The 133,072-nt window shown below is 45.8% G+C and overlaps 1 protein-coding gene and 3 long non-coding RNA genes across 5 annotated transcripts in view; all 4 read right to left on the bottom strand.

The window, feature by feature from the left end:
- LOC140496213 (uncharacterized) overlaps positions 1 to 22,063 on the bottom strand; it is a 126,468-nt gene extending 104,405 nt beyond the window's left edge. The window contains exons 1-4 of the mRNA XM_072595712.1: positions 22,000 to 22,063; positions 7,445 to 7,894; positions 6,320 to 6,464; positions 2,679 to 2,826 (exon numbers count right to left, since the gene is read on the bottom strand). Coding sequence (XP_072451813.1) covers positions 2,679 to 2,826; positions 6,320 to 6,464; positions 7,445 to 7,894; positions 22,000 to 22,063 — 807 coding nt within the window. The remainder of the gene's footprint in view (positions 1 to 2,678; positions 2,827 to 6,319; positions 6,465 to 7,444; positions 7,895 to 21,999) is intronic.
- A 7,490-nt stretch (positions 22,064 to 29,553) lies between these two features.
- LOC140496194 (uncharacterized) lies at positions 29,554 to 36,674 on the bottom strand. Of its 2 annotated transcripts, XR_011964209.1 has the most exons (5): positions 36,559 to 36,674; positions 33,262 to 33,378; positions 33,114 to 33,156; positions 32,919 to 33,025; positions 29,554 to 29,622 (listed from the first exon to the last, which is right to left on the bottom strand). It is a non-coding gene; the product is annotated as an uncharacterized lncRNA (long non-coding RNA). The 2 variants fall into 2 exon arrangements; XR_011964210.1 differs by lacking the exon at positions 33,262 to 33,378.
- A 6,949-nt stretch (positions 36,675 to 43,623) lies between these two features.
- LOC140496195 (uncharacterized) lies at positions 43,624 to 55,489 on the bottom strand. The gene is made up of 4 exons (XR_011964211.1): positions 55,391 to 55,489; positions 46,113 to 46,229; positions 45,990 to 46,020; positions 43,624 to 43,683 (listed from the first exon to the last, which is right to left on the bottom strand). It is a non-coding gene; the product is annotated as an uncharacterized lncRNA (long non-coding RNA).
- Positions 55,490 to 55,602: 113 nt separating this feature from the next.
- On the bottom strand, positions 55,603 to 102,529 carry LOC140496193 (uncharacterized). Its single transcript, XR_011964208.1, has 3 exons — positions 102,415 to 102,529; positions 57,518 to 57,628; positions 55,603 to 55,646 (listed from the first exon to the last, which is right to left on the bottom strand). It is a non-coding gene; the product is annotated as an uncharacterized lncRNA (long non-coding RNA).
- Positions 102,530 to 133,072: the final 30,543 nt, after the last annotated feature.

Below are 133,072 nucleotides of genomic sequence, written 5' to 3'. Positions count from 1 at the left end.
CACTCACACAGACACACACGCATACACACTGACACACACACATTCACACACAGACACACACAGACACACACGCTCACACACAGACACACAAGCATGCACACACAGACACACACAGACACACACAGACACACACGCTCACACACACTGACACACGGAGACACACACACAGATACATGTACACACATACAGACACACACACAGACACACACACAGACACACACACAGAGACACACACACAGCCATACACGCACACACAGACACACTCGCACACACACACACACACACACACACACACACACACAGGCACACACACTGACACACACAGACACACACGCACACACACACAGACACATACACACACAGACACATACACACACAGACACATACACATGAGCACACACACAGACACACACATACACACAGACACACAGACACAGACACGCACATACACACACACAGACACACACACACAGACACAGACACACACACACACAGACACACACACACACACACAGACACAGACACACCCCAACACCAACTCTTGCTGCTTCCACTTCCATCCAGCTATTCAGCTGTGGGTCATCACCCCAACACACTACAACAGACTCAATCACATTTTACAGCAGAAGGTTCTCCATAATAGCTACAGGGCCGACAGAATCAGTGGGGACAGGACCATTTCATTCACAGAGGGACCTCTGGGAATATGCTGAGAATCATGGGAACAGCTGGAACAGAGCCCATGGCTTCATGGGGGACATTAAGGATGACGGTGAGTAACTGCCTCTGCTGCTCAATCCCCTCCTCACTCTCACCCTGAGATGGGGAATCAAATGAAAGCTGCAGACTGTGGGACCACGGATCTGGTGCTTTCCTCTGCCTCTCCCTCCAACATCCCAACCCTCCCGTTCTGATTGGCTGCTTTCAGATTCCCAGGAACTGCCGGCTGGGGACCTGCTCACAGCCGTGAGGAGGTGGAAGTTCAAACCCAGGTCACTGGTGAGGGGGCATTGTAACTTGATCTCACAGGTGAGCTGCCAGGGGAAATGGGTACCTCGTGTGCCAACTCCATGGAGGGCAGGTTCTGCTGCAGGGAACACAGATGGGGACATTAATGGGAGGCCTACAGAAGGAGGTTGATGGGAATACACACTGAGATGCTTGGAACATTAGCAGGCCATGTCAGACAGCCTATCAAAGGGCATGGTGAAGCTCAGTCCCAATGTGACAGAGGGCACTGTACAGAGCTTGGATCCCATCATTTCCCCCTGGGCCAGTGGGAACCAGCTCCTTGAGTGCAGCAGCTGACAGGGCAGTGATCCAGTATCTGTACTCACTGTCTCAGCCTCTGCTGAAGCTCAGACAGAAGCCAAGAAACCCCTCAATGCTGCAGTGTGAGTTCAGACTGAGGTTGTGCTTGGTCCCATGCAGGCTCAGACCTGCTGTGAACATGACTGTGGATCCCAGTGGGCAAAGGGGTTTGCAGGGTCTTGGAGCAGGCCAGCAGCTCATCCTCCAACAGATCACTAGGGATCTGGGGACGCTGCCTGGGGGACTGGCAGAGGCACCATGGAGCATCAACCTGCTGCCCTCTCTCAGGGCGACAGCATTTGTGCTCTCACTGTGGCCACTCCACCAGTCCCCTTGCTGCTGTCCCTTACCCTGTCAGTCCAGACAGCTGCTGTCTGTTGGGAGATGGTTCAGTCTGAAGCCAGGCCCAGGGTTTCCCCAGGAAATCCTGCAAAAGCCACCTGCAGTCTCCCCCATTGGAGGTCAGCTGCCTTCCACTAACCATGCAGTAACCAACGGGGTAAAGCTGCACAGGAACACCAGGACAGGCACCTGGGCCCTGCACAAGGATGGTCAGTTCCCATTTGTCCACGTCACTGGCTATGTTCCTGAATACAGATTCTGTGATGCACATGTTTGGGGCTTGGCCCTGGGTGGTCCAAGTTGGGGAATTCAGTATTACATCAGGCAGGGAGGCTGCTGTGTAAAACCAGGATAGCAGCTCATCACCTGGTTCCAGTAACACACAGGGGTCATGGGGCACCTTCTCAAGAGGCTGTACCATGTGGGGTATACTGGAAACAGCTGGCACCACAGCACCCATCTCCAGGGGGGCACAGGGCCCATGTAGTCTCATCACAAGCTACACTACAAAGCAGGTACTTTCCCCCTTGGTCATTGTTCAGATTATCCAGTTAGAAATGATCTGATTTTCTTGAACTGTTGCAGTTAAATATTTGTGTGATCCTTACTCCGGGGGATATTTAATACTCAAATATTATCAAGTCAGACAATGTCACATTTCATTACTACACCCTTATTGGGCAGCACGGTGGCACAGTGGTTAGCACTGCTGCCTCAGAGCGCCTGAGACCCAGGGTTCGATTCCCGCCTCAGGCGACTGACTGTGTGGAGTTTGCACGTTCTCCCTGTGTCTGCGTGGGTTTCCTCCGGGTGCTCCGGTTTCCTCCCACAGTCCAAAGATGTGCAGGTCAGGTGAATTGGCCATGCTAAATTGACCGTAGTGTAAGGTAAGGTGTAAATGTAGGGGTATGGGTGGGTTGCGCTTCGACGGGTCGGTGTGAACTTGTTGGGCTGAAGGGCCTGTTTCCACACTGTAATGTAATGTAATCTAATTTTATTAATTACTGCATTGTGAAAACACTTACCCATGAGAAATTAGCAGTAACTTTAAATGACAAATCACCTTTCTGATCCACTTTGATCACAGCAGCCTTAACATTTGGAAGTACAAAGGTTTCACTGTCCATTGGAAAATCCATATCCATCAGGACCTTACGTAGATCAGACTCCAGGCTGGAAAATGCACAGACAGTTAGCACTGGACTGGATAAGAAACAGGGATTCACACATTAGGGTCAATATTAACTTATTTATTACACTTCAGTCTCTGTCATGAACCAAAAACAGTAATTGCTGGTGAAACTCAGCAGGTCTGGTATCTGTGGGGAGAAAGCAGAATGAATGTTCCGAGTCCAGTGACTCTTCATCAGAACCCATCAGCCTTTATCATGATGTCATCACTGTGTGTGCTGAGGGACCAATCATTTACATTTGTTTTAAATGTAAATATGTAAATTAGTTTGACACAACCATGCTGTAAGTTGACCTTCAATAAAAAGTCCTGCTTTAATTTAAAATGAAATGGCTCACAGTTTGAATCAAATCCTTCCACAAAATGTTTCTATTTCCTCTGTGCGTTTCTGTCCAAATTCACCACCATTTTCTGTCCCGGGTCATTTACAGATTTCAGAGGGACAATGGCAGGGATCCGTGTGAGAAAATGTTTAGGATGAGGCCAAACCTTTCCATGCAGTGAGTTTGATGAAGATGTAGAGAGTGATGCTGCTCTGATACCTTACTGCCGTGCTCAGTGTGATCATAAACATACTGTAATAATTACTAAGGTGTCTGATCTGAGTTTCTGTTCATCCCCAAAGAAACCACATCACCACCAGATCAAACATAGCAGCTTCAATGGGGGCATCAGTCTCTTCTCAGTTCCTTCTCAGATGAATCTGAAGAACCATAAGGTAAGATTAAACTGGGAGACAAGAGTATTGTCAGACTTCTTGAAGGCAGTAGCTCAATGGCTTACCCAGCGTGAGGTGCAGTTACTGAACACTGTAGTGACTGACACAAGGTCAGCCAGGTGGATCTCAGAGAATATGAGTTCCCTGATTGGGGCTGTTAACCTGGTCCAATCAGGGAGCCCTGGATGACAGATACAAACTGGAGTGTCCAGGGGTTCTGCTCCCTCCAGGAGCCAGCTCTGAGCTAGCTGGGTCGGTGTTATTGACTACGTTGGTGTCAATAAAGGGTGACTTGGTGATGGGATACCAGCTTTCAGTGAGTTATTTCTGTAATGATGAGAAAAAAGCAGTTTCCTGAAGAGATCCACTTGCAACAGGTGTCTTTGAGTTGGGGTCAACATTTCTGACATTGTGCTGCTATTTGGGAAGCTTGACTCATTCAATCCTGCCGTCGAAGACTGGGCCCAGAATGTGGAAAAATGCAGTATTTTTTCCGGCAAATGACATTAGAGCAGATAACAAGCAATGAGTAATTCTCCTGACAGCGTGTGGTCTCACAACCTTTTTGGTTATTAGGAGCCTGAGTTTTCTTGCAGCACCAGACCCCAAATCATTTCAAGAGTTGATGGATTTAGTGAAGGTTTGTTACAGACCCAAGCCTGCTCTCATTCTGAGACACCATCGGTATTACTCGACAGTTTGAGAACCTTTCAGGGAAATCCGTATCAGAGATTTGGTTAAGACAACTGACAGAGGAATATGATTTTGGTTTAACCCTCAGTGAGATGCTGAGACACCGTTTGGTGTGTGGGCTTTATGAGGTGACCATGCAAAAGCACTGACTCGCTGAAGCCCAACAGGACTTCAAACAGATTGAGGTTCTGGATGGAGGATTGCTCGCTGAGCTGGAAGGTTCATTTTCAGATGTTTCATTGCCGTACTAGGTAACATCATCAGTGAACCTCTGGATGAAGCTTCACTTGAAGGCTCACTGATGATGTTACCCAGTACGGTGACGAAACGTCTGAAAATGAATCCCAATATTCTGCTTGTATGACCCCATTCCATTTTTTAACCCATGATGTTGATATCTGTGCAGTCTACAACCATTGGCTGTTCACCCTTCCACTCCAAACGGTTCCTCCTCTCCAATACAGCAGAGCCAACCACGGTGCAACAGATTTTAGAGTCACTACGTTCCTCTGAGAGGCCATTACCCCCAGCAGGATCCATTGTGGGTCTATCTGTTTTGCAGGGGGATAGCCACAGGGGATTCCTGCACTTGCTGCATCGTTCTGTGACTCGGCCCGGTGATTCACTTTCTCACTTTGGAGTCTAAGCCTGTGATGTGACCATCTCTCTGTACGTGTTATCCTCGATGCCCTCAGCCTCCCAGATGCTCCACAGTGTCCCCAGTCTCTGCTCCAGCTCTGAAACCCAGGCTCCCTTCCAGTAGCTGCAGCTGGAGCCACTTCCTGCACATGTTCTGGTCCCACTTTCCCCACAGAGCAGGAGGAGCACACCACGGCATTGAGATCTACTCCCATGACCTTCTGCTCAATTAGACCCTCAGATTGTCTGTAAAATCAATAACAGTGATTTTTTCCAGGTTCTTCTTCTCTGGGCCACAGCACTATTGCACTTGTAAACTATAAACCCATAATAAAGACATTAAGTGATAAAAATAAATTAAACGCTCACCTAACCGTACTCAGTAAGTCAACTGCTTCTTCTTGCCCCACATGACTATTTGATTCTTCCCAGAGTGCCTCACTATGATGCTGACTGTGGGACACCCTTCCCAGAGTGCCTCAGTATGATGCTGACTGTGGGACACCCTTCCCAGACTGCTTCACCATGATGCTGACGGTGGGACACCCTTCCCAGAGTGCCTCACTATGATGCTGACTGTGGGACACCCTTCCCAGAGTGCCTCACTATGATGCTGACTGTGGGACACCCTTCCCAAACTGCTTCACCGTGATGTTAATGATACAATACTCATATCTGACGATTTCAGTTGAGTGTCCTTGTGAGTGATGAGCAATCTTTACCGAGATGAATGATGATCTTCCCATTGCTCCATGCTCCCTTTCCTGTTGCTGTCCTTGCACCTTCAGTGACCTGTCAGCCTCCACCGTTTCTATCCTTCCCCTTTATATAACCATCAACGTTCCCACGTTACCCTCAGAGCCCATGGTTCTGTGAATTGTGATGCCCTCGTTGGCCATCCACCTCCTCCATGTTGTGGCTAAAGTAGTAGCACCTTGTGAAAACCATCCCTCTCTTAGCTTTCCATCCCCTCCCATGCTTCAGGAAATTCCAGCCTTCCATCTTGAATTTCCTCCTTTCACTCCCACCATTCCCTCATCAACCCAATCCAATGAACCTGATCCTCAGACCTGAGATTCCTGCTTTCCCCAGGAGTCCATGGAAAGGACCCTGAAAAGCCCCTGACCATTAATACCCAAACCTCCAGCTTGGACCATGTCCGAGTCCCCAGAGTAACTTGGGCAGGCCAGCATCGAATGAGAGCCAGCCCAAAGACAGGTGTCCCCACAGCACCCCAGCTGATGTACCAGTGATCTCCAACCTGCTTGAACTTTACCTCAGGGCTGTTCCTGGCCTGCTGGGAGGAAGTAACTGAAACCTGGCAGTGAATCTGTTTAATCTCCGGATAAAATACGCCTAAAATGTGCCCCTTCACTACATCACCTTTTAAACATTGTTTTCAACTTCAAGTTGTTCACACTTACCCGACTGAAATGTTCCCCTCACATTGCCCCAGGATTCTGTTGGTCAGTAACATTGCATAGCGAGCATCATTTAGTTTCAATTGTCCTTTCCTTGTGAGGTCAGTCAATTTGTTTTTCTGATTTATGCAATCAGCCAATGGGGATTCTAATAGGAAAGATACCGTTAGAAAGAAGAGGGAATCTCAACATTTCAATATCAGGAAAGTATGTCAAACTTTGAAATGTTATGTACATGTGCTTGCAAATTGCAGCTTGATGTTAAAAAGGCTTTGTGTCCACACATCTCCATCTTTGTGTCGAACTCTGTCCTGAACAATACAATTAAAATTGTGAAATACTAACAGGAAATGCTGGAACTACCCAGCAGGCCTGCAGCATCTGGGGAGAGGGAAACTGAATGGACGTGGTAACTCAGTGATGTCCAGCCAGATCTTTCTCCCGAGTGAAAGGTCCCGCATCAGAAACAGGAACAATACAAGGACAGGAGAAAGGAAGCTTGGGACTGGGAAAGGAAATCACTTGTGGTCCTGATAGAGCATCGGGAACATTAAACTCTCAACATGGGTCCTGATACATAGCTGAAATCTTTACATCTGTTGTGATTATTATCAATCATCTAATTTACCAAAACCCTTTCAGTTTTATTAGATTACAATTGAGTCTGGTTAGAACAGACATTGGCAAATCTAGCTGGACAGGAACTAATATTCCTGGAATACTGGGAGTAGTTTACCTGTGAGAAATATACTCTCAAGCTTAAAGAAATGCATATTCCACAATCTGGGTTTAAAGCCATCGATCCTTTTCATTAAGCAGGTCATGAAATTAATTGTGTTGTGACATACAATTAACATTATTTACAGAATCAAGGTGTTGTTTTTAGTGCTCATCTGGTGCTCCATAATATAGCCCAGGCCTCCCATCTCCCCCTCCCCATTGACTGGGGACATCTCTGAAGACAGGGAGCAGCACACACCCCCCACTCACACTTTCCTCCTCCTGTGGTTGGAGGAGAAACAGAGAAAGCCTGGGCCTATGTTTCTATTTTATTCTTTATCTGTGATAAATAGAGTCATCGAGTCACATATCTATGATTCACAATGTGTCAGTTATTATTCTACTCACCCCATGCTCCTTCAGATCCAGTAAATTCCAAATAAGAAGCATTTTCCATGTGAACTGGACTGAAGTCTGACTGATTTATGTAAATAAGGTCTCTCAGCAACGGTGAACTCTTGTGTGAACTGCTATTGGAGAGAGTGAAATGTTGACAACATTTCCCTCCAGTGGACATGGCAGTTGGATACGACTTTCCAATATCACCACGGGTTATGTAGAGTTGGCCAACGGATCCTTTCCACGTGATGCAGATTTCTGATGAGGCTGCAGGTGTAGGTGCTGCAGGATCTTGTGTCCAGGAAGATGAACCATTCCCAATGAGATGAGCTTCTATTTCTAAGCCTGTTTTCTTTACAGACACTTTCAATGAACATGGGTCTGGGCCAATGTAGTGATGAAATTTATTAATGTGACTGTTCAGGTATACACAAACTGTAAACTCAGCATCAACGATTGCTGCAAATACAATCACAAAGTAAGCATTAATCAACACCGGAGAAATTTTCTCAGAAGCTTTTTAAATCAATACTGTGACTTTGCTGGAAAATTGAGGGAAGTCCCACACCAATTGCACAATCATGAATTGATCATCAGCAACAACAACAACTTTTTTTTTCATAGCACCTTTAGAGTAATAAAATGTTCCAATGCCCTTCACAAGAGGGTTCTCAAACAAAACTTTGATGCCATTGTAAGGTCTTAATAGTATTTGTAAAACACAGGCTAAAATATTAAAACATTTTGCTGGTTAGAATTATATAAGGATGGAGTCAAGAACTGGGTGAAGAATAGACAGTGTCTGTGTCGTAAGTAATGTTGTAATATGTTGTATAAAGCTGGGAGTTGTCTGTAACCCAGGAGAGTTGATTTTACATTTTATGATGATCAGACTCACTGTCCTTGTATACACATGAAAATATACAACTGTTTGACCTGTTTCCTCAATCCTCCATCAACTTATCAAGTTGTGTGATAAAATAATGCCACAGTCAAAGGCTTTGAGCTTGCCAACACTGAGATGGAGGAAGTTAGAGCTCTTCCAAAACAGAACCCTGGAAAAGGGATCAGGCAATGTAAAGGCAATAGGTTGTACCGAACAGCAAAGTGATACTGTGAGTTTAAGCTGTAACTTTGATGAAATGAGTTTGCCTGAGATTTTGCGCTGAAAGGTGATCGCATGTTCAGAGAGTTCACAATATTCCCTCCTCCTGCCGTGTCTGTTCCCTTCCTCAGCCTGAGCCTGTCACCAAGGAAGAATCTCATGTCATATCCTGCTCACTGAGGAGACCTTTCACCAAACTGAATGACTTCGCTGCTGGAGAGTTTATTGGACTTTGACTGGAGGAAGTTTCAGGATTCAGGAGGATAAATGTACTTTTCCAATTTTTTATTCAGCTTTTAAACTTGTTATAACGAGTTGTGTGAAGGGAACCAGCTCCCTGTTTTCGCACTCCTACTAGTCGGTTGCAAAAACATTTTATTTATTTTGTTCAGCTTACAGTGATGATCTTTCAACTTCAACCTAATTCACTACACAATGCAAGAGCCCATTTTCAAGCCTTTCTTAAATGAAAAGAGGACTTTTATGACTCACTTGATTCAAGGACCAATGATTAAAATGAACAGACGCACACATACACAGAGGTAGGAAGTTCAAAATAGATAGTGGTAGAGGCAGTCAGAATAAGGTTTATGTGGCCTTAGACACCTTGGGGTGTTACTTCTTAACCTGAAATCAGAGTTTAGTGACTTTTATCCTCAACAGTAACAGAATCTGGAGATCTTTGAATTCTTGGTGAACAGTTGTTTCTCGAATTTACTTTTTCACTGGGTACTGTTTCTCAATAGTTTGAATAGAGATAGTCAGCATGGTTTGTGAGGGGCAGGTCATGCCTCACAAACTTTATTGGATTCTTTGCCGATATGACAAAACATGTTGATGAAGGTAGAGCAGTGGATGTGGTGTACATGGATTTCAGTAAGGCATTTGATAAGATTCCCCATGGTAGGCTCATACAGAAAGTAAGGAGGCATGGGATACAGGGAAACTGTCTGTCTGAATACAGAATTGGCTGGCCCATAGAAGACAGAGAGTGATGGTTGATGGAAAGTATTCACCTGGAGCTTGGTGAACAGTGGTGTTCTGCTGGGAACAGTTCTGGGACCTCTGTTCTTTGTGATGTTTATAAATGAGTAAGATGAAGAAGTGGAAAGATAGCTTAGTAAGTTTGTTGATGACACAAAGATTGGTGGAGTTGTTGATAGTGCAGAGGGCTGTTGTAGGTTGCAACAGGACATTGACAGGATGCAGGACTGGGCTGATAAGTGGCAGATGGCATTCGACCTGGAAAAGTGTGAAGCTGTTCTCATTGGAAAGTTGAATTTGAATGCTGAATCCAGGATTGAAGGCATGATTCTTGGCAGTGTGGAGGAACAGAAGGGTATTGGGTTCCATGTCCATAGATCCCTCAAAGTTGCCACCCAGGTTGATAGGGTTGTTAAGAAGGTGTATGGAGTGTTAGCTTTCATGAGCAGGGGGATTGAGTTTTCGAGCTACGAGGTTATGCTGCAGCTCTACAGAGCCCTGAAATGTTGTGTTCAGTTCGAGTTGCCTCATTATTGGAAAACTTTCAAGAAGATGCAGAGGAGATTTACCAGGACATTACCAGGACTGGAGGGCATGGCATCTGAAGAAAGGAGCTAGGGATTTTCTCATTGGAGCTAAGAAGGATGAGAGGTGACTTGATAGATGTGTATATGATGTTCAGAGGCATAGAAAGAGTGGATTGTCAGAGAGTTTTTCCCATGGCAGAATGTCTATCATGAAGGGGCATAATTGGTGGAAGATTTAGGGAAGATATCAGATGTCGGTTCTTTACTCAGAGAGTGGGGCGTGGGTGGGGTAGTCGGAATGTGGAATGCACTGCCAGTAGTGGTAGTAGAGTCAGATACATTAGGGACATTTTAAGTGAATCTTGGAAGATTCGTACAAGGAAGGGTGAATCGGTTAGTCTGATCTTAGAGGAGGATAAAAGACTGGCACAACATTGAGGGCCGAATGGCCTGTACTGTGCTGAACTAATCTATGTCTGTCAGCAGCACTTGTGTGATAACTTTATCTCTACAATTGTCTTAATTTGTTACTTTACCTTCGACGAACTCTGTTTGTATCGTGTTAATTTTCTGTCTCTCTTTTCAACAGTCAATGATGGGAAATGTACAGGAATCACATGAACACTGGGACCAATGTTCACACTGAGATACATAATCCATCCCATTGGATCACCAGCCTCATACAGCATTGAAAATAAACTGGGGAATTTAAAAGAAGTGAAACAAAGCAAGTCCTGAGAAATGAATTACCTTTCCCAATGTGAAAGCTGAAGAAACAGAACAGAAGGCATTGAGAGTTGATCAGTCTGTGAAAGGAGCTGGTTTTGAGAGGCATCTTCCACTGGGTTCCTCCTCTGGAAAATCAACATTGGGAATATGAGAGCACAAGGTGAGGATCACACAAATGGTGGTTACATCCAAAACATACAAAATTACATGGAGTTAAATGATGACCTGTCATTGTACCAACACCCAGTGACACCAATTGACAGGATGTAGCTCCCATTTGAAATCACCGTGTTCGGTGAATTTTGGGGGAAATTATTGAGATTTTAATGGAGTGAAAACCTTAGCTGGAGTTGTCAGGCTGCTGGGACTCAGCTGTGAGTGACCAAGTGAAACAGGGACTGATAGAGGCTGAGGGCAGCTCATCTGTCCTTGTTAGTTCATGGTCTGAGGAGACCAGAGACCCCAATCTTCATTCTCCTCATATTTTTAATCATTCAGGACCATACAATATGAAAAAGAGTGAATCAAATTACACCACTGCAGAATATTTAAGGCAGGAATCAGACCAGCCACAATTACTGGGCAAATGGATGAATAGCGCTGAAAATGTGTTGCTGGAAAAGCACAGCAGGAGTCTTTCCTGAAGAAGGGCTCATGCCCGAAACGTCGATTCTCCTGCTCCTTGGATGCTGCCTGACCTGCTGTGCTTTTCCAGCAACACATTTTCAGCTGTGATCTCCAGCATCTGCAGTCCTCACTTTCTCCTCCAAATAGATGAATAATCAATTGAAAACACACATGATTATTCAGACCATAACCGATAGACCTGCTCCTGGCAACGTATGGTTTATAGGTTTGGGGGAAGAGTTGAAGTGGGTCAAATGATAAATTGGGGATAGGGTCAGAGGTTATTAGTTCAGATTAGATGTTCAAGTTGGAAATCAGGGTGACTGATGTAAATTGGGTTTTGGGCTGGGGTTTGGGAGTTGGGGTTAATGCTGAGGGTTTTTAGTTAAGGAGTGGGGATGGTATATTGGTGAAAGTTTAACCCAGCAAGACCAGCTTCCTCATTGTGACACCAGTTACTGTTAATGCCACTAATTGCAATGCTGTCGACATCACAAGCATTCTGTAAAGGAATGAACAATAGATAAAAAGGTGTGAAATGGAAGAACTGAACTGGGACAGAGCATTTAGTAAGGGGTTTCAGAATGATGCTGAACAAACCAATTTCAATGGTCTGAACAATATGAAAATAACTACTCAATACAGCACAGAATGGTCAGACATAAGAATGTAACTGTTTAAAAGTTTAAAGTGAGGGTTTTATAATACACTGGTCTCATCTTTCTTGGATTTCTGAATTCGCATCTTGTCACCAAAAACATATGCATTCATTCATTAAACAATATTCAAAAGGAGTATATTAATAATATGAAGATTGATCCCTGTTTCAAACATGGAAAGGCGAGAGAAACCCAAACTGCTCAATGGGAAATGGTCTTTCCAGGGAGATATTGTTAATGTCCCTCAGGTACGAATCTGTCAGGTTGAACACGGAATACAGCTTCAACCAAATAACTGACTGTGGATGAAAACTTCCAGTGAGGAAACTTCCATGTTAGAAAACAGGAATTACAATTTACGATGAGTCCACATTTATTCTCATTGAGACAGGCAGCATGCAAACTACACACTGTCTCCTCACTTCAATAATGTCAGTGTGCAGCCCAGCACTGAATCAGACTGCACAATCAACAGGGGGCCAGTAAAGTGTTTGGATCACCCATCGTTCAGCTCGACCTTCACGTTTAAAGGTTACTACAGGGCATCCACAAACTTTGCAACAACAAAACTCAAAGTACCTGAGTGCTGAGTGGCCATTGGATGGCTGTCTGTTTAAATGACCTTGTTGGGTGTTGGCTCATTGTCCACCAGCTCGGAGTGATTAGGAGAGGACATTGACTGGACCCATGGTCTCCACGTTGGCAGGATATGCACCAAATCAGCCAAAGAGGCTGTTTTCACATCAGAATCTGCTGTATATTTCCAGCTCACCCATAACATGTCCATACATCAGCCCTGACAGGAATGGGCTGGAGTGGAATTCTACAGCCCCTGTCTCTACCACACCTCAATTAAAATACACATCAAATAGGCTAAGTAGGTCATGGAAATAACTTGTTGATTAAACAAATGATAAACATCAGGAATAATCTGCATAAGCAGCAAAATGAAAACAAAATCTACAGCTGCTGCAAGTTAGGAGCTAATTGTCCAATATGGAGGGTGGGCTTTACACACACATTCAATGTTAAAATTGCACTGACCACCTCACAGATGACACCAGAATTACTGACATGTTCTCCTGCCACCAATATCTTCTTGGGGATACTGGGGTTAAAGTACAGTGTGTAAAACCAAAAGCTCCATGAGCAGCACTGCATGGTCAAGAGAAAAATGGCCTGAATGATGTTTGTCTGAATTTGGGCAGTGGGTCAGATAGATCCCTCTGACAACATAGTATTCAATGGAGAGGTCAAAGTGTAATGGTGAATCCATGTGAGACCTCAGCAACACGGACAATTAGACTGCATTCACTTCATGTTCACACCACAGCCTCTACATCTGTGGAAGACGCATCCACTGCCCTCTGCCTGAAATCACTCACATTGGGGTGTACTCAGGACCCTCATCATTGTGAGACACAAATATCAGTCTAGTCAGCTGTACACTAAACAAAACTGTGACCCTGCAATTCTAATTCCAATGATACTGCTTTCTCACTGTCTTGGAACGTTCACACAGTGACTCAGAACTTATGATGGACAGGGGATAGGAATTTCTGTTCTTCAGACAGTCATCCTGATCTTGAACCAAGACCCAGCCTTTGTACAGACTGGATGACTGTGTGAGTGAGTCATATCGACATCCACAGAGAGTAGAAGGAGTATTACTGTGTTCATACAGTCCTCATTCCAAATCTTACACAGGGCAGTGTAGGAGCTTCTGAAAACACAGGGACAGCAGGTTCCAGAGTTGCACCCAAAGTTGTGCACCAATCCCACCCTCACCAATGTGATACCCTCCTGTAGGTCCCACTAACCCTGGCAGGGTCAGTGTTGGAAGGAACCGTGAGGGACAATAACAGACCAAGAAATTCAGGAACAGTTTGTGTAACTATCCATGAAACAGTGAACAGACAGAGGGTCACAAAATACTTCACACAGAATGTTCTCCTCCTTCCATTATAAAACCTCGATTGGATCAATACATTTATGTTCCGAAATTTGCCAAAAAACAGAAAAATATACAATTGCCCTGAACATTCCTAACACAAAATGTAGTGTTGGTCAGTTTCATTCAGGAAGGTTCGGTTAATGACAATATATTAAAACAAGCAAGTTTACATTTCACATTCGACTTTGTCAACCTGGACTTAAATAGTAAAAATATTCGGATTAAAAGCATAAATAAAGTAATACCTGCTCCTTTCCTGTGGCCTGCGGGTCCTAGACATTGAGAAACTGACACACAATGTAGGAATTCTATATGTGCTAGAAATTTGCCTGTGGAGGTACTTTTGCATTGATAACCAGCTTTATTGATTTCCTGGAACAATCGGAGCTGAGCTCTGTGTGCACCAGTCTCATAAACTTGGAAATACATTCATAGAATCCCTTCTGTGTGGAAACAGGCCCTTCAGCCCAACAGGTCCACACTGGCCTCCAAAGAGTATCCCACTCAAATCCATTCCCCTACATTTACCCCAAACTAACACATCCCTGAAGACTATGGGGAATTTAGCATGGCCAACACACCCAACCTGAACTCCTTTGGATTGTATGAGGAAACCCACACAGGTACAGGGAGAATGGGCAAATACCACACCGACTGGCACCTGAGGCTGGAATCAAACCTGGGTCCCTGGTTGTATGAGGGAGCAGTGCTAACCACTGAGCCACCGTGCCTCCCCTAACATTGAGCTGGACACAAGCCTGCAGGAAATGGTATCCATTGATGGTTCAAAATAAAAGGGAATGTTGAGCCAAGTAAGAGGTGAATCCAAATATGTCAAAGGCAGCACCATCTTCTGATGTTATCGATCACTGAGGGAACTCATGCAGTCAGTTACCCTTGGGCCAAGCTTCAATGTTGGGGCAGTCTCAGAGGGGATTCCAGTCAGTGAATGTCCTGTGTGGGGGAGGAAAGCATCGGACACAGAAATAATGAGCAGTTTATCCAAATACAATGTGGATATAAATCTTCATGAAAAGAATATTTCAACAAACAGCCCTCTGATTATCTTTAATTCCCAGGGCACAAAGTATGACTCTGACTGAGAGAGTGGTCCCCCGAGCTACAATCAATGAGACAAGTTTTTTTCCACCTGTTTGCTCCATATTGCGTACTGTCCAAGGCAGAGATCGGATGCTTTGCTGCTGCTGAGAATGTACAAGAGAACAAGAGAATGTACAACCTGGTACAGTGCATGGGCAACAGCATGGGGAGCTGGGAACACTACAACAACAACGTGTATTTATATAGCACCTTTACTAATGAAACATCCCAAAGTGTATCACAGGATACTTTGAGGGAGGAGGGAAGGCAGTAATTTGGAGTGAGTGGAGAAATCGATTGTTGGGGAGAAGAGGACACAGATGAGGAAATACAGCTGTGTAAAGTCACTCCAATTCACTGAGCAGGGTCAGGGGTGGACTGGAAATAATCCTGAAGGTGAGAAAGGTAGAGGCCAAGGATCGAGGGAAATATAATAATGACCAACATTGGATGGGGTGAGATACCTGTGTCCATCCTCCACCTCCATCATAAACACAAAGTCTGACTCTTCTGAGTTATTTGTGTCCCATCCATGAGAAGATTAAAGACTGTGAGGTGGGCAATGGGAAAGTGACTCAGCTGCTCCTTCCTTGACTGGGACTCAGACCCGAATGTGTCAAATTCAGCAAAGATTTGGGAGAGGATGTGAAAATGCAATGAGTTCAAGGTAATGTCACCACAGGCTGAGTGGTCCATTGCAGAGAGAGGATCAACTGGTCCTGGTTTAACCTGAGGGTCACCCTGCACAGGGGAAGGGAGAGGTTGAGAAGAAGAGCCCTTTATGGGAACCTCAATTCATGCAGGAATTGAACCCACACTGTTGGCATCACTCTGCACTGTAAACCAGCTCTCCAGCCAACTGAACTGTCAAAGTTCAAGGATGTTTCTGGGAACTTTGAAGAGCACAGGTTCAGGTTCGGTGTTCAGTGGAAAGTCTCAGATGTGTCCTTTCCCCATTTCTCTTCCCCGCTGTCCTCGGGACCAGAGAGTGATTCCCCAGTCCAGGGAATACCTGCTGGAAATCTGGCTTCCAGATAAATGTTAGATCCTTCTGGTACACTCTTATTGAATCTCAAGTAGGATAAGCCTGTCTTACTACAACAGAAACCATCTGTCACTCTATAAGGAGCTGTTTAGATAAGAAACACAGAAATATACAGCAAATTGAGCAGATGGTAGCTGTTGAAATACCACCGAGACCATGAGAAACTGTGGGAGCTGATTTATTCACATATCCAGAGAGGAGTCTCACAGGCACAGGCTCCTGAAAGGTCCCTTTTATATTCAGAAAGTCAACAGCTTGAGAACCACAACAAGTATCTCAGCAGCTCGAGTTCCTTTTGCTGAGCAAGGGATTCTGCAAGGACTAAGATTTGACAATGCACCCAATTCAAATCCAGACGGTCAGTCTCGGAGAATGAATCACTGACACTGGGGACAATTAGTGTCTTACAATGGGCTGTGTGTAATAGCAGACCATGTGATAACAAGACCTAGTGTGTGGGGATTGGTTTGGGGTTGGGTTTCCTAAGCTGACCATTATCTACTCCTTTGCCTGTCTGACTGTCCATCTCTCACTTTGGGCTCTATCTCCACCTGTCGCTTACCCCTCAACCCCTCCCCAAACCCATCTTCTGTATAAAAGCCAACTTTCTCCCAGCTGCCATCAGTTCTGAGGAACGGTCACTGAACCCAAAGTGTCAATTCTGATTTCTCTCCAAAGATGCTCCCAGACCTATTGACGTTTTCCAGCAATTTCTGTTTTTGTTTCTGATTCCCAGCATCAGGATTTCTTTTGGTTTTCTTATTGGATCATAATTTTATTAGTTTTAAAATAGTTTAGAAAAGGACAGACGTGATCCAAAAATTAAAGTTCAATATTGGAGTGAGGCCAATTTTGATGATATTAGGTAGGAACTGTCAAAGGTTGTTTGGGTGAGGCAATTCACGGGGTTGAGATGGGGAGGTGATGGTTAGAGATGGGGAGGCCTTCGAAAATGAGATAATGGATGTTCAGAGACAGTATGTTCCTGTTAGTGCAAAGCGTAAGGCTGGTGGGTACGGCAAATACTGGATAAATATAAAAATTGAGGCTAGATAAGAGTGGTGCTGGGAAAACACAGCAGGTCAGGCGGCATCCGAGGAGCAGGAAAATCAACGTTTTGGGCAAAAGCCCTTCATCAGGAATAGAAGCAGGGTGCCTGCAGAGTGGAGAGATAAATGAGAGGGTGATGGGGCTGGGAAGAAAGTAGCATAGAGTACAATAGGTGAATGGGGGTGGGGATGGAGGTGATAGGTCAGGGAGGAGGGTGGGGGAAGGTAGCATAGAGTACAATGGGTGAATGGGGGTGTGGATGGAGGTGATATGTCAGAGAGGAGGGTGGTGTGGATAGGTGGGAAGGAAGATTGGCAGGTAGGTCAGTTCATGAGGGCGGTGCTAAGCTGGAAAGTTGGAGCTGGGGTGAGGTGGGGGAAGGAGAAATGAGGAAACTGGTGAAATCCACATTGATGCCCTGGGGTTGAAGTGTTCCAAGACGGAAGATGAGGCATTCTTCTTACAGGCGTCGGATGGTGAGGGAGTGGCGGTGGAGGATGCCCAGGACCTCCATGTCCTCGGCAGAATGGGAAGTGGAGTTGAAATGTTGGGCCACAGTGCGGTGTGGTTGATTGGTGTGGATGACCCAGAGATGTTCCCGAAAGCACTCTGCTAGGAGGTGTCCAGTCTCCCCAATGTAGATCAGACCGCATCGGGAGCAATGAATACAATAACTGACTTTGGTGGATATGCAGGTAAAACTTTGATGGGTGTGGAAGGCTCCTTTGGAGCCTTGGATGGAGGTGAGGGAGGAGGTGTGGGCGCAGGTTTTGCAATTCCTGCAGTGGCAGGGGAAGGTGCCAGGACGGGAGGGTGGGTTGTTGGGGGGCGTAGACCTGACCAGGTATTCACAGAGGGAACGGTCTTTGCGGAAGGTGGACAGGGGTGGAGAGGGAAATATATCCCTGGTGCTGGGGTCTGTTTGGAGATAGTGGAAATGTTGGCGGATGATGAGGTTTATGCCAAGGTTGGTCGGGTGGAAGGTGAGCACTAGGGGTGTTCTGTCCTTGTTGCAGTTGGAGGGATGGGGTTTGAGGGCAGAGGTGCGGGATGTGAATGAGATGCATTGGAGGGCATCTTCAACCACGTGGGAAGGGAAATTGTGGTCTCTAAAGAAGGAGGCCATCTGGAACACACTTCAGTTTGCTTTCCTAATATCCTTTTTGATTTCTCTTTTCACTCTCCTACCCCTCTTAATTTTCTACAGTGTGAGTTCTCAGCATCAGACATAATTATTTACTTCAGTCAGACACTGGTTAGACGTGATGTGATACATCTTTGGGGCAGGTGGGACTTGCACCCAGATCATTCTGGCCCTGAGGAAGGGGCACTGCCGCTCTCCCACAACACCCCTCGGTATTGGATAGAAACTTTCCTTTCTGCCTTATGTTATCCCCATAAGCTCCTTGATATCTTGGGGAGAGTGGGTCTTGAGATTTGGACATTGCCCCCTGTTTTCTTTGTGGGAACATATTGACTCTAAAACCCTCGAATCTCCCACTTGAATATCTTGCAGCACACTGACACTGATTTACCTTCAAGAACCTGTTTCCACCACACTTTCGCAAAGTCATTGCACAGCTGACCTTCCACCTCCAATTGCGAATTCTTCTAACTCCTGTTCTATCGCTGTCCTTTTCAGTAATTATGTAGTTACTACTCACTGGTGACCCTGCATCACTGCTATTGACACTTCATTCCCCTGCACATGCTCAGTTCCTCCTTTTCTCTCATTGCAGGACAAATTGGCCAATAACCTGATTGAGAGGCCCAAGGTGGAGAGGAGTGAACAAAGAACAAAGAACGAAGAAAGTTTACAGCCCAGGAACAGGCCCTTCAGCCCCCCAAGCCTGAACCGATCCAAATCTACTGTCTAAACCTGTCGCCCAATTCCTAAGCGTCTGTATCCCTCTGCTCCCCACCTCCTCATGCATCTGTCCAGACGCATCTTCAATGAATCTCCCGTGCCTGCCTCTACCACCCCTGCTGGCAATGCATTCCAGGCACCCACCACCCTCTGCGTAAAGTACTTGCCGCGTGTAACCCCCTTTAACTTTTCACCTCTCACCTTGAAAGCGTGACTTCTCGTTATTGGATCCTTCACCCTGGGAAAAAGCTTATCGCTATCCACCCTGTCGATACCCTTCATTATTTTGAAAACCTCAATCAGGTTCCCCCTCAATCTCCTTTTTTCTAATGAAAACAAACCTAACCTACTCAACCTCTCTTCATAGCTAGCACCTTCCATACCAGGCAACATCCTCGTAAACCTTCTCTGAACCCTCTCCAAAGCTTCCACATCCTTTTGGTAATGTGGTGACTAGAACTGTACACTGTATTCTAAATGCAGCTGAACCAATGTCTTGTACAATTTTAACATGACTTGCCAGCTCTTATACTCAATACCCCGTCCAATGAAGGCAAGCACAACATATGCCTTCTTGACCACTCTATCCACCTGTGCAGCAACCTTCAGGGTACAATGGACCTGCACTCCCAGATCTCTCTGCTCATCAACTTTTCCCAAGGCTCTTCCGTTCACTGTATAATTCACTCTAGAATTAGACTTTGCTGAAGTGCATCACCTCACAGTTGTCTGGATTGAACTCCATCTGCCACTTCTCCGCCCATCTCTCCAGTCTATCTATAACCTCCTGTATTCTCTGACAGTCCCTTATGCTTTCTGCTACTCCCCCAATCTTTGAGTCATCTATAAACTTGCTGATCATACCAACAGTGCCCTCTTCCAGATCATTTATGTATATCACAAACAACAGTGGCCCCAGCATTGACCCGTGTGGGACACCACTGGTCACCTTTTCTCCATTTCGAGAAACTCCCTTCAACTACTACTCTCTGAGTCCTGTTGCTCAACCAGTTCCTTATCCACCTAGCTAGAACACCCTGCACACCATGTGACTTCACTTTCTCCATTAGTTTACCATGGGGAACCTTATCAAAAGCCTTACTAAAGTCCATGTATATGACATCAAAAGCCCTTCCTTCATCAATCAATTTTTTCACTTCCTCAAAGAACTCTATTAAGTTGGTAAGGCACGATTTCCCCCGCACAAAACCATCACTGATGAGCCCATTCCTTTCTAAATATAAGTAAATCCTATCCCTCAGTGCCTTCTCCAGCAACTTTCCCACCACTGACATCAGGCTCACTGGTCTATAGTTACCTGGAATATCCCTACTAACCTTCTTGTACAGGGTTACAACATGAACAACCTTCCAGTCCTCTGGCACCACATCTGTGTTTAAGGATGCCACAAAGATATCTGTCAGGGCCACACCTATTTCCTCTCTCGCCTCCCTCAGCAACCTGGGATAGATCCCATCCTATCCTGGGGATTTGTCCACCTTAATAACCTCTAGCATACATAACAGATCTTCCCTACTTATGTTCACATGATCCAGACTAATCTCTAAGCTCAACATTCATCATGTTCCTCTCCTCCGTGGACACTGATGCAAAGTAATCATTCAGAATCTCACCCATTCTCTCAGGTTCGACACACAGCCCTCCTTCATTATCCTTTAGTGGACCAATCCTTTCTCTAGTTACCTGCTTGCTTCTTATATCAGAATAAAATACTTTGGCTTTCTCCTGAATTCTGCTCGCTCAAGCTATTTCATGCACCCTTTGCGCCCACTTGATTTCTCGTTTAAGACTGGTCCTACTCTTCCGATATTCCTCCAGGGCCCACTCTGTTCTTAGCTGCCTGGACCTTATATATGCTTCCCTTTTCCTCTTGGCTAATCGTACGATTTCTCCTGTCATCCACGATTCACGAATCTTGCCTTCCCTGTCCTTTGCCTTCAACAGGACATGCCTATCCTGCACTATCTTTAACCTATCTTTGAAAGCCTCCCACATCTCAAATGTGGACTTCCCTTCAAATAGTTGTGTCCAATCCACATTTCCCAACTCCTGCCTAATTTTGATATAATGGGCCTTGGCCCAGTTTAATACTCTTCCCTTAGGACCACTCTCATCCTTGTCTACGAGTATTCTAAAACTTCGAGAATTACAGTCACTGTTCCCAAAGAAATCCCCCACCGCAACTTCTACCACCTGGCCTGGCTCATTCCCCAATATCAGGTACAATATGACCCCTTCCCTCGTCGGACTATTGATATTTTGCTCGAGAAAACTCTCCTGGACACTTCTGACAAATTCAATCCCATCCAGGCCTCTGACGCTAAGTGTATCCCAGTCAATGTTGGGAAAATTAAAATCTCCCATCGCCACTACCTTATTGCCTCGACATCTTTCCATAATCTGGTGGATTTCAGCTCCTCACTCCCTGCAGGGAAAACATTCTGGAATTAGCTGGAGAAGAACCTGGTGGCTCATGTGGGAAGAGGGAAGCCTGTATGTCGCACACACTGACCCAGCTTCATTGGGCTGTGCTTCCCTCACATTAACACCAGGGCTAATTGATTCTTAACCACTCCACCCACCCCAGAAGAGGAATATCTGCTCCACCCACTTTTCATCTGGTCTCAGCAATTTTTGCTGCTGTTGTGTAATTGATATTTGAGCTTTTGTGATAAAGTTCCAATTTCATGTTCTTGGGAGAGACGTACAGGCTGCTTCTGTGTGAGAATATTTTCCCTCCATCCTTCATGTTCCCTTTTATGTTGCTGACCCTGTGTCCCCTATGACCTTACAGTGTCCCCCTGATTCTTTGTTTCAATTAATGTGCTCACTTTAGTCCGATGGGCAATGAGTTTATAAATTCCAATGTCCTTGATGGCTTTGCATGATCGTTACCTGGGAGAGCCAGTCCCCCTCTGATTTCATCTTTCTTCTCTAGAACGTCCCCCTGTCGATTCATATCCCCCTAGTGATGCGATGCAATGAAATCCACCCCTAGGCATGAGTAGCTCACTTTCCCCAGGTTACCATGATCCTTCACCCATATGCCCCTGAATAATACTCAGCAAAATACAGAAACACAGAAGATAGGAGCAGGAGGAGGCCATTCGGCCCTTCAAGCCTGCTTGACCATTCATCATGATCATGGCTGACCATCCAACTCAATAGCCTAATCCTGCTTTCTCCCCATAACCTTCGATCCCATTCACCCCAAGTGCTGTCTCGAGCTGCTTCCTGAATACATTCAATGGTTTGTCACCAGCTCCTTCCTGTGGTAATGAGTTCCACAGACTCACCACTCTTTGGGTAATGAAATGGCTCCTCTTCTCCATCCTAAATGGTCTACCCTGAACCTCAGACTGTGACCCCAGGTTCTGGACACACCCACCATCGGGTACATCCTCCCTGCCTCTACCCTGTCCAGTCCTGTGGAAGTCTCTAGGTCTCTATGAGATCCTCCCTCATTTGTCTGAACTCCAACAAGGACTGAGCTGAGGACTGACAGTGGGCCACCCCTTAGGTCTGACTTGGAGGGACAGCCGTGACTGAACCTAGCGCAGCCCCGACTGATGTCTCCACTACACCCTGACTGGTCTCCCTGTAACCTGGGGACTGGCTGCCCTAGGCCTTTGGGATTGATCGTGATCCAGTCCATGGACTGTAAGGTAATGGATCTCCGGACTGACCATGTTCCACATCCTGGATTGGAATCAGACCGGTCCCTTGACTGATTATGGATGAAGGGTCAAGGAGGGTGATGGCCATGGAGTATGCAGGGATACTATGCTGAAGGCAGAGATGGCTGATGGCTGGGACAAGCAATCAGTGAGGTGCAGTCTTCAGGGTTACACGGTGGACATTTGTGCTGTCTCGTTTCTCAGAGAACGGGAGGAGAATTGTCAGTGTCATATAAATGAGGTGAATTGGACTATTAATAAGATGCAAATGCATCAAAATGAGATAGTTACCTCTCAATAGCGAGATGCTGAAGGATTTAAGGTTGAAGTGAAAAATTACAATCAGTGTTGAGATTCTGGTTCCTCTCCATTTTGTCCCGGCGTTGTTGCCATTGCTGAGGTCACACCAAGATGAAGTGAAGTCTCTCGTTTGTTTAATTTGAAAAGCAAAGCAGATTGGAAAACTTTTGGAGATCAGGAAAGGATGATGAAACATCTTGAGGAAGAAATTGGGGCATTGCAAGGAAACTAGCAAGAAATAGTAAAACATAATAAAAACTTCAACAAATCGTAAGAGTAGCTACAGTGAGCATTCCAGGGTGAAGCTTGAGAATGAGGGATGGGAAAGAAGGTGGTCACAAGGCATTTCGAAGATTACAATACAATCAGGCAGAGTCCAAGCTTGGTTTTGTTAGTGGGAAACAAGGTTACAAGACTTCTTTGATCATGTGACAAGCAGGTGGATAAAGGGGAACCAGGAGATATGGTAGATTTGGATTTCCAAAAAAACATTCAATCAGGTGAACCATTAAGGTTTACTGCACATTAAATCCTCAAGGTGATGGGGTAATACATGAGCATGAATACACGATAAGCCAACAGGGAACAGGGAGTTGGGATAAACAGATTAGTTACAATCTGGCAAAGTGTAACTAATGAAGTGCCGCATTGAGTAATGTTGGGCCCTCAAATATATATGATCTGTATCAATTATTTTGATAAAAAGATTGACTGTCTTGTCGCAGGACTTCCTGACACTGCAAAGATAGTTTGGCAAGCAAGTTGAGGCCGCTCCAAGGTGTCTGCAAATGAATATTGATGAGTCAAAGAACAAAGAAAAGGCCCTGGAGAATAATATGGGAAAATGTCACTTTGGTAAGAAGGCTACCAATTGGAGAGAGACTGCAGAGTACTTCAGTCCAGAGAGATCAGGGTTTCCTGGAACATGAACCATAAAATATGAGCATGCAGGTACAGGGAGCAATCAGGGAGCAAATGGGATGTTTAGCTTTTATTTCATCGCTGAAGAAGTGTAAAAACATGGATGTCCTGCTACAGATTATTGATGGGGATTGATGAGACAACACCATGAGAACTGTGTAGAGTTTTGGTCTCCTTCCTTCAGGAGGGAGAGAATAGCATTGGAAACAATTTGAAGAATGTTCACCAAGCTGATCCCTGGGGTGAAAGGATTTTATTATGAGGAAACTTTGAACAGGTTGGGAGCATATGGTCATTGGAACTTGGAGGAATTTGGGGGATCTTATTGAAACTGATAAGGTTCTGAGGGGGACTGAGAGGATTGTTTTCCCTTGTAGGGTAATCCACAATGAGGGAGATCACTAATAAAAGGGGCCTCCCATTTCATATGGAGATGAAGAAGAATTTTCCCTTTTGGAGAATCCTTAATCTTTGGAATTTATTGCCTGGATCGTGGTGGAGGCCGGGTCATTGAATATATTGAAGGTTGGGTGGGATTGCTTTTAGACCAAAGAAGTCTCTGTCGAAGGCTCCAGGTTGGAAAGTGGAGCCAAGGCCACAATCAGGTCAGCCCCAGGATTGTATTCAATGATAGAGTGGGGTCAATGGGCCAAATGGCCACCTCCTCCTAATTAGTGTATCCTTTTGCTGGTTTGGCACCAGTTTGGTCATCATCGCTTTTGAGAGCATTTTTAAATAATCAGATATAACAATGTGAGAACAGCTATTTCATTTTGTTTTATTATTGGCAAGTAAAGCATGAAACACAATAGTATGTGGACTCTGTCCGAGCATATTCTCACCAGCCTGCAATAATCAGTCACAACTTGTACATTTGTTTGATACATCAGGTATTCAGATTATTTCAGTGTCTCAACATCCAGCAAGTCTCACACTCAACTCCAATAGGATATGTCTTCCAATGATTAAAACGTCAAAATATAATTTCTCCAACAAACGTGAAACAAGCTTGTTAATGATTTCATAAATTATGTCAATTCTTCTTGGAAATCATTTTTTCGACAGAAAATTACTTTTAATAAATAGAGAAGCACCTCAGCAAATTTGAAATAATTATAAAGTTAAAAAACACACAACACCAGGTTACAGTCCAACAGGTTTAATTGGAAGCACACTAGCTTTCGGAGCGTCGCTCCTTCATCAGGTGATTGTGATGAAGGAGCAGTTCTCCGAAAGCTAGTGTGCTTCCAATTAAATCTGTTGGACTATAACCTGGTGTTGTGTGATTTTTAACTTTGTACACCCCAGTCCAACACCGGCATCTCCAAATCAGAAATAATTATAGTGTGTAATGACAAACACTGTTAGAATGGTGACCATGAGGAGATGGAAAGGGATTATCCAGACAGTGCAGGGACCCTCCTGTGGCCACCCCCCTCATCAATAACTATACCGTTTTGGATACTGTTGGGAGCAGTGACCTATCAGGGGAAAGCCTCAATGGTCAGGTCTCTGTCACTGAGCCTGGCTCTGTGGCTCAGAAGGGAAGGGGGGAAATAGGAGAGCAATAGTGAGAGGAGATTCAGTGGTGAGAGGAACAGACAGGAGGTTCAGTGGTTGTAGACGAGACTCTCGGATGGTATGTTATCTCCCACACGCCAAGGTGAGGGATGTCTTGGATCGAGTCTACAGGATCCCTAAGGGGGAGGGTAAGAAGCCAGATGTTGTGGTACACATCAGTACCAATGACATGGCTAGGAAAAGCGATGAGGACCTGAAAAGTGAATACAGGGAATTAGTTTGGAAGTTAAAAAGGCAGGATGAGCAGAGTAGGAATCTCAGGATTGCTACCAGTGCCAAGGGTGAGTGAGACTAGAAACAGAGAGCGAGTGTAGATGATCACATGGCTGCAGAGCTGGTGGAGGAGGGAGGCCTTCAGAGATATGGATCATTGGGATAACTTCTGGGGAAGGTGACCTGTACAAGAAGGACAGGTTGCACCTGAACTGGAGGAGCATCGATGTATTGGGCAGGAGGTTTGCGAGAGCTCTTCGGGTGGGTTTAATCTCGTTTGGCAGACCCCCTCAATAGCAACAGAGACATGGAGGAGCAGATGGGAAGGCAGAATTTGGAATGGCGCAGAAGTAACAGGTTGTTGTCATGGGTGACTTTAACTTCTCTAATATTGATTGGAACCTCCTCAGTTCAAATCGTTTGGATGGAACAGTTTTTGTCAGGTGTGTCCAGGAAGGATTCCTGACTCAATATGTAGGTAGGCCAACTAGAGGGAAGGCCATATTGGATTTGGTGCTTGGTAACAGACCAGGCCAGGTGTCAGATCTCTCGGTGGGAGAGCATTTTAGTGATAGTGATCAACAACTCCCTGACCTTTACAATAGTCATGGAGAAGGATAGCAGCAGACGGTATGGGAAAGTATCCAGTTGGTTTAAGGAGACTTACAGTGCTATTAGACAGGTACTGGGACACCTAAACTGGGAACAGATGTTCTCAGGAAAATGCACGACAGAAATGTGGAGGTTGTTTAGGGATCAGTTGCTGATAGTGCTGGATAGGTTTGTCCCACTGAGGCAAGGAAGGGATGGTCGGGTGAAGGAACCTTGGGTAAGAAGGGATGTGAAACATCTAGTCAAGAGGAAGAAGGAAGCTCACTTAAGGTTGAGGAGGCAAGGTTGAGGACTCTCGAGGGTTACAATGTGGCCAGGAAGGAACTGAAGAACGGACTTAGGACAGCAAGAAGGGGGCATAAAAATGGTTAAGTGGGTGAGATTAAGGAAAATCCTAAGGTTTTTATCACTGATGTGAGGAACAAGAGAACGGCCAGAGTGAGGGTCGGGCCAGTCAGGGATAGTGGAGGGAACTTGTGCCTCGAGTCGGAGGCGGTAGTGAAGAGCCTTAATGAATAATTTGCTTCAGTATTCACTACTGAGAGGGACCATGTTGTTTGTGAGGACAGTGTGAAACAGACTGATATGTTTGAACAGGTTGATGTTGGGAAGGAGGATGTGTTGAATGTATTCAGCCTGAAACTTTACATTCTGCCTTCTTGCCATGTGCTTTATTACTAACTTTGTAAAATACCTTAGCAAGGTATGACAGACAGGGATAGCACTGGGTTTCAGTGGTTTGATTTGATTAGATTCCCTACAATATGGAAACAGGCTCTTCAGCCCAGCAAGCCCACACTGACCCAGTCCCATTCACCCCTGACTTGGCAACTTAGCATGGCCAATTCACCTGACCTTCACATCGTTTGGATTGTGGGAGAAAACCAGAGCACCCAGAAGAAACCCACACAGACAAGGGGAAAATGGGCAAACTGCACACAGACAGTGGCCCAATGCTAGAATTGAACCTGGGTCTCTGTATTGACAGGCAGCAGTGCTAACCACTGAGGCACCATGCCCCACCATGAATGACATGCACCCACCCATGTTTCCCGTTATCCTGATCTCATTATGGAAAGCCATGAGGCCTGTCAGCTGCTCATTCCAGAATCACAGCAGTTTGCTTCTTGGGTTTCAGCAATGCTGTTTGAGCTGGACAGACATACATCCTGAAGGCAGAACACCGAGACAGTGAATAGGAAGGAGTGTGCACTCCTGGTTCAAGACTGAGAACTAACTCTCACCATTTTTCTAAACAGTTTGGTGCAGTGTAACACTAAGATCGAGGAATGATTTATTTCCTCTTCTTTCTTCACCCACACTCCAAGCTGAGCAGTCATTAAGGTGAGATTGGAATCCATTGACAGTGATAAACAATATAACAAAGGAAGACTGGCTTCAGAGGCAAACCTGTCACTGGAAGATATTCTGGAGGTTTGTTCCAAGCATTCATGATGAAGTATGACATAGAAATTACCAGCTCTGGTTACAAGGTTGTGTTTGTGTCTCTTCATTAGCAGAAACTTTGGAAATTCTTCAGCTATTTGAAAAGTATTCCAGCCACAGAAAGTAATGACACTCGAGACGAAAAAGCCAGGATCATTTTGTTCAAATTGCTTAGAACCGGGAACGTCCTGTAGGTTTTCCTGAAGGCCACATCATCCTGCTGTTGAAGAAAGAGAATATAAATATTCAAAGGAAGCAAACCACTGACAGTATATGTCAGAGCCAATTGTCTTCATTCGCTTGACCTTGACATGAGCTTGAAATACTGACACGCCTTTATTCATAATGGCTTTAAGATACAAGTTTCTGACAATAAAAACAACAATTGGGAGAGAACAAGTTGGGTTAATCTGTGAGAGACAGGAATTTAGAATGATTATTTGTCGAGAGTTGAGTTTAATCTGAAATCCTGATTGTGAGGGAACAGGCCTACACCTTCAGGCTACATCCTGTACATTGTGGCAGGTTTGAGGCTGTGTCAGAGGTGAGCTGGGAATTCCAGCAAGTGCAGCACCCTTCACATTAACAGACCCTGCCTTGTCTCAAGGCAGCAATGGGGTTGGTAATGGGCCTCACAGATACCCAAGTACAAGAGTATAAACCCACTTTGGTCGAGCTCCCCAGCTGTGTTTCAGTAGAGGCCCAGGGGATCTTTTCTATCCACCTGAGAGGGCAGTGAGGCCTTTGATTTAATGCTTCATCTGAAAGACAGCCCCTCTGCCACTGCAGCACTTCATTTACACTTCACTGAGGTACCAGCATCGATCAGGTGCTCAACTCTCCAGAATGAAACTTGAAACTACAACCATTGATTTGCCACAATTTCAACTTAAAACACTTTAACAAAGGCAACATTTCACTTGCCACATCATCGAAAATTCAAAATAGTCAGTACTATTGGCCACGGGTGAACTGATTGAAGTCCCTTTCAGGAGGGGAGTAAAGTCAAGCATCAGCTCCTATGAAAAGCTAAGACTCGGAAGACAAGTCCATGAGAGGAGCTTTCATGAATAAATGAACAATTTGGGAAATAAACCTAAAGGTTAATGTTTTAGATTCTTTCAGTGTTTAGGTGTGAACATCCTGTATGGATTTTCCCCTCATACACCCTGTGAATCCATATTCTAATTACTTCGACCCAGCCTGCAGTTTTCCATCTGCTCACATCCAAGAATACAAAGAATTTCAGGCTGGGATTGCAAGGTTTGAAATAGGGATCATCACATTGGAATGTTCACAGTGAAGTTCAGGAGTTGTTGGCAATTCAAGACAGCAACATTTGATTCAACATTGTCCCTTCTCCTCGTCAAAGGTTTATTAATAGGTGATCATTGCTTTGGGTTTGTTATTATACTGTTCATTGTGTGAAGAAACTCAAATAATCAAAGCGTACACCAAAATCAAAGTAAAACGTGGAAACTAGTCACTTGATCCAATCAGTTTGTATTAGCGTATGTGCATGTAGCCTGTAATTGATTGAAAGAAATAACAATTCAGAATGAACAATGTGTAAATGTGAAACAGAATGGATTTGCAGCAGAAATACACTTCAAAAGGAGAATGACAGCCTTGAGAGCAGATTTTCTTACCTGATTGTCTCATAGCAGTGAACTGTAATCACTATGAAAATGATAAAGGTCCCAACAATAATCAATGCAATAGAATGTGTCGATGAAGCAACATCTGAGGCATCGTCACTGTGATAGTCCTTTGAGAAAGAAAATTCGAAATGTTATTATATCAAAGCACCATCAAGGATCTAGCCACAGGTCCACCATATTTAAGGGCTGATCACAAAAATCCTGAAGGCCGTTAGAAATGTTTGAAAGGCACTTCTGCCAATTCATACCTTAACACAAGGCTGAAAGAGGAGAGGTTGAAGAAATAACAGGAAAAAGGAAAATGAAAGGAAACATGAAATATGGACAAGACGAAAGAAGTCCCAGTCTCCAGTACAACATGCATCACTGGTGCAGAGGGAAATTTCCAATACTGGCTGTACCAGCCTTCAACTGCACAGTGGTTGTAGGTGCCCTTGTAATCCACGCTGCATTTAGCTCCCAGAAGACAGTGTCCCATGGCTGTGAGCAGCTGGAGATGTTTGTGGATTGTGCCATCTTGCAGAGTCTGTCAAACCAGCTTCGTTGCCAGTGGGTGACCCTGTTTTCTTTTCACATCAGAATTGAGGCAGTTCAGCCTCAACCAATTATTCTGAATGTTCCTTAAAACTCCAGCTCCCACCCAGCTCCCATTCAATGTGCAGAAGAAACCGAGGTCTAAAGGATCAGAGAAATATCTGTCAATCAAAATGGAGCAGCTGGACAAAACAGCGGAGTATTAGAAACCAGGATTGTTGAAGTCCTTTTTAATTAATTGTCTCTGTTCTATTCTGTTAAATCTACATCAAATGCCGCCTAAATTAAGGACATTTCATACACTGGAGAAAGAGACAGTCAAACCAAAATGGACATGTAGCAATTCAAAATGAACCCTCAGAAACCACGATTTCTGTAAAGGTGACAAACAACTCCAACAATTCGGTCTGCTGTGTAATGGATTACACATTTCCAATCTCATCTACATCAATGATCATGGCATGTTGTACTGTCGGCAAAATGACAGCTTACAGTCACCTGTTCTGGGTGAGAGAAATGTGCACTGGGTATCTAGACTTTGCTTTGGGATTCTCTCTTGCCTGATGCATTTGGAGACATCAAAATTTGTGCCGTGTTTTATTTTGGCGCTGGGTTGGCAAGAGGTTCTGGGAGAAAACTGCCTGCCCTTGGATCATTCGAACTTGAAATGCCTCGACCTTGACTATTGCCAACTTGACTCTTTCCTCGGCTCATCAATGACAATGTCTGATCCCACAAGGATGGAGAGAGTCAGGTGAGTGAAGTGGGTCACAGGAGTAATTGCAGTGATTTCAATGGCAGTGTAACAGAGTAACAGCAAAGGGAGCTGAAGGACACAGCATGCAACACATAACAAAGTGGCATCACAGAGCAAGGCAGATCAGCGACTCACAGGGAAATGTTTCAGTTCAGTTACTGATAACGTCATTGTGATCAAGAAATCAGGTCGAAACAAATTAAGTTGAAATGGAAAGCCTGGAGGGAAGGGAATGGGAGCAGTGGGGATATAAAAGAATAGTGTGATATCAGCACAAGGGGAGGAGGAGCAGATTCCAAGTAACTGGGACTATTTTTCAACTAAGGCACAACCCTCTGTCTTTCTGGTACGTTTATACACTGTGCACTGAAAAAGGACACGGTGGGGCACCTCCGTTGTGTTGAGTACACACCCTGTAGCACGTGACAATCCAGGATGCTTCACGTGTTGGACAAGGTATTTTCTAATGAACCTGTTCAGAATTGTGATGTCACTCCTCTGGAGCAGGGAGGACTTGAACCCAAGCCTCCTGCCTCAGGGGTAGGGACACTACCCACTGTACCACAGGAGCCCTCTTGTGCTGGACAATCACGTACACAGGAATTATCACCGTCTGGAGCAGCTTGAGCTTCAGAGCGTGAGCAGGAGCTGACATGCTGCAGTTTAAGAATCCCCGAGCAGAGAGGGAATGAATGACTGCCGAAAGAGAACCAGGGAGGAGTCCCAATGCATCTTTCTCTTTGATTGGAGGTGGGTTTGTGAACTGGTGATGGCAATGCCAAACTGTGAGCATCTTGGTGACTCTGTTTAGGGAAACTCCGATAAAATTCCGAATGATGACAGTGGAAGTGCAACCACTACTTAAGGGAATAAACATACATTACTGTAACCACAGACACCAGGGTGGTATGTTGCCTCCCTGTTATCTGGGTCAGTGATGTCACTGAGCAGCCAGGGACCACTCTAAGGGGAAAGAATGATATGGGAGACTGGGCAGAAAAGCAAGAACCCACAGGATCCAAGAGCACGGGACAAATTGAATCTGAGCTGTTCAATGATAGGAAGCAAAGGGGAATGGGCAACAGTGCTTTTGTGATTGGGAGGCTGTTTCAGTGGGGTTGTGTAAGGCTCTGTCCCTTACTTTACTTGGAAGGTATTAATGATGTAGGGACAGGATTCAGTTTGCAGATGTTTAAAAATGGATAGTGAGGAAGAAAGCTTCAGGCATCAGAGAGATTACCACTGAGCTGGGAGAAAACACGATGGAGAGAAATGTAAGTAGGGAATTGGAAGAGGGCAAATGGGTGAGGGAAGAAACAATAAATAGTGGAATACTGAGCAGTGTGAAGGAATAGAGAGACTGTGGAGCACATGTTCCCTGAGGTTACAAATTAGGTCGATCAGCTGCAAAGAAGGCCAATGGGATTGTTGATTAACCAAGGTGTAAAATATAGCAGCAGAGAGCATCAGCTCAATCTAGGGCAGACACTGGTGGAGTCCTGCACACAACACCATTTACAGGGTTACTGGAAGGATTTAATCACAGACAAAATGTACACAGAGATTGACAAAGATATCACCAGGAATAAAGAACACAAGGACAGGTTGGAGAGACCAGGCTTTTTTGGGCCAGGGAAGGTTGAGGAGAAATTTAATTGAGATGGACAATGCAATAGGCGCTTGAGGCAGAGTGAGCCTGTTTCCCTTGGCAGAGAGATCATTAACCATGGGGTAGAAATTTAGATTAATTTGTGGATGAATAGAGGGCAGTTGAGGAGAAGATAGGGATCTGGAACTCACAACCGAAAAGTGTAATGGAGTCAAACCCTAATTATGTTCAAAAATGAAAATTGGATATGATTGTAATTGTTATAATTTACAGAGCAGCTCCTGGAAAGTGGGATTGATTTGGGATAGATCCCTCTCGGTACACACAGACGTGATGGACAGAATGGTCCCCATCTGTGCTTTCAATGATCTATGTCTCTCTGCTTCCCTTTCATTCCACAATGAAATTGTATTCAAACCACAATGAGAGGACAGATTGATCACAGCATGCTGGAGATTTATTGTTCCAGAATAAAACACAGTATTTGATTGGATCATTCGTACCAGTAAGACAGCGAAAGAGGTCAAGTGGTTGCACTTGCAGGTGATGTTGTGAAGCTGACTTTCTGTCGTACAGCCAGACTCACTCCAGATGCCATGACTTGTGCTCCCTACAATGAAAAGTTAGAAAATCAGAGGTGAGCCATTACTCCCCAATTCTAGAGCTAACAAATTTTGTTTTATCAAATGTTAACTCACCTTTCCTGAAATCCCAAAAGGCACATTTTCCACTTGAGTTAGTCTAAAATGGAATTGATTTACATCATAAAGGACACTCATTCACTTAAATAACTTATTTGTTCAGTTGCACAACGATGAATGAATGAATGTTTGTTTTTTCTCTTACCGGCAAGGTTGTGTTCTGGAAGACAATGATCACTGGGTCTGTGAGGTTTTCAATGGTGACATTGACTACTTCTATTCCACTTACTAGATTGTTTAACACAGTGCTGTTATTGTCACTCTGGAGACAAAGAACAGCAAGAGTAGTGTATACTTACTGTGTATACTTTTTACAGATGGGACAGTGTACTTTAAACAGGATTAAATTTGAATAAATTCGTATATACAACCCTTTTTGCAGAGACTTGGCCTTATTGGTATTTCAGTAAGTGAGGCAAAATAAGGAGCATTTCTGAATGGTATGAGTGTACAGCCAGCATGAAACTGCCCACCCAAACAAGGCAGAGGCAGCTTAGGTTTGCAGAAACATGTTTGGATTCATTTGTCAGAATGTCCTCACCAACATATGGGCAGCACGGTGGCACAGTGATTAGTACTGCTGCCTCACAGTGCCTGAGACCCGGGTTCAATTCCCGCCTCAGGCGACTGACTGTGTGGAGTTTGCACATTCTCCCCGTGTCTGCGTGGGTTTCCTCCAGGTGCTCCGGTTTCCTCCCACAGTCCAAAAAGGTGCAGGCTAGGTGAATTGGCCATGCTAAATTGCCCGCAGTGTTAGGCTCAGCGGTAAATATAGGGGAATGGGTCTGGGTGGGTGCGCTTCAGCGGGTCGGTATGAAATTGCTGGGCCGAAGGGCCTGTTTCCACACTGTAAGTAATCTAAAAACATTCCAAAAGGCTGATTAAAACTTAATCCTCATATCTTCTTTACAACTTTGAACACATTGTTTATGATCCGACATTTGAAGGAAGAATCTCTTCCTGTAATGAGAGGCTGTTCATCCGGGGCACTGAATATTGGAAATAGAAAAGTTCATGTTGTGTGGATGGAAGTAATCTCCTGATCTCTGTACTGGAAAGGAACACTTTGTCTGTGACTGCCGATGTTCCAGTTTACCTGACATCAAGTTAAAACTGGAAATGGTTTTACAATCCATGGATTTTCCGATGGTTGTAGCACCTTCACTTCCATTTCAGTATTTACTCCAGGTCTCCCAATGTCAGCTATTTTCCCAGCTCGTTAAAGCTGTTCCAACCCATACTGCCCAATTCTTTTACAATTACAGAGGACTTCCCAGGATATGAGAGATTGGGAGAATTGGTGAGTATGAACTGGCCAGAGTAGAAAATTACTGAATGAAAATGGAGCATATAAGGACAACTAATGTTTGAAAAGTCAAAGTGATGCAAAAGATGAAATAAACAAAAACTGAAAGTATTGTTCCTGTTGGTTCCTTTGTTATTTTTATTTGCTGGAGACTGGTATTCTGGAAGAAACACCAAGCTAATGATGGATCAATATACTGAGTACTTTGTGTCCATTTTCACACAAGAGGAAGCAGACAAAACACCAGTAATAAACAGTAAACCTATTAACTAGGAGCAGGAGTAGGTAACTCAGCCCCTCAAGACTATTTTGTCGTTCAACTGATCATTGCTGATTTAATCTCTGCCTCAACTCCACTATCCTGCTCTCTCACCATAACCCTCTAACCCAGCATTACTTAAACATCTGTTACTCTCCTCCTCAAATTTATTCAGTCTCCCATGTCCACTGCATTCTGGAATAGAGAATCCCATAGATTCATGACCCTTTGAGAGAACAATGGATGAATGAAGGGATTGGGGTTCTCGTCAAGAATACAAAAGTATTATACATGAGATGTAGACAACTGGGATCAAATGATTCTTATGAAGAGTATAAAGAGGGTAGGAGCATTCTGAAGAGGGAGATTAGGAGGTCAGAGAGGGGTTATGAGAGCCTTGGCAGATAAGGTTCAGGATTCTCTAAAAACATGAACAGTAAAAGAGGAGCTCGATAGAGAATCGGGTCCCTTACAGGTCAATGAGGTTCTCTCTCTGTTAGGAGATGGGAGAGATACAAAATAAATACTATGTGTCAATCTTTTACTGTGGAGAAAAAAGATGGTGGCTAGGGAACTCTGGGTAAATAAATATTGATGTGTTGAATACAGTTCACATTGCAGAAGAGGAAGTGTTGAATGTCTGAGAAAACATAACGTTAAATAAATCTCCAGGACCTGATCAAGTGTATCCCAGAATGCTGTGGGAAGTGACGGAAGAAATTGTGGAGCCCATTCAGAAATATTTGACTCATCTGTCATCACAGGTGAGTTGCTAGAGGACTAATGTTGTGCCTTTATTGAAGAAAATTGCTTGGAGAATTGTGTTCAAGAGTCAGGGGGTCATGATGCCGCTATGTAAGACATTGATTGGGCCACACAAAGGATTTTGTGTTCATTTCTGGTCGTCAGTCCAAAGGAAGGATTAGAGGCTTCAGAAAGAAGAGTTTACAAGGATGCTGCCTGGATGAGAGGGTATGAGCTATAAGGAGAGGTGAGTAAAACTCGGAACGCAGGAGCTGAGGGGAGGCTTCGTCAAAATGTACAAAGTTAATGAGATGCATAGCTAGGGTTAACATCATTGTCCTTCTGAGCAGTTTATGCTCTCAAACCCAGTGTTCTCCTGCTATAACTTCAATACAGCCCAGAACTAAAAACTACTTAACGAGTTTTGTAAATTGAAGGGTCAAATGTGATGTTCGTACAGGCACACAAGCCCCCATACAAGAGGCAAAATACAGTTAAGTGGCAGTCTAAATGATTCATGTAATTTGGTAGCTTTTCCTTTGAGTGACAGAGTGAGTGCTGAAGCTGTGTTCTCTCCTGTTTTCAAGTGTGGGTCTTGTGTCTTAAACAGTGCCACAAGTATGGCAGTGAGCTTACACAGGTGATCGAGGTCAGTGAATGTATCTTCAAAAGGACATTTCCCCCCAAACACACCACTCTCACCACACGCTGCTCAATGCACCACAGCCATATCACCCAGCAGTCCCTGGGGACTGGGACTCAGACCAAACATCCAGATACTGCACCTTGTGCTCATGCAGAACCCAGTGAGGCCAGACCCTCACCCAGTTCCTGCTGCTTCCACAAAACTCCAGCTACTCGGTATAGCAGCCCCATCACACGACACGGTACAATCCAATCACTGGGACATTTCTCTCTCTCTCTTGTTGGAAAATGTTGACCATGAGAGTATGAAGCAGCGTGTATGAGCATAAACCTGCTGTCCTTTCTTGCATCCCACTCCGAGGCACAGCACGACATTTCACGTTGTTAACTTCATAAATGTAGCGATTACTTGATATAATATAATCCGATTGTTATTTTTCAATGAATTAACTTGCATTATACTTCAATGTTGATTCTGACTACATTACCTGGAAAAGTTTTGTATTTCCATAGATAACAAAAATGATTCTCGATATCAGAACATTTGGCTGTTCCTTAACCTTGTCCAGAAGAGTTGGAGGCAATTCAATTTCAACCTTTCGGGCTAAGCTTCAGACATTTTTCTGCTGGATCTGTTTGAATGAAACAAGGTAAATCAATTGTTTATTACTAGCCCAGCTGGTGATAATACTGAACCAGTTAGATTCCAGAGTGAAACCTGACTTGATTGACTGTAAAGTTTATTTTTCCAGTTTGGGTTCCATGGTGATCAGTCACTGAACATATTCATAAGAGGTTTCTCATATTCTTTTAACTAAGAGCAGAAGTTTAGCATACAAACTGGAAAAACCAACAACATGATATAAGTGAGACGTTTTGGAAGTATTCAATCATAAACAGCAAAAAGACCCATGAACCCATTTCCACGATAGTATCTCTCAAACAGACTTAACCCCCTGTGAACTGTCACTCCGGTCAATGTCTTACTCAACTGACAAGCTCACCAGGGTGACATTTACACATTCACCTGTGATCTTTTCTCCTTTTCTGAGATACCCAGACACTGACAGACTAAGAAATGCTAAGGGAGTTTTTCTGCTCTGTCTACCTGTTCAGCTGAAACAGCTTATGACATTTTGTTCGCTCTGATGGTCTGGGGACTGTCAAAATTAAACTGCTCTTTTACTGGTATGTATTCTTTTCTTTCAAACCTCTCCCTACCCTCTCTCCAACTGTCTCTCAGTCTGTCATGAATCTTAAATTGGTAAACACTCCAAGTGGCTCACCTTTCTAACTTGGAAGTATTTCACCATTACCTCATTATCACTGGGTCAAAATCCTGGAGCTCCCTCCCAATCCCATTGTGGGTCTACCTACAGCACAGGGACTGCAGCAGTTCAAGAAGGGGATCTCACCACCACCTTTTCATGGGCAACTCGGGATGGGCAATAAACGCTGACCCAGTCAGTGACACCCACATCCAATGGGGGGGAAAAGAAACAAAGAAACATTGTCCAATAGTCTTTCCATCAGGTGACATGTTTGGGTGTTTAGCTTAAGCACATCATTTCATGGAGAGGTCGTTTTGATCCAATGCTTCACAGAACATTTTTCACAGAACTGAAAATCCATTTACCTTGAGAGTCCAAGATCCCTGATAATAGCATATTGGGAGCCTTTATCACAGTCTGTACTCTGAAATATCAGGAACAATATGCTGAAGGAAAATAGGTGGAAAGGCAACTTGTCAGAGGGAGATCAACAGTTTATACAGAAATACTGATCGGTTCAGTGAGTGGGCACAAAGTTGGTAAATGGAGCAGAATGTGAGAAAATGCAAAGCTGTTCATTTTGGAAGGGAAACCAAAACAGTGTCATTTAAATGGAGAAACCCTGCAGAAAGCTGCAACACAAGGGGACTTGGGGAAACTTGTGCACAAAACACAACAAGCCCACTCACAGGTGCAGAAGGTAATCAGGAAGTCGAATACAATATTGGCCCTGATTTCAATGGGGTTGGAATATAAGAGTAGGGAAGTCTTACTGCAACTGAACAAGGTGCTAGTGAGACCACATCTGTAGTATTTTGGTCCTCTTATTTAAGGAAAGATTACATTCCGATGTAATCTGAGGCAGTTCAGAGAAGGGTCACTTTAGGGGCTTGACAGTGTAAATGCTGAGAGACTATTTCACCTCATGGGAGAGTCTAGGACCAGCAAGCATAGTCTCAGAATAAAGGGGATCTTCTTGGAGAAAGTGAGGACTGCAGATGCTGGAGATTAGAGCTGAAAATGTGTTGCTGGAAAAGCGCAGCAGGTCAGGCAGCATCCAAGGAGCAGGAGAAGCAACGTTTCGGGCATGAGCCCTTCTTCAGGAATGAGGAGGGTGTGCCAAGTGGGCTAAGATAAAAGGTAGGGAGGAGGGACTTGGGGGAGGGGCATTGGAAATGTGATAGGTGGAAGGACGTTAAGGTGAGGGAGATAGGACGGAGTGGGGGTGGGGGCGGAGAGGTCAGGAAGAAGATTGCAGGTTAGGAAGTGGTGCTGAGTTCGAAGGTTGGGACTGAGACAAGGTGGGGGGAGGGGAAATGAGGTAACTGGAGAAATCTGAGTTCATCCCTTGTGGTTGGAGGGTTCCTCGGCGGAAGATGAGGCGCTCTTCCTCCAGCCGTCATGTTGCTATTGTCTGGCGATGGAGGAGTCCAAGGACCTGCATGTCCTTGGTGGAGTGGGAGGGGGAGTTGAAGCATTGAGCCACGGGGTGGTTGGGTTGGTTGGTCCAGGAGTCCCAGAGGTGTTCTCTGAAACGTTCCGCAAGTCGGCGGCCTGTCTCCCCAATAAGAGGAGGCCACATCGGGTGCAGCGGATGCAGTAAATGATGTGTGTGGAGGTGCAGCTGAATTTGTGGCAGATATGGAAGGATCCCTTGGAGCCTTGGAGAAAAGTAAGGGGGGAGGTGTGGGCGCAAGTTTTGCATTTCTTGCGGTTGCAGGGGAAGGTGCCAGGAGTGGAGGTTGGATTGGTGGGGGGTGTGGACCTGACAAGGGAGACACAAAGGGAGTGGTCTTTTCAGAACGCTGATAGGGGAGGGGAGGGAAATATATCCCTGGTGGTGAGGTCCATTTGGAGGTGGTGGAAATAGCGACGGATGATACGCTGTATATGGAGGTTGGTGGGGTGGTAGGTGAGGACCAGTGTGGTTCTGTCCTGGTGGCGATTGGAGGGGTGGGGCTCAAGGGCAGAGGAGTGGGAAGTGGAGGAGATGCGATGGAGAGCATCGTCAATTACGTCTGGGGGGAAATTGCAGTCTTTGAAGAAGGAGGCCATCTGGGTTGTTCGGTATTGGAACTGGTCCTCCTGGGAGCAGATGCGGTGGAGATGAAGGAATTGGGAATATGGGATGGCGTTTTTACAGGGGGCAGGGTGGGAGGAGGTGTAATCTAGGTAGCTGTGGGAGTCGGTTGGTTTATAGTAAATGTCCGTGTTGATTCGGTCGCCTGAGATAGAAATGGAGGGGTCTAGGAAGGGGAGGGAGGAGTCTGAGATGGTCCAGGTAAATTTGAGGTCAGGGTGGAAGGTGTTGGTAAAGTGGATGAACTGTTCAACCTTCTCGTGGGAGCACAAGGCAGCGCCAATACAGTTATCGATGTAGTGGAGGAAAAGGTGGGGGATGGTGCCACCACCGTCAGGGGTTATGTGGAAAGTGGCCATGGGGAATGTCGGCTCAGCTGTTATCCTATTGAATGGTAGAGGAGCCTCAAGGGGCCAAACACCCTCCTCCTGTTCCCATTTCTTATGGCCTTATGGAATTCTGGGAGGTAACTGGCATCTTCCTTGAGAAATAGCTTCCCTTCCCCTGTCAATACAGTCCCTTCCTCTCTGGGTTATTCACTGATAGGAGCGACCATATTAAAGTAAGCTGTTAGTTATCTGCGAGTGTCCTGCTGAGAGTTGTAACAATAACTGCAGCAATCCATTAGGTTCGGATGGAGATCTACCTGGGATACAGTACAAAGCAAACAAATCTGGATGCTGGAAATCAAAAATAATAAGAGGAAATGCTGGAAATACACAACAGGTCAGGCAGCATCTGTGGAGAGAGAAGTGGAGTTACATTTTAGGTTGGAAACCTTTTGTCAGAATTCTAAACAAAGTCAGAGATACAACAGGTTTTAAACAACACGAGCAGGAGAATGGGAAGATCTGTGATGGGGCCAGGCAAAAGGACTCTCCCTGTCTTTACACACAGCCGCTGTTGGTGAGGATTCTGCCATTTCCCATCTGTACTCCTGGTCAAGACTCATCTTTTGTTTCTTTGTTTGTTCCATTCTAATCTTCTTTTGCCTTGTACCATCGTCTGTCTTATTATCCAATCACTGCTGCCTTTCACCTTGTCACCAAAGAAGGTACTTTCAGTGTGAGTTATGAATAGGTACTTGGGACTCTGCAGTGGTCACCCTCATCAATACTGTCATGGACAGATATTTTTGGGACTTTCCTATAACTTATCTGTGACTTTGAGGATTGCCAGGCTATTTCAGAGGGCAGCTAACATCAAAACGTATCGGTTAGGAGCAGGAGGACGCTATGAGACTCCCCCCCACTCTATCATCTGAACTCCAGCAAAAACCATCGTATCCTCGTCAATCTCTCCTCATGTGTCAGTCCTGCCATCCCTGCAATCAACCTGGTAAACCTTCACTGCACTCCCTCAAGAGCAAGTGTATCCTTCCTCAGAAAAGGAGACCAAAACTGCAACAATATTCTCGGTATGGCCTCACCATGGCCCTGTACAAGAGTCACATGTAGTGCAGACCAGGTAAACACAGCAGATTTTATTCCTGAAAGGGGATTCGGGGATTTCAATATCTAACTCTATTAGACTTACCCTGTGTTCCAGGGTTCTGAACCTTTCCCATTCAGGGCACCTGTACAAGGCTGAAAAGTTGTTGTGGCCATTCAGGGAGAATGGGAGATGTCAGGGCCAGTGGAGCTGGGGAAGATCGATAGAGCAGGGGAAGGACAAAGACTTTTAAAAGAAGGGGGAAACGTTGAAGAATGGAGGCATGTGGGACTGTAAGAACAAGAGGTATAGGTCAGAGAGGTTTGAGGAAATCTCATGGTTTTCAAACAGTGTGTAAGGTTGGCCAACGTCAGTGCTGCAGGAGCCACGCCTCAAAGGTGAATCATTAAGGCCACACCCACAGATTGGTAAAATGGAAGAATGTAAAGCTGCATCATTCTGTCAGAGCATTTGCAAACCCACTTTAGAAAGCTTTGTTGTATTCCCTTCTCCCACATCGATGTACAGTACTTCACCTCCCCTTCAATCCATCCCCGCAGTTCACCACATTTCCTCCCCCTGGTAGTGAGTTCCACATTCTCTTAGAGTAAACAGGACTCCAAGAGTGACCTAACCAAGATTTGAGATAAGTTTTGCATAATTTCCTTCCTTTTCAGTCTATTCATCCTGATGTGAACTAAGCACGATGATTCTTTTATTCTGAACTTAAAAACCTGCATTTTTATAGAATCCCTACATTGTGGGAGCAGGCCATTTGGCCCATCAAGTTCAGACCGACCATCCAATGAGCATCTCACCCATACCCACACACCGACATTTCCCATGGCTAACTCACCGAGCCTGTACACCCCAGGACACTATCACGGTCAATCCATGCAACCTGCACAACTTTGGACTGTGGGAGGAAACCTGAGCACCTGAAGGAAACCCACACAGACACGGGGAGAATCTGCAAACTCCACACTGACAGCCACCCAAAGGTGGGATCGAATCCAAGCCCATGACGCTGTGAGGTAGCAGTACTATCCATCAAACCACCATGCCACCCTAATTATCTGTGTACTGCTGCTGAGATCCTTTTGTTACTGTATTCAAATTAAATTCTTGTTTTTCAAGTAAGAGATGATGTCTTTATCTTTCAAACCAAAATGTGTATCACATGTTTATTTGTATTGATATTTGTTTGAAAACTTTGTGCCCATTTTACAATTATTAGATTTCTGATCATTTGTGGTCATCCCCATTTTTATTGGTTTCATCCATAAATTTACAATTTTTTTCAATTCCAAACCCTAAGTGAATAATAAAAATTATCAACAATTGTGATGTATCTCCTGATGCCAAATTCAAGAGCACCTTTGGAGAGGCTCAGGATCGGATTAAGTATGACCCTGAGGTAGTTCACAAACATTGAGTGGAATTAAATAAGTCTAGAATACAGTATCAATGTGAATTCACAGGAAGGGTTAACTTCAGTTTGAAATAACTACACTGAAAGATTCTCAAGCCCTCTCACAACATTTTCTCTAAAAATGGTGTTAGTTTCCAACACATGATAGTCATTGCTTACAATGCCCAACTAAACACAACACTCACCAAATCTGATGGAGGAAAGTGAAGTCCTGGGAACTTTTCAGCTTCTATTTTTTGAATGTGAGCAAAGTAATTTGGCGTTGAGAAGGATTGATTTCCTCCTTCAATTTCTATCTCTGAGAGTATTCTCTCCAGTGTTGTACTACAACAGAAACGCAATTTAATAAAAGCAGAAAGTGCTGGAAATATTCAGCCTGGCAACATCTGTGCAGTGAGCAACATGTACATGGCACCACAATAAAACGTAAAGGGGTCACCCCCACAAGCTCATAACCAGAGGGACCTTGTTGATGACACATGTAGGATTTTCCAGGGGAAATGCTGTAAAGTGCTTCAATAAATCCAGGAAAACATACTGTGGATTATTCAGGAAATGATGAAATGAAGCAAGATATATTTCTCATACTGTGAGCCCTGAGGGTGCTCAGAGTCTGGCAGCCAGCATTACCAGGGACTGGGCATGTGTGTCAGGCACTAACCATTTTAATCACGGATTAGTGCGATCAGTCAGGGAGCTTTAAACAGACAAAAAAGGGAGCTTTAAAAAGGTGAACATGTAAAGAAATTCTTCCATCTTCTCGTGATATTGCAAATGCCCCCATTCCATCAGCAATGTTAACAGACCTGCTCACCACTGCCAACATGGAACCTGACCTTGATGGGTGGAAATTATCCTGAACCAGGATCTGAACCAGGAACATAGGGAAAGGAGAGAAATACCCAACACGTGACAAAAGGTAAGCACCTGACCCCCACACAACATCCACATGAACGCTTGCTCGTAGTTGTTTAATTTAATCACCGGGCTTAAACTGGAATTGTACATTAATTGGAGGTGAAAATTAGACGGTGTCTATAACAGACAGCTGATTAGCAACAAGTTGAAAATCACAGATCTCCTGCAGTGCCACATGGCCCATTGAGTCTGCACCAATCAGACAGTCAGCCAAGGCTGGAATTGAACTGAGATAACTGGTGCTGGGAGGCAGCAGTGCTAACCACAGTGTGACCAATCAATCCCACAGATTCTGTTCTCAGATGAACATCACATTTTATGAGCACTGATACCTACCTGTCAGGAATGACACCATCACATTGCCCGAGGAATTTGTTCACTGAATCAGAGTTGTTCATATTTTTCTCCCGGGAAACCAGTTGCTGCATCATGTCACGGCACATTTGGTTGGGATCCAAATTCTGGGGAGTGGGATTGTTACCTGCACGATGACGGAATATGAAGGAAACAAAATATAAACAAGTAAAATGGTTTGAACTTTATCAGGAGTAATACAGGAAATAACAAGAAACTACCCAAAACTCGCAACTAGAATTGGGGAATTGGAAACCTTTGTTCAGATGTTTCTTTGAAAGGAGGAGAGAGTGTTTAGTCATAAGCCCGTGGGTAATGTAAGAAAGGGCTCTTTATTTATTTATTCATTTGTGGATGTGGGCGTTGTTGGCTGGCCGGCATTTATTGCCCATCCCAGCTGCCCTTGAGAACGTGGGGGTGAGCTGTCTTCTTGAACCAGTCCACCTGCTGTGGGTTGACCCCCAATGCCATTAGGGAGGGAATTCCAGGATTTTGACCCAGCGATGGTGAAGGAGTGGTGATATATTTCCAAGTCACGATGGTGAGTGTCTTGGTGGGAAATATGCAGGTTGTGGTGTTCCTATGTCTGTGCTGCCCTTGTCCTTCCAGGTGGGTGTGGTTGTGGGTTTGGAAGGTGCTGTCTGAGGATCTTTGGTGAATTTCTGCAGTGCATCTTGTAGGTAGTTCACACTGCTGTTACTGAGCATCAGTGATGGAGGGAGTGGATGCTTGTTGATTTAGTGGGGATTAAGCGGGCTGCTTTATCCTGGATGGTGTCAAGCTTGTTGAGCATCTTTGGGGCTGCACTCATCCAGGTAAGTGGGGAATATTCGCTCACACTCCGGATTTGTACCTTGCAGATGGTGGACAGGCTTTGCAGAGGATTCAGTGATGGGAACATCAAGGAGTGAATGTCAAGGGGTGGGGGTTAGATTGTGTCTTCTTGGTGATGGTCACACCCTCGCATTTGTGTGGCTTGAAACTTGTCAGTCCAAGCCTGGATATTGTCCAGTTCTTGTTGCATTTGAACTTGGGCTGCTTCAGTATCTGAGGAGTCATGAATGATGTTGAACATTGAGCAATCATTGGCAAACACCCCCACTTCTGACTTGGTGATGGAGGGAGGATCATTGATGAAGTAGCTGAAGATGTTTGGGCCTAGGACACTATTCTGAGGAATGTGTACAGAGATGTCCTGGAGCTAAGATGACTGACCTCCAACAACCATGAGTATCTTCCTACGTGTCAAGGGATGACTCGAAATACCAAAGATTTTGCCCCCTGATACCCACTAATTCCAGTTTTGCTCGGACTCCTTGATGCCACACTTGGTTGAATGCAGCCTTGATATCAAGGACTGTCACTCTTACCTCACCATTGGAATTCAGTTGTTTTGTCCATTTTTGAGCCAATGCTGTAATGAGGTCAGGAGCTGAGTGGCCTGGTGGAACCTAAACTCGGCGTTACTGAGCAGGTGCTGCTGGAACGCACTGTTGATGGACACCTTCCATCACTTTCCTGATGGTCGAGAGTAGACTGATGGGCGGGAATTGGATTTGTCCTGCCTTTTATGTGCAGGACATGCCTGGGCAAATTTTCACATTATTGTGTAGATCCCAGTTTTGTAACTGCACTGGAACAGCTTAGCTGGGGATGTAGCAACATCTGGAACACAAGTCTTCAGTACTATTGCCAGATCAGGGCCCAGAGCCTTTGCAGAATCCAGCATTTCCAGCCATCCCTTGATATTATGTGGAGGGAACTGAATTGGCTGAAGATTGGTATCTCTAACGCTGGGGGCCACTGGAGGAGGCCAAGATGGATCATCCACTCAGCACTTCTGGCTGAAGGTTGCTGTGAAAGCTGAGGGGAATGATGGTTGATGCAGAGCAGTGCATGAGTGAAAATCAACAGGATCTGGTGGGAGGGGGGAGAGACAGGTTAGGGGGAAGACTACACCAAGTTAGTGAGATTGGTGGACTCCTGAGGGGAAGTATCCTGAATATAAAATACCATTGCCATCATTATCTCATATTTAATTCTATTCTGAAGACTTTGGAAACTAACAGCAGGTTGCTCTACATTTGCAGTAAAACAATGGATACACCATAAAGCTGAAATCATTGGAACTGTGGTTTAGATTAGAGTGGTGCTGGAAAAGAACAGCAGGTCAGGCAGCATCTGGGGAGCAGGAAAATTGACATTTCAGGCAAAAGTCCTTCATCGGGAATAGAAGCAGAGAGCCTCCAGGGTGGAGAGATAAATGGGGTCTGTGTTTTATAAGAAAATTCAAACAAGATATTTCCACAATCTGCTGTTACAGTGGTCTTTCTCCCACTGTGCTTCCATCCAGCACGTTGTGCACTAATACAGCCATCACTGTAGCACAATTCCCAAAACTGAATAGTTGATTTTATGATAAAGTTCATTTACCTGCTGAAGAGGACAGGCTGGAGGATGATTCCTAAAGTGGAAATTCATACGTGAGATATTTTTCAATCAAATCGATGTTTATAAATAATGGAATTGAGATACTGAAGGGTAATTCTGTCTTACCGGGGGTGTTTCACAGGGTCTGCCTGTCACTGGGGTAGTGACACTGACATGATTGGAAAGGTTACTCTGTGTTGTAATTTTAAATGGGTCACCACTTGGAAAAAAGGCAAAAATGTCCTGTAAAGAAATATGGTAAAAATATTGCAACAGATCATCCTAAATTAAAGATTCATACTATAAGTATTTCACAGATTGATTCATCTCCAACATGGAAATGTTAAACATCTTCATGTCTCTACCTGTCATCAGAACTCAGAAAAATGAGAAGTGTAATTGGTTTTGAGCAAGTGAAAGGAGATCAGGGAACATTCCAGAATGTCCCTGTACTTGATCAGTCCCCAAGTATCATTGTGTCTTGGATAAATGTTTAAATACTTTAAATGGTGACTAAAACGTGATTATTATTATCACAAAGTGTCAGTCCGCAGACTCTAAATGTGAGAATTCCCAATTCTTAGCCCTTCAGTGGGTGCTATTGTGTAACTGCTCTATCTATCCCTGATTGGAGGGGAATCCCACATTAACAGGAGTGGAATTGGGGCTAACCAGGGGCTCAGGCTGAGATCAAGTATTGGACTGCTGAAGGAAATCCAAACATTTAAAATTGAAGCTTTAATACAGCTCTCACTGGGGCCCTATTCAGCCTTCCCAGTCTGGTGGAGGTTCCAGATGTACCTGTTAAACATTGAGGCCTAGCAGGCAGGGACACATATAAACAGATGGACATGGAGCAGGAGCAGGCCAGACAGGCATTTGGGCCTGCTCCACAATTTAATAAGATCATAATACATTGGAGCAGAAGGAGGCCATTTGGCCCATCATATCTGCTCTGTGATTCAATAAGTTCAAGGGTGATGTGATCATCCTCACTTCCACTTCCCGACCTTTCTCCAATAATTCTTAACTCTTTCATTGAATAAAAATCTGTCTAACTCAGTCTTTAATACACTTTATGGCTCAGGCTCTCCAGGCCTCTGCAGTAAATAGTTTCATACGACCAGTGCCTCGGAGAAAAGACATTCCTCATCGTCTCTGTCTTAAACAGACACACCTTACCCTGAGATTATTCCCTCTGCCCCTGAACTCTCTCACGAAGAGAAATAACCCTCAGCATCTCGCCTGTCAAACCCCCATAACCGGAAATGTTTCAACAAGGTCATCTCCCAATCTGTGAGACCTCAAGTACAGGCAAAACCTCCTCAACTTCTTGTCATCCCTCCATACAGAATCACAGAATTCTTACAATGCAGAATGAGGCCATTTGGCCCATTGTGCTTGCACACCTCTTCAAACAAGCATCATTACCTCATCCCAATCTCCTGCCTCCTCCCCATAACCTTGCATATGATTTTGATCCAAATAACCAGCCAACGCCCTGTTGAAGGCATCAATTGAACCTGCCTGCACCACATTTCCAGGCAGTACATTCCATACTCTAACTCTTCACTCAGTGAAAATGTGTTTGTTTGTTCTCCCATCACCCCTTTTTGATTTGCCCATCCCTTTAACTCTCTGCCCTCTTGTCCTTGTTCCTTTCACAAGCAGGAGCAGTTTCTCCCTGTGGGCTCCATCCAGCCCACTCGGTTTCAAAAGCCTCTATCAAATCTCCTCTCAGCCATCCTCTCTCGAATGAGAACAGTGTCAACTTCGTCAATCTATTCCCATCACTGTCATTCCTCATTCCTGGACGTATTCTTGTAAATTACTTCCGCATTCTCTCCAACGCACTTACATCCTTTCTATAATAATATGCCCACATCTCCTAACAATACTCCACTTGTGGTCTAACCAATGAATTATACAAGTTCAACATCACCTCCCTGTTCTTGTACTCCATGCCCCTACTAATACAGGTGAGAATACTGTGGCCTTCAACTGCTCTCTCCACTTGTCCCACCACCTTCAATGATCTGCACACCTAAACACCCAAGACCCTCTGCTCCTGCACCCCCTTTTCCTTGGGACCCACACAGTGAACATTTCGGGACTATCTCCAGTGCCCGTACATCTTTCCTTAGAGTAGGGGACCAAACTGTTCACTGTCTTCTTGGTGTGTTCCAGCAGGTGCCCAGTTTCATTTTAACAAGTTGTCCTTATTTTTACACTTCATTCCCTTTGAAATAAGGAGCAACATTCCATCGGCCTTTCCTATTACCTTCTGAACTTACACACTCACGTTTTGAGATTCCTGGAAGAGAACTACCAAAACCCTCTTTTGTCGTTTTCTACAGGCTTTCGTCATTAAATAACAATCAGCTCCTCCAATCTCCCTGGCAAACCTGACAAACAGCCATGGTGTGATTGAAAACCATGTCCCCAGAAGACCAGCCTGGGGTCCAGCATTACTAATCCAGTTACATTCCCACTTTCCCACCACTTCCCCTCCAGTTTGATTGGGCCGTGCTGTGCTGCTTTCTCGTTATTGCCAGCGCCAACACGTTCTCAATACGCACCGACCTTTCGTCCTTTCACACAATTAGTTCCCTTTCTTCTCTTATGCAGGCTCTTGTGAGACCCAGCAAACCACCACAAAGAAGAGACACAGACTGGAGTGCTTCAGTTCGAACCCCACCTCTGAAGAGGATGCTGCTGAGTGCTCAGAGGATGTCCCAGCAAGGCTTTCACTGCACCCTGTACCAGCTCAGACTTTCATCTCAGTGGGTACACTTTCTAGATTAGAGATAGGAGCACAGTCTGGTGAGCACATCATTCTGCTGTCCCACAGTTGGCCAAGGAAGAAATGTCCCAGGTCACTGGTCAGGAGAGAACTGGAGACCAGGCACCTGCACAACACCAGGCAGAATATGACCCTCTGTTCACAGCAATTAAAGGAGATCAGCAACATGCAGAGAAACACCCAGCAACAGTATACAAGCTTGTCTGCAGCAGGCAGGAAAGTGAATCCAAGGATGGATGAGTGCACCAATGCTAGCTCTGGCACCATGGACAGGCTGGTGACTGCTCTGGAAACCCAGGTCCTGCACACCAAGTGCCTGCTGCTTATACACACAGGCCTGAACTCCATTAGTGTAGCTATCGGCTCTCAGCATCAATGGCAAAGCCAAAGGGGGATGAGGGACCTCAACCTCATTCCAGATCCTTCTTCCTCTCAGGGAGACAGGATGGTGTCAGCAGACACCCACAGGAGAAGGAGTCCCACATGAGACCTCCCGCAGCTTCTCAGGACAGTCTAGTGGTGTCTGGCCCCTTCACCTCCCCCCTGCCTCTGATGCTAATACCTACTGAAGTCCAAGCCAAGAGGGATGAACCTGAAACCCGGCAGGACAATCTCAGCTAACCTGGGCCCTCTAGAATCAAATATCCCTGATTTGGGTGACCAACCAAGTCTTCCAGGCTAACAAGACCGGCTACAGAGAACATTGCCTCTATCCCAGCAGCAGAAGGCCGGACTGCACTGAGACATCGGACTGAGACTGACAGGAAATTAAAAACTGCACTGAGGGCGTATGGGTGACAGGGATGACACATCAGTGCATTTCTCTAAGAATATGCTCCTTTGCATTCTCAAAGTGTCGGCTTCATTGTCTGTGCAGCTGTTGGAGCTAGTGAGAGGTGAGCAGCCTTTTCAGATATCCCAAGGGAGAAAGAAGCTGTCATGGCCAAGCCTTACTCATTCTCTCAGAAGCACCCAACTCCTCGACTGCAGATAGCATCAGAATTATGGATCCTGAACTGTGACCTCGATGACTACAGCTAAGGCAGGTTAATGTTAACAACACTAAGGGATAAAAACAATGTTCAGGGATTCTGATAGGGTCTGGCCTGCACAAATCATCCACATTTACACAAACCTTGACAGTGAGAGGGTAGATTCAGTGATGATATCACATATCTCTGCAGGCAACGTTTTATTCAATCTCTCAGTTTTCGGAGGGAGTGTATTGTCATTAAAAGCTGGGAGGTACACAATGGGGCGTTCACATCTTCCCTCTCCCTCATAGCACAATGATCTGCTGAGAGAATCTGCACAAAACACTGCTTCTCTCTGGTTAGGTGCTGCCCAACAGGATGCCCAAGTTTTTCAGGGCAATTGAGCAGTTTGACACATTGAAGTCTAACCAATGATGGAAGGCTGTAATGGAGGTCCCTCAGAATTGCTCCCAACCTGCTGCAAATCGTGAGGGACTGCATCACCCAACACTCAGATCTCATGCTGTTGTTGAAGATCTAAAACTCCATAACCTCATGAGATGGGACTGTCCTATCTCACTGACGGCTGCTTTCTCCAAAATAGCAGGAAAACCTGCAAAGTGCAGATACTGGAAGGTGGAAGCACCTCAAGAGAGCAAGGAGACAATCATTAGATGAGATTAGATTACTTACAGTGTGGAAACAGGCCCTTCGGCCCAACAAGTCCACACTGCCCCGCCGAAGCGCAACCCACCCATACCCCTACCCTAACACTACGGACAATTTTAGCATGACCAATTCACCTGACCTGCACATCTTTGGACTGTGGGAGGAAACCGGAGCACCCAGAGGAAACCCACGCAGACACGGGGAGAATGTGCAAACTCCACACAGTCAGTCGCCTGAGGCGGGAATTGAACCCGGGTTTCTGGCGCTGTGAGGCAGCAGTGCTAACCACTGTGCCACCGTGCCGCCCACAATCATATGAAGAACAAACCATTTCTTCATTAACAGACAAGTTCAAGGAGTACAGAAATTGTCTGCTCCACCAGGGGTGTCTTGCCATACACCTCACCGAGAGTTACAGAATGAAAGGAAGTTGAAAACCCAGCACATTCATCCTGGAAGCAGGTTTCAGTTATTTCCTCATGCTTGATGAAACATAGCTCTATCATGCTTCCTTGGGCACCTCTCCTTGTCAATGTCCTGATCCTCATCTTCCTCCTCAGAAACTTCCTCAATGAAGTAGCACACCCTTTCTGGTTCGACTCTAAGTCCCGACAGGAGCAGTCCAGGCAGCAAAACCTCACAGGAACGCAGCAGCCAAAGATGGCCATTCAGCCCATTGAAACTGCCCTGCCCTTCAGTATGATCATAGCTGATTGAACATTTCAAAAGTCCTTTACTCACCCTATCCCCATATTAGTGACCACCAGAAATGTATCAATCTCTCCCTGAATCATACTCAAATCTGGATTCTCCACATCCTTCTGCGGAGAATTCTTTGGAAGACTGAGAGTTCCAAAGGTTCACAACCCTCTGAGTAAAAACAATTCTCCTCATTCACACCGAAGTGGCATCCCCCTTATTTTTCAATTCTTCCTGGTTCTAGACCCCCCCACTAGGGGTAACATTTCACCCACATCAACCCAGTCTATCCCTTTAACTATTTTGCATTTTTCAGTGAAATCATTTCTTATTCTTTGAAACTCTAGAGAATAAAGACCAATTTTTTTTCAATCTTTCTTCATTGGACAGTATTACCAACATCAACAGGTCTATGATCAGTTCCATTATGGCCCTGGTGGAAACATGGACAGTGTCGTGTCTCTGTTCTGCCTCAGTCTGAGCCTTTTGTAAAGGTGTCATCAGTTTTTGATGGAGTTGATGAAGTGGGAACCTTTTCGGTTGCCGATGTTTACCGGCTGGTGATAGGAAACGATCAGAGCAAGATGGGTGCACTCTATAGCACCCTGTACCTGGGAGAAACCAGCTCTCGGGGAGAATCCCACTGTTCAGGCTGCTTGACTGAGCCAGCACATACATCATTTGGAGATGTATGAGATTCATATGTGTCCCTGTCTGCAAAGTAACTGGCAGAAGCAAGCAGCTCATTAGCATCCCTGAGCTCGAAAGTGAAGTCTGAAGGGGGTGACGAGGTGTGTGTTTTGTCTAAAAGCAGCTGTGATGATGTGCTGAGGCTGGGTGTTTGGTGATGCCCACTTGCATGGATCAAGGGTGGAAGAGGACAGTGTCCATGGAGCATGTGGTGAAATGATGGAAAGATGGAGTTGTCCAAAGGCATGGAGAAGGAGGCAATAAGCTGCAGTTGCCAGGTAACCGCAGTGACATCCATGGAGTTTAGTTTGAATTGGTGTCATCTAGTTTCTCAGGGACAGGGAGGAGAACTGGAAGCTGCATACAGTGACGGGATTGGGGCTGATAATGAGATGCAACTTCATGGAAATAAAATGGTGACCGCTCATGTGCAAGATTCAGAATTTGCTGTGTGAACTGTTGGGAAAACTGGAAATGTTATTCCCAACATTGAGGACCTGATTTTTCCATTCTCTCTGTATTCTCCCAATTTTCTTACCATTTCCCATGCCACTCAAGGGAGCAGAAATTTCCACCCAAAAGGACACTCTTCTCAATTCAAACTGAGAGATGCTGAGAGTGGGAGTGAAGTCCAAAAGCCTATGTTTCTTTTGAAACAAGATGTAACACAGGAACAGCATTGCACTGATTGCTGGAAATGGACCCATAAACCAGAGGCAACAGAAGAGCAGCATGTTCTCCCAGAACCTTCTAGAATAGAGAATGTACCTCAGGATAGATAAGGAAATATTTCCTTGAACTCCATTGAACTTAGCCAGGTTATGGGAGGTTACAGAGGTTTTATCTCTCAGTGAGAAGTATTCCCTTTCCTCTCCAACAAAACCAAGGAACAAATTCATCTTTTGAGAGACACTGGGATAGTGTCATTGATGAGTGTCTTGTTGCAGCTCCTGATCATGTTGGTCTTATCCAAACTCTCCACAATTACTGAGGCCAAACCCAAGCAGCCTATTGCTGATAATGACAGTTAAAGGAAAAGCTGATCAAGTGGTGAACCAACTTTGTGCTGAAATGGTGAATTTGATGAAGAAAATACAAACTGGTGAGAGCGCTTCAGCATCGGTCACAGGAACTAAAGTACTTGAGCGAGAACTTACAATGTCTCAATGATAAACATGTGGAAGCAAATTCAATAAAGATTGATCTTCACTTTAAAACGTCAAATGTCAAAAACCTCTCTGAGATCGTGTGACAAATACCGTGAATAGGAGAAGGAATTGCTGCTGGCTCAGAATAGTTGGCTGAGTGCAGAATTAAAAACCAGGACGGATGGATTACTGATGCTTTGACATGAAAAGAACAATTAAAGTTCGAAATGCTGATGCAAACTGGGAAACACGAATGATGAGATATTCAGTGTGAAAGACAATATCCAGACTTTACAACAGGCAAAGAGATTTTTAAGGAACAGATTTAGGACCAATTAGTAACCTATGGAGGAAAAGTTTTGAAATGAATGGAATTGCCATGTAAACTGGTCAAACTTGTGTCTGGGATTTACAGATAACTCTGAAACAAAGATAACTGCACTGACCAGAGGAGGTGAATGAAAAAAAATCAATAAATTTGAGAATGAATTGGGAGATAAGAGAGAAAACAAATGTTTGAAGGAAATTAAGTGGCAGATAACATTCACACTAACTGTCAGACAATAATCATCTCCAACAACAGAGAATCGAACCATCTCCTCATGACATTCAAGCCATTACTATTGTTGACTCCACCCCCGCCCCCGCTATAACATCATGGGCTTACCCCTGACCAGAAATGGGACTGATCAGCTATATCAGTCCTGTGGCTGTGAGAGCAGGTCAGCGGCTCGGTATTCTGCTGTGAGTGACTCACCTCTGCACTCGTAAGCCTGTCTACAAGGCACACCTCAGCATTCTGATGGGATACTCTCCACTTGTCCTTACTATGGTTCCAGCTGATGACGGGACTGGACAGTTCAGATCTTAAAATGAAATCGGCCCTGATAGATTGCACAGATCATACTTCTATTTACTTAGATGTGGGGATTATTTATCAAATCTGACAGTGAGGAAAGCAAATGCAATATTAGCATTCACTTCGAGAGGGCAAGATTACGAGAGCAGAAATGTCCTGCTGAGGCCATAAGACAGGGGTAGAATGAGGCCATTCAGCCCATTGAATCAGCTCTAGCATTCAATCATGGCTGGCCTGTTCTTCAACCACACTCTCCTGCCTGCTCCCCATAACCCTTACTCCCTTACTGATCAAGAACCTGTCCATCTCTATCTTAAAGACACTTGGACAATGAGATCCACAGCTTCAGCACCCTCTGGCAGCAGAAATTCCTCCTCATCTAAATGGTCGTCCCTTCACCCTGAGGCTGTGCCCCCAGTTCCTAATCTCCTATTGGTGGAAACATTTTCTCCATATCCACTCAATCCAGGCCTCTTAGTATCAAGTTTCAGTCAGATCCCCCTCATCCGACTACATGCCATTGAGTATGTTCCCAGAGTTCCCATTTGCTCCTCATGTGACAAGCCCTTTATCCTCGGGATCATTCTTTTAAGCCTCCTCGAGACCTCCTCCAACACCCTTCCTTCGATATGGGGCCCAAACCTCAGACTCAGCAACACATTTCTGTTATTATATTTGAGCCATCTTAAAATTAATGTCAATAAAACATTTGCCCGTATGTTCATCTCGGGAGAATTCTGAATGAGGAACAACATTCTAGAAGCTTGGCAGTTCGCAGGATAAAGGAAACCACTTGGTTGGCATCACATCCACCACCTTCGACACTCACTACGTGCAGCTCAGGATCACAGTGGTAGCAGTAAGTACCATTTATTGGATTAACTCACCAAAACTCCTTGAAAAGCACCTTTCAAACCTGCTTCATCCATCATCAAGAAGGATGATGCCAGAAGATGAATGAAATCAACACCGTCTGCAAGTTACCCTTCAAGCCACACACCATCTGATCTGGTCATAAATCACCATTAGTTCACAGCCACTGAGTAAAACTCCCAGAACTCCCCTCCTGTCAGCATTGTGGGGATAAACATTATGGAGGTTCAAGTAGGCAGCACACAACCAGCTTCTCCAGAGTAATTAGGGACAGGGAACTATCGTTGGCCCATCCAGCAACACCTGCATCCTGGGAGAGAATGAAAAAACATGACTGATTTCCCTGGTTTGTCTGCACTAGCGGGAGCTCAGACACTGCAGCAGAGTTGGGAGGCCCATTGAAAATCCATGTATGGGCACTGATATCAAAGTCAGAACGGGATTTCAAGCAGGAGGTTCATCTGAACTGAGAGGCTGAAATATTGTTACATTGCTGGTTTTTAAACAGATTAAAAGTAAACATAGAGACTGGGGTGGGAGAGCTACAGAATATTTTGCAGAGGCATGTTCAAGACTTGGGCAGAGCTGTATTGAACTGCAGTAAGAATGTGATAATAGTCTCACTTTCCAGGCCAATTGAACCTTATATTGGAGTTTATTTACAGTGTGGAGATGAGCACGATTCAGACCTTCGATTCCAGTGTTAGTACAAAGAAGAAACCCAGACGGTCACATCTGCAAGTGATTGTATCCACTCTGTTCCCCAGTCTGCTCATGGGGGTGTTACATCCAGCCTGATCGAAGGAGCCTGTATTGGAGAATTATTAATCATGAGAATCATTCCCTCATTTACACATTCCAGTATTGAGTGATGTCAGCATTTTAAAACAATCTTCACTTACCATTTCCACCAGAGTCCCAGGCGCTGCATGGTGGAGAATCGGGCTAAAATGGAAAAGATAAACCAGAACATTAGCTTCACCAACAATAACACAGTTGAAGCAGCTGGGTCGATACAAACACATTGAGACATTTCTCTCTCGCCTGTCTAACAGGGTAAGGCAGGGAAGGAGGAGGAAATGTGATGCCAACTGGGAAATTATTGGGTTATAATTTTCCGGATCCTGGGTATGACCTCAGTGTTCCCACCAAAGCAACTTTATACAAAGCAGATTCCTAATTGGTCACCTCCCCATTCACCATCTTTAACTTTACCAGGAAGTACAGGCCGCAGGGGGAGGGTCTGAAGCAGTGTCCAGACAGCAGCCTCATTGGGAGAGGAGAACGCTGCTGGACACGGGAGAGACCGAGCAGACACCTTCAAATCGGGGCACTCACAAATGTCCCTCTCTTCAGTGGTGAGAACGATACAAAGTCCTGTGAGGAACCTCAGGTTGGACAGTGATCCCTCTGAAAGACTGTCTGCACTACTCCAGGACCACTGTGAGCATTGCAGCTCCCTGATGCTGTCAGTTATATCAGTTACCCATGGTCCACTGCCCTCCCAGTGAGAGAGCCCTTCCACCATGTTACTCAACTCCTGACAGAGCAGTGGCCTGTGTAACACCAGCAGCATTGCAGCACTGGAGGATCATGGTCCCTGATTGGGGCCATATTTGGCCTCACTGTCTGGCCATCTCTGTGGAGGTTGCTGCTGAGTCCTGTGATCGCTCCAGTCCCTTATCATGAGAAAGTCACCCCTGGACAGGGTCAAGGAGTGACCTGTCAGGGTTTCTGGCTCTTTAACCAGGCCATTCACCCCCAAACCTGTCTCCATGAGATTGGGAAAATGCAGGCCGTGCCGAGTGCCTTTCCAGAACTTGTGGAGGTCATTTTACTGAAATGGAGATGAGTCATAATGAAGGAAAGATGACAGCTTAAAACCATCATCGTCTGGGAGAGATTCAAGTGAAGACTCACCTCAATTCCCTGAGGACAGGCAGGACTTGGCCGTTACTGTCAGGGAATTGAGGTGAGATTGTGTAGCTCTGTTTGAGGTGATGCTCCATGAACAGTTTTCACTCCCAGAGTCTCTCAGGCTGTAAAGGGGATGGGTTTTGGGTGTTTTGGATGGCCAATGGGGCAGCACCTGTTTACACCGAGTCCCTGTCCTTCTCCTGCTGATCTGAAACTGTGGTCATGGGGGGCTATGGGTCTATTGATGTAAATGAGGAAAATGTCCCATTTAATTTCCTTCTGCTGTTTATGGTCCCCAGAATGTGGGGTATAAGGAACATTGTGTGAACAATTACATTTCATGAAGTGACCAAACTGGAACGTGGCAATTTTTAATGAACGTTTCCCCCAAGCTCCACAAACCTGAACAAACAGGGTCACCTGACCCGAGGGGAACAACCTGTTTTACCAGGAATGTTGTGGGGGGTCCATCTGTAACAGAGATATCCCTCTGACCATGGGGTTTTGGATGGGGTCAGGGCCATATCCATGGGGTGGACAATCATTCTGTCCTGTCCCAGACCCTCCTTTCTAAACCCTCCAGAGGAATTTCAGGACACAAGTGATGGGAAATGTCTCACAAGGCACAGCGATCCTCATTTGTACAGCATCATAACATTCCACACCCTCATCATGATCACAGCTTCTGATGGACATTAAAGAGACAAGGAGATCAGCTCCAAATCCTCCAAACCTGCCCAGACGGGGCTCCATTCACAGCCTGAGGACTATAGAATTTCGGGGTCATTCAGTTTAACTTGTTCATCAACACTGGAGATGATCCAGACTCTGCTGCACAATCCAGTCAGACCTGGCTGCTCACAGGGTCAGCTCGATGATAATGTGGAGGTTTATCTCACCTGGAAAGGTACATCCTGAAATGTAACTGTCAGAGGGCTGGTGAGATCATCAATCATTGAATCCCCCACTTGGATTGTAACATCGGGTGAGACAGGGTTCCTCTCCTGGCCCTGTAACAACACACAGAATGAATGATTGAAAATCTACTCACTGAGGATTTACAGAACACACAGAAACATTTCAATGATCTTCATTTCTGTGGTGAGGGTGAACAGAGGAGGCTTCCTCATTGTTACAAATGTTACCTTAGGGACTGTAATCCCAGAAGATCCCTTTGTTGTCAGAAATGTGTGAATGATAACTCCAGACCCTCCATGAAGCTTTCTGCCCGCCCTGCCCTAGACTGTGGGGAGGGGTCATTAACACATTAAAGTACATCAGTGATGTCCACTCCAATGGGAGTTCAGAGAGACAGAGCAACCTCTTACACAGGGACAGAAACAGAAATACAGAGACACTCAGTGTTGGGGAGTGAAGGGGTGTGGGCGACAAACTCTGTTCCTGATGATTCAGCCCCTGATTTTGAGGGCTGGATGCTCATTCCCACTGTTCACCTTTTTAAGCATCAAGACACCTCACAAAATCGAGAGCTTTCAATGCTGACTGATGCAACAGTTCGACACATTCAGGACAATGTACAAGAAACACCAGGGAACAGGTGTTGATTTGATTTTGGCTTCCTTGCCATGTGTACTCAAGGACAAACAAACAGGAGTACAGAGAAAAATGTTTCATGTCTCCACATAAAGTGCCATCTTCGGTACGAAAACCGAGGTCCAAAAGCCTAAAAACCAGGTATAAAGGAAGAAAAAAGTCAAGAGGTAAACATTGCAGTAGTTATAATGTAGTGTAAAATAAATGAAGAAAAGTTAAAAGTTACATTCTATGGACTGTCTTAGTTTTCAACGAAAATGAAATAATAAAACTACAGGTTCAAACATTATATCTTTCTTCAGAGCTTCACCCATCATAGATCTCCGTTTAATACCTCAAACAGGGAGGGACAGAGACCTTGTCCCATTTTCACAGCTCAAACAGGGAGGGACAGAGACCTTGTCCCATGGTCACAGCTCAAACAAGGAGGGACAGGGACCTTGTCCCATGGTCACAGCTCAAACAGGGAGGGACAGGGACCTTGTCCCATGGTCACAGCTCAAACAAGGAGGGACAGAGACCTTGTCCCATGGTCACAGCTCAAACAAGGAGGGACAGAGACCTTGTCCCATTGTCACAGCTCAAACAGGGAGGGACAGAGACCGTGTCCCATTGTCACAGCTCAAACAAGGAGGGACAGGGACCTTGTCCCATTGTCACAGCTCAAACAGGGAGGGACAGAGACCTTGTCCCATGGTCACAGCTCAAACAGGGAGGCACAGAGACCTTGTCCCATGGTCACAGCTCAAACAGGGAGGGACGGAGACCTTGTCCCATGATCACAGCTCAAACAAGGAGGGACAGAGACCTTGTCCCATGGTCACAGCTCAAACAAGGAAGGACAGAGACGTTGTCCCATGATCACAGCTATAACAAGGAAGGACAGAGACCTTGTCCCATGGTCACAAATCAAACAGGGAGGGACAGGGAACTTGTTCCATGGTCAGAGCTCAAACAGGGAGGGACAGAGACCTTGTCCCATTGTCACAGCTCAAACAGGGAGGGACAGACACCTTGTCCCATGGTCACAAATCAAACACGGAGGGACAGAGACCTTGTCCCATGGTCACAGCTCAAACAATAAGGGACAGAGACCGTGTCCCATTGTCACAGCTCAAACAGGCAGGGACAGAGACCTTGTCCCATGGTCACAGCTCAAACAATAAGGGACAGAGACCTTGTCCCATGGTCACAAATCAAACAGGGAGGGACAGAGACGTTGTCCCATGGTCACAGCTCAAACAGGGAGGGACAGAGACCTTGTCCCATGGTCACAGCTCAAACAGGGAGGGACAGAGACCTTGTCCCATGGTCACAGCTCAAACAGGGAGGGACGGAGACCTTGTCCCATGATCACAGCTCAAACAAGGAGGGACAGAGACCTTGTCCCATGGTCACAGCTCAAACAAGAAGGGACAGAGACCTTGTCCCATGGTCACAGCTCAAACAAGGAGGGACAGAGACCTTGTCCCATGGTCACAGTTCAAACAGGGAGGGACAGAGACCTTGTCCCATGGTCACAGCTCAAACAGGGAGGGACAGAGATCTTGTCCCATGGTCACAGCTCAAACAGGGAGGGACAGAGACCTTGTCCCATGGTCACAGCTCAAACAGGGAGGGACAGAGACCTTGTCCCATGGTCACAGCTCAAACAGGGAAGGACAGAGATCTTGTCCCATGGTCACAGCTCAAACAGGGAGGGACAGAGACCTTGTCACATGGTCACAGTTCAAACAGGGAGGGACAGAGACCTTGTCCCATTGTCACAGCTCAAATAGGGAAGGACAGAGATCTTGTCCCATGGTCACAGCTCAAACAGGGAGGGACAGAGACCTTGTTCCATAGTCACAGCTCAAACAGGGAGGGACAGACACCTTGTCCCATGGTCACAGCTCAAAGAAGGAAGGACAGAGACCTTGTCCCATGGTCACAGCACAAACAGGGAGGGACAGAGACCTTGTCCCATGGTCACAGTTCAAACAAGGAGGCACAGAGACCTTGTCGCATGGTCACAGCACAAGCAAGGAGGCACAGAGACCTTGTCCCATGGTCACAGCTCAAACAGGGAGGGACAGAGACCTTGTCCCATGGTCATAGCTCAAACAGGGAGGGACAGAGACCTTGTCCCATGGTCACAGCTCAAACAGGGAGGGATAGAGACCTTGTCCCATGGTCACAGCTCAAACAGGGAGGGACAGAGACCTTGTCCCATGGTCACAGCTCAAACAAGGAAGGACAGAGACCTAGTCCCATGGTCACAAATGAAGCAGGGAGGGACAGGGACCTTGTCCCATGGTCAGAGCTCAAACAGGGATGGACAGAGACCTTGTCCCATTGTCACAGCTCAAACAGGGAGGGACAGACACCTTGTCCCATGGTCACAAATCAAACACGGAGAGACAGAGACCTTGTCCCATGGTCACAAATCAAACAGGGAGGGACAGAGACCTTGTCCCATGGTCACAGCTCAAACAAGGAGGGACAGAGACCTTGTCGCATGGTCACAGCTCAAACAATAAGGGACAGAGACCTTGTCCCGTGGTCACAGCTCAAACAGGGAAGGACAGAGATCTTGTCCCATGGTCACAGCTCAAACAGGGAGGGACAGAGACCTTGTCCCATGGTCACAGCTCAAACGGGGAAGGACAGAGCTCTTGTCCCATGGTCACAGCTCAAACAGGGAGGGACAGAGACCTTGTCCCTTGGTCACAGTTCAAACAGGGAGGGACAGAAACCTTGTCCCATGGTCACAGCTCAAACAGGGAGGGACAGAGACCTTGTCCCATGATCACAGCTCAAACAAGGAGGGACAGAGACCTTGTCCCATGATCACAGCTCAAACACGGAGGGACAGAGACCTTGTCCCATGGTCACAGCTCAAACAAGGAGGGACAGAGACCTTGTCCCATGGTCACAGCTCAAACAAGGAGGGACAGAGACCTTGTCGCATGGTCACAGCTCAAACAAGGAGGGACACAGACCTTGTCCCATGGTCACAGCTCAAACAGGGAGGGACAGAGACCTTATCCCATGGTCACAGCTCAAACAGGGAAGGACAGAGATCTTGTCGCATGGTCACAGCTCAAACAGGGAGGGACAGAGACCTTGTCCCATTGTCACAGCTCAAACAGGGAGGGACAGACACCTTGTCCCATGGTCACAGCTCAAACAGGGAGGGACAGAGACCTTGTCCCATGGTCACAGCTCAAAGAAGGAAGGACAGAGACCTTGTCCCATGGTCACAGCTCAAACAGGGAGGGACAGAGACCTTGTCCCATGGTCACAGCTCAAACAAGGAGGCACAGAGACCTTGTCGCATGGTCACAGCACAAACAGGGAGGGACAGAGATCTTGTCCCATGGTCACAGCTCAAACAGGGAGGGACAAGACATTGTCCCACGGTCACAGCTCAAACAGGGAGAGATAGAGACCTTGTCCCATGGTCACAGCTCAAACAGGGAGGGACAGAGACCTTGTCCCATGGTCACAGCTCAAACAAGGAAGGACAGAGACCTTGTCCCATGGTCACAGCTCAAACACGAAGGGACAGAGACCTAGTCCCATGGTCACAAATCAAACAGGGAGGGACAGGGAACTTGTTCTATGGTCATAGCTCAAACAGGGAGGGACAGAGACCTTGTCCCATTGTCACAGCTCAAACAGGGAGGGACAGACACCTTGTCCCATGGTCACAAATCAAACACGGAGGGACACAGACCTTGTCCCATGGTCACAGCTCAAACAATAGGGGACAGAGACCTTGTCCCATGGTCACAAATCAAACAGGGAGGGACAGAGACGTTGTCCCATGGTCACAGCTCAAACAGGGAGGGACAGAGACCTTGTCCCATGGTCACTGCTCAAACAGGGAGGGACAGAGACCTTGTCCCATGGTCACAGCTCAAACAGGGAGGAACGGAGACCTTGTCCCATGATCACAGCTCAAACAAGGAGGGACAGAGACCTTGTCCCATGGTCACAGCTCAAACAAGAAGGGACAGAGCCCTTGTCCCATGGTCACAGCTCAAACAAGGAGGGACAGAGACCTTGTCCCATGATCACAGCTCAAACAGGGAGGGACAGAGACCTTGTCCCATGGTCACAGCTCAAACAGGGAGGGACAGAGACCTTGTCCCATGGTCACAGCTCAAACAGGGAGGGACAGAGACCTTGTCCCATGGTCACAGCTCAAACAGGGAAGGACAGAGATCTTGTCCCATGGTCACAGCTCAAACAGGGAGGGACAGAGACCTTGTCCCATGGTCACAGTTCAAACAGGGAGGGACAGAAACCTTGTCCCATGGTCACAGCTCAAACAGGGAGGGACAGAGACCTTGTCCCATGATCACAGCTCAAACAAGGAGGGACAGAGACCTTGTCCCATGATCACAGCTCAAACACGGAGGGACAGAGACCTTGTCCCATGGTCACAGCTCAAACAAGGAGGGACAGAGACCTTGTCCCATGGTCACAGCTCAAACAAGGAGGGACAGAGACCTTGTCGCATGGTCACAGCTCAAACAAGGAGGGACACAGACCTTGTCCCATGGTCACAGTTCAAACAGGGAGGGACAGAGACCTTATCCCATGGTCACAGCTCAAACAGGGAAGGACAGAGATCTTGTCGCATGGTCACAGCTCAAACAGGGAGGGACAGAGACCTTGTCCCATTGTCACAGCTCAAACAGGGAGGGACAGACACCTTGTCCCATGGTCACAGCTCAAACAGGGAGGGACAGAGATCTTGTCCCATGGTCACAGCTCAAAGAAGGAAGGACAGAGACCTTGTCCCATGGTCACAGCTCAAACAGGGAGGGACAGAGACCTTGTCCCATGGTCACAGCTCAAACAAGGAGGCACAGAGACCTTGTCGCATGGTCACAGCACAAACAGGGAGGGACAGAGATCTTGTCCCATGGTCACAGCTCAAACAGGGAGGGACAAGACATTGTCCCACGGTCACAGCTCAAACAGGGAGAGATAGAGACCTTGTCCCATGGTCACAGCTCAAACAGGGAGGGACAGAGACCTTGTCCCATGGTCACAGCTCAAACAAGGAAGGACAGAGACCTTGTCCCATGGTCACAGCTCAAACACGGAGGGACAGAGACCTAGTCCCATGGTCACAAATCAAACAGGGAGGGACAGGGAACTTGTTCTATGGTCATAGCTCAAACAGGGAGGGACAGAGACCTTGTCCCATTGTCACAGCTCAAACAGGGAGGGACAGACACCTTGTCCCATGGTCACAAATCAAACACGGAGGGACAGAGACCTTGTCCCATGGTCACAGCTCAAACAATAGGGGACAGAGACCTTGTCCCATGGTCACAAATCAAACAGGGAGGGACAGAGACGTTGTCCCATGGTCACAGCTCAAACAGGGAGGGACAGAGACCTTGTCCCATGGTCACAGCTCAAACAGGGAGGCACAGAGACCTTGTCCCATGGTCACAGCTCAAACAGGGAGGAACGGAGACCTTGTCCCATGATCACAGCTCAAACAAGGAGGGACAGAGACCTTGTCCCATGGTCACAGCTCAAACAAGAAGGGACAGAGCCCTTGTCCCATGGTCACAGCTCAAACAAGGAGGGACAGAGACCTTGTCCCATGATCACAGCTCAAACAGGGAGGGACAGAGACCTTGTCCCATGGTCACAGCTCAAACAGGGAGGGACAGAGACCTTGTCCCATGGTCACAGCTCAAACAGGGAGGGACAGAGATCTTGTCCCATGGTCACAGCTCAAATAGGGAGGGACAGAGACCTTGTCCCATGGTCACAGCTCAAACAGGGAGGGACAGAGACCTTGTCCCATGGTCACAGCTCAAACAGGGAAGGACAGAGATCTTGTCCCATGGTCACAGCTCAAACAGGGAGGGACAGAGACCTTGTCCCATGGTCACAGTTCAAACAAGGAGGCACAGAGACCTTGTCGCATGGTCACAGCACAAGCAAGGAGGCACAGAGACCTTGTCCCATGGTCACAAATCAAGCAGGGCGGGACAGCGACCTTGTCCCATGGTCAGAGCTCAAACAGGGATGGACAGAGACCTTGTCCCATTGTCACAGCTCAAACAGGGAGGGACAGACACCTTGTCCCATGGTCACAAATCAAACACGGAGGGACAGAGACCTTGTCCCATGTTCACAAATCAAACAGGGAGGGACAGAGACGTTGTCCCATGGTCACAGCTCAAACAATCAGGGACAGAGACCGTGTCCCATTGTCACAGCTCAAACAGGCAGGGACAGAGACCTTGTCCCATGGTCACAGCTCAAACAATAAGGGACAGAGACCTTGTCCCATGGTCACAAATCAAACAGGGAGGGACAGAGACGTTGTCCCATGGTCACAGCTCAAACAATAAGGGACAGAGACCTTGTCCCGTGGTCACAGCTCAAACAGGGAAGGACAGAGATCTTGTCCCATGGTCACAGCTCAAACAGGGAGGGACAGAGACCTTGTCCCATGGTCACAGCTCAAACAGGGAAGGACAGAGATCTTGTCCCATGGTCACAGCTCAAACAGGGAGGGACAGAGACCTTGTCCCATGGTCACAGTTCAAACAGGGAGGGACAGAAACCTTGTCCCATGGTCACAGCTCAAACAGGGAGGGACAGAGACCTTGTCCCATGATCACAGTTCAAACAAGGAGGGACAGAGACCTTGTCCCATGATCACAGCTCAAACACGGAGGGACAGAGACCTTGTCCCATGGTCACAGCTCAAACAAGGAGGGACAGAGACCTTGTCCCATGGTCACAGCTCAAACAAGGAAGGACAGAGACCTTGTCCCATGGTCACAGCTCAAACAGGGAGGGACAGAGACCTTGTCCCATGATCACAGCTCAAACAAGGAGGGACAGAGACCTTGTCCCATGGTCACAGCTCAAACAGGGAGGGACAGAGACCTTGTCCCATGATCACAGCTCAAACAAGGAGGGACAGAGACCTTGTCCATGGTCACAGCTCAAACAAGGAAGGACAGAGACCTTGTCCCATGGTCACAGCTATAACAAGAAAGGACAGAGACCTTGTCCCATGGTCACAGCTCAAACAGGGAGGGGCAGGGACCTTGTCCCATGGTCACAGCTCAAACAGTGAGAGACAGAGACCTTGTCCCATTGTCACAGCTCAAACAGGGATGGACAGAGACCTTGTCCCATGGTCACAGCTCAAACAGGGAGGGACAGAGACCTTGTCCCATGGTCACAGCTCAAACAGGGAGGGACAGAGACCTTGTCCCATTGTCACAGCTCAAACAGGGATAGACAGAGACCTTGTCCCATGGTCACAGCTCAAATAGGGAGGGACAGAGACCTTGTCCCATGGTCACAGCTCAAACAAAGACGGTCAGTGACCTTGTCCCATTGTCACAGCTCAAACAAGGGAGATAGAGGACAAAGACAAAAAAGAGGCAGGTAGTTGGTTAGATACTGACCTTAAAACATTACAATGAGAAAACAGCCTCTAATGGAGCCTCTGAGAATCAGTTTGACATGTGTTGGCTCAGTACGATCTCCTGAAGATCTCTCTACACATTCAAGGAGCTTAATGAAACCACTTTGCAGACTTTCCTGTAAAGTACAGATTTGGGGACAGAAGAAGGCCATTCATCTATCATGTATCCCCTGGGTCTTCAAATTTGAATCTTTCCCTGTTGCTAATCCCTTGTTTATCCTCCATATCTTTGTACATTATTTCTGCCCAAATACTGACCCACCATCCTCTTGAATGTCTCAGTTGAACCTGGCTCCACCACACCTCCTCGGTAACACATTCTAGACCCGAACTATTTGCTGAATGAATGTTTTTGTCTCATATCACATTTGTACCTTTTGTAAATCACTTCAAATCAATGCCTTTGTAATTTTTCTTCCTTCTGCAAGCAGGAATAGTTTCTCCTGGTCTACTCGATCTCACGCTTTTGAAAACATCAATCAGATCTCCTTTTCACCTTCCTTTCTCCAAAGACAACAGTCACAACTTCTTCAATCCAATCTTATAACCAAAGTTCCTCATCTCTGGATCACTCTTGTAAATCACTTCTGCACTCTCTCCACTGCATTCATGTCCTTCCTACAATGTGCCACCCAGAACTGTACTCACTAAAGTGAAAGTATAAATACTGTCAATAGTGTACAGTCAGTCGGGATAAAGATGAGGGATGATGCAGAGCAAAGGTTAACTAGGTCCTTATTTTAAGAACAGCTGCTGAGCATGTGTGAAAGGATCCATCTCACAGTAACATCAGGTCAGATGGAATCAAAGTCTGAGTCTGTCCCAACATGTGCCCAAGATAAGATATGAACCATTGTCATTGCTCAAGGATTCACTCATCTCCTTATCTTTCTGTCATCAGCTGGGTCACCTCTTCAAACACTCAAACACCATCTACGCTCCCAGTCACTCTGTTAACTCACATTATCTTCAATAAATGATTTGGATGTGAGCTTCGGAGTTATAGTTAGTAAGTTTGCAGATGACACCAACATTGTAGATGGAGTGGACGGAGAAGAGGGTTACCTTTGATTACAACAGGATCTTGATCAGATGAGCCACTAGGCTGAGGAGAGGCAAATGGAGTTTAACTTAGATAAATGTGACGTGTTGTATTTTGGGAAAGCAAATCAGGGCAGGACTTATACACCTCATGTCGAGAATGTGTTGCTGGGAAAGCACAACAGGTCAGGAAGCATCCGAGGATCAGGAGATTCGATGTTTCAGGCATAAACCATTCATCAGGAATGAGGCTTGTGGGCTGGGGCTGAGACATAAATGGGAGGGGGTGGGGTTGGGGGAAGGTAGCTGAAAACTCAATAGGTGGATGAAAGTGAGGGAGAAGGTGATAGGTCGGGGGGGGGGGGTGGGAAGTGATGGACAGGTCAGGAGGGAGGTGCCAAGTTGGAGACTTGAGACTGGGATAATGTTGGGGGAGGGGAAATGAGGAAGCTGTTGGATTCCACATTTATCTTGTGTGGTTGTAGGGTCCCAAGGCAGAATATGAGGCATTCTTCCTCGAGGCATCGGGTGGTAACGGTTTCGTCGTGGAGGAGGCCCAGGACCTGCATGTCCTTGATGGAGTGGGAGGGGGAGTTGAAGTGTTCAGCCATGGGGCGGTGGGGTTGGTGGGTGCAGATGTCTGTGAGATCTTCTCTGAAATGATCTGCAAGAAGGTGTCCTGTCTCCCCGATGTAAAGGAGACCACACTGGCTGCAATGGATGCCGGGGCTAACATTGGTAGAGGAACAGGTAAATTTCTGATGGATTTGGAAGCATCCTTTGGGGCTTTGGACAGAGGTGAGGGGAGTGGTGTGGGTGCAGGTTTTGCACCTCCTGTGGTGGCAGGGAAAGGTGCCAGGACTGGGGTGTGGGCTGGTGGGGGGGGAGTGTGGACCTGATGAGGGAGTCGTGGAGGGAATGGTGTTTCTAGAACGCTGATAGGGGTAGGGAGGGAAATATATCTTTGGAGGTGGCGGAATTGGCAGAGGATGATGCGATGTACATGGAAGTTGGTGGGGTAGAGGGTGAGGACTAGGGGGTTCTGTCCTTGTACGTTGGGAGCGATCGTTCCAGAGGACCACCTCATATTCCTCCTTGGGACCCTGCAACCACATGGGATAACTGTGGATTGAACAGCTTTCTCATTTCCCCTCCACCCACATTATCCCAGTCCCAAACCTCCAACTCGGCACTCCCCTCTCAACCTGTCGATCAGTCCCCCCCCGACCTATCACCTTCTCCCTCACCTTTATCCACCTATCGCTTTCAGCGACCTTCCCCTAACCCCACCCCCTCCCATTTATCTCTCAGCCCCAGCCCACAAGCCTCATTCACCTTTGGCCTGAAACGTCAATTTTCCTGCTCCTCAGATGCTGCCTATCCTGCTGTGCTTTTCCAACAACACACTCTCAACTCTGATCTCCAGTACCTGCAGTCCTCACTTTCTCCTTATCCAATTAATGGTAAAGTCCGAGGGAGTGTTGCTGAACTAAGACACCTTGGAGTGCATGTTCATAGCTCCTTGAAACTTGAGTCACAGCTAGATAGGATAATGAAGAAGGGGTTTGGTATGGTTTCCTTTGTTGGTCAGAGTACTGAGTACAGGAGTTGGGAGGTCATGTTGCGGCTGTACAGAACATTAGTTAGGCCACTTTTGGAATATTGCATGCAATTCTGGTCTCCTTCCTATTGGAAGGATGTTGTGAAACTTGGAAGTATTCAGAAAAGATTGAGAAGGAGGTTGCCAGGATTTGAAGATTTGAGCTATAAGGAGAGGCTGAATAGGCTGGGGCTGTTTTCCCTGGAGCGTTGGAGGCTGAGGGGTGATCTTATCGAGGTTTATAAAATTATAAGGGGCATGGCTAGGATAAATAAACCAGGTTTTTTCCCTGGGTAGGGGAGTCCAGAATGAGAGGGCATAGGTTTAGGCTGAGAGGGGGAGAAATATAAAAGAGACCTCAGGGGCAACGTTTTCACACAAAGGGTGATCCGTGTTTGGAATGAGCTGCCAGAGGAAGTGATAGAGGCTTGTATGATTTCAACATTTAAAAGGCATTTGGATGGGTGTATGAATAAGAAGGGTTTGGAGGGATATGGACCAGGTGCTGGTAGGTGGGACTAGATTGTGTTGGGATATCTGGTAGACATGGTCGATTTGGACTGAAGGGTCTGTTTCTGTGCTGTAGATCCCAATGACTCTATGACTCTAAGTATTTCTGACAATCTTCAAAGAACTGTTCATTCAGCGAAACAATGTACTTGAACCTTGCCCCATCATGCATCCATCTGGAAGAAAACACGCCTGCTGACACTCCCATTGCATTCACAATAGCTTTACTTGCTAACAAGATACAAGGTGATAAGGAACCAGCGACAGAGAACTGCAACTGGAGAGGAAAACTCAGACTGAAACTCCTGAATCCAGAATGAAACCACAGGATAAGTCCATTCAATCCAACAAATCTGTCACTGATGGTTTAAAGAGCATGCCCTCCTTTGCTCTGTCCTCATAGAGTCAAACAGCACAGACTCAGCTTCTGGCAATCTTTTCTCCTTCAATTATTTATTCAATGCCATTTTAAAATTTAGTGTTGAATATGTACCCACTACACTGTCAGTCACTGAATTTCACAGTCTAACTGGAGATCAAATAAAAATATTTCTCCTCATATCACCTCTGACTTTTTTTTCCTAAATCTGTGCTCCCTGGTGAGCCACCCTTCAGCTATAGGAAACAGGCTTCATTTCTTTGCTCAATCAAAGCTCTTTATTGTATTAAATTCCTTTATCAGGTCTCCTCTTGGCTTTCCTTTCCACACTCCTCCAGGTTGCTCTTTCCTCACTCCATTTTGACCCTTCCCTGACTCCATGACTTTGATCTTCTGTTCTTTCCTGCCTCCAATCCCCCAGCTCCACTAATCCTCATTCTTCTTGATGTGGTGGGATGATCCAGGGGCTTGAGGACAAATTTTCACATTGTAGTTCTTCTAGAATTTGAAACTGAATTAATTTCCAGTGGGGCCTTGTGATCAGTGATGTTTAAAAAATCAACCGCTGCTAATAAATATTCTCCATCTAAAACCGTAAATAAATCAGGTAACTCCTTCCCACCAGGATTTCCTTAATTCACGAGTCATTTCTACTGCAATGATTTCAAATGGAAGAGAATGAATTTCCTCAAGTCTGAGATTCAAACATTACTGTGAAAGATCAGAAACTCTTTAAAATTCAGTCACTGTTTGTATGTGACAGTAGACACATCAAGGACAGTGCCATGTGAATGTTAACTCCCAAAGGGTCATTCTAAGATTTGGTTTTCTTGCAATGCCTAATCCCAGGCTGCCAGGCTCCCACATGGAGGCTGTGGACAAGGTTACAACTCATATTAAACTCAGACAATGACACTGAATTAAAATCAGCTTGTTCTTTTGAAAACTGCTGTTTTTGACCTAGAAACACAGGAAATAGGAACAGGAGTAGGCCATTCAGCCCATCGAGTAAGCCAAATATCACCAAATCCATCATTCTGCATTTAAACACAAATGGATTGAAATGAAAGTGTGTGGAATAAATTATTGAAAGCTTTAATCCAACATCTTTGCTAAAAATAAATTTGAAGCAAATCTTTTCATCAATCTGCTGCAACTTTAACTGGTCTGTTGACTGTACTGAAGGTTGTGAAGGCACATGAACATACGAATTAGGGACAGGGGTAGGTCATTCGGCCCCTGTTGCCTACTCTACCATTTGAAAACAAAATGGCTGACCTGTTTGTGGCCTCACCTCCTCACTCCCACCTCCCATCGCTAACCTTTGTAAGTTAAGGAGACACACAAACATTGGGCCCCTTGAGCCTGCATGATTAAGGCTGATCATGCAACTCAGTTCCCTGATGCCTTTCTCTCCCTGTACTGAAGAACAATGTCTCCCTCTTTCTTGAAAGTTGTCAATGTGTTGGTCTCAATGCTTTCTTGTGGCAGAGAATGCCATAGGCCTCCCACTCTATGGGTGAAGAAATTTCTTCTCATCTCTGCCCTAAGAGGCCTAACCTGTTTCCTTCGATAGTGATGGCTGGTCCTGGATGCCCTGGTTGTGAGGAACATCTTTCCTGAAACACCCCCATCAACACCTGTTAGAAACTTAAAGGTTTCAAAGAGATTCCCCCTCATTGTTCTGAACTCCAGTTAATATCGTCCTGCCACAGCCAGAGAAGCCGGGTTCCAAAACTTATAAAGAAATAATAGGAATCCTACAGAACCAATTTCACTGAAATCATTGGGAATTGCTCAAAGGTTCAGATTCCATAAAGATAACCAGCAAGATGGCGAATCTGTCTCCCAGTTTGTAGCAACTTCAAAGCCATTAGCAGAATGTTGTGAATTAGGAGACAACCTAAATGATGCAATCAGAGACAGACTGGTGTGTAGTTTAAGATTTGATACAATCCAGAAGTCATTACTGACAGAAAGGAACTGAGATTTAAAGAAAGCACTGGAAATAGCAGTTTCGATGGAACCAGCAGATAAGAAACCTCAACAGCTAAGCCTTTTTGAACATCCATTCACAGAATGAATATGTCACTGGCTAGGCCTGCATTTATTGCCCATCCCTAATTGCCCAGAGGATAGTTAAGAGTTAACCACATTGTTGTGGGTCTGGAGTCACATGTAGGCTAGACCAGGTGAGGATGACAGTTTCCTTCCCTAAAGCACGTTAGTGAACCAGATGGGTTTATCCCAAATATCTACAATGATTGCACAGTCATAGACTCTTAATCAAATTTAAATTCCACTAACTGCTATGGCAGGATTTGAATCCTGACCCCCAAAATTTTACTTGCAATGCTGGATTAATAGCCCAACAATAATACCACTAGATCATTGCCACTCAAGCTGAAATATGAGAGCTTGTAAAATGGCGGTTGAGAAAGTTCACAAAATGGTGGCTGAGAGACAATCACCAAAACAGACTCAAAACATTACCACCTTCAGAACTCAATCCCAAGGTCAACAATTTTAAACCATGAATATCTTTTTCCTTTTTGATTACCCACTCCCACATTTTCCATTGATGTGGTAAAACAGGTCAGACAGCAGCATCTCGCTGGGATATAGAAACTAAACGTTCAAACTGCAGCAACAAAAGAAACATTTCATGGGTGCAGTTGATTGTATCAATGTGAATGTTCCCTTTTCGGGTCAGGCTGAAATTTTGCCCTGACACATTGTCAAAGGAAATGTTCCAGCTTTATTGTGAAGAATGTAGTTAGAGAAAGTCAAAATCTACTGGACAGTGAATCACTTAGAATCACAGAGTCATGCAGATGTACAGCTCCAAAACAGACTCTTCAGTCCAGCTCATCCAAGCCAACTAGATATCCCAACATAATCTAGTCCAACCTGCCAGTACCCAGCTCATATCCCTCTAAACCCTTCCTATTCATATATACCCATCCAGATGCCTTTTAAATGCTGTAATTTTACCAGTCACCACCACTTCCTCTGGCAATTCAAATCATACATGCACCACCCTCTGGTTGAAAAAGTTGCCCCTTAGGTCTCTTTCCTACCTTTCTCCTCTCACCCTAAACCTATGCTGGACTCCCCCACCCAGGGAAAAGTCTTTGTTTATTTATCCTATCCATATCCCCCATGATTTTATAAACCTCTATAAGGTCATCCCTCAGCCTCCAACACTCCAAGGAAAACAGCCCCAGCCTGTTCAGCCTCTCTCTATATCTCAAACCCTCCAACCCTAGCAACGTCCTTGTAAATCTTTTCTGAACTCTTTCAAGTTTCACAACATTCTTCCAATCAGAAGAAGACCAGAATTGCACACAATATTCCAAAAGTGGCCTAACCAATGTCCTGTACAGCCGCAACATGACCTCCTAACTCCTATACTCAATACTCTGACCAATAAAGGAAAGTATACCAAATGCATTTTCACTATCCTATCTACCTGCAACTCTACTTTCAAGGACCTATGAACCTGCAATCTAAGGTCTCTTTGTTCAGCAACACTCACTAGGACCTTACCACTAAGTATATAAGTCCTGCTATGATTTGCTTTCCAACAATGCTGCACCTCGCATTTATCTAAATTAACTCCATCTGCCACTCCTCAGCCCATTGGCCCATCTGATCAAGATCCCATTGTAATCTGAGGTGTAGTGACCACTGTCCGCTACACCTCCAATGTTGGTGTTATCTGCAAACTTCCTAACCACACTTTCAATGTTCAAATCATTTATACCAATGGCGAAAAGCAATGGACCCAGTACCGATCCTTATGGCACTCCACTGGTCACAGGCCTCCCGTTTGAAAAATAATCCACCACCACCACCCTCTGCCTTCAACCTTCAAGCCAATTCTGTATCCAAATGGCTAGTTCTCCCCGTATTCCTGAGGTCTAACCTTACTAATCAGTCTCCCATGGGGAACCTTGTCGAACGCCTTACTGATGTCCAGATAGATGACATCCACCATTCTGCCCTCATCAATCCTCTTTGTTACTGCTTCAAAAACCTCAATCAAATTCATCTGACATGATTTTCCACACACAAAACCATGTTGACTATCACGAATCAGTTCTTGCCTTTCCTAATACATGTAAATGCTGTCCCTCAGGATTCCCTCCAACAACTTGCCCACCACTGACGTCAGGCTCACTGGTCGAAAATTCCCTAGCTTGTCCTTACCACCCTTCTTAAACAGTGGCACCGCATTAGCCAACCTCCAGTTTTCTGCCACCTCACCTGTGACTATCGCTGATACAAATATCTCAGCACAGGTCCCAGCAATCACTTCTCCAGCTTCCCACAGAGTTCTAGGGTACACCTGATCAAGTCCTGGGGATTTATCCACTTTTATACATTTCAAGACATCCAGCAATTCCTTCTCTATAATATGGACATTTTTCAAGATGTCACCATCTATTTCTGCCAAGTCCTTCTCCACAGTAAACACTGATGCAAAATACTCGTTTAGTATCTCCCGCGGCCCCTCACAAAGGCCACCTTGCTGATCTTTGAGGGGCCCTATTCTCTCCCTAGTTACCCTTTTGTCCTTAATGTATCTGTAAAAGCCCTTCGGATTCTCCTTAACTCTATTTGCCAAAGCTATCTCATGTCCCTTTTTTGTCCTCCTGATTTCCCTCTTCAGTGAACTCCTACTGCCTTCATACTCTTCTAAGGATTCACTCGATCTATCCTGTCTATGCCTTATATATGCTTCCTTCTTTTTCTTAACCAAACCCTCAGTTTCTCCTGTACCTACCAGCCTTTCCTTTCACCCCAACAGGAATATCGTTTTCTCTCTGGAGTCTCGTTTTCTCATTTCTGATGGCTTCCCAATTTCCAGCCATCCCTTTACCTGCGAACATCTGGCCCCAATCAAATTTTGAAAATTCTTGCCTAATACCATCAAAACTAGCCTGCCTCTAATTTAGAACTTACACTTTTAGATTAGACTCCTTTAGATGAGATTACGTATCGAGTGGAAAGAGGCCCTTCAGCCCAACAAGTCCGCACTGACCCTCTAAACAGCAACCCACCCAGACTTATTCCCCTACGTTTACCCCTTCACCTAACACTATGGACAATTTGGCATGGCCAATTCACCTGACCTGCACAGTTTTAGACTGTGGGAGGAAACCCACAGGGAGAATGTGCAAACTCCACACAGACAGTTGCCTGAGGCAGGAATTGAACCCAGGTCTCTGGTACTGTGAGGCAACAGTGCTCACCACTGTGCCACCGTGCTGCCCACAGTCTATCCTTTTCCATCACTATTTTAAAACTAATAGAATTATGGTCACTGGCCCCAAAGTGCTACCCCACTGACACCTCAGTCACCTGCCCTCCCTTATGACCTAAGAGTAGGTCAAGTTTTAAACCGTCTCTGGTAGGTACATCCACATACTGAATCAGAAAATTATCTTGTACACACTTAACAAATTCCTCTCCATCTAAACCCTTAACACTGTGGCAGTCCCAGTCTCCATTTGGAAATCCCCTCCCATAACCACCCTATTATTCTTACAGATAATTGAAATCTCTTTAGAAATTTGTTTCTCAATTTCCTGCTGACTATTAGGGGGTCTATAATACAATCACAACAAGGTGATCACCCCTTTCTTATTTCTCAGTTCCACCCAAATAACTTCCCTGGATGTATTTCCAGGAATATCCTCCCTCAGTACAGCTGTAATGCTATCCCTTATCAAAAACACCCCTCCTCTCTTGCCTCACTTTCTGTCCTTCCTGTAGCATTTGTATCCTGGAACATTAAGCTGCCTTCCCTGTTAGGCCCCTTGCATTTAAATAAATGCAGTTAAATTTATCAGTCCTACCTTGTTCTCTGCTTTGTTCCTGCCTGCCCTGACTGTTAGACTTGCTTCTTTTCTCAACTGTACCAGTCTCAAAATGATCTCTTTCCTCACTATCTTCCTGGGTCCCACCCCCCCACCTTAATTGTTTAAATCCTCCCAAGCAGCTCCAGCAAATCTCCCTGCCAGTATATTAGTCCCTTTCCAATTTAGGTGCAGTCCATCCTTCTTGTACAGGTCACCTCTACCCCAGAAGAGATTCCAATGATCCAAAAATGTGAATCCTTCTTCCATACACCAGCTCCTCAGCCATGCATTCAACTGCTCTATCCTCCTCTTCCTACCCTCACTAGCTCATATCTCCGGGAGTAATCCAGATATTACTAGCCTCAAGGACCTCCTTTTTAAATTCCTGCCTAACTTTCTATAATATCCCTTCAGAATCTCATCCTTGTCGTTGGTTCCAATGTGTACAATGACCTCCTGCTTGCCCCTCTTCCCCTACAGAACATTCTGTACTGTCTCGGAGACGTCCTTGATCCTGGCACCATAGAGGCAACACACCATTCTGATTTTTCACTTCTGGGCACAGAAATATTTGCCTGTGCCTCTGACTAAAGCGTCTCCTAACACAATTGGTCACTTGCAAACCGGTGTACCCCTAATTACATTAGAGCCTGTCTTGATACCAGAAACATGGCTGTTCGTGCTTCATTCCCCTGAGTATCCATCATCCCCTACATTTCCCAAAACAGCATACCTGTTTGAAATGGGGATAGCCACAGAAAACTCCTGAACTACCTGCCTACCTCCCTTACCTTTCCTAGAGTTAACCCATTTATGTGATACTATCTGCAACTTTTCTCCCTTCCTATAACTGCCATCTATCACATCCTTTTGCTCTTGTAATTTTCTCATTGCTCCAACTGTTGCTCCAACTGATCCATCTGATCTGATAGGATTTGCAACCAATGGCATTTACTGCAGATATACTTCTCAGTAACATGTAAACTCGCCCTAAACTCCTACATCCGACAAGAAGACCATATCACTCTACTAAAGGCCATTTTTGCTTCTTTCAATCTACAGTCCCAGAAATAGCACCGTCTTCTTCCTCTACAAAACACTGCTCCAGGCTTACTTGACACTGATGATTTCAGAGACAGATCTCAATAAAACATATCATCAATAAAGAACTCACTCTACTCACTATTGTAGATTGACAGCAAGGCTATACTTAAAACTATCCACTTATCTGTTTCTGTGCTGTGACCTCTCCCAAACAGGTTCCTTCAAGATCAGGTGTGAATTTCACTGTTAATTTTCCCAGACGCACTCCGATGTCCAGTGATACATGAATTCAAACAGCAAAGGCAGTAACTGTGCAGGTTCATTGCTGGGTCAGTTAGCAGTGTGGGTTTCTTTCTCTCTCTCTCTCTCTCACACACAGATCATGTGCTGCCTATTGTCTGTTTTTCTCTCTTTTAAAAGTGCTATTGTTTTGACTTTATTTCTCCAAGGTTCCAATACAATGCAGCAGCATATAAACAGTAATTGCTGCTCCTGGAATTCAAGGGAATCACCTCCAACACCTAAAATACCTCAAAAAAGGAGCAGCCTGTTACAGCTGGAAATTTTTCCCGTCCTCCATCTTGGATTACCCAGAATCCTTGTTAGATTCTGAGACTGATCTCCACAAAATGTTTTCAATGGGATGTGGTCGATTGTCGAATGAGATGAGATTCAAACAGAATGTTACATTGATGGATCAGCCTCATACAATCAGAGCAAAGGTCGAGGCAGAATGAGAGAGACTGGTCAAGATGGGAGTCCTTGGACCCATCAATGTGAGTGATTGGGCCATGGCCATTGTGACAGTGTGAAAGAAAGATGGATTGTACCCATCTGCGATTAATTTAAGGTCACTATTAACCCAGAACTGTGTGCTGTGCAGTGAAGTATACATTAATCAATGATCTATTTGCTGGAACAAACAAAACCAAAATTGCTGGAGAAACTCAGCAGAACTGGCAGCATCTGTGGACCAAAAACAGAGATAACCTTTCAAGTCCCTTGACCCTTCTCCAGAACTGATAGCAGGTGGGAAAGGGTGGTATTTATGCTGGTGACAGGGGTGGTGGAGGGGTGGGGTGGGGAGGAGAGCTTGGAGTTAGTGGATGAGTGGAGACAGGGCCGAGAGAGAGAGAGAGGGAGAGAAAATGTCAGTCAACAACAGGACTGATTACAGTAAGCCAAGAATAAGAGAAGCCAGAGAGATGACAATGGGGACTTTAAGTTGGTGAGAATGGGTTTGCTGTTTTCTTCTTCCTAGTGTGTTGAAAGCATCCCATTTCATGACAGGATCTGGGGTGTGTGGGGCTCAGTAACAGAAAGGGAAGGAGGTGTTCATGCTGTAAAATTATTAAACTGGAGACTGAGTCCTGAAGGCTGTAAGGTCCCCAAGCAGACGATGAGATGATGTTCCTCCAGTTTGTGTTGAGCCTCAATGTAACAGGCCTGAGATAGGAATGTTAGGATGGGAATGCAGTGGTGTGTTGAAGTGGCAGGCAACTGGAAGCTCAGGGTCATTTTTACAGATAGCACATCAATGTTCCACAAAGTGGGAACCCAAAGGCTCTTTCAATTATCTTTGCCAAACAAGTTGAATACAAATAGTCCTGAGGTGGACATCTTCTACATTGAACCACTAGAGAACATTCCAGAAATGACAGGACACATTAAGAAGTGCACCAGAAATGATCCACTGTTATCAAAAGTGACGGATGTGGTGTTTCGTGGTAAAGTCACAGGAACACCACCAGAACTGAAGCCATATGTCACACAGAAGCTACAACTATCCATACAAGCAGAATATCTTCACTGGGGAATGTGGGTCACCATTCCAACACAGTTAGGGAACTGTGTGTTAAATCAACTACATGAAGGCCACTGTGGCATTGTCAGAACAAAGGAGACAACCAGAAACTAATTTTGGGACCAGGGCTCGACTCTGAAATTGAGGAGAAGGTGGGAATATGTGCTGCTTCTACAAGAGCCTCAACTGACCTCCATTAGTGCCTTACCCCCATGGGAATGGCTGGAAAGGTCATGGGAAAGAATCCATATCGACCACACCAGACCTTTTGAAGGTCATTTGATTTGCTGGATCCACCCATTACACAGGACATTGTTGATGGGAAACAGCAGAATCAGGGTTTCCAATGAGAGAACAAGGACAAACACAGGGTTTTACAAAAAGCTCAACTCGTGTTGGTGAGGAATTATACCACTGGTGTGAGGTAGATATCGACCATCATTATAGCACAGACTGGACCAGTTTCCTACACTGTACAGACGACAGATGATGTCATATGCAGATCAACACTTGGCAACCTGAACAAATGTGTCAGAGACAACATTGTTTGAAGATCCACAATAATTTTGCCAAATAAAGACCTGGATATCCCTGAGGACACAGCAGTAACTTGAATATCTGACGGTGACAATACCTTAGTGGAGAAGACCACAACATTGTGTAAAACCTCTGAACATTGATTCATCTCAGGAAAAGACAACATTTGATGATTCTCCTCAGTTACATTAACTACTCTCCAATCCATAGGAACTGTTCCAGAGTTGAGAGGATTATGGGAGATAACCTCGAGCACATCTGTATTTTCCAGGGCCACATTCGAAACCTCTCTGTGATGAAGGTTATCAGGCCCTGGGATTGATCTGCCTTTTCTCCGATCTGCTTCCCCAATACCATTTCCCTAAGAAGACTTCTTCCTTTCAATTCCTGCTTTCCATTTGTCCTTGTGTCCCCCATCGTTTGGGAAGTTGTATGTTTTCTTTCTTTGTGAAGATTGAACTAAAGTATGTCATTAATTGTTTCCTATTATACGTTCTCTTGTTCCTGACTGCAGGGGACCTATGTTCATGTTTATTCATCCTTTTTCTCTTAACGTACTCATCGAAGCTTCTACTATGAGCTTGTATGTTTCCTTTAAGATTACTCACATACTCTGTTTTGCCCTTCTTAACCTGTCTCTATTTCTCCTGTTGCAAGGGCCAAATGTCTTTCCAATCCTCTGATCTTTGGTTTTCTGGCCAATTTTGGTGTGCCTTCCTCAGATTTAATACTACCCTAATTTCCCTTGTTAACCAGGGCGTTATTCGGTTCCTGTTTTAATTCCATTCCAGAAATTAATACATTTTGCTGTTTTTCTGTTTAAATGTTTGTCATTGCCTAACCACTACCATCCCTTTAAATAACAATCCCCAAATTATCATGGTCAGCTTGTATCTCACACCATCATAATTTCTTTTATGTAAATTCAGGGCCCCAGTCTCAGAAACAACCATTGCCCTCTCCATCTTAATGAAGAATGTTACCCTTTTGTGGTCACTCTTTCTGAACAGCCAACATAAAACTAGAGTCACAGAGTCACAGAGATGAAGAGCACGGAAACAGACTATTCGGTCCAACCCGTCCATGCCAACCAGATATCCCAACCCAAACCCTTCCTGTTCATATACCCATCCAGATGCCTTTTAAATGTTGCAATTGTACCAGCCTCCACCACATCCTCTGGCATCTCATTCCATACACGTACCACCCTCTGCGTGAACAGGTTGCCCCTTAGGTCTGTTTTATATCTTTCTCCTCTCACCCTAAACCTATGCCCTCTAGTTCTGGACTCCCCCAACCCCAGGGAAAATACTTTGTCCATTTATCCTATCCATGCCCCTCATGAGTTTGTAAACCTCTCTAAGGTCACCCCTCAGCCTCTGGCACTCCAGGGAAAACAGCCCCAACCTATTCAAACTTGCAACATCCTCGTAAATCTTTTCTGCACCATTTCAAGTTTCACAACATCTTTCCGATAGGAAGGAGACCAGAATTGCATGCAATATTCCAACAGTGGCTAAACCAATGTACTGTACAGCTGCAACATGACCTCCCAACTCCTGTACTCAATACGCTGACCAATAAAGGAAAGCATACCAAACACCTTCTTCACTATCCTATCTACCTGCAACTCCACTTTCAAGGAGCTATGAACCTGCACTCCAAGGTCTTTTTGTTCAGCAACACTCCCTAGGACCTTACCATTAAGTGTAAAGGTCCTGCTAAGATTTGTTTTCCCAAAATGCAGCACCTCACATTTATCTAAATTAAACTCCATTGCCACTTCTCAGCCCATTGGCCCATCTGATCAAGATCCCATTATAATCTGAAGAATTCCTGAAGAAGGGCTCATGCCCGAAACATTGATTCTCCTGCTCCTTGGGTGCTGCCTGACCTGCTGTGCTTTTCCAGCAACACATTTTCAGTGCATTGTAATTTGAGGTAACCTTCTTCACTGTCCATGATTTCCCACGCACAAAGCCATGTTGACTACCCCTAATCAGTCTTTGCCTTGCCAAATACATGTACATCCTGTCCCACAGGATTCCCTCCAACAACTTGCGCACCATCGACATCAGGCTCACTGGTCTGTAGTCCCCAGGCTTGTCCTTACCACCTCTCTTAAACAGTGGCACCGCATTAATCAACCTCCAGTCTTCCAGCACCTCACCTGTGACGATTGATGATAAAAATATCTCAGCAAGAGGCCCAGCAATTTCTTCCCTAGCTTCCTAAAGAGTTCTAGGGTACAACTGTTCAGGTTTTGGGGATTTAGCCACTTTTATGCATTTCAAGACATCCAGCCCTTCCTCCTCGGTAATATGGACATTTTACAAAATGTCACCACCTATTTCCCTACGTTCTATAACTTCTATGTCCTTTTCCACAGTAAACACTGATGCAAAATACTTATTTAGTATCACCCCATCTCCTGCTGCTCCACATAAAGGCTACCTTGCCTTTTGAGGGTTTGAGGGTCCCTATTCTGTCCCTCGTTACCCTTTTGTCCTTAATGTATCTGTAAAAACCTTTTGGATCCTCCTTAATTTTATTTGCCAAAGCTATCTCATGTTCCCTTTTTGCGCTCCTGATTTCACTCTTCAGTTTACTCCTACTGCCTTTATACTCTTCTAAGGATTCAATCGATCTGTCCTGTCTGTACCTGTCTGTCTTAACCAAACCCTCAATTTCTTTAGTCATCCAGCATTCCCTATGCTTACCAGCCTTTCCTTTCACACTAACAGGAATATACATTCTCTGGGCTCTCATTACTGCATTTCTGAAGGCTTCCCATTTTCCAGCCACCACTTTACCTGCGAACATCTGTGCCCAATCAGTGTTTGAAAGTCCTTGCCTAATACCGTCAAAATTCACCTTCCTCCAACTTGGAACTTCATCTTTTAGATCTGGTCTATCTCTTTCCATCACTCTTTTAAAACTAATAGAATTATGTTCGCTGGCCCCAAAGTGCTCCCCCACTGACACCTCAGTCACCTGCCCTGTCTTATTTCCTAAGATAGGTCAAGTTTTGCACCTTCTCCAGTAGGTACAACCACATACTGAATCAGAAAATTTTCTTGTACACACTTAACAAGTTCCTCTCCATCTAATCCCTTAACTCTATGGCAACCCCAGTCTCTGTTTGGAAAGTTAAAATCCCCTCCCATAACCACCCTATTATTCTTACAGATAACTGAGATCTCCTTACAAATTTGTTTGTCAATTTCCCTCTGGTTATGAAGGGGTTTATAATACAATCCCAATAAGGTGATCATCCCTTTCTTATTTCTCAGTTCCACCCAAATAACTTCACTGAATGTATTTCTGGGAATATCCTCCCTCCATAAGCTGAATCCTTATCAAAAAGGCCACTTTCCCCCTCCTCTCTTGCCTCCCTTTTTATCCTTCCTGTTATATTTGTATCCTGGAAAATTAAGCTGCCAGTCCTGTCCATCCCTGAGCCATGTTTGTGTAATTACTATGATATCCCAGTCCCATGTTCCTAACCATGTCCTGAGTTCATCTGCTTTCCCTGTTAGGCCTCTTGCATTGAAATAAATGCAGTTTAATTTATCAGTCCTACCTTGTTCTCTGCTCTGTTCCTGCCTGCCCTGACTGTTTGATTCACCTTTGATCTCAACTGTACCAGTCTCAGATTGAAATCTTTCCTCACTATCTCCCTGGGTCCCACCCCTTCACCATACTAGTTTAAATCCTCCCGAGCAGCTTGAGCAAATCTTTCTGCTAATATATTTGTCCTCTTCCAATTTAGGTGCAATCCGTCCTTCTTCTACAAGTCACCTCTACCCCAAAAGTGCTTCCAATGATCCAAAAATGTGAATCCTTCTCCCATACACCAGTTCCTCAGCCATGCATTCATCTGCTCTAACCTCCTATTCCTGCCCTCACTCGCATGTAGCACTGGGAGTAATCCAGATATTACTACTCTCGAGGACCTTCTTTTTAAATTCCTGCCTAACTCACTGTAATCTCCATTCAAAATTTCAACCTTTTTCCTTCCTCTGTCATTGGTTCCAATGTGTACAATGACCTCCTGCTGGCCCCTCTCCCCCTGCAGAACATTCAGCACCCTCTCTGAGACATCTTTAATCCTGGCACCAGGGAAGCAAAGCACCATTCTGATTTTTCGCTGCTGGTCACAGAAATGTTTGTCTGTACCTCGGACTAGCGAGTCCCCTAAGACAAGCGATGGCTTGGAACCTGACATACCTCCCATTACATTAGAGCCAGTCTCAATACCAGAAACTTGGCTGTTCGTGCTACGTTCCCCTGAGAATCCATCACACTCTACATTTTCCGAAACAGCATACTTGTTTGAAATGGGGATAGCCACAGAAGATTCCTGCACTACCTGCCTAACCCTCTTACCTTTCCTGAACCCATCTGTGTGACTGTATCTGAGATATCCCCCCTCCCTTTAACTGCCATCCATCACATCCTCTTGCTCTTGTAAATTCCTCATTGCCTCTAACTGCCTCTCCAACTGATCCATTTGATCTGATACGATTCACAATCAATGGCTTTTATTGCAGCTATAATCCTCAGTAACCCATAACCTCTCCCTCAACTCCCACATCCGACAAGAAGAGCATATCACTCTCCTAAGAGCCATTTTTGCTTCTTTCAATCTACAGACCCAGAAAATAGCACTGTCTTATTTCTCTACAAAACACTGGTCCAAGTTAAATTAATACTTATGGCTTATATGTTAAGTTTCATCAAGAGCCATAGCTCAATAAAACATATAATCAAGAAAGAATCCACTCTACTCATTACTGCAGACCTCTTTTAAGGTCACTCTTAAACATCCCCTTCTCTGTTTCTGTGCTATCACCTCTCCCAACAGGTTCCTCCAAGATCAGTTGTGAATTTCACTGTTTTTTTAATTTTCCCAGACACACTCCACTGTCCACGAGACATAAATTCATCAGCAAAGGCAGTAACTGCTAACTCTGTCAGTTAACAATGTGGGTTTCTTTCTTTCTTTCTTTCTCTCTCTCTCTCTCTCTCTCCTGCACGGACTGCACCATGTGCTTCCTTTCTCTGTTTTTCTCCCTTTTTAAAGTGCTGTTGTTTTGAGTTTTTTTCCCGGCCAAGTTCCAAAACAATGCAACAGCATTTAAAACAGTAATTGTTGCCCCTGGAATTCGAGGAAATCACCTCTAATACCTAAAACACCTCAAAAAAGGAGCAGCTGTTACAGCCAGATATTTTTCCTGTCCTCCATCTTGGATTACCCAGAATCACTAAATTTTCAATTATTCCTTCCTGATTACACAAACCAGGTCAAGGATGGCCTTTTCTCCAGTTGGTGCCTCAAAGTATTGATTCATAAAACTAACCCGGACACCACCAAGAATTCATCCTCTCTGCTGTTCCTAATGAGTTGGTTTGTCCAATCTATATGCAGATTGAAATAGCCCATAATTACAGCGTTACCTGTATTAGTTGTGACTCTAATTTCCTTTTTAATGCCTTGCCCAATATTACTACCACAATTTGGGGGTTGATATTCCAACTCCCACTATCATTCCCTGCCCCCTGGTGTTTCTAAACCCATACAGATTCTACTTCACAAGAGCTATTCTCGGGCAGCTCGGTGACACAGTGGGGAGCACTGCTGCCTCAAAGTGTCAGGGACCCGGTTTCAATTCGAGCCTTTGGATGACTGTCTGTGTGGAGTTTGGATGTTCTCCCAGTGTCTGTGTGGGTTTATGCCAGATGCTATGCTTTCCTCCCACAGTCCAAGGATGTGCAGGTTAGGTGGATTGGCCACGCTAAAAACATTGCCTTACAGTGCCCAGGGATGGGCAGGCTAGGTGGGTTAGCTGTGGCAAATGTGAGTTGACTGGGATAGGGTGGGATGCTTTTTACGAGTTGGTCCAGACTTGATGGGCTGAATGGCCGCTACCTGCACTGTCACATGCCTATTCTAATATCTTTCTTCACAATCACAATTTCCCTTTTAATCAGCCGTGTTACTGTCCCTTTTCTTTGTGTCTATTCTTTATAAAATCTGAAAACTTGTGGTAATTCAGGTCCTATTCCTGGTCACCCTGCAGCCACATCTCTGTAATACCTGTTATATCATATCCACTCTGATCTATTTGTGTGATAAATTTATCTGTTTTATTGAGAATGATTACACATTAAGGCACAAGGCCTTAAGGCTTCCATAGTTCTGTTCACTGTGGCCCTGCTCAATTCTAGCCCTTGTAATCTGTGCCCAGCATCATTCTGACCTCCCATTCTCTTTTCTGATTTAATACGTATTTCAGTGTCATCCATCTCCCTGTATAGAGTTTCATCCCCTTGGCGTATTAGTATAAACCTTCCTGACTGCACTCACCAATATATCCCCAAGTTCCAGTCCTGTCCATGTACTACACATCCAGGTTGTCATTATGACACCTCCCCCAGAAAAGGTCCCAATGCTCCAGCAAACTGAAACCCTCTCCCGTGTACCAACTTTCCAGTCTGATATAACCTGCTATTTCTACTCTGATATGCACAGAGCATCGGCAGTAATCCTGAGATCACTGTTTTTGAGGTTCTACTTTATAACTTGCTTCCTAAATCCCTATATTCTGTTTTTAGGACATCATCCCTTGACTTACCCATGTCATTGGCACCAATGTCTACCACGGCCACTGGCTGTTCACCCTCTCACTTCAGAATGTCCTGTAGCCACACTGAGACATCCTTCACCCGGGCAGCCGAGAGACAACATACCGTCCTGGAGTCTGGTTTACAGCCCCAGGCCCATCGATCTGTTCCCCTTATTACTGAATCACCTCTGACAACAATCCTGCTCATTTTTCTCCAGGGGGTAGGCCTCCAAATCCTCAAATCATAGAAACTCAACAGTGTGGAAACAGGCCATTTTGCCCAACAAGTCCATACTGACCCCCCGAAGAGTAACCCAGCCAGACCATTCCCCTACCCTACTGGTTTCACTCATGCACCTAACCAACACATCCCTGAACACTTTAGCATGGCCAATTCCCCAAACCTGCATATCTTTGGACTGTGGAGGAAACCAGAGCACCTGGAGGGGACCCACACAGACATGGGGAGAATGTGCAAACTCCACACAGAGAGTCGCCCGAGGCTGGAATTGAACCCGGGGCCCTGGCGCTGCGAGGCAGCAGTGCTAACCACTGAGCCACTGTGCCACTCTGAACTGTGTGGGGGACAGATACTGGGAGTGGAGTCAGCACTGGGCCCCTTGGGGGAGGGGCACGGAGCAGTGAGTACAAATGTTGGCCACTGGGATAAAGGCACAGGACCCAGTGTTGGCTCCACTCCCCGTGCCCCTCCCCCACAGGGCCCAGTGTTGGCTCCACTCCCCGTGCCCCTCCCCCACAGGGCCCAGTGTTGGCTCCACTCTCCTGCCCCTTCCCCACAGGGCCCAGTGTTGGCTCCACTCCCTGTGCCTCTCCCCCACAGGGTCCAGTGCAGACTCCCCACAACATCCTCCTCCTCCTCAACAGGGTCCAGTGCTGACTCCACTCCTTGTCCCGCTCCCCCAAAGGGCCCAGTGCGAACTCCACTCCATGTGCCCCTCCCCACAGGGCACAGTGCTGACTCCACTCCATGTCCCCCTCCCCCAAAGGGCCCATGCTGACTCCACTCCTTGTCCTCCTTTGCCCACATGGCCCAGTGCTGACTCTACTCCCTGTGCCCCTCTCCCACAGAGACTGGCACTGACACCCAATGCCATCCTGCTCTAAGGTTGTCACTGGGGTAAAGCAGTCTGAACTGTTTGGTGGAATGCCCAGTGCTATAGGAAGAAGTCAATGACCTTCTCCAGTCTACCAGCATAAGTCCCACCATCTTCTCTCGAATACCTCATACTCACACTGTGCTCACTCTGGTTCCCCAATCAAGTTTCCCTGCCATCGGGCTTGTTAGTGAGTTTGGTGAGATGGCAGTCTGACTGTTAATGAGATGGTCTGGGTTATGAGCCTGGTGTTTAACCATCAATACTGAGCATCAGTTGGTAACTCCCCTCTGCCAAGTGAGAAACTTGCCACGGTGCTTGTGAAAAGATGGTGTGAGTTTCTCCTGATGTCGAGATGGGTCTCACTGCACGTGTCACCCAATTCTGTCACACAGCTCACCATAATACATGCTGCTCAGACCCCGATACGATTCTGCCCATTACATTTGGTCCCCACATCCACATCATTGGTTTAGATTGTGAACAGCAGTGATGCAAACACTGATCCTTGTGGAACCTCACTGGACACATGCTGCCATCTTCAGAGTGACCCATTTATTCCAACTCTGTTTTCTGTCCGGTAACCAATTCCCAACCCCCACAGCAGGACCTTTCTCCCAGTCCCTGCTGCTCGAAGTGTGTTTCCCAACCTCCTGCTTCAAGCCTAATGAAAATCCAATACATCCCATCCTCCTGTTCTCCATTATCTACGTTACAAGTAATAGCTTCAAAAATCTCCAACAGATTTGTCAAACATGATTTCCCTTTCACAAATCCGTGTGGACCCTGTCCAAACAAATGTTATTTTCGAAGTATTCAGTTATCACATTCTTGCAAATCGATTCTCGTATTTTCGCTCCTCCTGGTATAACGCTAACAGGCTTGTGGTTTTCTGTTTGTAGTTCTCTTTCTCCCTTCTTCATTGTTGGGGAATATATTTCTGAGTGGTTTCAGCTACTGCTTGGATAACAGTGGTGAGGATTGTGGGAATGATGGTGTCAGGGAAAGGTTACTAGACTAGTCATCCAGAGGCTCCGTCAATGCAGGATGTGGGTTTAAATCCCAGTGCAGATGTGAAAATTAAATCCAATTAACTAACAAATACATTTGGAATCAAAAGCATGTCCCAGTAATGGTGACCATGGAACTATCAGGTTGTCACTAATGCTGTTCAGGGAAGGAAATCTCCCATCCTTCCCCAGTCTGGCTGATATGTGACTCCACATTGGCTCATGTGAAATGGCCCAGTAAGGTGAACCGAACAGCCCCTCCATTGTAATGACTGTGCACAGGAAGGGGAAATGGTGAACCAGGAAGAGCAGTCCATCACACACAAGACAGGAAGTTTCCCACAATTTGGACAATGACAGATAAGTCCTGACAAAGGACAGAAAGTGCTGGACAAATCCATCCCAACTAATTCCCACCTGATCAGTCAGCTCTCATTCATCTGTGAAAGTAATGGTCATGGTGTTGATGTCAATATTAGCCAGCATTTGCAAAGGATTAGACAAACAGGCTGGGACAGACAGATTATTAATCAGTCAGGAATCAAGGGTATCAGGGAAAAGGCAGGAAAGTGGAGTTGAGGATTATCAGACCAGCCATGATCACATTGAATAGTGGAACAGACTTGATGGGCTGAATGTCTTCCCTTCGCTCCTCCATCTTATGGTCTTAGTTTAACCACAAAACATGAGTCAAATAAGAGATGAACCATCACCAACCCAGTGACAAGGGGAGGCTCCACACGGAAACAGATGATAACGAGCTGCTCCTTTTTGGCTGGAGAATGGAAGAATGATGACTCCAGAAAAAGTAATGGCAAAACTTTAAGGAGCTGGAGGAAAATACCCCGCGTTTCTGAAACACTGGAAATTGCAAATGGTGGAGCATATCCCAACCCAAATTACTGAGTGCAGTGGGATGTCCAGTGGACACCCCCGTGTCTACTAAAGTGGAACAGGCCGGATTGTTCAGTTTGTGATGAAAGGTGTGTGACGACGGAGCTTCATCTGTGTCGATAATGTCTACTCCTCTGACAAGTTAAAAAATCATGCAACACCAGGTTATAGCCCAACAGGTTTATTTGGAAGCAGTAGCTTTTGGAGTGCAGCTCCTTCTCAGGTGGTTGTGGAGTATAAGGGAGTTTCAGAATGGTTCATGGATTCATGCAGTAAAATGGAATTCTGCTGGTACAGATTACACCACAAATGTATGTGTGTTTGTATGTGCGTGAGTGTGATTGTAAAAGGGTAAAAGTCTGTGAGAGGGTGCGTGTGAGGGTGGGAGTGTGGGAATGTGCAGAATTACGTTTTACTTTGTAATTTATTAAAGTGTTGTTCTGCAAGTACAAATGACCTCACAAACTTACATGTATGTGTGTGTGAGTGTGTGTGAGAGAGAGGCTGAGAGAGAGTGTGTGTGTATGTGTGGGAGTGTGACTGTAAAGGGATATAAGTCTGTGATAGAGTGTGCAGGAGGGTGGGAGGGTGAGAATGTGCACAGTTACCTTTTATTTTGCTCAAAAACTGCATGAATCCCTGTATGATTCTGTAAATCCCTTTTTGAGAAATAGAATCAGTCTGAACATTGGGGCACAGACAGCCTCACACAGGGCACCTCACACCTTCAATGCATTATCTTGGCGAGCATGGCACCTATTGTTAAAGTTCACTTGAGAATATAACTTTAATAAAGTTCTGGAATTTACATATGAAAGAACTGAAACCAACAAGTCATTCTAAAATGAGAGACTTAACAAACCATCCAGGTCTTTTTCAATACATAATGTCAGTGACATCACACTGTAAACTTTTGCTATAAATTCTGTGTCTTACGATCTTATGCTCCACAACCACCTGATGAAGGAGCAGCGCTCCAAAAGCTAGTGCTTCCAAATAAACCTGTTGGACTATAACCTGGTGTTGCGTGATTTTTTTAACTTGACAGAGGGTTAGACATTGACTGCATGGATTTTTAGTGAGGCCTTTGACCAGGTTCCATGTGCAGACCAATTAGTAGAGTCATAGAGTCATAGAGATATACAGCACAGAAACCCATCCTTCAGTCCAACCCGTCCATGCTGACCAGAAATCCCAAACCAATCTAATCTCACATGCCAGCAGCTGGCCCATAACCCTCCAAAACCTTCCTAATCATATACCCATCCAGATGCCTTTTAAATGTTGCAATTGTACCACTTCCTCTGGCAGCTCATTCCATACACGTACCACTCTCTGAGTGAAAAATGTTGCCCCTTAGGTCTCTTTTATATCTTTCCCCTCTCACCCTAAACCTCTAGTTCTGGACTCCCCAAACCGAGGGAAAAGACTTTGTCTTTTTCTCCTATCCATGCCCCTCATGATTTTATAAACATCTATAAGGTCACCCCTCAGCTTCTAATGCTCCAGGGAAAACAGCCCTAGCCTATTCAAGCTCAAATCCTCCAACTCCGGCAACATCCTTGTAAATATCTTCTGAACCATTTCAAGTTTCACAACATCTTTCCGAGAGGAAGGAGACCAGAATTGCATGCAACATTCCAACAGTGGCCTAACCAATGCCCTGTACAGCCACAACATGACCTCCCAACTCCTATACTCAGTACTCTGACCAATAAAGGAAAGCATACCAAAAGCCTTCTTCACTATCCTATCTACCTGCAAATCCACTTTCAAGGAGCTATGAACCTGCTCTCCAAGGTCGATTTGTTCAGCAACACTCCCTGGGACTTTACCATAAAGTATATAAGTCCTGCTAAGATTTGCTTTCCCAAAATGCAGCACCTCACATTTATCTAAGTTAAACTCTATCTGCCACTTCTCAGCCCATTGGCCCATCTGGTCCAGATCCCATTGTAATCTGAGGTAACCCTCTTCGCTGCCCACCACCCCTCCAATTTGGTGTCATCTACAAACTTACTAACTGTACCTCTTTCTCTCACATCCAAATCATTTATATAAATGATGAAAAGTACTGGACCCAACACTGACCCTTATGGTCCTCCAATGGTCACAGGCCTCCAATCTGAAAAACAACCACCACCAGCAGCCTCTGTCTTCTACCTTTGAGCCAGTTCTGTATCCAAATGGTGAGTTCTCCCTGTATTCCATGAGATCTAACCTTGCCAACCAATCTCCCATGGGGAACCTTGTTGAACACCTTACTGAAATCCATATAGATCACATCTACTACTCTGCCCTCATCAATCCTCTTTGTTATTTCCTCAAAACCTCAATCAAGTTTGTGAGCCATAATTTCCCACGCATAAAGCCTTGTTGACTATCCCTAATCAGTCCTTGCGTTTCCAAATACATATACACCCTGTTCCTCAGGATCCCCTCCAACAACCTGTCCACCAGCAACGTCAGGCTCACTGATCTATAGTTCCCTGGCTTGTCCTTACCACCCTTCTTAAACAGTGGCACCACATGAGCCAACCTCCAGTTTTCTGGCACCTCACCTGTGACTATTGATGGCACAAATATCTCAGTAAGAGGCCCAGGTTATCACTTCCCTAGCTTCCCACAGAGTTCTAGGGATACACCTGATCAGGTCCTGGGCATTTATCCACCTTTATACATTTCAAGACATCCAGCACTTCCTCCTCTGTAAAATGGACATTTGTCAAGATGTCACCATATATTTCCCTACATTCTATATCTTCCATGTTCTTTTCCACAGTAAATACTGATGCAAAATACTCGTTTAGTATCTCCCCCATCTCCTGCGGCTCCACACAATGGCTGCCTTGATGATTTCTGAGGGGCCCTATCCTCTCACTAGTTACCCTTTTGTCCTTCATGTATCTGGAAAAACCCTTTGGATTCTCCTTAACTCTGTTTGCCAAAGCTATCTCATGTTCCCTTTTTGACCTCCTGATTTCTCTCAGGTTTACTCCTATTGCCTTTATATTCTTCTAAGGATTCACTCGATTTATCCTGTCTATACCTGACATATGCTTCCTTCTTTTCCCTAACCAAACCTTTAGTTTCTTTAGTCATCCACCATTCCCTAAACTTACCAGCCTTGCCTTTTCCCCTAACAGGAATATTCTTTCTCTGGACTCTCATTATCTCATTTCTGAAGGCTTCCCATTTTCCAGCCGTCCCATTACCTGCGAACATCTGCTCACAAACAGCTTTTGAAAGTTCTTGCCAAATACCATCAAAATTGGCCTTTCTCCAATTTAGAACTTCAGCTTTTAGATCTGGTCTATCTGTTTCCATCACTATTTTAAAACGAATACAATTACGGTCGCTGGCCCCAAAGTGCTCCCTCACTGACACCTCAGTCACCTGCCCTGCCTTATTTCTCAAGAATCGGTCAAGTTTTGTACTTTCTCTCGTAGGTGCATCTACAGACTGAATCAGAAAATTTTCTTTTACACACTTAACAAATTCCTCTCCATCTAAACCCTTAACACGATGGCAGTCCCAGTCTACGTTTGGAAAGTTAAAATCCACCCTATTATTCTTACAGATAACTGATATCTCCTTAAAAATTTGTTTCTCAATTTCCCTCTGACTGTTAGGGGCTCGATAATACAATCCTAATAAGGTGATCATCCCTTTCTTATTTCTCAGTTCCACCCAAATAATTTCCCTGGATGTACTTCTGGGAATATTTTCCCTCAGTATAGCTGTAATGCTATCCCTTATCAAAAACACCCCTCCCCCTCCTCTCTTGCCTCCCTTTCTGGTCTTCCTGTAGCATTTCTATCCTGGAACATTACGCTGCCAGTCCTGTCCATCCCCGAGCCACATTTCTGTAATTGCCATGATGTTCCAGTCCCATGTTCCTAACCATGCCCTGAGTTCATCTGCCTTCCCTGTTAGGCCTCTTGCATTGAAATAAATGTAGTTTAATTAATCAGTCCTAACTTGTTCCTGCCTGACCTGACTAATTAACTCTCTTTTGTTCTCAACTGTACTAATCTCAGATTGACGTCTTTCCTCACTATCTTCCTGGGTCCCAACCCCACCTCAAAATTCGATCACATGGGATTCAGGGTGAACTTGTCAATTGGATACAAAATTGGCTTCATGGTAGGAGACAGAGAGTGGTGGTGGAGGGTTGTATATCAGACTGGAGGTCTGTGCCCAGCAGTGTTCCACAGGGATCAGCACTGGGCCCACTGTTATTTGTCATTGATATAAATGATTTAGATGAGAATATAGGAGGCAGGGTCAGTAAATTTTCAGATGACACCAAAATTGGTGGTGTTGGAGACAGTGATGACGATTATCTGAGTTTACAAAGGGATCTTGATCAATTGGGCCAATGGGCTGAGGTGAGGCAGATGGAGTTTAATTTGAATAACTGTCAGGTGTTGCATTTTGGTAAAACAAACAGGGGCAGGACCTACACAGTTAATGGTCGGGCCTGAGGGAATGTTGTAGAACAGAGAAACCTTGGGGTTCAGGGACATAGTTCATTGAAAGTTGTGTTACAGGTAGACAGGGTGGGAAAGAAGGTGTTTGGCACCTTTATTGCTGAGACCATTGAGTAAAACAATTGGGATGTCATGGTGTGATTGTACAGGACATTGGTGAGGTCAATTTTGGAGAACAGTTACATGATCCTTTTTCTGGGGCCAGTTGTTTTTCTGAATTAGGAATTTTTCGGATTCAGAATAAATGACATTTTCACAGTAAAATGAGAAAAGTATTACCTAACAGCAGATGCACGTGTCAATAGTACAAGCACTGAGACCCAATTGATGCCAGTCAGTGCTGGGCCACACCACCATGTCACATCTGAGTGATGCGAATCGAGTGGGTCACCTGTTCACACGCCAAAATGGCGCTCCACACTCCACGAAAACAATCTTGGATTTTGGAGCTTTTTGGAGTTTGGAATTTTGGATAAAGGATTGTGTACCTGTACTGTGTACAGTTCTGGTTCCCCTGCTATAGGAAGGATATGGTTGAATTGGAGAGGATGTAGAAAAGGTTCACAAAGATGGTATAAGGAATGGAGGGTTTGGTTATAAGGAATGGCTGGAAAAGCTACAAGACTTTTTTAACTGGAGCAGAGGAGGTTAAGGAGTGACCTTCGAACCCAGAACACAGAACAGGACAGCACAGGACAGGCCCTTCAGCCCACGAGGTTGTGCTGAGCATTTACTTTAATCTAAGATCAATCTAACCTCCACACCCCTCAGGTTACTGCCATCCATGTGCTTGACCAACAGTCGCTTAAACATCCCTAATGTCTCTGACTCTACTACCACCACTGGCAGTGCATTCCACACACCCACCACTCTCTGAGTAAAGAACCTGCCTCTGACATCACCCCAATACCTTCCTCCAATCACCTTAAAATTATGATCCCTTGTGACAGCCATTACTGCCCTGGGGAAAAGTCTCTGGCTAACTACTCTATCTATGTCTCCCATTCCCTTGTACACCTCTATCAAGTCACCTCTCTCTCTTCCTCTCTCCAGTGTGAAAATCCCTAACTCATTCAACCTCTCTTCATAAGACAAGCCCTCCAATCCAGGCAGCATCCTGGTAAATCTCCTCTGCACCCTCTCTAAAGCATCTACATCCTTCCTCAAATGAGACGACCAGAACTGGACACAATATTCCAAGTGTGGTCGAACCAGGGTCCTATGGAGCTGCAGCAAAACCTCCTGGCTCTTATCCTCAATCCCCCTATTAATGAAAACCAAAACACCATCCACCTTCTTAACAACCCGATCAAGTTGGCAGCAACGTTGAGGGATCTATGTCCATGGGCCCCAACATCCCACTGTTCCTCCACTCCGCCCACAATCCTGGCTTTAAACCAAAAGCCAATATCACCCGCACTGTCTGTGTCCTCATTGCATCCGGTGATCTCCCCTCCACTGTCTCCAAACTCATAATCCCCCAGCCCACTGCCCGGTTCGACCTTCTCTCCAAGTGGGCGGCACAGTGGCACAGTGGTTAGCACTGATGCCTCACAGTGCCAGAGACCTGGGTTCAATTCCCGCCTCAGGCGACTGACTGTGTAGAGTTTGCACGTTCTCCCCATGTCTGCGTGGGTTTCCTCCGGGTGCTCCGGTTTCCTCCCACAATGCAAAGATGTGCAGGTCAGGTGAATTGGCCATGCTAAATTGCCCATAGTGTTAGGTAAGGGGTAGGTGTAGGGGTATGGGTGGGTTGCGCTTCGGCGGGTCGGTGTGGACTTGTTGGGCCGAAGGGCCTGTTTCCACACTGTAAGTAATCTAATCTAATCAAGGTCCACAAGCCCAATTACCCCGACCGACCCATCGTCTCGGCATGCCCCTGCCCCAATGAACTCATCTTGTCTTACCTCGACTCCACCCTCTGTCCCTCAGTTCAGGCTCTTCCCACCTCCATCCGCGACACCAACCACGCTCTCCATCTCTTCAGCACCTTCCAGTTCCCTGGCCCCCAGTGCTATCTCTTCACTATCGACGTGCTGTCCTTATACATGTTAATACCTCACAAGGATGGCCTCCAGGCCCTTTGCTTCTTCCTGTCCAACAGACCCATCCAGTCCCCCTCCACCTATACCCTCCTCCGCCTCACCGAACTGGCCCTCATCCTCAATAACTTTTCCTTTAACTCCTCCCATTTCCTCCAAATCCAGGTGGTGGCCTTGGGTACCCACATGGGCCCCAGCTATGCCTGCCTCTTTGTTGGCTATATCAAACAGTCCCTCTGCAGCACCTACACAGGCAATGTACCCCAACTCTTCTGCCATTATATCAATGACTGCATCGGTGCAGCGTCCTGCACCCAGACTGAACTGGAGCAGTTCATCGACTTCGCCCACAACTTCCATCCCGCTCTCAAATTCACTTGGTCCATCTCGGACACTTCCCTCCCATTTCTTGACCTCACCGTTTCCATCTCCGGCGAGTCACCAGACGGATGTTTACTACAAACCCACAGATTCCAATAACTCCCTGGGCCACACCGTATCCCACACAGTATCCTGCAAGAACTCCATCCCGTTCTCCCAATTCCTCCACCTCTGCTGCATCTACTCGGACGAGGAAACATTCCACTCGTGAGTATCCCAGATGTCCACCTATTTCGAACAGCATGATTTTCCTCCCTCTGTCATCCAGACAGCTCTCCACTGCAACACCTTCATTCCCCATTCCACTGCTCCAAACCCCCGCCCCTCCCAACGCAATAAAGGCTGGGTCCCCCTTGTCCTCACCTACCACCGCAATAGTCTCCGCATCTAACACATCATCGTTAAACGCTTCAGCCAATTCGAATTAGACCCCACCACCAAGACCATCTTCCAGTCCCCACCCCTCTCTGCCTTCCACAAGGACCATTCCCTTTGACAATCCTTGGTTTGTGCCACTCTCCCCACCAACCCCTTCGAGCCACCAAGTACCTTCCCTGGTAACTGGAAAAGATGCAGATCCTGCAGGTACACCAGCCGGTCACCTCCATCCAGGGCCCCAAACAGTCCTTCCAGGTGAGACTGAGGTTCACCTGCCTCTCTTCCAACCTAGTTTACTGCATCAGGTGCTCCCGATGTTGTCTTAGGGAATGGTTCGCCGAACATCGCAACTGGGTCCAAAGGGACTGACCAGACCTCCCACTCATCCCCCAATTTAATTCCCCTTCCCACTCCCTTTCTGACATGACCATCCTTGGTCCATTGCCGCAATGAAACACACTGCAAATTGGAGGAACAATACCTCATCTTCCAACTGGGCAGCCTACAGGCCAGATGACTCAATATTGGGTTCTCCAATTTCAAATAACCTCCCTTTCCATCCCCCAACTCCATTCCCAATTCCTTCCCCTCCCTCCCAGTGCTCCCTGCCACCAACTGGATTCAATCCTCCCACTGACCCAACCAGGTCGTCCCCTGTACCTGTCTTCACCTGACCCTACTTTACAACCTTACCCCCGCCACCCGTTTTATCTGCAGCTCCCCCCCCCCCCCCCCCACACCCAGCCCCAGTCCTGAAGAAGGGTTACACCCAAAACATCAGCTTCTCCACCTCCTGATGCTGCCTGTCTTGCTGTCTTCTACTTCTAGCCTCCTCCCGTCTACCTTGGATTCCAGCATCCAGTATAGCATTTGTTTTGGCTTTAACCCTGTATTCAACATCCAAATTTGACCTTCCTAAATGAATCACTTCTTATTTAACCAGATTTAACTTCATCTGCCACTTCTCAGCCCAGCTCTGCATCCTGTCAATGTCTCGTTGTAGTCTGCAACAGCCCTCGCCACGATCCACGACATCACTGACCTTTGTGTCACTGACAAACTTACTAACCCATCCTTCCACTTCTTCATCCAAGTCACTTATAAAAACTACAAAGGGCAGACGCCCAAGAGCAGATCCTTGTGGGACACCACTGGTCACCGAGCTCCAGGAGGAATACTTTCTGTCCAATACCACTCGCTGTCTTCTTTCGGCCAGCCAATTCCGTATCCAGACGGCCAAATTTCCCAATATCCCATACCTCCTAACTTTCTGAATGAACCTACCATGGGGAACCTTATTAAATGCCTTACTGAAATCCATTTACAGCACATCCACTGCTCAACCTTCGTCAACTTGTCTCATCACATCCTCAGAGATCTCAATAAGGCCAGTAAGGCATGACCTGCCCCTCACAAAGACATGCTGACTGTGTTTAATCAAATAATGTCTTTCCAAATGGTCATAAATCCTGTTTCTCAGAATCCTTTCCAGCACCTTGCTAACCACAGACATAAGACTGACTGGTCTGTAATTCCCAGGGATTTCCTTATTCTCTTCCTTGAACAGAAAAACAGTATTCTCCTCCCTCCAATCAGCCTGTACTACTCCCATGGAGAGTGAGGATGCAAAGATCATCACCAGAGGTGTAGTAATCTCATTCCTCAATTCCTGTAGTAACCTCAGATATATCTGGTCTGGCCTGGGGACTTATCTAACTTGATGCTTCCCAGAATTTCCAGCACATCCATTTCCTTAATGTCAATCTGTTCAAGCTTATTAACCTGGTCCACAATGTTCTCATTATCAACGAGGTCCCTCTCTCCTGATCACAGAAGCAAAAGCTCATTTAGAGCCTCCCCTACCTCTTCAAACTCCAGGCACAAGTTCCCTCCATTATCCCTGATCAGCCCTACCCTCTCGCTGATCATTCTCTTATTTCTCATGTAAATGTAGACCGCCTCTTGGTTTTCCCTAATCCTTTCCCCCAAGGATTTTTCATGCCCCCTCCTAGCTCTCCTCAGTCTATTTTTTGAGTTCTTTCCTGGCCATACTTTAATCCTTTAAAGCTGTGCCAAATCCTTGCTTCCTAAACCTTCAGTAAGCTTCCTTCTTCCTCTTGACAAGAAGCTCCTCTTCTCTTGCCATCCAAGGCTCCTTATCCTGACCATTCCTTTGCCTGTCTCAGTGGGACAAAGTTATCCAACATTCACAACCAGTGTTCCTTAAACAGCCTCCACATTTCTGTTGTACATTTCCCCCAGAACAATGTTCCCAATTTATACACCACAGCTCCTATCTAATAGCGATATAATTTCCCCTCCCCCAATTAATTATGGATGTTTATAAAATCATGAGGGGTATGGATAAGGTAAGAAACAAACTCTTTTCCCAAAGAGTTAGGGAGTTCAAAACCAGAGCGCATAATTTTAAACTGAGTGGAGAAAGATTTAAAAGGAAGCTGAGGGGAAATGTTCTCACACAGAGGCTGGTTCATATGTGGAATGAACTGTTAGAGGAAGTGGCAGATGCAGGTACAGTTACAACTTTTAAAAGATATTTGGACAGGTACATGAACAGGAGGATCACTGTGTTTCCACATTAAAGTTCGCCATTCAGCTAACACAGGTATAATTGGGCTGTGCTGTTTTCACCTTACTGACCTCCAGGAGATTTTGGAGACAGCTCAACAGACAGTAGCTCTTCGATGTGACTGAACCTACAAGTATCCTTTGATTTTCTGTACAATTCTGCCTTTCTGTGTTACGTTAGCCCTGTCAGTAGACAACAGCTGTTTCTCTTTCAATAACTTTAATTTCTAATGCACTGAACTATTCACCTCAAGATCTATTCCAGTCTGTAAACCCACAGTAAAGTGATGATGAACAAACTGTCCAACATTCCAATACCAATAATAAAAATCAAAAGTGAAACTAAAACTGTGTTCCTCCATTCTTAACACACACTTTAGAAATGCACATCAACCTCAAAGCTATCCATGTATCTCCTGCCTGAGAACACAGGTTCCCAAGTGATATTGATATTATTTCCTGAATCTTCATCACACTGGTAACCAACTGAGTTTTATTATGTATCAAGATTGCCTCCATTTTGTGTCCAGCAGATGTTCACTGAGCTAAGTGATTTGACCTTGTGTCCTTCACCAAGGTCAGTGCTGTTTACTGTATTGACAGGAATGTGGAATACTGCAGCTCAGTGCATACAGGCAGTGGTGACAGCAATGGCTCTATGGGCCGTCGATCTGGTCAGAAAGAAATAATGTCCAATTCTCTGGCCTTGGTGTTCCACTCTAGGGAAACAGGTTATCCTTCCCATAAAGTTATGGAGGTTGTGGGCAGTCACCTTCATCTAAGAGATGCAATTTTGTGAAAAAATACTTGATTGTGGTGAATCAACATGTCACCCAACTCAAACCAGCCAGTGACCTGCTGGTGTCCAGCAGCTCCCACTGCTGCTGGTGAATTCCTGGCTGGTCATTCTAGGCAGTGGCTTCACCTTCATTGTTGCTGTGGCTGGATGGCAAGTCCCACTGCATCGGAGTTTAGGATGGGAAGCCCACAGGCAGAAAGACCTCACAGTCTTTGCTGTTCTCTCTCATGGAGGTCTCAGACAGCAGTATGAGGGAGAGTCTGGACAAACACCTCAGTGAGGCCAGAGGGGTTTGGAGACGTGACTTGTCAGCTTGGACCTGGAGAAGGTCTTTGGAAGAATATCCAACACCTACTTAATCAACTTGCTCTTCAAATGGGGTTAATGCAGGGACTCCACAAATCTGCTCTACACAAACATCAATGGGACAGTTTAAATAATGGGTGGGAATGGGAAAGCTTTCCGATCAGAGATGGAGCCAGGCAGGACTGTCCTCTCTCCCGTCCTGTTTGTGTGCTGTATTGAACCATTTACTGAGTACAATAGGAAGGAGGCAGGTGCAGGAAAAGGGAAAATGCCAGATACTGCAGACACTGAGTTCAAATCATCCCTGCACATGGAAAACATCACTGCTTTCTGCACAGATCCACTGTCAGTGATCAGATTGATGAGAATCTGTGACCAGTTCAAACTGGCTTCAGGACACAAGATCAACTGCAGCAAGAATGAGCTCCTGTTCCTTTTCAGAACTGGGCCAATCAATCCTTTGCCCTTTGCCCTGTCTGAGCAGACTACCTGAAGGTGCTGGGAATGTGATTCAGAGGAGCTGAGGTGTGTGCTAAAACCTGGAAGGTGTGGGTAACTGTGATGTGACTGAAACTGGGCTGGGGCAGTGACATTCCCTCTCCATTGGAGATAAGGAGCTGGTCATCAGCTGGGAGATGTTTCTTCATTTCTCAATGTGCTGTAACTTTGGCCCATACTCCACTCCTGGACAGTGGAGTTCACTCAAAACATCTTCCACTTTGTCTGGAGTTCAACAATGGGCCATGTCTGTGGGGACACAGCAGTAGGGAATGTACCCAACACCCGCCTCAGCCCAATATAAAACAAAGAACTGTGGATACTGGGAATCTGAAAGGAAACAGGCAAGTGCTGGAGAAACTCAGTAGATCTGGCAACATGTGCAGAAAGAAAAACAGAGTTAATGTTTCCAGTCCAGTGATCCTTCTTCAGAATTGCTGAGTTTCTCCAGCACTTTGTGTTGTGTTTCTGATTTCCAGAACCCACAGTTCTTTGTTCCAGATGACTGTGGTTTATCAGGTCAGGTTTCACTCTGAGATCTGATGTGTCCAGTATCACCATCAGCTGGGATTGGAACACAATTAAAGTTACCTGGACCTTGGGCGTTCTGTATATCCAGAATGTTCCCATTTGGTTTCACTGTAGTTGATCTTGTTCTGTTCCCAGTTGGAGGAGAGAGGGTACTCCCTGTCAGATCCACCCTGTCCACCCAGAGTCTCACTGCCTCTGCATGTTGCTCTCACCGTGGTTCAGGTGAGGAACAGACCATCACCAGCTCCTTGTGGGATGTGCCTCAGTGGGAACAGATAAACTCATCGCCCGGGAATGACTTTATCAGCTAACAGCCTGAGGTGGAGCCAAATGTGGACAGGACTGACACCACCTTCAAGGCCCCTCATTTCCTTACCCTGTCTGACTGTTCCCAGTCGATCGCCATTCCCTATCCCACCTCTGCCCTCCCCTGAATTCCTTGTGTATCCCTCCACCCCATTGACCCCATTCCCCCAGCTCCCCTCACTGCCACAACCTGGCCATTCCCAATGCTCCATGCCAGCTGCCAGCTTTCTGTCCCTCTCCCTTGTGCCGTAACCAAGAGAAAGTGCTGCCCTCAGACCAAACTGCAGAAACCTGCCGCTGTACATCACCGGGAAACAAACATGAACCGGGCTCACCAGATTCTCACACACTGCTGACTGGGTCTTCAAGGAGGGACTGGGTTTTTATGTTAATGAATATTCATGGGATCCAAATGTAAACCAAATACAAAGCACCACAGTCTGGTGTAATACCTGACAAACTGTAAACACACAGCTTTATCTCGACACCACAACCTGTCATTGGGAAATACAACAATTCATACCCGGCCTAATTCAGCCACACTCCCAGCACGTCTCCTCAGTTCATCAGAAAAGCCAGATTGGACGAATAACATTAACTCTGTTTCTCTCTCCACAGATGCTGCCAGACCTGCTGAGTTTCTCCAGCACATTCTGATTTCATTCCATTTCCTGCTCTTGCAGGTTTCATGAGATCCCCTTGACATTTCTGTTCTTGCTGTAAAACAGGCAGTCAGTCTGGGCGACTGTCCCTCGGGAGGCTGGACAGAATGATGGAAATGTCTCTCTCCAGGGAAGATCATGAGGAGCTCCACCTCCCCAGCCTTGTCAGGTCGGCCTGGGCAGCCATCCTACAACCCAAAGGACTTAACATTGAGTTCCTGAATCTCCAATAACCTTCCCACCCATCCCCCTGCTCCCTTTCCAACCCCACCTCCTTCCTTCCATTCCACCCACTGACCCTTCCTTCCAGTTTCCAACTGGATCCATCCCTCCCATTGACCAACCAGGTCGAACCCACTACCTGTGTTCACCAATCACTGCCTCACCATCCTGCTACTCTCCCCATCCCTCCCCTCCCCTCTCTCTATCTGCAGCTCCCCCTCCCCCCCATCCCCACATCCAGTCCTGATGAAGGGTTAGACCTGAAGCATTGACTTCTCCACCTCCTGATGCTGCCGGGATTGCTGTGTTCTTCCAGCCTCCTGTTTGTCTACTTGGTCAGGTCCTTCACCCCCTGCTGGGCTCCCTGCACCCTCCCCATTTCCCCATTAATATCGAGGCCCCTGTCCCAGCCATTTACACTGAATAACATCCTGATTGTGGACATACTGCTATCCACAGGTCTGGATCAATAATATCATAGAATCCCGACAGTGTAGAAACAGGCCATTTACTAACCAGTCCACACCGACCCCCGAAGAGTATCCCACCCAGACCCATTCCCCTACCCTATTACTCTACATTTTCCCTGAATAATGTACCTAACCTCGATATTCGTGAAGACTATGGGCAATTTAGCTTGGCCAATTCACCTAACCTGCACATCTTTGAACTGTGGGAGGAAACTGGAGCACCCGGAGGAAACCCTCGCAGACACGGGGAGAATGTACAAGCCCCACACAGACAGTCGCCTGAAGCTGGAATCGAACCCAGGTCCCTGGCGCTGTGCGGCAGCTAATCACTGAGTTACTGTGTCACCGTAATCTCCTGTAGTTCGATGTTTGGTGAATAAACAGATTTATTCTCGCGGTATATTGAAGGAGATGGGGTGGATCGGATATAATCAGATGATGTCATGATGATTGTAAATGTAAGATCTTGTTCACGTGAAGCCCAGGAATTAAAGCCTGCCTTTAGCTGAAGTGAGGAGGAGCCATGTCAGAAATACTGGAGACACAGCAGGTTCCAGATAAAGAGAGAATAATCCCCAGATTCATCCACAAAGGGAATAACAAACAGAAACACTGACAGTCTGGAATCCAGATCAATCCAGATTCAGAGGGAGTGGGTCCCTTCCATTACCTGGATGGAGGGTTCGTTCTTCAACTGAGTGACAACGGCCCTCCCGTTCCTGGCCATGGGTGATGCAAATGAAAAAGAAATCCGAACAGTAGTGAACTCCATCCGACCATCAGGGCCCACCTGTACAATGACAATAAGATTGTTTGAAATAGTTTCCATCGTCTTTTACTGAACAAGCCACTGACAATGTAACCTTGTTGTTTAATAATTCCATGGGGACAGGTTGAACGAGGCAGAGAGTGGGTTTGAAGGGAGTTGATGATCTGTCACTCCAACCTTCACTCTGAATGTGGGATATGATTTGGAGGAGTTGGTGTTGGACTGTGGTGGACAAAGTTAAAAATCCCACAACACCTCGTTACAGTCCGACAGGTTTATTTGGAAGCACTAACTTTCGGAGCGCTGCTCCTTCATCAGGTGCTTGTGCTGTAGGATCATAAGACAGATCGCAAAGTTTTGCTCTTAATCTTGTGTCTTACAATCTTATACTCCACAACCACCTGATGAAGGAGCAGCGCCTCAGAATGTTAGTGCTTCCAAATAAACCTGTTGGACTATCCCAGCATTCCAGAGTTCATCAATCTTTCAGGAATGTTTAATGGGAATCAGACAGAAAATGCAGTGTATGGACTTGGAGCCTCCCTGAACCCTATGTTTTTAATGATGGGGCCCATCTTGGTGTTGGCACTAGGAGCGGGTGCTGTTCCCACACAAGGAAAAGGCCCAATGGTGATCGGACCCAGGGGGTGAGGGACATGCTGAATGGATAAGTGGGAGTGGGTAATGAGGTGCCAATCTCAGTGTCCTCTCACTGAAAGACAGGGCCTGGCACCATCTCAAAAGAACTTTTCATCCTGTGAGCAGAGCGATCTTGTTCATCAGGATCACTTGGCTGATTTCCAACTGCCCTCTGAAATGGCCGAGCAAGCCACTCAGTTGTGTCAATCGCGATAAAGTCTCAGTTGGACAGCAGTGGGTCAGGAAGGCAGCTCACCACCACCTTCTCAAAGGGAATTCCCAACGGGCAAGAAGTGCGGACCTCGCCAGTGACACCCGTGTACCAGGAATAAATTGAAGGAAATAGTTTAGGATGAAAACCTGGTCCATGTTTTCTGTTAACCTGGGTCTAAAAAGACAAGTAAATGAGGGAGTTTTGAATATGATGTAAAAATCATTAACTTTTGTCATGACTCTGGGAATAGCAGGGTTTGATTTCCAGTCCATTCCCCCCGTGAGGTGGAACAGCAAAGAGAGTGAGGGGGCATTGAGCTCCTGTGTCACCACTGGGCACACAGAGATTCACAACAGGCAGGGCAGGGCTGGGAGGAGGGGATCTGAAGCCCTTACCCCCCTGACTGTTTGTGTTTTCTCAGACACGACTCCGTGCTCCAGAAGGACAGTCAGCTGCTGAGACCAGGGAGCTGTATTCCACTCGGAGAAGAAGGATCCTTCAGAGGATGCAGCATCACATCATTCCCCGACACACCCCACCCCCCCCCCCCCCCCCCCCCCCCCCCCACCAACACAGACCGTCTCCGGGCAGTGGCTATCTGCTCACTATCTGGTACAATGTCACAAGCTGGTGAGTACATCACTGCCTCTCCTGAGCAGCTGATGGAGACTGTGATGACTGAAGCCACTGACAGACAGAGGTCTGGTAGAGGCCAGGCCCAGGCTGAGTCCCAGGCTGATGAGGGGCCTCTGCAGTCAGTAACATGGAACCTGCTACAGTCGCAGTGAGAGGTGAGGGAGCTGCCAGGGGCTGACAACCCCACGGATGGACAATGGAGGAGTCCATTCAGGCCATCGGTGCTATCCTGTCCCAGCCGTGGGTGTGTCTTGCTTCCTGTATCAATGGGTTAGTGCCCCTCATGGAGAGCTACATCCATCAGGTCACTTGATGGATACACACACACAGGGTGACCAGGTGAGAGAGGAACAACATAGCTGGAGAGTCTCTCCCAGGGGCTCCTCCATCTCCCCATCACACAATGGGGCAGGTGTCCCTTGCAACGGAGGAGAAGAGACTCCTTCTGGCTCGGGGCCTTCTCTCAGTGTGCTCCAAGTACACACAGAGCCTCCTCAGCCCCTCTGCCAGTGACCCCAGCACCTCCAGGAGCCATGGGGACACAGTGAGCTCCTGTAGCTGTGAGGCAGTCCCACAGCATGTCAGGGCCCCCCAGGCCTCAGGCAGTGAATGGGCAGCTCCCAAGGACATCAGGGAAGGCAGTGTTTGGCCATTACCTCAGCTGGGTCACTGTGTGTGGAGAGTCTGGGCCCTAGACCCCCTTACCCCCTCTACATCCTCCTGGTCAGATGAAGAGTGACAATTGATGATGTGGTCCTGATAAAAGGCCTCCCCTCTCTGCAGTGTGAGGTTACACAGAGCACAGGGACAGTATGGGAGGCCCTTTCTGGGACATAGTGCAGACCAGCCAATGGGATCACATGTTTAAGAGGCCAAGGGCCTGCTCATGCATTGCTGGGTCACACTGTGACAGGACGTGTACCTTTCCCCTGCTATAATGGGAGGGTTGGCCACGTGTCTGTGTCTGCAATGGCCACCCCTCGTTCCAGAAGGTGCACAGGAGGAGAGGACAGCTGGAGCATCGGGAACAGGGAAAGTGTGTGGATCAGTGACTCCCAAACTTTAGACAAAAATCACTGTGTTCCCAGAGCTGTGAGAGTGTGGGTGGGAAGAGGGCACTGTGACAGTATTGGAGGGACAGGGGGGAGAGTTGTGAAAACTGAGGTGTGTAAAGGGAGCTGTGAGAGTCTAGTCTCGTCTGCTCACTCCCATTTCCCTTGATTTACTCTGTGGGATACAAATTTATTGCTCTCAAGTGTCCATCAAATTTCCTTTTGAAATTATTGATCCTTTCCACCCCCATACTCTTGAAGATAAGGAATTCCACGTCACAAACACCCACAATATAAAAACATTCTTCCTCACACTCCCACTGCAACTTTTACAAAAACCTTAAATCCCTGTTCCCTGACACTTGTACAATCAGGAAATGGCAGTAGCTTCACACTGTCCACATTCTCCAATCTTCTCACTACCTTCTGCCTCTCTGTCAAATCATCCCTCAATCCCCATTGAGGAAAGTGCAGGGATTGGAACAAGGTCAGGCAACTGGCTCTCAGAGAATATGCACTCCCTGAGAGGGGCTATTCACCTGGTTCAACCAATAGGAGAACATCACATGATCCAGGGTTCAAAGGTTGGCTGTTGCTCTGAAAGGGAAGTTACACGATTGAGCTAAAACCTGACAAAAGGTGATTTTGGAATGACTGTGTTTAGGAGCAATGGGAAGGCTAAGTGCATGAGCAGGAACTCAGCAACTAAATGGGAGACTTCCCTGTTTCTGGCAGGTTATAGTGCAACAGGTTTATTTGAAAGTATAAGTTTTCGGAGCGTTGATCCTTCATCAGGGGTAGTGCTCTGAAAGCTTGTACTTCCAAATAAACCTGTTGGACTATACCCTGGTGTTGTGTGATTTTTAACTTTGTGCATCCCAGTTCAACACTGGCACCTCCACATCATCCCTGAAAATGGGCAGAAGTATCTGAAATGAGGGGGTCCAAATGACCTTTGCAGCAAATCTCCAATCATTGAGCTTTCTATATAACCCAGTGTTGTGTCAGGGTAATAGGACCCTGGAGCAAGCTTGCTGAGATGTCACAGGGCTGCACATCACTGGGTATAAATACTGTGGTGAAAATGTGTTGCTGGAAAAGCACAGCAGGTCAGGCAGCATCCAAGGAACAGGAGAATCAACGTTTCAGGCATAAGCCCTTCTTCAGGAATCCTGAAGAGCTTACATGAATGTTGGTGTTGGTGTTGGTGGTCAGATGTTGGTGTGAGGTCACCATGTATCTGAATATTTTGTATACAGCCTCATGAACTGTGTTAATGTGAAGAATAGGACAGAGATAGGCTTTCACTTGTCTTCTCCACAACCAGTCTGTCTCAAACCCAAAACTCATTGTGTGGCAGAAAAACCCAGGAGTAAAGAGGAAGCAGTTTGTCACCTTGTCAGCAACAGCCTTCAGTTCACTCTGACAACAGAAGAATGGGCTGATTTATCTTACTGCAAGTGATGCAGGAACGAATGGGGAAAGAAACATTGTGCTTTAGGTGATTCTCTCAGACTGACAGATCTATTTCATTCCCAAAATTTAATCAATGAAATTATCAAATCTTTGAAGTCCAGTGAAGTTACATAGAGTAACAATTGCATTGCACAGGGAGCTGTGCCTGGGCAGATAGATTACAGCAGCCATTTTGAGTTTTGGAAGTATATTGCCCGTGTTGGGAGCACAAATTCCATGTTGGAATAGGAAGGTCAGGGAAACTGAGACACCAGGCAAAGAAGAGAGCTCCATTTTGTAATGGATTTAGGGAGGAGGCACCTTGTAGCTGTGGGCAGACTGAAGGCCTTCATGTAAGAGCTTGGAAATGGAGTCAGGACAGATTGCAAGGGAGATTACACCTCCAATGCCTGGCCCTGCTACAAAATAGTGAATAGTCTCAGATGTGTGGGAAAGGTGAGTGCATGCACCATCCATTGGGATGTCCCACCAACTGTACCACATATTCTTAACCACTCAATACACCAAGCCCTTCTCACTCACTGGCAGCACTCATCGACACTCAGTGCTCATGCTAAACATATACACACACACACATACACACACACGCACACACAGAGACACACGTACACATGCACAGAGACACACACACATACACATAGACACACACACAAACACACACACACTCACACAAACACACACATACACACAGACACACAGAGACACACATACACACAGACACACACACAGCCATACACGCACACGCATACGCACACGCACACAGATATACATACACACACATACACGCGCACAGAGATACACACACAGACACACACAAATACACACACATGCACACAAACACACACACACAGACACACACAAGTACACACACATGCACACAAACACACACGGAGACACACACACACATAGACACACACATACACACAAATTCACACACACACACAGACACACACACACACACACAGACCAACTCTTGCTGCTACCACTCCCAGCTGTGAGTCATCACCCCGACACACTACAACAGACTCAATCACATTTTACAGGAGAAGGTTCTCCATAATAGCTACAGGGCCGACAGAATCAGTGGGGACAGGACCATTTCCTTCACAGAGGGACCTCTGGGAATATGCTGAGAATCATGGGGACAGCTGGAACAGAGCCCATGGCTTCATGGGGGACATTAAGGATGACGGTGAGTAACTGCCTCTGCTGCTCTCAATCCCCTCCTCACTCTCACCCTGAGATGGGGAATCAAATGAAAGCTGCAGACTGTGGGACCATGGATCTGGTGCTTTCCTCTGCCTCTCCCTCCAACATCCCAACCCTCCCGTTCTGATTGGCTGCTTTCAGATTCCCAGGAACTGCCGGCTGGGGATCTGCTCACAGCCGTGAGGAGGTGGAAGTTCAAACCCAGGTCACTGGTGAGGGGGCATTGTAACTTGATCTCACAGGTGAGCTGCCAGGGGAAATGGGTACCTCGTGTGCCAACTCCATGGAGGGCAGGTTCTGCTGCAGGGAACACAGATGGGGACATTAATGGGAGGCCTACAGAAGGAGGTTGATGGGAATACACACTGAGATGCTTGGTACATTAGCAGGCCATGTCAGACAGCCTATCAAAGGGCATGGTGAAGCTCAGTCCCAATGTGACAGAGGGCACTGCACAGAGCTTGGATCCCATCATTTCCCCCTGGGCCAGTGGGAGCCAGCTCCTTGAGTGCAGCAGCTGACAGGGCAGTGATCCAGCATCTGTCCTCACGGTCACAGCCTCTGCTGAAGCACAGACAGAAGCCAAGAAACCCCTCAATGCTGCAGTGTGAGTTCAGACTGAGGTTGTGTTTGGTCCCATGCAGACTCAGACCTGCTGTGAACATGACTGTGGATCCCAGTGGGCAAAGGGATTTGCAAGGTCTTGGAGCAGGCCAGCAGCTCATCCTCCAACAGATCACTAGGGATCTGGGGATGCTGCCTGGGGGACTGGCAGAGGCACCATGGAGCATCAACCTGCTGCCCTCTCTCAGGGCGACAGCATTTGTGCTCTCAATGTGGCCACTCCACCAGTCCCCTTGCTGTTGTCCCTTACCCTGTCAGTCCAGACAGCTGCTGTCTGTTGGGAGATGGTTCAGTCTGAAGACAAGCCCAGGGTTTCCCCAGGAAATCCTGCAAAAGCCACCTGCAGTCTCCCCCATTGGAGGTCAGCTGCCTTCCACTAACCATGCAGTAACCAACGGGGTAAAGCTGCACAGGAACACCAGGACAGGCACTCGGGCACTGCACAAGGATGGTCAGTTCCCATTTGTCCATGACACTGGCTATGTTCCTGAATAAAGATTCTGTGATGCACATGTTTGGTGCTAGGCCCTGGGTGGTCCAAGTTGGGGAATTCATTATTACATCAGGCAGGGAGGCTGCTGTGTAAAACCAGGATAGCAGCTCATCACCTGGTTCCAGTAACACACAGGGCTCAGGGGGCACCTTCTCAAGAGGCTGTACCATGTGGGGTATACTGGAAACAGCTGGCACCACAGCACCCATCTCCAAGGCGGCACAGGGCCCATGTAGTCTCATCACAAGCAACACTACAAAGCTGGGACTTTCCCCCTTGGTCATTGTTCAGATTATCCAGTTAGAAATGATCTGATTCTATTGAACTGTTGCAGTTGAATATTTGTGTGATCCTTACTTTGGGGGGTATTTAATACTCAAATATTATCAAGTCAGACAATGTCACATTTCATTACCATCCCTTATTGGGCGGCACAGTGGCACAGTGGTTAGCACTGCTGCCTCACAGCGCCTGAGACCCAGGGTTCGATTCCCACCTCAGGTGACTGACTGTGTGGAGTTTGCACCTTCTCCCCGTGTCTGCGTGGGTTTCCTCCGGATGCTCCGGTTTCCTCCCACAGTCCAAAGATGTGCAGGTCAGGTGAATTGGCCATGCTAAATTGCCCGTAGTGTTAGGTAAGGTGTAAATGTAGGGGTATGGGTGGGTTGCGCTTCGACGGGTCGGTGCGGACAAGTGGGGTTAAGGGCCTGTTCCACACTGTAATGTAATCTAATCTAATCTTATTAATTACTGCATTGTGAAAACACTTACCCATGAGAAATTGGCAGTAACCTTAAACTCAGAAGCATTCATATCCACTTTGATCACAGCAGCCTTAACATTTGGAAGTACAAAGGTTTCACTGTCCATTGGAAAATCCATATCCATCAGGACCTTACGTAGATCAGACACCAGGCTGGAAAAGGCACAGACAGTTAGCACTGGACTGGATAAGAAACAGGGATTCACACATTAGGGTCAATATTAACTTATTTATTACAGTTCAGTCTCTGTCATGAAACAAAAACAGTAATTGCTGGTGAAACTCAGCAGGTCTGGTATCTGTGGGGAGAAAGCAGAATGAATGTTCCGAGTCCAGTGACTCTTCATCAGAACCCATCAGCCTTTATCATGATGTCATCACTGTGTGTGCTGAGGGACCAATCATTTACATTTGTTTTAAATGTAAATATGTAAATTAGTTTGACACAACCATGCTGTAAGTTGACCTTCAATAAAAAGTCCTGCTTTAATTTAAAATGAAATGGCTCACAGTTTGAATCAAATCCTTCCACAAAATGTTTCTATTTCCTCTGTGCGTTTCTGTCCAAATTCACCACCATTTTCTGTCCCGGGACATTTACAGATTTCAGAGGGACAATGGCAGGGATCCGTGTGAGAAAATGTTTAGGATGAGGCCAAACCTTTCCATGCAGTGAGTTTGATGAAGATGTCGAGAGTGATGCTGCTCTGATACCTTACTGCCGTGCTCAGTGTGATAATAAACATACTGTAATAATTACTAAGGTGTCTGATCTGAGTTTCTGTTCATCCCCAAAGAAACCACATCACCACCACATCAAACATAACAGCTTCAATGGGGGCATCAGTCTCTTCTCAGTTCCTTCTCAGATGAATCTGAAGAACCATGAGGTAAGATTAAACTGGGAGACAAGAGTATTGTCAGACTTCCTGAAGGCAGTGGCTCAGTGGCTTACCCAGCGTGAGGTGCAGTTACTGAACACTGTCGTGACTGACCCAAGGTCAGCCAGGTAGATCTCAGAGAATATGAGTTCCCTGATCGGGGCTGTTAACCTGGTCCAATCAGGGAGCCCTGGCTGACAGATACAAACTGGAGTGTCAGGAGTTCTGCTCCCTCCAGGAGCCAGCTCTGAGCTAGCTGGGTCAGTGTTATTAACTACGTTGGTGTCAATAAAGGGTGACTTGGTGATGGGATACCAGCTTTCAGTGAGTTATTTCTGTAATGATGAGAAAAAAGCACATTCCTGAAGAGATCCACTTGCAACAGGTGTCTTTGAGTTGGGCTCAACATTTCTGACATTGTGCTGCTATTTGGGAAGCTTGACTCATTCAATCCTGCCGTCGAAGACTGGGCCCAGAATGTGGAAAAATGCAGTATTTTTTCCGGCAAATGACATTCGAGCAGATAACAAGCAATGAGTAATTCTACTGACAGCGTGTGGCCTGACAACCTTTTTGGTTATTAGGAGCCTGAGTTTCCTTGCAGCACCAGACACTAAAACATTTCAAGAGTTGATGGATTTAGTCAAGGTTTGTTACAGACCCAAGCCTGCTCTCATTCTGAGACACCATCGGTATTACTCAACAGTTTGAGAACCTTTCAGGGAAATCCGTATCAGAGATTTGGTTAAGACAACTGACAGAGGAATATGATTTTGGTTTAACCCTCAGTGAGATGCTGAGACAGCGTTTGGTGTGTGGGCTTTATGAGGTGACCATGCAAAAGCACTGACTCACTGAAGCCCAACAGGACTTCAAACAGGCACTACAACTGGCTTTGTGGTTAGAAAATGCAGCAAGTGGAGCTTGAGTTACAGGGTATGTTGGTGGAAGTGGACAGCCTCACCAGGTCGACTGAGCTTGGGAACACCACATGAGGGAAGGCCATTGCACAGCCTCACTCAGGACATATCCTGAACAGAGGGACCCTTGGACAGCCCACAGCAAAACCCCAAAACAAAGCCAGGCCTCGGACAACCAGTTGACGTTTTCTCCTTGATCCGGCCTGGTAGACCATTGTAGTCACAGCCAGTATGTGGACCCGAGATGGCAAAGGGGTCCCACTTGGCCTGAATTGAATAAGAACTCACAGGACGTTATCCAGGAGAGTGCACACACTGGAAAGTTCACCGACAGCTGGTTAGGGACAGTTAAAATGCTCCATCATCTCCAAATCAGAACCAATCAAAATAAAGGTTTGGTTAAACGGTCACCCAGTTCCAATGGAGGTCCGTACCAGCGCGGCTATATCAGTGATTGTGGAACCAGTCTTTACCAAAATTCCCTCTGGACTCTACCCCTGAAGTCTGTGTAAGATCTCGGCCAGGCTGAGAGCCTGTACTGGGGAGTCTTTCCACATTAAGGGTGTAACTTCAGTTCCAGTCTTTTCTGAGAAGGAGCTGGTTCAGTTCCCACTGATTGTAGTAAAAAACCCAGACCCAAGCTTGATAGGACAGAACTGGTTGAGATTCATTGAAAAAAGATCCCGAGGCTCCTTCATCTGGACCGGAGCATAAACCTTTCCTTGGGTTGGTGGATTATTACAGAACGTTCATCCACAACCTGGCCTCCATTCTGGCATCCTTCCATCTTCTATTGAAAAAGGGTCAGCCTTGGGAATGGCCTTGGAGCTCAGATGTAGCCTTTAGGGAAGTAGAGAAGCAGCTGTCATTGTCTCAGGTATTTGCTCACTGCAATCCCAAGCGAGATATGGTGCTGATGTGTGATACCTCCCTGTGGGGTATCAGGGTAGTGTTGGCTCACTGGAGGGCCAATGGAGAGGAACGCCCGATAGTGCATGCTTCCTGGATTTTGGCTAATGCTGAACGAAGATACGCCCAGATAGAGAAGGAAGGTTTTGTGGTCACCTTTGATGTGAGAAAGTTCCACCTGTACCTTTCCGTGTGTACATTTGTAATAGGAACAGACCACAATCCCCTGCTAGGGCTACTTAAAGAGGACTGGGCCATGCCGCCCAGACCTTCAGGATGAATACAGTGGTGGGCTCTTATTCTGAGGCAGACAGTGACAAGTTAGAACCCTGTCCAGGAGGCCAAGTGGGAAATGCAGATACATTGAGGCACCTGCCACTGGCCAGTGGTTCCATCACAAGAAGAGTCTGTTCTGGTTTTAAACTTTCTGGACACCCTTCTGATCACCACTGAAAATATCAGATTGTTGCCACAAAAACATCCCGTCCTGGCAAAACAAACACAGCTGGTGGTGACAGAGGAAAGAAACCATCACCAGAATTGAAACCTTTCTGGACTCAGTGAGACCAGATCACCATAAAGGGTGGTATATTGTTATGGAGAGCAAGAGTGATTGTCCAGAGTAAAGGTCATTGACAGATACTGGCTGAACTCCACCGGGGTCATCCAGGGGATTCCAAAATGAAGATGTTAGTGAGAAGTTACATCTGCTGGCCAGGATTGGATGATGACATAGCTGCATTGGTGGGGCAGTGCCCAGAGTGCCAACGAGGACACAAATTACCACCAGCAGCTCCCCAACATTCGTGCCAATGACTGGGTAAACCCTGAACTCAGTCACACATCTACAACGCCAGTCCTTTCACACACTCCGTGTTTTCAGTCATTGTGGATGCTCATTTAAAGTGGTTGGATATGCACAGAATCCATTTGTTCAACACGGGGAAAACGATTGGAAAGGTGCAAGCATCCTCCACAATGCATGGACTCAAGGGAATGTTGGTCACAGACAATGGCCCATTATTTCCCAAAGCTGAGTGGCATTAGGCAGGAAGGGACAGCCCCATACCATCCACTGTCCAATGGTCTAGTGGAAAGTGCAGGACAACCTTTGAAGGTAGGCTTTGATGGTATAATCTCTCAGTTCCTGCAGTCAGAGCAAGGGCTGCCCTTTGTACAGGAGAGCCAGAGTACAAAGCAGGCTGGGCTTGAAGTTTACACCACGATGTTGTGGGTAAATCACCACAAGCTCACTTTAATTCAGCAACTGATTCAGAAATATCACAATCAAATAGTGAAATAATTCCTTAAACTTTACAGCATGCAGCGACCAAAATAAGTCCCCTCAAGTAAGCAAGTTCAGCCTCACAACCCAACTTCACTATGACCCGATTAATGATGGAATTTAGCACCGACTCCAACCAACAATGTCTCTCTCTGGAGGTTCAGGATTCCATGTCTGTGCTATATTGCTCTTCTGCTACTGAAGAATCCTGAAGATGAAATCTTAATGCTTTTCCAGTCCTTCAAGTTTCCATCATTGATGATCCTTTAGATTCTTCCATCCACAATACTGACTACTGTGCAGACTGAATTCTTATCAAAAGTAGCTTCCCTGTTCCTGTTACATTTACATTTGGCTGTCTGTTTGAAGACACAACTTTCCTGCAATTAACTGCTTCAGTTCTTCTGCAGGGCAATCATTTGGCCTTGGGGCAGAAGGCAGCCAGTCACCCAGCAGTTATTCAAATGGTTTTTGTTATGTCACAAAGATCAGTGCAGGTGTGGGAGAAGGTTGTCACAGGATACAGTGGGAGATCGATCGGTCACAGATATGAGCGGAGCAATGGTCAATGGAGTTGAATCTGGGTAAGTGTGAGGTGATGTACTTTGGGTGATCAGATGTTAAGGAAAAGTATATGGTTAACAGCAAGACCCTAAACAGCATTGATGCAGAGAAGGATCTTGGGGTTGAAGTCCATAGCTCCCTCAAAGTGACCACACAAGTAGCTCGGGTGGTAAAGAAAGCATATGACCATGCTTGTCTTTATTGCTCACGGAGTGAATACAAGATTCGGGACGTCAAGTTGCAACTTTCCAAGACTTTGATTCAGCCACATTCAGAATGCTGCATTCAATTCTGGTCAGCACATTGCAGGATGGCAATAATGGAGGCTTTGGACAGGGTGTAGAAGAGGTTTATCAGGATGCTGCCTGGGTTAGAGGGTCTGAGCGAGAGGGAGAGAGTAGACAAACTCAGGTTGTTTTCTCTGGAGCAGCAGAGGCTGAGGGGAGACTCGATGGAAGTCTATAAAATGGTGAGATGCATAGATACAGTATCATTCAGAATCTTTTTCCTCAGAGTTGAAATGTCTAATACTCATGGGCATGGTTATAAGGTGAGAAGGGGAAAGTTGAAAGGAGATGTGAGAGTCATGTATTTTTCACAGAGAGTGGGAGGAGTCTGGAACATGCTGCCAGGGGTGGGGGTGGAGGCAGATCCATGGGGCCTTTCAGAGACTTTTAGATAAGCACATGAATAGGCAAGGAATGGAGGGAAATAGCACAAGGAAAGGCAGGAAGGGATTAGTTTAATTTGGCTTCATGTTTGGCAAAACATTGTGGGCCGAAGGGCCTATTCCTGTGCTGTACTGCTCTATGATCATGAAGTGGGGGGTGTTAGTGTTGGACTGGGGTGGACAAAGTTAAAAATCACACAACACCAGGTTATATCTGATGAAGGAGCAGTGCTCTGAAAGCTCAGACTTCCAAATAAATCTGTTTGGCTATAACTTGGTGTTGGGTGATTTTTCAGTAATATCTCATGCTCGTTCTTGCAAGAGGATTGAGCTGAATTGTAATTGGATTCCAGATGGGTGCCCTTACTGAATCAGTGCATTCACGATGAACACAATTGCTCCTGGGAGGGCAACACAATCAAAGAATTAAACTTCATCCCCAAAGTGAAATCCATTTGGTGGCAATCATTTTGTTTTCTTGTTCAGTGTAATTTGAATTGAAAATGGCAAGGTTTCATAGAAACATGAAGAATAGGAGCAGAGTAGGCCGTTCGGCCCTTTGAGCTTGATCTACCATTCAGTATGATCATGGCTGTTTGTCCCCTCATCTACATCATGAATATATATTGTGAATAACTGGGACCCAAACACCACTCCATGTGGTACCCCACTACTTACCGCCTGTAACTAAAAAAAAGACGGATTGATTCCTGCTCTTTGTTTCCTGTCTGACAACCAGCTCTCTATCGATGACAGTGCACTACCACCAAACCCACACACTTTAATTTTACATTAACCTCTTCTGAGAGAACGTACCAAAAGCCTTCTGGAAATCCAAGTAGACCTCATCCACTGGATACCCCCTTAATAACTTTTCTAGTTCGATTCTCAAAACCTTCCACTGGATTTGCCAAGCATGGCTTCCCTTTCCTTAGTCTACAATGACTCAGTCCAGTCATCTCACTGCTTTCTAATGCACTGTTATTAAATCTTTCCAAATGGACTCTTGCATTTTGCTAAATCCTGCTGATAGGCTCCCTCCTCTATAAATCCCTGTTTGCTCTCTTTGTAATATACTGGGTTAAATTAATAACCCTCCAATCCATTGGAACTGTTCCAGAGTCGAGAGAATTCTGAAAGATGCCCACCAATGCATCCACTATTTCTCAGGCCACTTCCTTAATTACTCTCGGATGGAGATTGTCAGGCCCTGGGCAGTTATTTATCTTCAATTCTTCAGTTTCTCCAATTCTTTTCCTTCAGTACAGTGACGAAACGTCTGAAAACAAATCCCAATATTCTGCTTGTATGACCCCATTCCTTTTTTTAACCCATGATGTTGATACCTGTGCAGTCTACAACCATTGGCTGTTCACCCTTCCACTCCAAACTGTTCCTCCTCTCCAATACAGCAGAGCCAACCATGGTGCAACAGATTTTAGAGTCACTACATTCCTCTGAGAGGCCATTACCCCCAGTAGGATCCATTGTGGGTCTATCTGTTTTGCAGGGGGATAGCCACAGGGGATTCCTGCACTTGCTGCATCGTTCTGTGACTTGGCCAGGTGATCAACTATTCACTTTCTCACTTTGGAGTCTTAGCCTATGATGTGACCATCTCTCTGTTTATGTTATCCTCGATACCCTCAGCCTCCCAGATGCTCCACAGTGTCCCCAGTCTCTGCTCCAGCTCTGAAACCCAGGCTCCCTTCCAGTAGCTGTAGCTGGAGCCACTTCCTGCACATGTTCTGGTCCCACTTTCCCCACAGAGCAGGAGGAGCACACCACAGCATTGAGATCTACTCCCATGACCTTCTGCTCAACTAGACCCTCAGATTGTCTGTAAAATCAATAACACTGATTTTTTCCAGGTTCTTCTTCTCTGGGCCACAGCACTTGTAAACTATAAACCCAAAATAAAGACATTAAGTGATAAAAATAAATTAAACGCTCACCCAACCATACTCAGTAAATCAACTGCTTCTTCTTGCCCCACATGACTATTTGAATCTTCACCATGATGCTGACTGTGGGACACCCTTCCCAGAGTGCCTCACTATGATGCTGACTGTGGGACACCCTTCCCAGAGTGCCTCACCATGATGCTGACTGTGGGACACCCTTCCCAGAGTGCCTCACTATGATGCTGACTGTGGGACACCCTTCCCAGACTGCTTCACCGTGATGCTGACTGTGGGACACCCTTCCCAGAGTGCCTCACTATGATGCTGACTGTGGGACACCTTTCCCAAACTGCTTCACCGTGATGTTAATGATACAATACTCATATCTGACGATTTCAGTTGACTGTCCTTGTGAGTGATGAGCAGTCTTTACCGAGATGAATGATGATCTTCCCTTTGCTTCATGCTCCCTTTCCTGTTGCTGCCCTTGCACCTTCAGTGACCTGTCAGCCTCCACCGTTTCTATCCTTCCCCTTTATAGAACCATCAACGTTCCCACTTTACCCTCAGAGCCCATGGTTCTGTGAATTGTGATGCCCTCGTTGGCCATACACCTCCTCCATGTTGTGGCTAAAATAGTAGCACCTTGTGAAAACCATCCCTCCCTTAGCTTTCCATCCCATCCCAAGCTTCAGGAAATTCCAGCCTTCCATCTTGAATTTCCTCCTTTCACTCCCACCATTCCCTCATCAACCCAATCCAATGAACCTGATCCTCAGACCTGAGATTCCTGCTTTCCCCAGGAGTCCATGGAAAGGACCCTGAAAAGCCCCTGACCATTAATACCCAAACCTCCAGCTCGGACCATGTCCGAGTCCCCAGAGTAACTTGGGCAGGCCAGCCTCGAATGAGAGCCAGCCCAAAGACAGGTGTCCCCACAGCACCCCAGCTGATGTACCTGTGATCTCCAACCTGCTTGAACTTTACCTCAGGGCTGTTCCTGGCCTGTTCCCTGGACTGCAGGGATCCCCACATTCTGGGAGACTGTGGCCAAGCCCCTGGACTGGGATTAGATGAGCTCCTTGACACATAGTCCCCTTCACTCCACTAAGGACTGGTCCCTTTGACCTTTAGACAGAGCCATTTGCTTGAAGCCCATGCAATGTGTTGCCACATAAGCTGCTGCCACAAGCTCTCGGTGTGAGATTGACAGAGCCCAGTGCTATACAACAACATGTCCAGCCCCTTGACTGCTCAATGCTCCCAACAATGGCACCTGCCTCCCTCTCCCTCTGCTGCGAAAAAGCAATGCAGGCCACAGAGCCTCCAAGTCTATGGGTCTATGAACTTGAATTAAAACATTTGAACTAAGCTCACATCACAATGCATTTTAACATTTCACATTCTTCCAGGAGTTTTAATGACAAGCAAAACATTGAAGGTGAAAAATAGCAGCTTTGCATTAACAGGAGATTTTATTCACCGATCAGAAACCTTCAAACTAGACGAACACTCCTCACAGACACGTTACTGAAGCAGGAAGGAACTGAAACCTGGCAGTGAATCTGTTTAATCCTTGTATAAAATATGTCCAAAATGTGCCCCTTCACTACATCACCTTTTAAACATTGTTTTCAACTTGAAGATGTTCACACTTACCCGACTGAAATGTTCCCCTCACATTGCCCCAGGATTCTGTTGGTCAGTAACATTGCATAGCGAGCATCATTTAGTTTCAATTGTCCTTTCCTTGTGAGGTCAGTCAATTTGTTTTTCTGATTTATGCAATCAGCCAATGGGGATTCTAATAGGAAAGATACCGGTAGAAAGAAGAGGGAATCTCAACATTTCAATATCAGGAAAGTATGTCAAACTTTGAAATGTTATGTCCATGTGTTTGCAAATTGCAGCTTGATGTTAAAAAGACTTTGTGTACACACATCTCCATCTTTGTGTTGAACTCTGTCCTGAACAATACAATTAAAATTGTGAAACACTAACAGGAAATGCTGGAACTACCCAGCAGGCCTGCAGCATCTGGGGAGAGGGAAACTGAATGGACGTGGTAACTCAATGATGTCCAGCCAAATCTTTCTCCCGAGTGAAAGGTCCCACATCAGAAACAGGAACAATACAAGGAAAGGAGAAAGGAAGCTTGGGACTGGGAAAGGAAATCACTTGTGGTCCTGATAGAGCATCGGGAACATTAAACTCTCAACATGGGTCCTGATAAATAGCTGAAATCTTTACATCTGTTGTGATTATTATCAATCATCTAATTCACCAAAACCCTTTCAGTTTTATTAGATTACAATTGAGTCTGGTTAGAACAGACATTGGCAAATCTAGCTGGACAGGAACTAATATTCCTGTAATAGTGGGAGTAGTTTACCTGTGAGAAATATACTCTCAAGCTTAAAGAAATGCATATTCCACAATCTGGGTTTAAAGCCATCGATCCTTTTCATTAAGCAGGTCATGAAATTAATTGTGTTGTGACATACAATTAACATTATTTACAGAATCAAGGTGTTGTTTTTAGTGCTCATCTGGTGCTCTATAATATAGCCCAGGCCTCCCATCTCCCCCTCCCCATTGACTGGGGACATCTCTGAAGACAGGGAGCAGCACACACCCCCCACTCACACTTTCCTCCTCCTGTGGTTGGAGGAGAAACAGAGAAAGCCTGGGCCTATGTTTCTATTTTATTCTTTATCTGTGATAAATAGAGTCATAGAGTCACATATCTATGATTCACAATGTGTCAGTTATTATTCTACTCACCCCATGCTCCTTCAGATCCAGTAAATTCCAAATAAGAAGCATTTTCCATGTGAGCTGGACTGAAGTCTGACTGATTTATGTAAATAAGGTCTCTCAGCAACGGTGAACTCTTGTGTGAACTGCTATTGGTGAGAGTGAAATGTTGACAACATTTCCCTCCAGTGGACATGGCAGTTGGATATGACTTTCCAATATCACCATGGGTTATGTAGAGTTGGCCAACGGATCCTTTCCAGGTGATGCAGATTTCTGATGAAGCTGCAGGTGTAGGTGCTGCAGGATCTTGTGTCCAGGAAGATGAACCATTCCCAATGAGATGAGCTTCTATTTCTAAGCCTGTTTTCTTTACAGACACTTTCAATGAACATGGGTCTGGGCCAATGTAGTGATGAAATTTATTAATGTGACTGTTCAGGTATCCACAAACTGTAAACTCAGCACCAACGATTGCTGCAAATACAATCACAAAGTAAGCATTAATCAACACCGGAGAAATTTTCTCAGAAGCTTTTTAAATCAATACTGTGACTTTGCTGGAAAATTGAGGGAAATCCCACACCAATTGCATAATCAGGAATTGATAATCAGCAACAACAACAACTTTTTTTTTCATCGCACCTTTAGAGGAATAAAATGTTCCAAGGCCCTTCACAAGAGGGTTCTCAAACAAAACTTTGATGCCATTGTAAGGTCTCAATAGTATTTGTAAAACACAGGCTAAAATATTAAAACAATTTGCTGGTTAGAATTATATAAGGATGGAGTCAAGAACTGGGTGAAGAATAGACAGTGTCTGTGTCGTAAGTAATGTTGTAATATGTTGTATAAAGCTGGGAGTTGGCTGTAACCCAGGAGAGTTGATTTTACATTTTATGATGATCAGACTCACTGTCCTTGTATACACATGAAGATATACAACTGTTTGACCTGTTTCCTCAATCCTCCATCAACTTATCAAGTTGTGTGATAAAATAAGGCCAAAGTCAAAGGCTTTGAGCTTGCCAACACTGAGATGGAGGAAGTCAAAGCTCTTCCAAAACAGAACCCTGGAAAAGGGATCAGGCAATGTAAAGGCAATAGGTCGTACCAAACAGCAAAGTGACAGTGTGAGTTTAATCTGTAACTTTGATGAAATGAGCTTGCCTGAGATTTTGCACTGAAAGGTGATCGCATGTTCAGAGAGTTAACAATATTCCCTCCTCCTGCCGTGTCTGTTCCCTTCCTCAGCCTGAGCCCGTCACCAAGGAAGAAGCTCAGGAACAGAATCTCATGTCATATCCTGCTCACTGAGGAGACCTTTCACCAAACTGAATGACTTCGCTGCTGGAGAGTTTATTGGATTTTGACTGGAGGAAGTTTCAGGATTCAGGAGGATAAATGTACTTTTCCAATTTTTTATTCAGCTTTTGAACTTGTTATAACGAGTTGTGTGAAGGGAACCAGCTCCCTGTTTTCTCACTCCTATTAGTCAGCTGCAAAAACATTTTATTTATTTTGTTCAGCTTACAGTGATGATCTTTCAACTTCAACCAAGTTCACTACACAATGCAAGAGCCCATTTTCAAGCCTTTCTTAAATGAAAAGAGGACTTTTATGACTCACTTGATTCAAGAACCAATGATTAAAATGAACAGACGCACACATACACAGAGAGAGGAAGTTCAAAATAGACAGTGGTAGAGGCAGTGAGAATAATGTTGATGTGGCCTTAGACACCTTGGGGTGTTACTTCTTAACCTGAAATCAGAGTTTAGTGACTTTTATCCTCAACAGTAACAGAATCTGTCGATCTTTGAATTCTTGGTGAACAGTTGTTTCTCGAATTTACTTTTTCACTGAGTACTGTTTCTGAATAGTTTGAATAGAGATAGTCAGCATGGTTTGTGATGGGCAGGTCATGCCTCACAAACTTTATTGAATTCTTTGACGATATGACAAAACATGTTGATGAAGGTAGAGCAGTGGATGTGGTGTACATGGATTTCAGTAAGGCATTTGATAAGATTCCCCATGGTAGGCTCATACAGAAAGTAAGGAGGCCTAGGATACAGGGAAACTGTCTGTCTGAATACAGAATTGGCTGGCCCATAGAAGACAGAGAGTGATGGTTGATGGAAAGTATTCACCTGGAGCTTGGTGAACAGTGGTGTTCTGCTGGGAACAGTTCTGGGACCTCTGTTCTTTGTGATGTTTATAAATGAGTAAGATGGAGAAGTGGAAAGATAGCTTAGGAAGTTTGTTGAAGGATATTGGGTTCCATGTCCATAGATCCCTCAAAGTTGCCACCCAGGTTGATAAGGTTGTTAAGAAGGTGTATGGAGTGTTAGCTTTCATGAGCACGGAGATTGAGTTTTCGAGCTACGAGGTTATGCTGCAGCTCTACAGAGCCCTGAAATGTTGTGTTCAGTTCTAGTTGCCTCATTATTGGAAAACTTTCAAGAAGGTGCAGAGGAGATTTACCAGGACATTACCTGGACTGGAGGGCATGGCATCTGAAGAAAGGAGTTGGGTTTTTCTCATTGGAGCGAAGAAGGATGAGAGGTGACTTGATAGAGGTGTATAAGATGTTCAGAGGCATAGAAAGAGTGGATTGTCAGAGAGTTTTTCCCATGGCAGAATGTCTATCATGAAGGGGCATAATTTTAAGGTAATTGGTGGAAGATTTAGGGAAGATATCAGATGTCGGTTCTTTACTCAGAGAGTGGGGTGGGGGTGGGGGAGTTGGAATGTGGAATGCACTGCCAGCAGTGGTAGTAGAGTCAGATACATTAGGGACATTTAAGTGAATCTTGGATAGGCACATGGAAGATCATACAAGGAAGGGTGAATCGGTGAGTCTGATCTTAGAGGAGGATAAAAGACTGGCACAACATTGAGGGCCGAATGGCCTGTACTGTGCTGGACTAATCTATGTCTGTCAGCAGCACTTGTGTGATAACTTTATCTCTACAATTGTCTTAATTTGTTATTTTGCCTTCGACGAACTCTGTTTGTATCGTGTTAATTTTCTGTCTCTCTTTTCAACAGTCAATGATGGGAAATGTACAGGAATCACATTAACACTGGGACCAATGTTCACACTGAGATACATAATCCATCCCATTGGATCACCAGCCTCATACAGCATTGAAAATAAACTGGGGAATTTAAAAGAAGTGAAACAAAGTAAGTGCTGAGAAATGAATTACCTTTCCCAATGTGAAAGCTGAAGAAACAGAACAGAAGGCATTGAGAGTTGATCAGTCTGTGAAAGGAGCTGGTTTTGAGAGGCATCTTCCACTGGGTTCCTCCTCTGGAAAATCAACATTGGGAATATGAGAGCACAGGGTGAGGGTCACACAAATGGTGGTTACATCCAAAACATACAAAATTACATGGAGTTAAATGATGACCTGTCATTGTACCAACACACAGTGACACCAATTGACAGGGTGTAGCTCCCATTTGAAATCACCGTGTTCGGTGAATTTTGGGGGAAATTATTGAGATTTTGTTGGAGTGAAAACCTTAGCTGGAGTTGTCAGGCTGCTGGGACTCAGCTGTGAGTGACCAAGTGAAACAGGGACTGATAGAGGCTGAGGGCAGCTCATCTGTCCTTGTTAGTTCATGGTCTGAGGAGACCAGAGACCCCAATCTTCATTCTCCTCATGTTTTTAATCATTCAGGACCATACATTATGAAAAAGAGTGAAACAAATTACACCACTGCAGAATATTTAAGGCAGGAATCAGACCAGCCACAATTACTGGGCAAATGGATGAATAGCGCTGAAAATGTGTTGCTGGAAAAGCACAGCAGGTCAGGCAGCATCCAAGGAACAGGAGAATCAACGTTTCAGGCATGAGCCCTTCTTCAGGAAAGGCTCCTGCTGTGCTTTTCCAGCAACACATTTTCAGCTCTGATCTCCAGCATCTGCAGTCCTCACTTTCTCCTCCAAATAGATGAATAATCAATTGAAAACACACATGATTATTCAGACCATAACCGATAGACCTGCTACTGGCAACGTATGATTTATAGGTTTGGGGGAAGATTTGAAGTGGTTCAAGTGATAAACTGGGGATAGGGTCAGAGGTTATTAGTTCAGATTAGGAGTTCAAGTTGGAAATCAGGATGACTGATGTAAATTGGGTTTTGGGCTGGGGTTTGGGAGTTGGGGTTAATGCTGAGGGTTTTAAGTTAAGGAGTGGGGATGGTATATTGGTGAAAGTTTAACCCAGCAAGACCAGATTCCTCATTGTGACACCAGTTACTGTTAATGCCACTAATGTCAATGCTGTTGACATCACAAGCATTCTGTAAAGGAATGAACAATAGATAAAAAGGTGTGAAATGGATGAACTGAACTGGGACAGAGCATTTAGTAAGGGGTTTCAGAATGATACTGAACAAACCAATTTCAATGGTCTGAACAATATGAAAATAAGTACTCAATACAGCACAGAATGGTCAGACATAAGAATGTCACTGTTTAAAAGTCTTTCTTGGATTTTTGAGTTCGCATCTTGTCACCAAAAACATATGCATTCATTCATTAAACAATATTCAAAAGGAGTATATTAATAATATGAAGATTGATCCCTGTTTCAAACATGGAAAGGCGAGAGAAACCCAAACTGCTCAATGGGAAATGGTCTTTCCAGGGAGATATTGTTAATGTCCCTCAGGTACGAATCTGTCAGGATGAACACAGAATACGGCTTTAACTAAATAACTGACTGTGGATGAAAACTTCCAGTGAGGAAACTTCCATGTCAGAAAACAGGAATTACAATTTATGATGAGTCTGCATTTGTTCTCATTGAGACAGGCAGCATGCAAACTACACACTGTCTCCTCACTTCAATAATGTCAGTGTGCAGCCCAGCACTGAATCAGACTGCACAATCAACAGGGGGCCAGTAAAGTGTTTGGATCACCCATCGTTCAGCTCGACCTTCACGTTTAAAGGTTACTACAGGCCATCCACAAACTTTGCAACAACAAAACTCAAAGTACCTGAGTGCTGAGTGGCCATTGGATGGCTGTCTGTTTAAATGACCTTGTTGGGTGTTGGCTCATTGTCCACCAGCTCGGAGTGATTAGGAGAGGGCATTGACTGGACCCATGGTCTCCACGTTGGCAGGATATGCACCAAATCAGCCAAAGAGGCTGTTTTCACGTCAGAATTTGCTTTTTTTTCCAGCTCACCCATAACATGTCCACACATCAGCCCTGACAGGAATGGGCTGGAGTGGAATTCTACAGCCCCTGTCTCTACCACACCTCAATTAAAATACACATCAAATAGGCTAAGTAGGTCATGGAAATAACTTGTTGATTCAACAAATGATAAACATCAGGAATAATCTGCATAAGCAGCAAAATTAAAACAAAATCTACAGCCGCTGCAAGGCAGGACCTAATTGTCCAATATGGAGGGTGGGCTTTACACACACATTCAATGTTAAAATTGCACTGACCACCTCACAGATGGCACCAGAATTACTGACATGTTCTCCTTACACCAATATCTTCTTGGGGATACTGGGGTTAAAGTACAGTGTGTAAAACCAGCAGCTCCATGAGCAGCACTGCATGGTCAAGAGAAAAATGGCCTGAGTGATATTTATTTGAATTTGGGCAGTGGGCCAGATAGATCCCTCTGACAACATAGTATTCAATGGAGAGGTCAAAGTGTAATGGTGAATCCATGTGAGACCTCAGCAACACGGACAATTAGACTGCATTCACTTCATGTTCACACCACAGCCTCTAAATCTGTGGAAGAAGCATCTACTGCCCTCTGCCCTAAATCACTCACATTGGGGTGTACTCAGGACCCTCATCATTGTGAGACACAAATATCAGTCTAGTCAGCTGTCCACTAAACAAAACTGTGACCCTGCAATTCTAATCCCAATGATACTGCTTTCTCACTGTCTTGGAACGTTCACACAGTGACTCAGAACTTATGATGGACAGGGGATCGGAATTTCTTTTCTTCAGAAAGTCATCTTGATCTTCAACCAAGACCCAGCCTTTGTACAGACTGGATGACTGTGTGAGTGAGTCATATCGACATCCACAGAGAGTAGAAGGAGTATTACTGTGTTCATACAGTCCTCATTCCAAATCTTACACAGGGCAGTGTAGGAGCTTCTGAAAACACAGGGACGGCAGGTTCCAGAGTTACACCCAAAGTTGTGCACCAATCCCACCCTCACCAATGTGATACCCTCCTGTAGGTCCCACTAACCCTGGCAGGGTCAGTGTTGGAAGGAACCGTGAGGGACAATAACAGACCAAGAAATTCAGGAACAGTTTGTGTAACTCTCCATGAAACAGTGAACAGACAGAGGGTCACAAAATACTTCACACAGAATGTTCTCTTCCTTCCATTATAAAACCTCGATTGGATCAATACATTTATGTTCCAAAATTTGCAAAAAACAGAAAAATATACAATTGCCCTGAGCATTCCTCACACAACATGTAGTGTTGGTCAGTTTCATTCAGGAAGACTCGGTTAATGACAATATATTAAAACAAGCAAGTTTACATTTCACATTCGACTTTGTCAACCTGGACTTCAATAGTAAAAATATTCCGATTAAAAGCATAAATAAAATAATACCAGCTCCTTACCTGTGGCCTGTGGGTCCTGGACATTGAGAAACTGACACACAATGTAGGAATTCTATATGTGCTAGAAATTTGCCTGAGCAGGTACTTTTGCATTGATAACCAGCTTTATTGATTTCCTGGAACAATCGGAGCTGAGCTCTGTGTGCACCAGTCTCATAAACTTGGAAATACATTCATAGAATCCCTTCTGTGTGGAAACAGGCCCTTCAGCCCAACAGGTCCACACTGGCCTCCAAAGAGTATCCGACTCAAATCCATTCCCCTACATTTACCCCAAACTAACACATCCTGAAGACTATGAGGAATTTAGCACGGCCAACCACCCAACCTGAACTCCTTTGGATTGTATGAGGAAACCCACACAGGTACGGGGAGAATGGGCAAATACCACACCGACTGGCACCTGAGGCTGGAATCAAACCTGGGTCCCTGGTGGTATGAGGGAGCAGTGCTAACCACTGAGCCACCGTGCCACCCCTAACATTGAGCTGGACACAGGCCTGCAGGAAATGGTATCCATTGATGGTGCAAAAAAAAAGGGAATGTTGAGCCAAGTAAGAGGTGAATCCAAATATGTCAAAGGCAGCACCATCTTCTGATGTTATCGATCACTGAGGGAACTCATGCAGTCAGTTACCCTTGGGCCAAGCTTCAATGTTGGGGCAGTCTCAGAGGGGATTCCAGTCAGTGAATGTCCTGTGTGGGGGAGGAAAGCATCGGACACAGAAATAATAAGCAGTTTATCCAAATACAATGTGGATATAAATCTTCATGAAAAGGATATTTCAACAAACAGCCCTCTGATTATCTTTAATTCCCAGGGCACAAAGTATGACTCTGACTGAGAGTGTGGTCCCCCTGAGCTACAATCAATGAGACAAGTTTTTTTCCATCTGTTTGCTCCATATTGCGTACTGTCCAAGGCAGAGATCGGATGCTTTGCTGCTGCTGACAACAGGAACAGAAACAAGAGAATGTACAACCTGGTACAGTGCATGGGCAACAGCAGGGGGAGCTGGCAACACTACAACAACAACATGTATTTATATAGCACCTTTACTAATGAAACATCCCAAAGTGTATCACAGGATACTTTGAGGGAGGAGGGAAGGCAGTAATTTGGAGTGAGTGGAAAAATCTATTGTTGGGGAGAAGAGGACACAGATGAGGAAATACAGCTGTGTAAAGTCACTCCAATTCACTGAGCAGGGTCAGGGGTGGACTGGAAATAATCCTGAAGATGAGAAAGGAAGAGGCCAAGGATCGAGGGAAATGTAATAATGACCAACATCCATTACTTACATTGGATGGGGTGAGATACCTGTGTCCATCCTCCACCTCCATCATAAACACAAAGTCTGACTCTTCCATCCATGAGAAGATTAAAGACTGTGAGGTGGGCAGTGGGAAAGTGACTCAGCTTCTCCTTCCTTGACTGGGACTCAGACTCGAATGTGTCAAATTCAGCAAAGATTTGGGAGAGGATGTGAATATTCAATGAGTTCAAGGTAATCTCACCACAGACTGAGTGGTCCATTGCAGAGAGAGAATCAACTGGTCCTGGTTTAACCTGAGGGTCACCCTGCACAGGGGAAGGGAGAGGTTGAGAAGAAGAGCCCTTTATGGGAACCTCAATTCATGCAGGAATTGAACCCACACTGTTGGCATCACTCTGCACTGTAAACCAGCTCTCCAGCCAACTGAGCCCCACTGTCAAAGTTCAAGGATGTTTCTGGGAACTTTGAAGAGCACAGGTTCAGGTTTGGTGTTCAGTGGAAAGTCTCAGCTGTGTCCTTTCCCCATTTCTCTTCTCCGCTGTCCTCGGGACCAGAGAGTGATTCCCCAGTCCAGGGAATACCTTCTGGAAATCTGGCTTCTGGATAAATGTTCGATCCTTCTGGTACACTCTTATTGAATCTCAAGTAGGATAAGCCTGTCATACTACAACAGAAACCATCTGTCACTCTATAAGGAGCTGTTGAGATGAGAAACACAGAAATATACAGCAAATTGAGCAGATGGTAGCTGTTGAAATACCACCGAGACCATGAGAAACTGTGGGAGCTGATTTATTCACATATCCAGAGAGGAGTCTCACAGGCACAGGCTCCTGAAAGGTCCCTTTTATATTCAGAAAGTCAACAGCTTGAGAACCACAACAAGTATCTCAGCAGCTCGAGTTCCTTTTGCTGAGCAAGGGATTCTGCAAGGACTAAGATTTGACAATGCACCCAATTCAAATCCAGACGGTCAGTCTCGGAGAATGAATCACTGACACTGGGGACAATTTGTGTCTTACAATGGGCTGTGTGTAATAGCAGACCATGTGATAACAAGACCTAGTGTGTGGGGGTTGGTTTGGGGTTGGGTTTCCTAAGCTGACCATTATCTACTCCTTTGTCTGTCTGACTGTCCATCTCTCACTTTGGGCTCTATCTCCACCTGTCGCTTACCCCTCAACCCCTCCCCAAACCCATCTTCTGTATAAAAGCCAACTTTCTTCCAGCTACCATCAGTTCTGAGGAACGGTCACTGAACCCAAAATGTCAATTCTGATTTCTCTCCAAAGATGCTCCCAGACCTGTTGACATTTTCCAGCAATTTCTGTTTTTGTTTCTGATTTCCAGCATCAGGATTTCTTTTGGTTTTCTTATTGGATCATTTTATTAGTTTTAAAATAGTTTAGAAAAGAACAGACCTGATCCTAAAATTAAAGTTCAATATTGGAGTGAGGCCAATTTTGATGATATTTGGTAGGAACTTTCAAAGGTTGATTGGGTGAGGCAATTCACGGGGTTGAGATGGGGAGGTGATGGTTAGAGATGGGGAGGCCTTCGAAAATGAGATAATGGATGTTCAGAGACAGTATGTTCCTGTTAGTGCAAAGTGTAAGTCTGGTGGGTACAGCAAATACTGGATGGATATAAAAATTGAGGCTAGATAAGAGTGGTGCTGGAAAAGCACAGTATGTCAGGCAGCATCCGAGGAGCAGGAAAATCAATGTTTCGGGCAAAAGCCCTTCATCAGGAATAGAAGCAGGGTGCCTGCAGAGTGGAGAGATAAATGAGAAGGGGATGGGGCTGGGGAGAAAGTAGCATAGAGTACAATAGGTGAATGGGGGTGGGGATGGAGGTGATAGGTTAGGGAGGAGGGTGGGGGAAGGTAGCATAGAGTACAATGGGTGAATGGGGGTGTGGATGAAGGTGATAGGTCAGAGAGGAGGGTGGAGTGGATAGGAGGGAAGGAAGATTGGCAGGTAGGACAGTTCATGAGGGCGGTGCTAATCTGGAAAGTTGGAGCTGGGGTGAGGTGGGGGAAGGGGAAATGAGGAAACTGGGGAAATCCACATTGATGCCCTGGGGTTGAAGTGTTCCAAGACAGAAGATGAGGCATTCTTCTTACAGGCGTCGGATGGTGAGGGAGTGGCGGTGGAGGATGCCCAGGACCTCCATGTCCTCGGCAGAGTGGGAAGGGGAGTTGAAATGTTGGGCCACAGTGCGGTGTGGTTGATTGGTGTGGATGTCCCAGAGATGTTCCCTAAAGCGCTCTGCTTGGAGGTGTCCAGTCTCCCTAATGTAGATCAGACCGCATCGGGAGCAACGAATACAATAAATGATATTGGTGGATGTGCAGATAAAACATGGTGGATGTGGAAGGCTCCTTTGGGGCCTTGGATGGAGGTGAGGGAGAAGGTGTGGGCGCAGGTTTTGCAATTCCTGCAGTTGCAGGGGAAGGTGCCAGGACGGGAGGGTGGGTTGTTGGGGGACGTAGACCTGACCAGGTATTCACAGAGGGAACGGTCTTTGTGGAAGGCGGACAGGGGTGGAGAGGGAAATATATCCCTGGTGCTGGGGTCCGTTTGGAGATGGTGGAAATGTTGGCGGATGATGTAGTTTATGCGAAGGGTGGTAGGGTGGAAGGTGAGCACCAGGGGTGTTCTGTCCTTGTTACGGTTGGAGGGGTGAGGTTTGAGGGCAGAGGTGCGGGATGTGAATGAGAAGCATTGGAGGGCATCTTCAACCACGTGGGAAGGGAAATTGTGGTCTCTAAAGAAGGAGGCCGTCTGGAACACACTTCAGTTTGCTTGTGTAATATCCTTTTTGATTTCTCTTTTCACTCTCCTACCCCTCTTAATTTTCTACAGTGTGAGTTCTCAGCATCAGACAGAATTATTTACTTCAGTCAGACACTGGTTAGATGTGATGTGACACACCTTTGGGGCAGGTGGGACTTGCACCCAGATCATTCTGGCCCTGAGGAAGGGGCACTGCCACTCTCCCACAACACCCCTTGGTATTGGACAGAAACATTCCTTTCTGCCTTATGTTATCCCCATAAGCTCCTTGATATCTTGGGGAGAGTGGGTCTTGAGATTTGGCTATTGCCCCCTGTTTTCTTTGTGGGAACATATTTACTATAAAACCCTCGAATCTCCCACTTGAATATCTTGCAGCACACTGACACTGATTTACCTTCAAGAACCTGTTTCCACCACACTTTCGCAAAGTCATTGCACAGCTGACCTTCCACCTCCAATTGAGAATTCTTCTAACTCCTGTTCTATCGCTGTCCTTTTCAGTAATTATGTAGTTACTACTCACTGGTGACCCTGCATCACTGCTATTGACACTTCATTCCCCTGCACATGCTCAGTTCCTCCTTTTCTCTCATTGCAGGACAAATTGGCCAATGAACTGATTGAGAGGCCCAAGGTGGAGGGGAGTGAACAAAGAACAAAGAACAAAGAAAGTTTACAGCCCAGGAACAGGCCCTTCAGCCCCCCCAAGCCTGAACCGATCCAAATCTACTGTCTAAACCTGTCGCCCAATTCCTAAGCGTCTGTATCCCTCTGCTCCCCACCTCCTCATGCATCTGTCCAGACGCATCTTAAATAAATCTCCCGGGCCTGCCTCTACCACCCCTGCTGGCAATGCATTCCAGACACCCACCACCCTCTGCATAAAGTACTTGCCGCGTGTAACCCCCTTTAACTTTTCACCTCTCACCTTGAAAGCGTGACTTCTCGTTATTGGATCCTTCACCCCGGGAAAAAGCTTATCGCTATCCACCCTGTCGATACCCTTCATTATTTTGAAAAACTCAATCAGGTTCCCCCTCAATCTCCTTTTTTCTAATGAAAGCAAACCTAACCTACTCAACCTCTCTTCATAGTGAGCACCTTCCATACCAGGCAACATCCTCGTAAACCTTCTCTGAACCCTCTCCAAATCTTCCACATCCTTTTGGTAATGTGGCGAACAGAACTGTACACTGTATTCTAAATGCAGCTGAACCAATGTCTTGTACAATTTTAACATGATGTGCAAGTAAAACTTTGATGGATGTGGAAGGCTCCTTTAGGGCCTTGGATAGAGGTGAGGGAGGAGGTGTGGGCGCAGGTTTTACAGTTCCTGCGGTGGCAGGGGAAAGTGCCAGGATTGGAGGGTGGGTTGTTGGGGGGCGTGGACCTGACCAGGTAGTCGCGGAGGGAATGGTCTTTGCAGAAGGTGGAAAGGGGTGGGGAGGGAATTATATCCCTGGTAGTGGGGTCTGTTTGGAGGTGGCGGAAATGTTGGCGGACGATTTGGTTTATGCGAAGGTTGGTAGGGTGGAAGGTGAGCACCAGGGGCATTCTGTCCTTGTTACGGTTGGAGGGGTGGGGTGTGAGGGCCGAGGTGAGGGGTACTTGCACATCCACTAATATCATTTATTGTATCCGTTTCTCCCGATGCGGTCTCCTCTACATTGGGGAAACTGGGCGCCGCCTCGTAGAGCGCTTTAGGGAACATCTCCGGGACACCCGCACCAATCAACCACACCGCCCCGTGGCCCAACATTTCAACTCCCCCTCCCACTCTGCCGAGGACATGGAGGTCCTGGGCCTCCTTCACCGCCACTCCCTCACCACCAGACGCCTGGAGGAAGAACGCCTCATCTTCCGCCTCGGAACACTTCAACCCCAGGGCATCAATGTGGACTTCAACAGTTTCCTCATTTCCCCTTCCCCCACCTCACCCTAGTTCTAAACTTCCAGCTCAGCAACTGTCCCTTTGACTTGTCCGGACTTGTCCTACCTGCCTATCTTCTTTTCCAGCTATTCACTCCACCCTCTCCTCCTTAACCTATCACCTTCATCCCCTCCCCCACTCACCCATTGTACTCTATGCTACTTTCTCCCCACCCCCACCCTCCTCTAGCTTATCTCTCCATGCTTCAGGCTCACTGCCTTTATTCCTGATGCAGGGCTTTTGCCCGAAACGTCAATTTCGAAGCTACTTGGATGCTGCCTGAACTGATGTGCTCTTCCAGCAACACTAATCCAGAATCTGGTTTGCAGCATCTGCAGTCATTGTTTTTACCGACTTTGGTAAGAAGGCTACCAATTGGAGAGAGACTGCAGAGTACTTCAGTCCAGAGAGATCAGGGTTTCCTGGAACATGAACCATAAAATATGAGCATGCAGGTACAGGGAGCAATCAGGGAGCAAATGGGATGTTTAGCTTTTATTTCATCGCTGAAGAAGTGTAAAAACATGGATGTCCTGCTACAGATTATTGATGGGGATTGATGAGACAACACCATGAGAACTGTGTAGAGTTTTGGTCTCCTTCCTTCAGGAGGGAGAGAATAGCATTGGAAACAATTTGAAGAATGTTCACCAAGCTGATCCCTGGGGTGAAAGGATTTTATTATGAGGAAACTTTGAACAGGTTGGGGGCATATGCTCATTGGAATTTGGAGGAATGAGGGGGATCTTATTGAAACTGATAAGGTTCTGAGGGGGACTGAGAGGATTGTTTTCCCTTGTAGGGTAATCCACAGCGATGGGGATCACTAATAAAAGGGGCCTCCCATTTCATGTGGAGATGAAGAAGAATTTTCCCTTTTGGAGAATCCTTAATCTTTGGA

This window comes from Chiloscyllium punctatum, chromosome 26 (genome assembly GCF_047496795.1).
Source record: "Chiloscyllium punctatum isolate Juve2018m chromosome 26, sChiPun1.3, whole genome shotgun sequence".
NCBI classification, from domain to species: domain Eukaryota; kingdom Metazoa; phylum Chordata; class Chondrichthyes; order Orectolobiformes; family Hemiscylliidae; genus Chiloscyllium; species Chiloscyllium punctatum.
This window is presented reverse-complemented; position numbering and strand designations above follow the sequence as displayed.